We start from the raw sequence: 144,179 nt of genomic DNA, 5'->3' as shown, positions 1-144,179 counted from the left end.
TACCAAATAATATCGATAACAATATTTCCGTAGATAATAGTATCAATAAAAATATTTTCGTAATAAAATTTGATCGATAACAATATTTTCTATGGAAAATACTATCGATACCGATATTTTCCGTAGAAAATAATATCGATAACAACATTTTTTAATTGAAAATATTATCGATAATAAAATATTTCTTAGAAAAAAAATGTCGATAAAAATATTTTTATAGGAAACGTTATCGTTAACAATTATAATCGATAATCGAAATCAACGATAAATATTAACGATAAAAATAGTTTCTATGGAAAATATTATCGATAAAAAATATTTTCTATGGAAATTATTATCGATAAGAAATATTTTCTATAGAAAACATTATCGATAAATCGATTTTCTATAGAAAATATAATCGATAACAATAATTTCTATAAAAAATATTATCGATGACTAAATAAATAACTATTTCTAAAGATATGTTATAACCCAAAAAAATATTTTGTTATAACAAAAATGTTATCGATTGTTATAATATTTTCCGATAAATTTACATTATTCATTCAACCAAGAAGATGATCAAGTCAAAGTCACCCACTCCGCTCTCCATATATATAATATAGTAAATATGTATATATAGTCTATATATAGTGGTTTTTACTGCACCAAGGAAATGCAAGGATATTTACAAAGTACAAACACACACACTCATACATACATATATATTTTACACAAGGACATTATTATGACCAAAACTTGTCTGACTGTCTGTGTGTGTGTGAGAGAGTGTTTGATGGCTTTGTGGTTTTTCCTGTTTCTGTTTGTCCCTCTGTTACATCAGCCGCCACATTTTACCGTTGAGAAAAAGGGGGAAAGTGAAAGTGAAAAAACCCCTCTTCGAATCAAAACCCAAACACTGCAATGACCTTAAATTGGTGAAGGTCTAATTGGCCTAATTTTTTTGGTTAGAGATTTATTTGTTTTTCTAGACAAATTTTTTGGTGTGGTCATTTTGAAAAGGGGTCTTTCGACTTGATGATGCCTGTCCTTCATATGATTTGACATGTAAATCAATTAGCATAATTGAGTGTGGACTATTAATGATTTTGAAATTAAAATTCATTATGGATTTTAAAATATAATTACAAAACGAGATTGGTTTTAAATTTAAATATTTTGTAATATTTGGTTGTCGGAATTAAAAAAAACATTTGTTTCTTATCAAACATATTTTTTTTAATTTTACCCCACCAAAATAATCAAAAAATCTCCACGGGGCGAAGTTGAAACACCAAATTGTTATTTATTTATGTTAGAGGTCATTGAACACACACACAAAATTGTAAATGAAAAACAAAAAAACACATACAATTTTGAAACACATGTAATCGTCGATTTCGAAAATGCGTAGCCGAAATTGCGTTGTATTTATTTTTTGTGGGTATTGAAGTAAGTGGGGGAAACAGTGGTTTCATTTTTTTTTTTGTTTTGGAAAATTGTGATATTTTTGAATTGTTTATATTTACCTCCTTCTAGAACCTGAAAGAAATTTCTTTTAATTGAAATTGTTTTGGATTTTCCCTGAAAAAAATTTTGAAAATTTTTACCACTTTTTGAGTTTGGGAACAGGCCAATTTAAAAAAAAAAAATATCCAAGCCATTTAAGGCCATCTTAAAAATTTAATCCCCATTACTTGGATAATATGCTAATCATGATGACAGTAACATTCAAAATCTAAATCCCCCACCGACCCATCCTCCCACCCACACACAGATAATGATGGCCTTTGCAAGTATATATGTATGTAAGTGCATAACTGTTGTAATGACTTACAATAACGACAACAATGGGTAGTCGGACACAATAGCACAGATTTTCCACAACTATATGCCTATGTATGTATGTGTGTACATACACAGACACACACACTACAACACCCTGCATATTTTACTATTTTTTTTTTTAAATTTTCTCGTTGATTTTTTCGGTGGCTTTGTTCTGATTTTTTTTTCGAAAGTCTGTCAGTCAGTTTGTCTGTTCGCCTTTCGTTTTTATTACTACTATTTTGACCACAACACGTAGTATGACCCAGTTTCCGTAACATGTACAGGCACACACACACCCATACATACATCTGGTATAAATATAGGTGGCATGGCTACAATGTGAATTCTGTTCTCTTCTCGAAATTTGCCAATCCATATTTCTTTATGTTTGTATTTGGCCTGTCAAAAAAGTGAGTGAAGGTATTGTGGTGGTGGTAGTAGTGTGACATCGAGGTGATGTCCTATAAGAGCATACATAGAGACACACATACATACATGATGGATAAATTACAAAAAAAGGAAGTAATAACTTAAGGATAACTGAAAAAAATATTATCGAAATTAAACAAAAAATCGATAATAATAATTTATAAAGAAAATACCATCGATAACGTTATTTACTGCAGAAAATCTTTCCTGCAAAAAAATGATAAGCATATGTTATAAAGAAATTAGTATCGATAAATATATTTTAAATAAAAAATAATACTGATAAAAATCTTATCGATAACAAAATTTCCGGTAAAAAAACTCCGACCTTTAACACTATATCGACAGTTACATTTTTTTATAAAAAATAGTATCGATAACAATATTTTCTGAAGAAAATATTATCAATAAATATATTTTTTTTTTGCAAAAAATTATATCGATAACAATATTTTCTACAAAAAATCGTATCGATAACTACATCTTCCATGTAGAATTTAATCGATAACAGCAATTTATATAAATAATATTTTCAAAAAAAAAACAATATTTTCGATAACAAAATTTATCGATAACAAAATTTTTTGTAACAAAACAACGACCTCTAACACTATCAACCTTTAATCATATCGATTGCAACATTATTTATAGAAAATAGTATCGATAACCAAATTTCCTATAGATATTCATATCGATCACAATATTTTCTATAACAAATATTAACGATAAATACTTTTTTGTTCAGAAAATCATATCGATAACAATATTTTCTGCATAAAATTTTATTGTTACAAATATTTTCTATAAAAATATATAAATATAAAAATTTTCTATAAAATAACCTTATCGATAACAATATTTTCTATAGCAAATATTACCGATAACTATTTTTTTTTCAGAAAATTGTACCGATAACCATATTTTCTATTACAAATATTACCGATATTAAATATTTTTCCTGTAGAAAATTGTATCGATAACAATATTTTCTAGAAAAAAAAATCGATAACAATATTTTCTAGGGAAAATTTTATCGATAACAATATTTTTTATACAAAATATTACCGATAAATAATTTTTTGCAGAAAATCGATATCGATAAAAAATTTATCTAGAGAAAAATGTATCGATGACAATAAAAAATATATCGATAACAAGATTTTCTAGAGAAAAATTTATCAATAACAATATTTTCTAAAAAAAATATATCGATAACAATTTTCAATATCAATAACAATAATTTGTACAGAATATAGTTTCGATAACAATATTTTCTGTGGAAAATCTTATCGATAACAATATTTTCTGTGGAAAATCTTATCGATAACAATATTTACTGTGGAAAATCGTATCGATAACAATATTTTCTATAATAAATATTACCGATTAATATTTTTCTGCATAAAATTGTATCGATAACAATATTTTCTATGGAAAAATATATCTATAACAATATTTTTAACAACAAATATTATCGATAATAATATTATCCATAGAAAATATTGTCGATAGCAAAGTTTTCTACAGGCAATTACATCGATAGCAACATGTTCTATAAAAAATAATATCGATAACCAAATTTTCTATAAAAAATATTTTCAATAGCATATTTTATAAATTTTAATCGATAAAATTTTTTCTGTAGAAAATCATGTCGATAAAAATATTATCTATTGAAAATTTTAGCAAAATTTTCCATAAAATATTTCCTACAAAAATGTTTGCCAATATCAGTTTTATCTATAGAAAATGTTGTTATCGATAAAAATAAAATACATGCGACAACAACATTTTCGTTATAGAATTTAATCGATAAACATAAATAATATACGTAATATTTAATAACAATATTTATGATAGAAAATATTATCGATAACAATATTTATGACAGAAAATATTATCGATAACAATATTTATGACAGGAAATATTATTGATAAAAATATTTATGATAAAAATATCGATAACAATACATTCGTTATAAAAATCGTATCGATAACACCATCCCTATAAAAATATTATCGATAGCAATATTTTCTGCAGAAAATTGTAACGATAACAATCGTTTCTTAAGAAAAGTTGATCGATAACAATATCATCTATAGAAAATATTATCGATAAAAACACTTGCTATAAAAAATATTATCGATAACTATATTTTCCATAAAAAATGTTATTGATATTAATAATTTCTAATGAAAATATTATCGATAACAATATTTTGTATAGAAAATATTATCGATAATAATATTTTCTATAGAAAATATTATCGATAACATTTTTTTTTGTTAAAAATATTAACGATACATTTTTTTTATTATTTCCTTTAAAAAGAATTCCTTCAAAGTAATGGGCTGTGAATGTTGTTGCCTTTTAAAAAACTGCAATTATGCATATGGCATATTTACCGTTACCTATAAACTTGTACATATTTATATACATATATTCATATACTACTATATTTATATATGTATGTGTCTATACTTTTGGAAACCTTCACCTCGTTTTTATGAAATTGAAAAAAAAAGAATGGGAAAACCCAACAACAACCAAAGTATTTCCCTTTTATCTCTTCTTCTTTGTTCACTACTCTACCACTCAAACTCAGTGATTGCTCTCTTTTTCTCATTTCGTTGTAGTCTGCTGTGACTGTCATTTGTCAAATGCTGCATTTGTTGCTGTTGTTATTTTTTTTTCATTTAGTGTATATATATATAGTATATGTACATAGTACATATTATCCTTATTGCACCATCCAACAACAATAACAACAACTACTACATCTGTATTGCTCTGTTGGCAAATTGTTGCATAAAACAGCTGATAAGACAGGCTGGCATTGCTTTTTATTTCTTCTTTTTCTTCCACTGTCATATCAGTGGTATAACGGATATGCAGGCATAGTTGGAAAAAGAATTTGTCTATTTCTAATTGGAAAAGGAATCTCCAACCAAATGCCTGTCTATTCAATGTCAAAAATTAATCAAAGAAGCAGAAGAAGAAATAGTATTTGTGGACTCATTCGTTTTTTTGTGTGTGAGTCTTTAAATGTCAAGTTGTCAAATGTCAGCTGTGTGAGTGAGCCTAGCAAAACTAAACAAAGAGACAGATCTCTGATAATTGCAATATGGCTAGAGGGAAAAATTAAATTATAAAAAAAACGAGAAATGATTTGAATTAAAAAAAAAAACAAAAATTATTTAATTTAAATGGAAAAAAATTGGGAGATTACCAAATAGCCATTCACAAAAGAGATACAAAAGAAACAATCTGCATTATTTTTATTAACTATTTTTTTTTTTTAATTCGATCGGATTGAGGTTTCCATTTGTTTGGTAGTGACTAAACCAACCTGTCCGTTTGTCTGTCTGATTAAAAATTAAATTATGAAAATTCCAGCAAATCTATTTCACCATATTACACGTCTGTCTGTCTATTCATACCCCAATCAGTCAGCCAGTCATTCCTTCATTCATGGATGGATGAATGGCTGGTTGGAAATAAATAAAATAAAATGCAATACACCAGGGGTGAAGATAAAGCGGACTGTATAGTCAAAATGATATAAAAAACCAAACAAACGCGTCCAATACACTTGCCACACATGTGTTTTGGTGAGGTGGGCCTGAAACAAAAAGATATGGCCAAAATAAAAAAAAACAAAACAAACTGAAACAAAGAAGTTCATGCGTTACGGAAACCCGTTCAAAAATTACATTCACACTTTTTTTCGAAAACAAAAAAGAAAAAAAAACAAATTAATTTCACGCTGGGCTACAAATTAACGTTCAGTATTTTTTGTGTAGTTTTTTGTAGAGGATTTGAGTTCAGTGGTAAGATACATTTTTTTAAATAAAAATAAATAAAAATTTTCTATGGAAAATAATATCGGTAACAATATTTTATATGGAAAATAATATATATATCGACATTTTCTGTAGAAAATAGTTTCGATAACAACATTTTCTTCAAATAATTTTATCGTTAACAACGTTTTCTATAAGAAATAATATCGATAATCGTATTTTCTATAGAAAATAATATCGATAACAGTATTTTCTTTAGGAAGAGCTATCGATAACACTAATTTTCATAGAAAATAATATCGACAAGAATATTTTCTATGAAAAATAACACTATTTTCTATAGAAAATAGTATCGATAGCAACATTTTCTATAGAAAACATTATCGATAACAATATTCTCTGCAAACATTTTTACCGATAACAATATTTCCTATTGGAAATAATATCGATAACAAAATTTTCTTCAAATAATTTATCGATAACACCATTTTGTATATAAAATAGTATCAATAACATTTCTATAGAACGTATTACGATAACACTATTTTATATATAAAGCATTGTCGATAACAACGTTCTCTACAAAAAATTTTAACGAAAACAATATTTTCTATAGAAAACCATATCGATAACAATATTTCCTATTGAAATTAATATCGATAACAACATTTTCTTCACATAATTTTATCGATAACTTTATTTTCTGCAAAAAATAGTAGAAAATATTATCGATAACAATATTTTCTGTAGAAAATAGTATCGATAACAATATTTTCTAAAGGAATTATTAACGATAACACTATTTTCTATATAAATAATTGTCGATAAAAACATTCCTCAACTAAAAAAGTTACCGATAACAATATTTTATATAGAAAATATCATCAATAACCCAATTTTTTAAAGAAATAGTAGGAATAACAATATATATATATATATATAGAAATGATATCGATCATATTATTTTCGATACAAAATATTATCGATAACAATTTTTTATCGCAAATATTATCGATAATACTATTTTCTATAGAAAATAACTTCGATAATAATATTTTCTATGAAAAATAATATCGATGACAATATTTTCTGTAAAATGCTACCGATAACATTTTTTTCTATAGAAAATGCTACCGATAACAATGTTTTCTACGAAAGATATCATCGATAACAATAGTTTTAATACAAAAACCTGTCGATAACAATATTTTCTATAAAAAATATTATCGATAACAATAATTTTAATACTAAAACTTATCGATAACAATGTTTTTTATAAAAACTATTATCGATAACAATAATTTCTATAGGAAATGCTACCGATAACAATGTATTCTATGAAATTTTAATACTAAAACTTATCGATAACAATGTTTTTTATAAAAACTATTATCGATAACAATAATTTCTATAGGAAATGCTGTCGATAACAATATTTTCTATAGAAAATGCTACTGATAACAATGTATTCTATGAAAAATATTATCGATAACAATAATTTTAATACAAAAACCTATCGATAACAATATTTTCTATAAAAAATATTATCGATAACAATAATTTCTACTGAAAATACTACTGTTAACAATATTTTCTATAGAAAAAACCGATAACAATGATTTCTATTAAAAATACCAAAATAACCCCCTCGATAAATTGCAACAAATCCTAAAATGTTATGTCACTCATACCCCACCACAAAAAAAAAATATTACATTATTTCTGCAAAATGAATACAACAACACCAACAACAAAAAATGCACATTCGGAAAAATTAGAAATTATGATTGACAGGTTGTCAGTCTGTGCGAACAACAAAAACACAAAGCCCCACTGAACTATTGGCTCACATCGTAGGAGACGACGAGACGAGTTTACATGAAAAAGTCACAAAAATTTTTTTTTGTATATTAAAAGCCACTACACTAGCTTAAGTCATCGTCATGTAACAGTTGCTGTGAGTCGATTTGTTTTTTCATTGAATTCAATTTGAGTCTAGCTATTTTTTTCTAAATGTGGAAATGCCACCTTTTGCATGATATAAACCCGGAAAACACTGACAAACACACTCACACACATCGAGCGGTATTTGGGAAATATTTTTGGTGTGTGTGTGTGAGAGTAAAAGTTGTTATAAAAACGATAATAATTACAATCATGGGAAATAAAATGTTGTAAAGGAGGGGGAGGAGGATGGAAATTATGTCACGTTGTGATCGATAGCAATGTTTTTTTTTGTTAAAAAATGAGATCGATAATGTTATTTATTACAGAAAATATGAACGATAACAGAATTTTCTATGGACAATAGTATCGATAACAACATATTTGGAAGGAAATCTTACCGATAACAATATTTTCTGTGGAAAATAGTATTGATCAAATATTTTCCATTTGAAAAATTATCTATTCCAGTCTTTTCTATTAGAAAAATTATCGATAACAATATTTTTAATATAATAATATTTTCAATACAAAATGTTATCGATAACAATATTTTTTATAGACAACACTATCGATAACACTAATTTATATAGGAAATATTATCGAAAACAATATTTTGCTTTAAAAATAGTATCGATAACAACATTATCTACATGAAAAATTATCGATAACAATATTTTCCATATAAAAAATTATCGATAAGTGTATTTTCAATACAAAACTTTATCGATAAATATATTTTCAATACACAATCTTATCGATAACTATATTTTCTACAGAAAATATTTTCAATACACAATCTTATCGATAACTATATTTACTATAGAAAAATACAAAATTTCCTAATATTTTAAATACAAAATCTTATCGATAACAACGGAAAATACTATGGATAACAATATTTTAATTCAAAAATGCTATCGATAATTCTATTTTCTATAGAAAACACTACCGATAACACTAATTTCTAAGGGAAAATTGTATCGATAACAATACTTTCGTTTGAAAATAACATCGATAACAATACTATTTATCAAAAATAATATCAATAACGCTTTTTTCTTTAGAAAAACTAAATTGTATGGACAATTTTATCGATAACAATATTTCCTATGGGAAACAATGTCGATAACAACATTTTCTGTAGACAACATCATCGATAACAATATTTTCTATATAAAAAAACTATCGACAACTCTATTTATTATAGAAAACACTACAGATAACACTAATTTAAAAAAAAAAATTGAATCGATAACAATATTTTGTTTGAATATAACATCGATAACAATACTGTATATCAAAAATAATATCGATAACACTAATTTCTATAAAAATATTATCGATAACATATTTTTATAACGAAGTTATCATTGATAACAATATTATTTATACAAAATATTTTCGATAACAATATTTTCAGAAATAATTGTTATAGATAACAATCGATTTCACAAAAAATATTATCAATTTGTATGTCTTTCTTACAAAATCTTAACGATAACATAATGTTTTATATAAAATATTTTCGATAACAATATTTTTTAAAGTAATTGTTATCGATAACAATGTTTTTGACTAAAATATCATGGATAGTAATGTTTTATTTACAAAATCTTAACAATAAATTAAATTACTCAAACCGCGTTGTTTGCTTCTACCTACCTTTTACGTTTACCGCATTCGAGCACCTTTAACCGCTCCCAGCCCTCATCAGTCTTGACCCATGCCTCGCCGGGTGAACGCCAATCTTTTGAGATAAAAGGCATGTTACTGCTTTCTTTTCTTTTTTTGTTGTTGTTGTTGTAGATTTATTTAAAACTTTTTTTGATCTCTTTGCAAAAAAATTCGTTTCGTTTTCACCTTTTTCTTCTTTTTTATTTAAAAACTCTTTTTTTCTTTGTTGAACAGCTGAGTTTTTTGTTTTTGTTAATTTATTTTTTTAATAAAAATTTTAATTTAGGACGGTTGAGCACTCCAGTTGCAGATTTTGTGGCTGAGGGTTAGGTGTAAGAAAAATATAATTAAAAAATCTATCTTCTCTTCAACACAACTCAATTTTGTTGTTAATATCCCCATTTTACTTTCCATTCCTTGTTTTCTCTCTAATATGGCATCTCTTTTTTCATTCCTTATTTTCCCTCTAATATGGCATCTCCATTTTTATTGTCTTGATTAATTCCCAATTTATTTATTTTTTAATTCCTTTCTTCAATAAACCCCCAATGTTTCCCTCCATTTTATTTTCTTTTTCCCCACAACACGACATCTCTACCTTTTATTTTGTTTTTGTTTATAATAATACCTCGTCTTCTCACCCCCCTCCCCCTCCCATAAACAACTACATATGCCTATATTGGGGATAGACAGCTGATTTTTGCCAATTTACGACGTTTTCTTATTGCAATGTTTTCTCACGGACAGGCTGTTGCAAATTTGGTTTGTTTTGGTTTGCTCCAACAAGACGCGCGAGCTCTCTCTCCATCTAACGGGCGCTCACATCTGTCTCTCAACCATTGCAAACAGAATAAAACACGATTAACAATAACAACAAACCATAAAGGGGGGCTAACAGTGAGTGGCTAACTGGCCTGCTGTGTTGTGCCTATTATAACAGCTGAGATGGATTTTGATTTATTGTTGTTGTTATTTATTATTATAAACTAAAACAATTACAACAACATGTATGATTTTTGCCAATTTACGACGTTTTTTTATTGGAGACTGTTGAAAATTTGGTTTGTTTTGGTTTGCTCCAACAATCAGTGTTGCCGAAAGTGGGCATTTATGCCCAAAAATGGGCATAAAAAATTTAAAATTTTGGACTTGGGCGGATTTTGGGCATTTTTTCGTTTGCGGAACATTTAAATTTTTGTATATATTTGTTTACCCTACACAAATATGTTGTGAGAAATTTTATTGTCCCAAGAATTTGTAAAACTGCGAAATAATTGCTCCAAGACCGCCGATATATTTCGACTAGCTGATTCGATTTAGACCTGTTTTTCCGCCTGTATGTCCATTATAATTTGTATGGATTAATCGCCATTTGTATGTGGATCAGGTTCTATCCAAAGACGACTCTTATATGCTCAAATGGATCTAAAACTTTACTTTTGTCTGTATTCTGGTCGCTCTCGAGATCACAATTATGACCCGAACAAGACTAAACTTTACACAGGAAAAAATCATGGATGTTTATGTTTGGTTCTAATCGCTCTATAGACCATATGTATGATCTGAAAACCATGTAATTTAACCGGAAAGAGGAACTGGGCATCGAAGATCATGTCATTCTATGGTGGACATGTTTTTTCCACGAACATATGAAATAAAATAAATAATTTGTACTTTGAAATCATTTCAACTATCTTGACGTATGTAGTCGGATATACCAAAATGTTCATATGTGGTGACTGAAAATGTGTATTTAGTGTGTTTGTGTGTAGGGTATTTTATGGTCAGCCACGTCTGAATATTCTGCTCCGCTTCCTGCGATTATTTAAGGTCATTCTATCGGTTTTCGACATATATATACCCTGAATCTAGGTTTTTGAAATTACACTCTATAGCCAAGGTTGAACTTTTTTATTATATTGTGACCGATAATTGCACCAAAATTTATATTAAGTATAAGTATTAAGGTCTTTCATGTTTAGACCACACATTATTTACCATTCGCTTTATATAAGGTACATGTTTTTATCAAAGGGTTATGCCATAGAGGCCACATATTCGGATTAAATGCAAATTTGGTGAAATATTATGATATACAATCAATGCATCAAATCAATATTTACAACCTTTTAAAATGTTGACCTGAAGTAATGACCCGTGGGTTCCCATCTTCGAACTTGATTTAGGTTTGGTAAAAGTAGGTAGAAAGTTTGAATCAGACATTCCGTTCATCTGATATAAGATGAAAAAATTTCGACACAGAAGGTTTCTCTATCTCCGAACTTGATTTAAATTTGGAAAAAATGTGATGATGTGCTAAGTTTGGATGAGATCGGTTACTTCTTTCGAAAGACATCGTGCGCACCGGATGACTGGACAGACAGACGGTCATTTGTAAATGGAAAAAATTAGAACAAAAAGGGCCCTTGCTTTTAATATTTAACGTCTTTTTTTGAATATTTGTTGATTTTGGGCACTTTTTGTTTTGGGCAAACAATACTTTTTGAATTTTCTCCCATTGCAAACAGAATAAAACACGATTAACAATAACAACAAACCATGTTGCAAATTTGCTTTTCGGGCACTTTTTGGAAACAGGAAATTTTGAGTGGCTGGCTTGCTGTGTTCTGCCTATTGTAACAACGGAGATGGATTTTGATTTATTGTTGTTGTTATTGTTATTATTATAAACTAAAACAATAACAACAAAATGTATACAAAAAAAGAAAACAGAATAGTTGTTGTTATTTTTGGCTTTAATTGCATCAATATGTTTGTAGTTTAAAAGAAAAATGTATATATTTATGTGTGTATTCAAATAAAATTAATGTTTGTTATTTTTTGTTGTTGTTGCCTTTAGTTTTCTAATTAGAAAACGGAAAGGAGACAGAAAAAAATCCTATAAATAGCAAGGCTATTGGAAAATAAAACTAAAAGTGCCTATAAAAGAAAGGCTATTGTGCTTGGGGCCATCAAAAGGTCCAATGAGAATAGGCTGTGGCGAGGGGAAGGGAAATTCAAGGGGGAACATAATTGATTTTCTAACAAAAATTTTTGTTGTTTTTCCTGTGCCTGCCTCTTGGCCACAAACAAAGAAAAGCGATTTTTCGTTTCGTTAATGCGTAAATTAGAGTTACACAGCAGCTTCACATTGAAAAGCTAGCAGATTTTTTTAATAAAAATAATTTTTTGTATTACTTTGAAAAAAAAATTGCGCTTCCACAAAATTTTAATTCCTTGAACACTTTGCTTTGAATATTTTATATTTTTTCAATATTTTTTTTGTATATAAACTTCTTTTGTTATATATCACTTCACTTTTTTCATTTGTTGTAGTTGTTGCTGTTGTTGTTTATGTGTAACTTAGAGAGTCAGAGAGAAAATCAAAAAATTCAAACTCTAAGTGCTGCTGTTCGCCGTTATACTGAAATTGTTACGTTCCTCACGGTTCGAGCCACTTAAGTGAACTGAACAGAAGGTCTCTCGCTGGCTCGGTCGTTGGATACCATCGCCAACAGTCGGCCAGCAAGCCAACCATTTACAAATGATGGAAAAAAAGCTAAAAATAGTTGATAATCGTACAAATAGATGATGGATGGAATATTTTGGTACGATTTTTTTTTTATTTTTTGTCGATATTGAAATTTAGTTTAAAAATTTATTTTAGTTTTAAATTATTTTTATTTTAATAATAGAATATAATAATAAAAATAATTACTTTATAATAAAAATCAAAAAAAAAGTATTTAAAAAGTAAGCGGAAATGTCACAAATTCATTAAAAGGGCCAAAAATAGTTAATATTGCATATATTAAGGTGGCTTTAGACGATAGAAATATCATGGCACTCCAATAAATAATTACTCCATTTCGCGCAAAATAAAAACGAAAATTAAATGTCCAAAATTTATCAAAACGGCCAAAAATAGTTAATATCACTTATCTTAAGGTGGCTTTAGACTATAGGAATATCATGGCACTCCAATAAATAATTACTTCATTTAGCGCTGCTGACTATCAGACTATCAACAAAAAACGAAAAGGAAATGTCAAAAATTTAACAAAACTGCCAAAAATAAAAAATAAACCGATATTTTTAGGTGACTTTAGACGACAGCAATATGATGTCAAAAAAAATAGAACAGCTGACTATCTGACTAGCTGTAAAAAAACGGAAATGTCAAAATGTATCAAAACGGTCAAAAATAGTTCATATGGTTTATATTAAGTTGGCTTTAGACGATAGAAATATCATGGCACTCCAATTAATAATTACTCCATTTAGCGCAGCTGACTATACGACTGTAAAAAAAACGAAAAGGAAATGTCAAAATTTAAAAAAATTGGCAAAAAATACTTAATACCGATGATTTAAGGTGACTTTAGACGACAGGAATATCATGGCACAATAAATAGAACAGCTGACTATCTGACTAACTGTCAAAAAATGAAGTTGGCTTTAGACGATAGAAATGTTATGGCACTCCAATAAATAATTACTCCATTTAGCGCAGCTGTCAAAAATACTTAATACCGATTATTTAAGGTGACTTTAGACGACAGGAATATCATGGCAAAATAAATATAACAGCTGATTATCTGAATAACTTTAAAAATCGAAGCGGAAATGTCCAAAATTTATCGAAACGGTCAAAAAAGTAGTTAATATCGAATATATTAAGTTGGCTTTACACTATGTGAATATCATGACACAAAAAATAGGTACTCTATTGAGAACCACTGACTATCTGTCTAACTGTAAAAAACGAAGCGGAATTCAAAATTTAACAAATTATTATATATTAAGGTGGCTTTAGACGAAGAAGAAAAAAAATTTACGATAAATCTGAAAAATTTTATAAATAAATAATTTACGAGAAAGTCTATATGCAAGAATTTACGATAAATCACGTAAATTTTTTATACAAAAAACTTACGATAAATTATAATTTCTTTAGTGAAGCCATAAAATCCTTCGAAAAATTTGAGATGTAACGTAAACATTTGCTAAGAATAAATTTTTACGATATCTCAATTTTCACCAAAGAAATTTAAAGGAGATTAATTATCGATAAAAAAATTACGATACATAGCAAAAATGTTCCATAGAAAAATAAATTACGATATATCCTAGAATTTTTCATGGAAAAAAATTGCAATAACATTTAATAAAAATTGAATAGAAAAAATTAATTTTTTATTCAAAAAAACTTACGATAAATTATAATTTCTTTAGTGAAGGAATAAAATCCTACGCAAAAATTTTGTGACGTAACATTAACATTTGCTAAATATAGAATTTTACGATATCTCGACTTTCTATAATGAAATTTAATCGAGATAAATTTTGCTATAGCAAAAAATTTACGATACATAGCAAAATTTTCAATAGAAAAAAAGTTACGATATATCGTTTACATTTTCTATAGAAAAAAATTTTGAATAAATTATAATTTCTTTAGTCAAGCAATAAAATCCTTCGAAAAAAAATTAGATATATCTTAAACTTTTGTCAAGCATAAAATTTTACGATCTGAATTTTATCAAGAAATAATTTACGAGAATGTCCATACATTTTCTATGGCAAAAATTTACGATAAATCACACATTTTTAATAGAAAAAAATTTACGATAAATTATAATAAAATCATTCGAAAAAAATTTTTGAAATAAATCGTAAGCATTTGCTAAGGATAAAGGTCTCTGTGGTCAACTCTTTGAAAAGATAACACGGTCCGAACATTTACCCCGCAAAAATAAAATATCAATTCATTTACTTGCATAATAACATAATAGGGCACCATTACAGAGCTATATTTTTTATTATTTTCAACAAAATCTCCCTTTTCTTTGTGTCGTTTTGTGCCCCTGAGACAAAAAATAATTTAAAGTGGAGTTTATTTCAATAAAAAAATTAAATTACTTTTTTGAATATTTAAATTAATTTTTTTATTTATTTCATTGAAAAATTTAAATTTTTTTCCATGCCTTATCATTTTCCACCACATTTACGACACTTCTGTACGTACGATACGTCATTGACTAATTACTCTCCCAGCAACCAAACACAATGAAATCCTGTTATAAATACCGTTTAATTCTTACTTTTTTATTAATTTTAAATAGAATTTAAATAAATAAATAATTGAAATATATTATTTTAAGTATTTAATTTAATATTTTTGATTAATGTATTCTATTTTCTATTTATTTCAATTAAAAAATACCATTTTCCCATGCCTTCCCATTTTATTACACATTTACGGCACTTAACTACGTACAGTAAATCATTGACTAATTACTCTCCCCCCAACCAAACAAAATACAACCCTGCACTGCCTAATCATGTGACGTTGATTGACTTGACTACTCTTGCCGGAATGTGTAATGTCATATATTCTTTTTTTTGACAACAATCTGCAATTAGACTAAAAAAATAAAATTGGGACAACTTGTTTTTGTATTTTTAACTACAATTAATTAAAATATGGCCAATAAAAATAAACTAAATAGTTCCGCAGGTGAGGCGGCCAGCAATAAACAAAAACTAAAGAAACAAAGATCCGATGTGAGTACGACAAACACGACACTTTCTCCTTTGGCATAAACAAACAATACCAATCATGTTTTTTGTTCTTTTCTTTTTTCTCTGCCCCTTTATAGGACGCCAAAGATTATAGCTCCTTTAAAATTGTATTCTTCTATTGTTCGCTGATTGTTTTCCTGCCCGTTGCCACTTTCTTCTGCCTGAAAGCTGTGGTCTTGGATCGTTTCTTTACCCTGACGGATTTGAACACCAATATCTATTCGGCAGTGGGTGCTGTTTTGGCATTGCATTTGGCACTGGGTTTGTATATCTACCGGGCCTATTTCGGCGGTAAAGATTCAACGAAAACGGATTAAGTTAAGGTGTATAAAGCAAAAAAAGACGAATAATAGATAAGAATGGACTGCTAAGAGTATTGTATAGATCGCAAAATATGAAAAATAATTCCCCTTTTTTTATAAAAAGAAAAAAATAATTCCTAAGATATTTTCCTTTTTTGTTATTGTTCTTCACTATGCAATAAATTGTGTTTCTAAATAGTTTTTTTTAAACAAAATCCCGAAAATGTTTAGCAACAAATTTTTGTGATGTAAAGCCCCCGAACAGGGGTGGCAGGGGACAATGTTGTTGTAAACATTGTATTTTGTTCAGAATGTTTACAGCAACCGAATGCCAGCAGGTTTTGAACTTGCGTAATTGAACAATTTCTGCTGCTGCTTACCTCTCATCTATCCAACCGCTCACTCTTAGAAATTTGTCAATCTACCCACAGTACTATTTTTTCTATTGAAGGGTGGTGGTGGTGTTTGGTACTCGGCTTGTGTGAAAAATTAAGTTGAAAAATTTCCAAAAAATGCGCCTAATTCCCCATTTACGTCAATACTCCAAATCCTATGGCCAGCTATTGGATCAAGTTCGTGAAAATTGCCCCAGTTTCCTGCAGGATCTTTTGCCCAGCAAAAAGAAATTCATTTATAATTTGGGTGCTGCCTTTGAGGTCCATGATTTGGTAAGAAGCAGTCAATTGTTTTGAACAATTTTAGTTTTATTTTGGGTACTCAATGAGTTTGTGTGTTTGTGCTTGTTCATGCTGTTGTTTTTGTTTTCGTCGTGTTTGTGTGTGTGTGACAATAGTGGTTGGGGGGTAGTTTTTGTGGTTTGTTTGTTTTCATTGAGAAGTCGGTCAACACATGGTTAGAATACAACTCTGTGGCATATGAAAACATTTGACAGTGGAATGGGGAGAGAGACATTAAGGGGTCTTTAGGTTAGCTGATTTTATTATAACCTGCATTTTTGGAAAAAACTCTGTATATGGTTGCTATTTTTTAAGGAATGGTCGGAAAAAATTCGTTTTTAAATAATAATGAAAAATTTAAAAAAAATATTTTTACCCTGATTAAAATAATAAATGAAGGCTGCTTTAGGTTTGGGAATTTTTTATAACATGCATTACCGCAGCAACTCTATGTATGGGCGAAATTTTTCACGAATTCGGAATGGTCGGAAAAAATTCGGTTTAATTCGGGTTTAATAAAAATGGGCGGGTTTTTGTTTCGGAGTTAAGTATTTTTACCCTGATCAAAATAATAAATTTATTTATTTGGGGGAAGTAACCGATTTTTGAAACTGGATCGGATCGGATTGCATAAATTTCATGTAAACCAGATTAGTTTTTGCATTTTCAAAAAATGTTAATTTTTCTTGGAAGGTGAAAAATATATGGTCCATTATAGATATTTTTGTGTCCAAGGTGCATTTTCAGAATCGAAGTGGTTGTAATTTGGAATTCCCGTTCTAAGAGGGAGAAAAAATACAATATATAACTCGCGGAAAATTTTCAAATTTTTTTTCCCCCTTTCCACTTCATTTTCGAGATTTTTTGTTGTCATGGGTGCAGTTTTGGAAGCGAAGTGTCTGTAATTTGGAATTCCGGAATCTGACAGGGCGAAAAAACTTTTTTGCGGGAAAATGTCAATAAAGGTTCACGTTTTTATATAGCCCTAATAGAAAGGTTCGCAACTTTTTACCGCATTTAGAATTTTTTAGCCCCATTTTGAAAAGGTGGTACCGTTAATTTTGCCTTTTGGCTTCATGAAAATATATTTGCGGTTTTTTTTCAATATACGTTTCGCTCTGAACGTTTATAGCTGTATTTTGCAAGCGAAGTAACTATAATCTGGCATTACAGGTTCTTGGAGCAAGAAAAAAACTTATTTTCACAAATAATTCTATAAAGCTTCAAGTTTTGGTAAAGCCCCCTAATACGTAAGATTAGTTTCATTTTCGAATTTTCCAAGGTTTTTGGCGTCAAGTTGCAGCCAATGTGGCTGTAATATGGCATTTTAGGTTGCTTCGTAGAATAATTTAAATGTATATTCCCCTTTTTGGTATAGCTCTCAGTTGGGCGCCACATTTCGTATTTTAAAGATTTTAGCCATATTTTTTAAATTTCCATTAATTTGACCTTTTAATTTCTTGAAAGGATGAATAAAATATTTGCGGATTTTTTTTACTCTATGTTCCGCTCTGAATGTTTATAACTGAATTTTGCAAGCGAATTAGCTATAATCTGGTGTTTCAGGTTTTTGGAGGAAGAAAAAAACGCATTTTTAACAAATATTTCAATATGGATTCAAGTTTTGGTATAGCCACCTAATAAAACGGATCAGTTTCATTTTCGGATTTTGAAGGATTTTGGCGTCAATTTGCAGTCAAAGTGACTGTAATTTGGCATTTGAGGTTCTCGATAGGTAAATAATTCGCTTCGTAAAAAAATTTAAGCGAATATTCCCGGCTTTTGGTATAGCTCACAGTTGGGCGCCATAGAAAACAATAGGTTTATGTTTTGTCACACCTCCTATGTACAGGTCCTCCGCTTCATTTTCATTATTTCTATGATACTATATGAATTCCGTGTCCTTAGAGGGATGAAAAACTTCCTCGCAAAAAAAAAATCCAGTATATTTTTGAATTTTCAAAGTTGTGGTCGCAAACGAAGTGACAATAATTTGATATTCCTGCATCTGATATAACCATCATAACCACGGTTCGACTCCATTTTCGGAATTTCGGAATGTTCCGAAATTTTACTTTTCCGATTTGTAAGATGGTGAAATTTATATTAACATAACCAAATTGCAAAATGGTGCCCAATGCAATCGCTCGATGACCTCACGGTTTGTATATTTGAGGTCTTAAATTGTGTTGCGCCTAAAGGAAGATGAAGAGAATTTTTTTTTAATCCAGGCCACGAAGTACCTTTTAATAAAATATTCTTTAACAAATCCTTGCCTTGAAGGACCATTTAAACAGTCCTTAAAGAATCCCTCGCCTTAATAATCCTTAAAAATATTCTCTGAAAAATCCACGCCTTGATGACATTAAAAAAAAAATGTTTCTTCAAGAAAATTTTTTTGAGCAACCCTTGTAATCAATTGTTGACATTGTCATTATTGCTTTACAATAAAAATAAGAATGTTGTTGTTGTAAAACAATCATTTCTCGTAATTTTTGTTAATTAATTTAATATTATTTAATTTAAATTAATATTATTCAATTTAAATTCATTTTTCTGTTTCAATTCTACACATTGGGCTACTGTGCACCGTTTGCTTTAACAAAATACAACTCTGTATATATATGACAGAGTGTGAGAGAGAGAGAACGTACACAAGGAAAAGGGAGAAAATCAAAACATATGTTTTTGAAGAGTCACTTGAATCGGAGTTTGGTTTTTTTATTGTTAATTAAATGGTGCCTAGAAATCTTATCAACCAAAAAACAAATAAAAACAACAATAATTATTAAATATTGCAAATAACACAATGAAATATGACTAGTTGACAAAGTTATTCATGTTCATTACATTGCTTGGCTCAAGGCAAAAAAGGCGGCGGCGTCGCTGATGACGTGCATGCAATGTTCTGTTTCCTTTGAGTTGGGGGAAAAGTAAAAGCGTCTGTGATAAATTGTTTATTTAAAAAATACAATAATATTAAAAACACATAAAGTGCCGGCCAATGAGAGCATAGTTTACAAAAACAACAATTATATTTATTAAATAGTTTGTGAGAGAGTTTAATTGGTGGAAGCGGTAACTCCCCTCCCGTGATTAAAACACCTGTTGAAATTTCCTGCTACGTTTTGCTTTTCAAAAAAGCGCAATTGATAACCAACAGACAGTAATTTATAATTAAGTGGAACATAACAGATAACGTGGCAAATCCCACCGTGTGATATGGCCTCCAACGATTTATGGGTTATTGTCCTATATTTATTGGTATCAGTTTCGGCCAAGGGCCAAAATGAGGGCGAAGAGTTTTTGGTGGGACAGAAACAGGTATTTTCGATGGATTTATTTTTTTTATTAAATTTGTAATTTTTTCATTTTCCTTGTCTCTTTCCAGCAACCCTATCATGTGGACGAGTTACCCCATCAGCATTTCCATGATGTGGCCCATTTATCGGATGTGAAACATTTAAAACACACCGTTAAAGAAATTCTCATTCCACGTATTGTGGGCACGCCGGGACATGAAAAAGTGCGCAAATATATTGTCAAATCTCTGAAAGATTTACAGTGGTCGGTGAAGTTACATAGCTTCCATGACACAGTACCCATATTTGGCCACTTACATTTCCATAACATTGTGGCCACTTTGAATCCAAATGCGGAGCGTTATTTGGTTCTGGCATGCCACTATGATAGTAAATATATGCCGGAGGCGGAATTTTTAGGTGCCACAGATTCTGCAGTACCCTGTGCCATGATGTTAAATCTGGCCAAAGTTTTGGAGAAACAATTGCAGCCATTCCGTGATTCCGAACTTAGTTTAATGTTCATATTCTTCGACGGAGAGGAGGCTTTCAAGCAATGGAGTCCGAAGGATTCCATATATGGTGCCCGCCACTTGGCCAAAAAATGGGAAAAAGAAGGATTCCTACCCAAATTGGATTTATTGGTGCTACTCGATTTGCTGGGCATGCCAGATCCGAAATTTTATAGTTTCTTTAGCAATACCGAATCATGGTATAGCCGTTTGCTAAGCATTGAAGATCGTTTGGCGGACAGCGGCTTAATGGAACGTTATGTTAGCAGTGGCGTATCACGGCCCCACGATCCCAATCGTTATTTCCAACCCAATGCCTTGAGATCATCGTTTATCGAGGATGATCACATACCGTTTTTGAGGCGAAATGTTCCGATTTTACACATTATCCCAGTACCATTTCCCACCGTATGGCACACACCAGATGATAATGAGACCGTGATAGATTATACCACCACCGAGAATTTGGCAAGGATAATACGATTATTCACGGTGGAATATTTAATGGGTGGCGTGCAACAAATCGATCAGGAGTGGATTAAGTGAGAAGACGTTTTAGAAAAAATAACAAAAAATGTAAATAAATTATTTTTAGTAGAAAAAACAATTTTGCTCAGTTTAAAAAAAAATTGTAATATTATTTCTATAAATTTAAAAATTATGAATATTATTAAGATTTACAAAAACTTTGCCAATACTATTTAAGTATTTTTTATTTAGTTAGAGATTATTATGAAAAAATTAATTATATCCAGTACTTATTGTTTTTCCAATAGATTCAATATCATCATAAGAATATTTTAATTATTTTTTAAAATAATGTTTTCTTTTTTTGTAATTTTGTAGGCCTTTTATTTTTCAGTTATATAATAATGGATGCATAATATAATATTATATTTTTAAATATAATTTTACATTTAAAGAAATGTACTATTTTTTAAGGCTACGATTAATTTTGAAATTTGTTTATTTGATCTATTTAAATAAATTGTGCAATATATAATTAAGATAAAATTTTTTGTATTTTCTTTCATTTAAAAAAATATTTTTTAAACGTCCCCAAAAGCGTGGATTTTTTTAAAGAATTTTGTTTCCAAGGTCCAAAAAGGCATGGATTTTTTAAAGAATATTTTTTTCTAGGTCCCTATGGTCCTCCAAATATAAACAAATATTTTTCGAATTTAACCTCAAATATTTTTTAAACATAACCTCAACAAGTCCGATGATGGTACCCATCGGTCTACTTCTTCTAGTGTCTCCCCCACAAAGTGTCACAATTTTTTTTAATTTGCGATGTTTTTCTGAATTGCCAAACATTTTTCGAATTTAACCTCAAATATTTTGTTAACATAACCTCAAATAGTTTTTTTTTGTTAACATAAAGTCAAATAGTTTTTTTTATAGTTTACATTTATAAATCCACCTTTTGCTTCATATAATCAAGCTAATAATTACAGTATTCGCCTTCTATATATACAAAAACCAATATTTTTCGAATCTAACCTCAAATGTTGTTCAAACATAATTTTTTTTGGCGGTAAATGTTTATAAATAAGTTCACAAGTGTACATGTATTTAGTGTTGGCGACCCTGTCCCATTGCTTCAACTCAGTTTGTTTGAAGCTTTCGTTTTGGCAAAATGTCACAAATTTACGTTTCGGTCCGTGTCGTGTTTTACAATCTTTCGGTCGGTGTTTTATTGAAAAAAATCCTATATGTGTGAAATACTATCGATAATTAATAAAGTGTGTTTGTTTTTAATTGCAATTTCAATAAATTATTAACAAAATTTGCAAAACTTTCTCAGTGTTTTATTCATATATATGCGTGCTTCGTTTCGTTTGTTTTGCATCAATCCTTTAATGGCGCCGTTATGTGCAGTGTGTTTTCTAACGGCGGCGGCAACGTCTGCGTCGACGCCACAGATGTTTGTACTGTACACACTCACTCACCCACTCTCTGTATCTCTTTCTCTGCTTTCGTGTGATCGATTAGTAAATGAATAGACGTCGCTCTCAACGTCAACGTCGTCGTTGCCGTCTTTGTATCTCTGTGTTGCCAATGGGAACACTCTCTGTCATGCTCAGCATTGTCATATGAAGGAATGACAATTGGTAAGCATTTTTTTCCTTTAAATACCCAATTTGTTTTTGATATTTTCTTATTTAAATATTATAGCTACTGATTTTGTTTGTTCGGTGACCCATAGTGAAATTTTGTGGAGAATATTTTTTCCTTTTGCATTATCCCCCTAAAGTGGAGCAATGTGGGAGAATTCGGATCTTATTCGAATAAGGTAACAAAATCATATAAAAATAGTTTCCTTTGAAAACTTAATTTGTTTTTAATTTTTTCGTAGGTAAATATTGAAGCTACAGATTTTGTTTGTTCGGTGACCTATAGTGAAATTTGGTGTAGAATATTACTTCAATTGTCATCATCGCGCTAAAGTAGAGAGATGTCGGAGAATTTGACCCAAACACAAAATATGGTATCAAAATCATCCCATCAAATAAGGTTAGGAAAATACCCAATTTGTTTTTAATTTTTTCATAGTTAAATATTATAGTTACAGATTTTGTTTCTTCGGTAACTCATAGTGAAATTTTGTGTTGAATTTATCTTCCATTGGCATCATCGCGCTAAAGTATACAGATTTGGGAGAAATTTGACCCTAACTCAAATAAGGTAGCATAGAGATTCAATATTTGTTCTCTTTAAATGTCCAATTAGTTTAGACGATTTTCCGGTTGAATATTGATACTACAGATTTCTTTTATTCGATGACCTATAGTGAAATTTGGTGTAGAATTTATCTTCCATTGGCAACATGCCTCTAAAGTGGAGAGATGTGGGAGAATTTGATTGCTAAACCAAAAAAGGGTTAAAAATGACCCACAATTGTGTGTCCAATTTATTATTGACTTTTTTCATGGTTAAATATTGAAGCTACACATTTCTTTTGTTCGGTGACCTGTAGGGAAATTTTGTGTAGAATACTTCTTCCATTAACATCATCATTCTAAAGTGGCAAAATGTGGGAGAAATTGGTCCTAACTGAAAAATGGTCGAAAAATTGCCCAATATCAATTTTTCCTTTATGTACCCAATTTGTTTTGAGTTTTTTCATAGTTAAATATTGATGCTACAGTTTTCGTTTGTTTGGTGACCTATAATGAAATTTGGTGTAGAATTTATCTTCCATTTACACCATGCCTCTAAAGTGAAGTAATGTGGACGAAATTGACCCTAACTCAAAAATGGTGGAATAATTATCCAATATCAATTTGTTATTAATTTTTTCATAGTTAAATATTGTATCTACCGATTTCTTTTGTCCAGTGACATATACTGAAATTTAGTGTAGAATACTTCTTTCATTGACATCATCCCTGTAAAGTGGAAAATGTGGGAGAAATTGGCCCTAATTCAAAAATGGTCGAAAAATTACCCAATACCAATTTTTCCTCTATGCACTCAATTTGTTTTTAGTTTTTTCATAGTTAAATAGTAAAGCTAGAGACTTATTTTGTACGATGACCTATATTGAAATTTGGTTTAGAATTTATCTTCCATTGGCCCCATGCCTCTAAAGCGGAGTAATGTGGAAGAATTTGGCCCTAACACAAAAATGGTCGAATTTTTAAATTTTTCCTTTATGCACCCAATCCGTTTTTAATTTTTTCTGGGTTAAGTATTATAGCTACAGATTTTGTTTGTTCGGTGACCTATAGTGAAATTTGGTGTAGAATTTATCTTCCACTGACATCAAGCCTCTAAAATGAAGTAATGTAGAAGAATTTGGTCCTAACTCAAAAATGGTCGAATAATTACCTAATACAATTTTTTCCTTTATGTAACCAAATCGTTTTTAGTTTTTTCATAGTTAAATATTGGGCTTACAGATTTATTTTGTTCGGTGAAATTTGATGTACAATAATTCTTCCATTAACATCATCCCTCTAAAGTGGAAAAATTTCGGTCCCAACTAAAAAATTGTCAAAAAAATACCCAATAACTGTTTTTCCTTTATGTACCCAATTTGTTATTAATTTTTTCTGGGTTAAATATTATAGCTACCGATTTCTTTCGTTCGGTGACCTATAGTGAAATTTTGTGTATAATATTTCTTCCCTTCACATCTTGACATGACATTATATGTGGCCCAGTTGCTTAATATCATCAAACGTCAAACAATGCAAAGTACCTTGTGAGAAATGGAACTAATTTAATGTTTTTTATTTAAAACTTAAATCTTTTATTTTTGGAATTGTTGTTTCTATTATTTTGAGATAAAATCATATTACAAATAACTACACTATGTGATGTTATACTTAAATCTAAAAAATTATTTTAAAAAAATATATACTTAGGACTAAAAATGTAATATTTACTATGGAGTTTTTTATTATTATAAAAATGCATAATACTTATTACAGCTATGGTTTGGAAGAACTATTGATATAATCCCTGTTATGTAGTTACACGATATTTTTTTATAAATATTAAAAAAATGGAAATCAATTCCAAACAAAATATTCTAAAAATGAATGAAATGAAAACTTGGAATTTTTCTTTGGTTTCCAATTATGTTTTAACAAAAAATAACATAAAACAAAACTATTAACAATATTTTTTCAATACAAAATTAAAATAAAAAATTAAAAACAATAATTCTTAACATTTAGTTGTGTCGCTTAAATCTGAACAGGTTGTTTGGTTTTGATCATTACTGGCCTCCGTCGTTTTATCATCACAACCTACCGAAGCTAACTCAGTCTTTGCGGTAGCTGTGCTACTGGGAGCTGTTTGAGTTGGGGTTTCTTCTAAATTGTCTTCTTCTTTCATAGGAACTTGTTGGGCGGAATCAACCGAAATCTCCTCTTGTTTTCCCATTTCCATGGCACTCGAACTGTCATTCTTTGTCACTGATTTCGAACATGATTTCCCATGTTTATGGCTTGTTGCGGCCTTTTTCTTATTGTGGCTATGACCATGAGCATGACTATGACCATGCCCGTGATGATCATGACCATGATGATGATTGTGATGTTTCTTCGATTTTTTACCATGACCATGACCATCACACACACTAACCTCCCGCAAATCTGCCTGAGAATCTTTACAACACAACTTATCCGCACAATCGGGATTTTGACATTGCATTAAACATTCCATGGAATTTTTTGCCGCACCCTCAATTGCCGGCATTGCAGCACCCTCAGCTTGAAATTCAGGCTGGATGGTAACATGAGCTATACGATGCTCTTGGAAATGGGACTTGACATCTTCTATGGTTTTCTCATACAATTTGGGAGTTTTGAAAATTATGTGGATGGTGGCAATATAACTATGGGAGGATAACTGCCAGATATGCAAGTCGTGATAACTGACGATTTGAGGGAATTTTGTAACCAAATTACGTTCGAAATTTTCCATATCAATTGTACCGGGCACCGTTTGCAGCAGTATCATACAGGCTTCCTTCACTGGAAAAAATAGGAGGAAAGAAAAGAGATTATTATAAAGGAAATTATTTTAAGTAAGCTTAGGTTATGTGTTTTCATTAAGTTTGGTCTATATCTTTATTATTTGTTCCGATGCATCGATATTTCTTGAAGCATTTTTGAAGTTTGAATATTTATCTTTCGAAATCACTTTACTTTATGGAAATATTCCAAAAAAACCCCAAGTTATGGCCCTCAGAACAGGTTTACCCAAAAATTAAAAAAAAAAACATACAAATTTCAGTAATATAGTATTTTTGGCGATATCTCGATTTTTTGCTCAGGGTCTTCCTAATATTATATCACATTTTGAAAGACCAAATACCCCTCTTTCCATAACATGCATTTTTACCAATATATTCCAAATATTTGGAAAGTTATGGCCTTCAGAACAGGGTTACTCGAAAATATGATAAAACATAAAACTTCCAGTATTCTTGTTATTTGACGATATCTCGAATATTTACTCAGCGACATCTACATAATTTATCTTATTTTGAAAGATCAGATGTCCCTCTTTTCATAACATCTATTTTCATCAATATATTCCTAATATTTCGTAAGTTATGGCCTTCAGAGCAGGGTTACTCAGAAATGTAAGAAAATGCAAAATTATCAGCAATCTTGCATTTTTGGCGATATCTCGATTTTTTCCTCAGCGACATTCAGATATTTTATCACATTTTGAAAGACCGGATGTTTCTCTTTCTATAACATGTAATTTCACCCATATATTCCCAATATTTCCAAAGTTATAGTCATTAGAATGGGATTACTGAAAATTTGGAAGATATGTAAAATTAAGTGCACATGGCAAATATTGGCTATATCTTTATTATTTGTTCAGATGCATTGATATAACTTGTCATATTTTCGAAGCTTAAATATTTACCTTTCGAAATCACTTTACGTCATCGAAATATTCCAAAAAATTTCCAAGTTATGGCCCTCAGAACAGGGTTACTCAAAAATTTAAGAAAACGTAAAAATCTAAGCAATCTCTTATTTTTTGCGAACTCTCGAAGTTTTACTCAGCGACATCTATATAATTTATCTTATTTTGAAAGATCAGATGTCCCTCTTCTAATAACATGCATTTTCACCAATATATTTCTCATAATTCCAGAGTTATAGCCACTAGAATGGGGTTACTGAAAATTTGCAGGATATTGCAAATTAAGATTACTTGCCAAGTTTTGACTATATCTTCATTATTTGTTCAGATGCATCGAAATACCTTGAGCCATTTTTAAAGCTTAAGTATTTATCTTTCGAAATTACTTTATTTAATCGAAATATTCGAAATATTTCCCACGTTATGGTCCCCGAAATAGGGTTACTTAAAAATAAAAAAAAATGAAAAAATCTAATCAATTTTGTATTTTTGCCGATAACTCGAATATTTTGGTCAGCATCATCTAAATATTTTACCACATTTTGAAAGACCAGATATCCATCTTTCTATAACATGTTCTTTCACCCATATACTCCTAATATTTCAAAAATTATGGCCACTAGAAAATCAATACGGAAAAAATCCAAAGAAACCAAAAATATGAATACTTGCGAATTTTTGCAATATTTTCATTTTTTGTTCAGACATGATCAGTAAATCAGTAAAATTCATAGATTAAGTGTTTCTTTTTCAATATTACTTTATTTTATCGAATTAACCCAATATTTTCGGAGTTATGGTCTTCAGAACATGGTGACTCCAGAAAAACACGAAGAGAACTGAAAAACAGCTGTTTTTGGTTTTATGAGTCACCTTATTAAAAGGTCAGCTGGTATGAGAAACAGCTGATCTCACTGGGTGACATAAAGACTCGTTGTTTATAAATTTTGTTAATGAATTCTTTTAGCATAAACATATTTAAAAAAAATCTATATCTATACTTACTATATGGATAACTGAGAGCCACAACCAGGACACATGAAAATATCGACAATACCGGATCAATAAATTTCGCTGTATGCTCCTTATCCTTGGCAAAGTGGACAATTACAGCACACACAATAACAAATATTGTACTGGAAAGATCACGCAACAATTCCGCAGGTCCTTCACGTCTTGTACGATAATGAACCTTTCCCAATTCCGCTTTCAGATCTTCTTTCAATTGATGATCACCAGCATTTCCCTTTGTCAAACCATTCGTTTCTACTGTGATATTTGATGCCTCCACGACAACATTACCCATTGGATTAATGTGTAAGAAATTACCCTGATGCAGGGTATAACCACCAATTAGGATATAAGTGAAACCATTCAGTAGTAAACCAACCACTCCGAGAATCATTACATGTACCGGCAAATGCATTGAATCTTGATGATCAATGTGGACCAGGGTCTGCAGGGCCTCTACCAGGAGAGAGAATGACAGCGATGCCAGGGTAATACATATTATTAACATGGTCAAAATTTCTATGCGGGCCCAGCCAAAAGTGTTGCGCGTTTTTTGTTCTCGTCTCTTTCTTTCACGCAGCTGTATCTCAGTTTCGTTGGTCGCCGCAACGGCAACACTGACAATCCCATCCACAGCTGTCATTTTTTCTGATGTACTGTCATTTTTATTTAAATTCGTTTCGGAATAACGTTTTTCCTCGTCACTATTGTGTAATTCATTGTGCTATGGGGGAGAAAAGGGAAGAAAAAATGGAAAAATTAATTAAAAAAAATTAATCAAAAACGTTGAAGGATATTGACAATTTTGTATACTTGTCAAGTTATGTCTATATCTTTATTATTTGTTAAGATGCATCGATATACCTTGAAGCTTAAATATATATCTTTCACATTTACTTTATTTCATCGAAATATTTCAAATAATTCCCAAGTTATGACCCTCAGAACAGGGTTACTCAAAAATTGAAGAAAACATACAATATTTCTGTAATCTTGTATTTTTGGAGATATCTCGAATTTTTTCCTCAGCGACATTAAAATACATGATTATATTCTAAGAGCCCAGACGTCCCTCTTTCTATAATATGTATTTTTACTAATATATTCCCAGTATTTCCAAAGTTATAGCCACTAGAATGATGCTACTGAAAATTTGGAAGATATCGGAAATTATGAATACTTGCAAAGTTTTGGCTATATCTTTATTATTTGTTCAGATGCATCGAAATACCTTAAAGTACGTTTGTAGATTAAATATTTCTCTTTCAAAATTACTTTATTTCATCAAAATATTTCAAATAATTCCCAAGTTATGGCCCTCAGAACAGGGTTACTCAAAAATTGAAGAAAACATAATAATTTTAGTAATCTTGTATTTTTGGCGATATCTTGAATTTTTTACTCAGCTACATTAAAATGTATTATTATATTCTAAAAGCTCAGATGTCCCTCTTTCTATAATATGTATTTTCACTAATATATTCCCATTATTTCCAAAGTTATGAGGCTACTGAAAATTTGGAAGATATTGGAAATTATGAATACTTGTAAAGTTTTGGCTATATCTTTATTATTTGTTCAGATGCATCGATATACCTTGAAGTATTTTTGAAGCTTAAATATATATCTTTCAAAATTACTTTATTTCATAAAAAATATTCCAAATAATTCCCAAGTTATGGCCCTCAGAACAGGGTTACTCAAAAATTGAAGAAAACATAATAATTTTAGTAATCTAGTATTTTTGGCGATATTTTGAATTTTCTACTTAGCGACCTTAACCTTTATTATTATTTTCTAAGAGCCCAGAAGTCCCTCTTTCTATAATATGTATTTTCGCCAATATATTCCCATAATTTCCAAAGTTATGGCCACTAGAATGAGGCTAATGAAATTTTGGAAGATATTGGAAATTATGAATACTTGTCAAGTTTTTGGTTATATCTTTATTATTTGTTCAGATGTGTCGATATACTTTGAAGAATTTTTGTAGATTAAATATTTATCTTTCAAAATAACTTTATTTCAATGAAATATTCCAAATAATTTCCAATTTATGGCCCTCAGAACAGGGTTACACAAAAATTTAAGAACATTTTTGAATCAGTCAGCTGTTTGAATTAATCAGCTGTTGCTCATACTTGCTGTTAAAATATATTATTGTGAATTAAGTTCAAAGATTGGTATATTAAGAAGGTCATACAGGAAGATCAACTGCAAAATTACTTTATTTCATCAAAATATTTCAAATAATTCCCAAGTTATGGTCTCTCGAACAGGGTTACTCAAAAATTGAAGTAAACATAAACAATTTCAGTAATCTTGTATTTTTGGCGATATCTCGAATTTTTGCACAGCGAAATTTAGAAATGTTATCACATTTTGAAAGATCGGATTTCCCTCTTTCTTTAACATGTTTTTTTCACAAATATATTCGGCATATTTTCAACGTTTTAGAATGAGGCTACTGAAAGGCAATTAGGGTATTAGAATTTAAAAAAACACTTCATAAAGGTTGCCCATATCTTTATTATTTGTTCAGATGCATCGATATAGATTGAGACAACTTGAAGATTAAGTATTTATCTTTCGAAATTGCGTTATTTCAATAAAATATTCTCAATATTTCCAAAGTTATGGTCTCCGGAACAGGGTGACTCAATCGAATCAGCTGGGTGTATTAATCAGCTGTTACTACAATATAAACCCACTTGTTTAACGTAATCCGGAACAATGTAAACGTACTACAAAGCTCGTTTAGACTATACCTTATACCAATCGACTTGCTTTGTAAATTGAGATACTAAATCCCAGCTGTTTAGACTAGTATTCAAAATGATATCATCTTGTCGGTCAGCTGATATTTATTTACGTACATATACAAACTTTTATTGGTTTTTAGAATTTCTGTTTCATTTTTTTTAAAGCACATGGGAATATCTTTCCAATTGTTTTTATAATTCAAAATCAAAATTATATAAAGTTGTCAGTCAGCTGATATTTGTTTACGTACATATACACATTTTATTGGTTTTAGAATTTCTGTGTCCATTTTTTGAAAGCACATGGGAATATCTTTCCAATAGTTTTTATAATTCTAATAGAAGCTCATCTAAAGGTGCCTTTAGACTATGCTTTCTAAATCTACATGATTTCTAAATCGAGATATTAAATCCAGTCTGTTTAGACTAGTATTAAACTGATATAAAAATCGATCAGCTGATTTTTGTTTACATTTTTGTCAATTTAGTAATTAAATAGAAAAACCTATAGTCTAAATACGCCTTAAGATTCTTTAAATATTTTATACGATTTTAAATATCTGAATGATCTTTTTAGTGGTTTATATTACCTAGTGGTTTATATTATCTATAAAACTAATTCATAACCTACAAATTATGTTTCTTTTTTTAAACCATACACCAAATTTAATTTATACTACTTGACTGTCTGTCTGTCCCTCATCGTTGACCACCAAACTTGGCAATTCTTCAAACGCCAACGACAAAAAAGTGGGTAAAGCATAAATTAATTATCAATGTTTTATATATTTTAATTTATGTGCGTGAAATATAAAACAAGCTATGGTTTGTTTTTATCATTTGTTTTTGTATGATTTTTGCGATTTTTGCATATATTATAATTTCAATGATATATAGACAAATAAAAATATTTTTTATTTAAAAATTAAAAATATGGGAACAAATTATCAATATTTTATATATGTATATATTTTATGATTTCATGAATATATTCAAAATATATTTGTATATATCTTCCATCGATTTTTCTATTTTTTCAGTAATCATTTTCTGATCATAACTTTAAAATAGAAAATATCACCAAAAAACATCTAATTTTTAAATCCGTAGTAGAATATATTGATGTCACTGTGGAAAAATTCGAAATATCGCCACAAATTTACAACTGCTGGAAATGTTCAGTTATTTTTATTTTTTGAGTAACCCTGTTCTGGCGATCATAACTCGGGAAGTATTAGGAATAATTTTATAAAAATACATTCGATGGAAAGAGGAACATTTAATCTTCGACAATATTTCAAATTTAATTGATGTGTCTGAGCAAATAATTTAGATATAGCCGAAAATACGCAAGTATTCAGATTTCAGAATGCTTCATATTTTTTCAGTAATCAAATTTCAGAGGTCATAATTTTGAAATTAGTGCAATTATTTTGGTGAAATTACATGTTTTAGAAAGAGCGACATCTGATCTCTCCAAATATGGTAAAATATCCAGATATCGCTGACCAAATTCTCGAGATATTGCCAACAATAAAAGATTACTTAGATTTTTCCATTTTCCGACATTTTTGTGTTACCCTGTTCTGGCGATCATAACTTTGGAAATGCTAGGAATATTTCGATGAAATAAAGTAATTTTGAAAGTTAAATATTTAATATTCGAAAATATTTCGAGTTTTAGTGATGTATCTGACCAAATAATGGATATATTGCCGAAAATATGCAAGTGTTCCACTTTTGCGATTTGTTCTATTTGTACAGTAATCTATTTCAAGACGCCATAACTTTGAAATTACTGAATGTATATTTGTGAAATATTTTTTTTTAGAAAGAGAAATATCTAATCATTAAATCTGTAATAGAATATATAGATGTCGCTGTGGAAAAATTCGAAATATCGCCAAAAATTTACAACTACTGAAAATTTGCAGTTTTCTTTATATTTTGAGTAACCCTGTTCTGGCGATCATAACTCGGGAAGTATTAGGAATAATTTTATAAAAATGCATTGTATGAAGAGGAACATTTAATCTTCGAAATATTTCAAGTTTCAATTTTGAAATAATATAGATGTCGTCAATATTTTCAAGTATTCGTATTTCAGAATGTTTCGTATTTTTTCCGTAATCCTTTTGACATTTAAAATATGCAAATGACACACACATGAAGCGTTGCCATTTTGTTACTTTAGAGGAAAAGTGATGCCTAGTTTTGGTACATACAATGTTCCATTTTTCAATTTTTTTACGTGATATTTTTTTGAATAAAAAAACGGGGTATATGCGGAAAATCAACAAATCAAAATAATATTTAAAATCACGATAAAATCCATAGTATGCTTAATCCCATCAACAGTGAAACATTTCCCTATAAAAATTTTATTTTTTCTAGTATTTCAAAAAGGGTTAAATATTGTCATTATTCAAAAAATGTTTCAATACAACAATATTAAATGTGCGTAACATATAATTAAATGCCAACAATATAGGTACGTTCATATGTCAAGTTTCATGTGTCTGACCAAATAATGGATATATTGCCGAAAATACTCAAATGTTCCATTTTTCGAGTTTTTCTATATATTTCAGTAATCATTTTCTAGAGGCCATAACTTCCGAAATAGTGGGAATATATTGAGGAAATATTTTTTTTTAGAAAGAGAAATATCTAATCATTAAATCTGTAATAGAATATATAGATGTCGCTGTGGAAAAATTCGAAATATCGCCAAAAATTTACAACTACTGAAAATTTGCAGTTTTCTTTATATTTTGAGTAACCCTGTTCTGGCGATCATAACTCGGGAAGTATTAGGAATAATTTTATAAAAAGGCATTGTATGGAAAGAGGAACATTTAATCTTCGACAATATTTCAAGTTTCAGCGATCTGTCTGAAGAAATAATATAGATGTCGTCAATATTTTCAAGTATTCGTATTTCAGAATGTTTCGTATTTTTTCCGTAATCCTTTTCAAGAGGCCATAACTTTGAAATTATTGCAAGTATATTGGTGAAATAACATGTTTTAGAAAGAGGAACATCTGATCTCTTGAAATATGTTAAAATATCTAGATGTCGCTGACCAAAATATTCGAGATATTGCCAACAATACAAGATTGCTGACATTTTTTCATTTTCTTACATTTTTGAGTAACCCTGTTGTGGCGATCATAACTCGGAAAGTATTGGGAATAATTTAATGCGAAAGCATTGTGCAGAAAGGGGAACATTTAATTTTCTAATATATTATAAGTTTCAGTGATCAGTCTGACCAAATAATGGAGATATAGCCCAAAATTATCAGCAAATCGAATAAATAAGTTCTCAAAAATATTTTCAGTTTCTTTTTGCAAATTTTCTCCCACAGTAGAAGTATTGTTTATATACATACATGCATATATTATACGCTTTATTAAAAACAAATTAGCTATATAAAAGAGTTTTGTTTACGCTTCATCGATTGCGGCTGCACGCACTCCACCCTCCACAAAAACACTCGAATTTCAATAGTTCACAAAACCAAGCTAAACAAAAACAATTAAATAAAGACAACAAACCCCGAGTTCATTACGGAAGCCTTGGTATGATGGATTGCTAATAAAGCCTAGTTGGGATTCCAAAAAAAATTTTTTAAAAAAAAAATACAAAGAAAAAAATTAAACATGTGTCTAAATGTGCATTTAATATGTAATTAACCCCTTCATGGCTAAATGAGTAGTAATAAAATTAGGTTTACAGGGGACCTAGACAGTCTATATTAAGGAAAATTATGCAATAATAAGGTGATGTTTTAAAACAAAAACAAATGTTTTTTATTCGACCATCTGTCAAATTTTATCTAGCAATATTTTTCATGGTTGGCAACATTCCACTTCGAAGCAATGCACTTTGACAGTTAATAGGATAGTCAGCTGGGCAAAATGAAATACCTGTTTTGGATTCTTTTTGACATTAAAAAAATATGGAAATGACACACACACATGAAGTGTTGCCATTTTGTTACTTTAGAGGAAAAGTGATGCCTAGTTTTGGTACATACAATCAGAGTTGTATTTGCGATCATCTCGATTTCGCAAGGATTTCCAACAAATTGAGATTACGTGATATTTTTTTGAATAAAAGAACGGGGTATATGCGGAAAATCAATTCAGCAAATCAAAAAATAATATTTAAAATCACGATAAAATCCATAGTCTAAACCTGCTTTAATCCCATCAACAGTGAAACATTTCCCTATAAAAATTTTATTTTTTCTAGTATTTCAAAAAGGGTTAAATATTGTCATTATTCAAAAAATGTTTCAATACAAAAATATTAAATGTGCGTAACATATAATTAAATGCCAACAATATAGGTACGTTCATTTCTGACTCAGAAACACACAATGTGACAACAGCAACAATTGAACCAAAACAAACACCAAAACTTGGCCAAATAACAATAGAAAACGTGATATTTTTAAAGCACGAGCCAAAAACAAATTTTCGAAAAAAATATAAAACGTTCAATACGGTAGGAGGAAACCTCTTTGTTGTATTTTGCATGCGAATCGAAAAAATGAAACAAAAGGGTAGGGGTTACAAGGTTTAGATGTAAGTCCGACCACCATCACCATCATGTAATAATGTGGAAGGGATTTTGTAATACTAAATTTTACAATTAAATTTCAAAATTAAAACAAATGGAATTCTGAAATATTAATTTGGGAATCTATATATCGATAATAATATTTTTTACATAAATATGTCGGCATCACTGAAGTTATCGGTAAAAATTTACAACTTTTGAAAATGTTACGTTTTCTTATATTTTTTGAGTCACCATGTTCTGGAGGTCATAACTCCGGAAATATTGGGAATAATTCAATGAAATAAAGTAATTTTGAAAGATAGATATTTAATCTTTCAAAACATATTGATTTTGATTGATGTGTCTCGCTAAGTAATAGATATATTGTCAAAATGCGCCAGTACTAGGATGTCCAATATTTTCGGATTTTTTCAATAATCTATTTCCAGGGGCCATAACTTTGGAAATAATGGAAATATATTAGTGAAAGTGAATGTAATAGATAAGGAGACATGTGATCTTTCAAAATATGATAAAATATTTAGAAGTCGCTTACCAAATATCCGAGATATCACCAAAAATACAAAATTACTGACATTTTTGTGTTTTCATACATTTTTGAGTAACCCTGTTCTGGCGATCATAACTTTGGAAATATTTGGAATATTTCGATGAAGTAAAGAAATTTTGAAAGATAAACATTTAATTTTGGAAAATATTTCGAGTTTTACTCATAAATCTAAACAAATAATGAAGATATTGCCAAAATATGACAGTAATCGTATTTTCAATATCTTGGGATTTTTTCAGTAATCTCTTTCCAGAGGCCATAACTTCAGAAGTAATGGGAATATATTGGTGCAAATACATGTAATGGATACGGAGACATCTGATCTTTCAAAATATGCTAAGATATCTGCACGTCGCTGACCAAATATCCGAAATATTGCCAACAATACAAGATTACTGACATTTTTGGGTATTCTTACATTTTTGAGTAACCCTGTTTTGGCGATCGTAACTTTGAAAATATATAGAATATTTCGATGAAATAAAGTAATTTTGAAAGATAAACATTTCATTTTCGAAAATATTTCAAGTTTCACTGATGTTTCCGACCAAAAAAATTGATATACAGGCAAAAATATGCAAGTGTTCAAATTTCCGATTTTTTCTATTTTTTCAGTAATTATTTTCTAGAGGCCATAACTTTAGAACTAGTGGGAGTATATTGAGAAAAGTAGTACTCTTAAGAAAGAGAAACATCTAATCATTTAATCTGTAGTAGATTATATTTATGTCACTGTGGAAAAATTCGAAATAACCCCAAAAATTGACAGGTACTTAAAAATTGCAGTTTCCTTTATTTTTTTGAGTAACCATGTTCTGAAGACCATAACTCGGGAAGTATTAGGAATAATTTAATAAGAAGGCATTTTATGGAGAGAGGAAGCTTTAATTATGGATAACATTTCCAGTTTTAGGAATGATTCGGACCAAATAATGAAGATATAGCCGATAATACGCAAGTATTCGTATTTCTGATTTCTTCATTTTTTTCACTAATAATTTTCTAGTGGCCATATCTTTGATAATAATGGGAATATATTGGTGAAAATACATGTTTTAGAAAGAGGGACACCTGTTCTTACAAACTGTAATAAAATATCTTAATGTCGCTAAGCAAAAATTCGATATATCGCTAAAATTGCAAGATTGCTGATTTTTTTGCGTTTTCTTAAATTTTTGAGTAACCCTGTTTTGTGGGCTATAACTTTGGAATAATTGGGAATATTTTGATGAAATAGAGAAACTATGAAAGATAAATATTTAATCTTCAAAAATGTTTCAAGGTATATCGATGCATCTGGATAAATAATCGGGATATAGCCAAAACTTGTCATGGGTTCTTAATTTCCAAAATCCTCCGATTTTTCAGTAACCCTGTTCTAGTGGTGATAACTTTGAAAATAGTGTTGGTATATTGGTGAAAGTTTATGATTTTGAAAGAGGGACATCTTTTCTTTCAAAATATGATAAAATATCTGTATGTAGCTGAGAAAAAATTCAGGATATGCCCAAAATTACAGGGTAACTTAAATTTTTGCGTTTTCATACATTTTTGAGTTACCCTGTTTTTTAAGGTTATAACTTTGGAAATACTGGGTATATTTCATTGAAATAAAGTAATTTAGAATGATAACTATTTAATCTTCAAAAATGCTTCAAGGTATATCGATGCATCTGTACAAATAATGGTGATATAGCCAAAACTTGTCAAGCGTTCTTAATTTCTTCAAATTAATTTGTCAATATATTGTTTTGCTGCCTTTTGTCAACAAGAAGTGGCTAATGAGATCAGTCACTAACTAAATTAGTCGTTTTTAATGTTTTATGGTCCCAAGACATTGGACTTGTTTCCATGTTGTTGTATTTATTTATTATTTTGTTTTTTCTATGTTGATCAACATAACTTACCTTTATGGTCACTATGCTGCCGGCCAGTGCAAGAATATTGCACAACATATGATAGGAGGCCATTAGCAGTGTGAGAGCATGCGTCAAATGGCTCAATATCAATTGAACACTGAAATAGCATATCGAGAGAAATAAAACGATATACAGTGGGGCCGGTTGAAAGCGATTTAGAAAACTAAAATTGGGCATTTTGATATTGTCAGGGGGTTTTCCAGGTTTTTTTTAAAGGGATTTGTTGTCCGTTTAATATGTTTTTTGCAGAGATGAGATTCTGAAAATGAAAAGAAGAGAAGTAAAATAAATTATTATTTGGAGTTTAAATAGGATTATACAAAAAGTTAAATTATGTTTACACAGAGAAGTTATAGTAAATTACAAGATTAGTGACATTTTTGCGTTTTCTTATATTTTTGAGTAACCCTGTTTTGAGGGTCATAACTTTGGAAATTTTGGAGATATTTCGATAAAATAAAGTAATTTTGAAAGATAAATATTTAAGTTTCAGAAACAATTCAAGGTATATCGATGGATCTGAACAAATAAAAGAGATATAGCCAAAACTTCGCAAGTGTTCTTAATTTCCAAAATCCTCCTATTTTTCAGTATCCCTATTCTCGCGGCCATAACTTTGGAAATTGTGAGGGTATATTGGTGAAACATACATGTTGTTGAAAGAGGGACATCTGTTCTTTCAAAATATGGTTAAATATCAGGATGTCGCTGAGTAAAAATACGCGATACCGCCAAAATTACAGGGTTGCTGATATTTCGGCGTTTTCTTAAATTTTTGAGTAACCCTGTTTTGAGGGTCATAACTTTGGAATCCTTTGGAATATTTTGATGAAATAAAGTAATTATGAAAGATAAATATTTAAGCTTTACAAATGCTTCAAGGTATATCGATGCATCTGAACAAATAATGGAGATATGGCCAAAAGTTGTAAGGAGTTCTAAATTCCCAATATATTAAAAATTTCCAGTTACCCTGTTCTAGTGGCCATAACTTTGGAAATAGTGAGGGTATATTGGTGAAAATACATGTTATAGAAAGAGGGACATCTGTTCTTTCAAAAATTTACTATATAGTTTGATGCCGCTGAGAAAAAATTGAGATATCGCCAAAAATGTAAGATTGTCGAAATTTTTCCATTTTCTTTGATTTTTGAGAAACCCTGTTTTGGCGGCCATAACTTGAGAATCATTTGAAATATTTTGATGAAATAAAGTAATTTGGAAAGATAGATTCTCGGTCTTCAAAAATGTGTCAAGTTATTTCGATGCATCTGGACAAATAATGAAAATATAGCCAACAATTGTTAAGTGTTCGTAATTTCCAATATCTTCAAAATGTTCAGTAACCCCAATCTAGTGGCTATAACTTTAGAAATATTGGGAATATATTTGCGAAAACACATCCTAAGGAAAGAGGAAAATCTTTTCTTTTAAAATATGATAATATATTTTGATGTCGCTGAGTAAAAATAAATAGTCGAAATATCGCCAAAATTACGAAATTGCTGAAGTTTTTGCCTTTTCTTACATTTTTGGGTAGCCCTGTTTTGAGGGCCACAACTTTGGAAATAGTAGAGGTACATTGGTGAAACATGTATGTTGTTGAAAGAGGGACATCTGTTCTTTCAAGAAATGGTTAAATATCTGGATGTCGCTGAGTAAAAATTTGAGATATCGCGAAAATTAAAAGTTTCCTGATATTTATGCGTTTTCCGTCATTTTTGAGTAACCCTGTTTAGAGTGACATAACTTTGGAAATATTTAGAATATTTTATTGAAATAAAGTAATATTGATATTTATTTTCAAGGTATATCGATGCATCTGAACAAATAATTAAGATATAGCCAAAATTGTCTAATGTCCTTATTTTCCAAAACCCTCCTATTTTTAATTTGATGTGTGGCCAGACACCATTTAGCAAACGTTGTCAATTAAAACACTGAACGTGTTACCTTGTCATTTATACGTCAATCGATTTGATAACCTAGAACATTAGTAGTCGTCGTCGCATGTGCATTTCCAATTTTATTTGATTCTTCATGGGTGCTTAACGCATTCGTGATTAAAATCACAAAATCCTAACAATTTTATTCAATCATTCGCAATGATAATCATTATCATGATTGCATATTGGCAATTGAAAATTAATTTTAATTTTTTTTTTCAAATTACCACAAGTAATTTTAAGCAATGACGTTCGATTCCCTTCTAAAAAAATAAAATAATTATTACATTGAAATAAGCTAACGGTTACTCCTCTTCACTTGCTATTAAATAATTGAGATATAAATGCGCTGTCGTCGTGTGAACAATTTATTGCTGATGCAAATCGATTTGTAGGTTATGTGACATGATTAGAGAAGATCGTGATTGAATGAATCAGAAAATATATTTATTTATTGATGATGTCTTCAATTAAATGTGATAGTTTTTTTATATTCTGATTTGTTAAGTCCAATTTATAATAGACCAGATGAATATCTGTGCGACATTTCTTGGAAATATTGAGAAACAAAAAAAAAAAAACATGTGTTGTGTGTTGAGTCACCATGTTCTGGAGACCATAATTCCGGAAATAGTTGCAATAAATTGTACACACGCTGTCGTGTGGACAATGTCATCATTTCTTGGAAATCTCGAGAAACAAAAAAAAAAAAAAAACATGTGTTGTGTGTTGAGTCACCATGTTCTGGAGACCATAATTCCGGAAATAGTTGGAATAATTTAATGAAATAAAGCAATATTGAAAGAGAAACATTTTATCTTCGAAAATATTTTGGGTTCTACTAACATGTCTGAGCAAAATAATGGAGATAATGGCAAAATGAGCCAGTACTCATATTTCCGATTTCTTTGTATTTTTTCATTAACCTATTTCCAGAGGCCATAACTTTGGAAATAATGGGAATATATTGGTAAAAGTATATGTTATAGAAAGAGAGACATCTGGTCTCTCAAAATATGCCATAATATTTGGATGTCGCTCCGCAAAATTTCGAAATATCCACAAAAATACAAGATTGCTAAAAATTTTTCATTTTCTTAGATTTTTGAGTAACCCTGTTTTGAAGGCCATAACTTTAAATCTAATTGGAATACTTCGATGAAATAAAATAATTTTGAAAGATAAATATTTAATCTTCCGAAATATTTCAAGTTTTAGTAATGTGTCTGACCAAATAATGGAGATATAGTCGAAAATATGAAAGAAATCATATTTTCGATATGTTCGTATTCTATCAGTAACCATTTTCTAGAGGCCATAACTTTTGAAATAATCGCAATATATTTGTGAAAGTACATGTAATAGGTAAGGAGACATAAGGTCTTTCAAAATATGGTAAAATATCTGGATATGGGTTACCAAATACCCGAAATATTGCCAAAAATACAACATTGCTTAGATTTTTTTCATGTTCTTATATTTTTGAGTAACCCTGTTTTGAGGGCCATAACTTTGAAAATATTTGGAATATTTCGATGAAATAAAGTAATTTTGAAAGAGAAATATTTAATCTTCGAAAATTATCCAAGTTTTACTGATGTCTGGACCAATAATGAAGATATAGCCATAAGATGACAAGTGTTCGTAATTTCCAATATCGTCGTATATTTCAGTAGTCCTACTCTAATGGCCATAACTTAGGAAATATTGAGGGTATATTGGTGAAAGTACCGGTTATAGAAAGAGGGACATTTGTTCTTTCAAAATATGGTTAAATTTCCGAATGTCACTGACCAATAATCCGAAATATCGCCAAAAATACAACATTGCTGAAATTTTTCCGTTTTCATACATTTTTGAGTAACCCTGTTTTGAGGCCCATAACTTTGGAAATTTTGGGAATAATTAGATGAAATAAAGTAATTTTGAAAGAGAAATATCTAATCTTCGAAAATTATCCGAATTTTTTTGAAGTGTCTTGTCAAGTAGTGCAGATATGTCAAAAAATTTCAAAAAATGTCAAGTGTTCCTAATTTCCAATATCGTCACATATTTCAGTAGTCCTATTGTTGTGGTCATAACTTTGGAAATAGTGAAGTTATATTAGTGAAAGTGCCTGTTATAGAAAGAGAGACATCTGTTCTTTCAAAATATGGTTAAATTTCCGAATGTCGCCGACCAAAAATCCGAAATATCGCCAAAAATACAAGATTACTGAAATTTTGGCGTTTTCATACATTTTTGAGTAACCTTGTTATGAAGGCCATATCTTTGGTAATATTGGGAATATTTCGATGAAATAAAGTAATTTTGAAAGATAAATATTTAAGCTTGAAAAATGCTTCAAGGTATATCGATGCATCTGAACAAATATTGAAGATATAGTAAAAAAAAAATATCAAGTGTAAATAACCCAAAAAAAATGTATACTTCTAAAAATATTTTTTCACATCAAAAAAAAAATTTTTACTGTGACAATTTCTGCCCGGCACACGTATCCCATTATTAATCGATATTGTGAAATATACAGATGACGTTTAACATGAATAATAAAAAAATCGCGACAAACGGCACCTTTTAACATCTTTCACCTCCACCTCCGATCAAATTGGATCAAAGCCAACCGTTATAAATTTTCACCATCAATTGGTTTGCCGGCATCGATGTGTGCCAATTTCGCTCAATAACGAAACGCAATAATATATGTTAATTTTTACCAGACACAAAATTTAATTGAATCAATCTTTGTTAGCGAAAAATTCCCGTGAGGTATTTTCTACAAAGGGAAAACAATTCATAATAACAATGAATAATAGGTGACAAAAATAGAGAGAGGCTGCGGAGAGAGGGAGAGGAGAAGAGGTCTTCGTCTCAAATTTGCCAAATCATTTAGCAAGTCTTCTGTCAAATCTCTGTTTATTGAGATTTTATTTTTAATTTTTTGCGTATGACAATTTTGAGCCCTGTTTACCTACCCTGGTCAACGTCTTCTTCTGAATATGGAATTTTATTTATAACCACATCGAAAATAAAAAAAACGACAATTCATATTTAAATTAGTATTTAGCATAGCTAAGTTATTATTATGACTATGGCATGGCGTTATTGGTGGTTTTCCATAATGGGTAGCCGATACGAAACCTCAACCCCCTCTCCCATCTACTCCTACTACTACTAATCTATGAATACAAGTCTCATAAAACTTCATTGATATTGGATAGGCGTTCCATTCATACGCACGTTTCTTTTTTTGTTTCGATTTTATTTTCAGAGGCTAAAGAAATGGTTCTCCTGTCGTATTAGGTGAATTGTGTCAAGTTCAAATTTTAAACCCAAAAAGCACACAGCCGGTTATGATGTATTTAGTATTCATTTGTAACAAAAGAAAAAAATACCGGCATTTTGAAGGTAATGAACTTTAATCGATGGAGGTATATTCGATGTTTGGTTTGGTAGGTTGTGAGGACGAGAATTTTTAATGTTAACGTAATATTTCGTAATTTTATTTAATCATATTTTAAATAATCGAACTTCGAGAGGTCATAACTTTTAAAATACTGGGAATTTATTTCAAAATTTAGCATGATATAGAAAGAGGGACATCTCAGCTTTCAAACTGTGATAAAATATGTGGTCATCACTGAACAAAAAATCCAAGTTATGGCCAAAAATTTAGAACTACTGAAATTTGTCGATTTCCCGATATTTTTTGAGTAACCATGTTCTGGAGGCCATAACTTTGGAAATATTGGGAATAATTTAATGAAATAAGATGTCATGGAAAGATAAACCTCTAATCTCCCAAGATGATTAAGAGTTCATTAATGAGGCAGGTCAAAAAACAAAGATATCGGTAAAATATGTAAGAGTTTTAATTTTCAACTATTTCGTATTTTTAGAGTAACCATCTTCTAAAGACCATATTTTTTTAATAGTGGGAATATTTTCATGAATTAGCACGATATAGAATGAGAAATATATCAGCTTTCAAATTGTGCTGAAATATGTACACATCGCCGGGCAAAAAATCAAGATATCGCCAAAAATATAGAACTGCTGAAATTTGTCGATTTCCCAATATTTTTTGAGTAACCATGTTCTGGCGGCCATAACTTTGGGAATAGTGGGAATTATTTAATGAAATAAGATGGCTTGGAAAGATAAACATCTAATCTCCCAAGAAGCTTAAGGTTGCACTGGTGTGGCGAATTAAATAACAAAGATATCAGAAAAATACTTAAGAGTTTTAATTTTAAAGTACTACGTATTTTTTGTGTGCGAATTTTCTAAAGACCATAACATTGAAAATAGTGGGAATATTTGTAAGAATAGGCATGATATAGACAGAGCAATATCTCAGCTTTCAAATTGTGCTAAAATATATAGACATCACTGGGCAAAAATTCAAGATATCGGCAAAAAATATAGAACAACTGAAAGTTTTCGATTTCCCTACATTATTTGAATAAACCTGTTCTGGCGATCATAACTCCGGAAATGCTGGTAATAATTAAATAAAATAGCATGGTATGGAAAGATAAACATGTAATCTGTTAAAAAGTTTCAGGATGCATTGGCATGGCTGTTGAAATAACAATGTTATCGCTAAAATATGTAAGAGTTTTAATTTTAAAGTACTTCATATTTTTAGAGTAATGATTTTCTGGAGGCCATAACTTTTAAAATAGTGGGAATATTTTGATGAATTGGTACGATATAGACAGAGAAATATCTCAGCTTTCAAACTGCAGTTAAATATGCTAACATCACTGAACGAAAATTCGAGGTATCGCCAAAAATACACTATTACAGAATTTTTTTTTCCATTTTCTTACATTTTTGAGTCACCCTGTTCCACAGACCATAACTTTGAAAATATTTGGAATATTTTAATGAAATAAATCAATTTTGAAAGATAAATATGTAATCTTCAAACATTTTTCAAGTTTTATCGATGCATCTGAAAAAAAATTATGAAGATATAGCCAAAAAATATCACATGCTCTTAATTTCCAAAATCCTCATATTTTTCAGGTACCCAGTTCTAGTGGCCTTTACTTTTGAAATAGATAGAATATAATGGTTAAAGAAAATTTTATAGAAAGAGGGACTTTCGGTCTTTCAAAATATGTTAAAATATTTATATTTCGCCGAAGCAAAATTCGAGATATCGCCCAAAATACAAGGTTGCTAATATTTTTGTGTTTTCTTATATTTTTGAGTAACCCTGTTCCGAAGACCATAACTATGGAAATATTGGGAATAATTCAGTGAAATAAAGCAATATTAAAAGAGAACCATCTATTCTTCATAAATATTACAAGTTATACGAATGTGTCCAATAAATATAGTGGAGATAATGGCAAAAGTTGTCACGTGCTCTTAATTTCCAATATCATAATATTTTTCAGTAACCCTATTCTAGTGGCCATAACTTTGGAAGTAATGGGAATATATGGGTAAAAATACATGTTATGGAAAGAGGGACATCTGTTCTTTCGAAATATGGTAATATATTTGGATGTCGAAGAGTAAAAATTCTAGATATCGCCAAAAATACAAGATTGCTGACATTTTTCCATTTTCTTATATTTTTGAGTAACCCTGTTTTGAAGGCCATAACTTTGGAAGTATTGGAAATATATTGCTGAATGTACATATTATAGAAAGAGAGTTATCTGTTCTTTCGAAATATGGTAATATATTTGTATGTCGCTGAGCAAAAATTCGAGATATCCCCAAAAATACAAGATTCCTGAAAATTTTCCATTTTCTTAAATTTTTGAGTAACCCTGTTCTGTGGGCCATAACTTAGGAAATATTGGGGATATATTGTTGAATGTACATGTTATAGAAAGAGGGTTATCTGTTCCTTCAAAATATGGTAATATGTTTTGATGTCACTGAGTAAAAATTTGAGATATCGCCAAAAATACAAGATATGCTAACATCACTGAACGAAAATTCGAGATATCGCCAAAAATACACTATTACAGAATTTTTTTTTCCATTTTCTTACATTTTTGAGTCACCCTGTTCCACAGACCATAACTTTGAAAATATTTGGAATATTTTAATGAAATAAATCAATTTTGAAAGATAAATATGTAATCTTCAAACATTTTTCAAGTTTTATCGATGCATCTGAAAAAAAATTATGAAGATATAGCCAAAAAATATCACATGCTCTTAATTTCCAAAATCCTCATATTTTTCAGGTACCCAGTTCTAGTGGCCTTTACTTTTGAAATAGATAGAATATAATGGTTAAAGAAAATTTTATAGAAAGAGGGACTTTCGGTCTTTCAAAATATGTTAAAATATTTATATTTCGCCGAAGCAAAATTCGAGATATCGCCCAAAATACAAGGTTGCTAATATTTTTGTGTTTTCTTATATTTTTGAGTAACCCTGTTCCGAAGACCATAACTATGGAAATATTGGGAATAATTCAGTGAAATAAAGCAATATTAAAAGAGAACCATCTATTCTTCATAAATATTACAAGTTATACGAATGTGTCCAATAAATATAGTGGAGATAATGGCAAAAGTTGTCACATGTTCTTAATTTCCAACATCGTCATATTTTTCAGTAACCCTATTCTAGGGGCCATAACTTTGGAAGTAATGGGAATATATGGGAAGAAATACATGTTATGGAAAGAGGAACGTGTGATCTTTCGAAATATGGTTATATATTTTTATGTAGCTGAGTAAAAATTCGAGATATCGCCAAAAATACAAGATTGCTACAATTTTTCCATTTTCTTATATTTTTGAGTAACCCTGTTTTGAAGGCCATAACTTTGGAAGTATTGGAAATATATTGCTGAATGTACATATTATAGAAAGAGAGTTATCTGTTCTTTCGAAATATGGTAATATATTTGTATGTCGCAGAGCAAAAATTCGAGATATCGCCAATAATACAAGATTCCTGAAAATTTTCCATTTTCTAACATTTTTGAGTAACCCTGTTCTGAGGGCCATAACTTTGAAAATATGGGCGGATATATTGTTGAATGTACATGTTATAGAAAGAGGGTTATCTGTTCCTTCAAAATATGGTAATATGTTTTGATGTCACTGAGTAAAAATTTGAGATATCGCCAAAAATACAAGATTGCTGAAAAATTTCCATTTCCTTATATTTTTGAGTAACCCTGTCCTAAAGGCCATAACTTTGGAAATATTGTGAATATATTGCTGAATGTACATGTTATAGAAAGAGGGTTATCTGTTCTTTCAAAATATGGTAATATATTTGGATATCGCAGAGTAAAAAATCGATATATCGCCAAAAATACAAGATTCCTGAAATTTTTCCATTTTCATAAATTTTTGAGTAACCCTGTTCTAGTGGTCATAACTTTGGAAATAGTTAGAATATATTGGTGAAAGAACATCTTATAGAAAGAGGGGCACTTGGTCTTTCAAAATATGTTTAAATATTTTGATGTCGCTGAGCAAAAAATTGGAGATATTACCAAAAATAATAGATTGTTCAATTTTTTCCATTTTCTTATATTTTTGAGTAACCCTGTTCCGGAGACCATAACTTTGGAGTTACTTGGAATATTTCGATGAAATAAAGTAATTCTGAAAGAGAAATGTTTAATCTTTAAAATTTCTTCAAGATACTTCAATGTGTCTATTCAAACTATCGAGATATGGGCAAAATTTTGCCAAAGTTGTTCAACCAAAAAAATTGAATCACATGGTAACATAATTTTTTATAAACAGCTCTAGATTAAATTTTCTGAGGATATAACTTGAAAATGTGTGTTTTTTTTTTGATAAGATCAATGACGGCGGAGAAATAAAAACTATTGGTAGGTGGAAATTTTATCTTGAGCTAATAATAAATCATAACTTAGTAATGGCATTGATTGATTCAAAACAAAGAAGTGGGCAACCAAGAAAACTGTTTTTGTTCATAAGTTTTGTAGATAGTCGTGGTGAAGAATGGGGGTGAGAGTGTGGTTCTAGGCCTCTTACATTTATCGTGCAATCTCTTGGTGGTCTTACCACCAAAACATTGTTGCCAAATGCTGTCATAAAACTGTCTAGTTATTTGTATTATCTTATCTAAATACTATGTTTACACATGTATGAAAGAACCTCTTGTATTAATGGTTTTATAATTGAGGTTACAAACCACAAAAATTTGTTTTGTTATCAAAATCATATAAAAATTGTGGGGTATGGAAATTCTAAATATTTTTTACACAACATAACCTCCAATTTTTTATTTGTGGAGAACCTAGACTTCTATTGTGAAGGGAAAGCCAAGCAATGCATTGATTATCCATTATTGCTAATTATATAATAATTATTTAAATTACAACAACAGAGAGAAAAAAAGAATACAATAACAAATTAAATAAATTATTACATTGTTGTAATACAAAAAACAAAAAAATTAAATAACCCCCCTATATAAATAAATTAACAATAACCATTCATTGTTTTTTGTTATTCGTTTTGTTTTTTTCAATTATTTAATTTTATTAACGACACGTTAACCTATTAAAAAAAACAACAACAACTATTCTATTTAAGGTAGGGAAGAATGTTCATGTTGAGCTGAATGAATGAATTTCAATTATACCATCCCATGACAGTTGCGAAATCCCTCAGAGATCTCCTCCATATCAAAGCTACCTACTACCCATTTTTCTGCTTCTGATTATTGATCAGGGCATTGTTGTAGTTGTTGTTTAATAATTATTTAAATTTATGCACAACAAAAAAATGTAATTATCACGATAATCTTTTGTTCGATTTTTTTCGAATAACAAAAAAATGTTTGTGCCTCAAACAAAAGGCCTTCTTTTTAAGGAGATTTCTCCCAAAATCACAACAAAAAAAATGTTTAATTGAAACAACACCCACATTCGAACAAGCACAAGGGGATAAAAACACAAATTTCCAATTATTTATTGACAAGAAAATAAATTACAAAACTCAGCAACAGGCTACCTCATTGTTCCCTTTAAAATAATATCAACTACACCAGGTTTATACGTGGCAAGTTCTAATATGTAACTAAAATTACTCAAGTGTTCCCAAATCCTCATATTTTTGGGTAACCCTGTTCTAGTGGCCATAACTTTGGTAATAGTGAGAGTATATTGGTAAAAGTACCTGCTATAGAAAGAGGAACATCTGGTCCTTCAAAATCTGGCAATATATTTCGATGTCACTAAGAAAAAATTTGAGATATCGCCAAAAATGCAAGATTGCGGAATTTCTTTCACTTTCCTAGATTTTTGAGTAGCCCTGTTTTGAGGGTCATAACATTGGAAATAGTGAGGGTATATTCGTAAAAATACCTGTCATAAAAAGAGGAATATCTGCTCATTCAAAAACTGGTACTATGTTTTGATGTCACTGAGCAAACAAATTGAGATATCGCTAAAAATGCAAGATTGCGGAAATTTTTGCTTTTTCTTAGATTTTTGAGTAACCCTGTTCTAGTGGCGATAACATTGGTAATAGTGAGAGTATATTGGTAAAAAATACCTGTTATAGAAATAGGGACATCTGCTCCTTTAAAATCTGCCAATATATTTTGATGTTGCTGAGAAAACAATTGAGATATCGCCAAATATGCAAGATTGCGGAAATTTTTCCATTTTCTTAGATTTTGAGTAGCCCTGTTTTGTGGGTCATAACTTTGGAAATATTTGGAATATTTCGATGAAATGAAGTACTATGGAAAGATACATTTTCGGTCTTCAAAAATGTTTCAAGGGTTATAGATGCATCTGGACAAAAAATGGAGATATAGCCCAAAATTGTCAAGTGTTCATAATTTCCAAAATCCTCCTATTTTTCAGTAGACCTATTCTAGTGACCATAACATTGAAAATAGTGAGGTTATGTTGGTAAAAGTACCTGGTATAGAAAGAGGAACATCTCTTCTTTCAAAACCTGGCAACATATTTTGATGTTGCCGAGAAAAAATTTTGAGATATCGCCAAAAATGCAAGATTGCGGAAAATTTTCCATTATCTTAGATTTTTGAGTAGCCCTGTTTTGAGGGTCATAACTTTGGAAATAGTGAGGGTATGTTGGTAAAAGTACCTGCTATAGAAAGAGGAACATCTGGTCTTTCAAAATCAGGCAATATATTTTAATGTCGCTGAGAAAAAAAAATGAGATGTCGCTAAAAATGCAAGATTGCGGAAATTTTTACATTTTCTTAGATTTTTGAGTAACCCTGTTTTGACGGTCTTAACTTTGGAAATAGTGAGAGTATATTCGTGAAAATACCGGTTATAGAAAGAGGGACATCTGGTCTTTCAAAATCTGCCAATATATTTTTAAGTCGCTGAGAAAAAAAATTGAGATATTGCCAAAAATGCAAGATTGCGGAAATTTTTACATTTTCTTAGATTTTTGAGTAACCCTGTTTTGAGGGTCATAACTTTGGAAATATTGAGGGTATGTTGGTAAAAGTACATGCTATAGAAAGAGGAACATCTGGTCTTTCAAAATCTGGCAATATATTTTAATGCCACTAAGAAAAAATTTGAAATATCGCCAAAAATACAAGATTGCGGAAATTTTTTCATTTTCTTAGATTTTTGAGTAGCCCTGTTTTGAGGGTCATAACTTTGGAAATAGTGAGAGTATATTGCTAAAAATACCTGTTATAGAAAGAGGAACATCTGGTCTTTCAAAATCTGGCAATATATTTTAACGTCGCCAAGCAAAAAATTTGATAAAAAAAAATAAAATTTTTTCGCCAAAAATTCAAGTTTATCGAAATTTCTCCATTTTCTTAGATTTTTGAGTAACCCTGTTTTGAGGATCATAACTTTGGAAATATTTGGTAAATTTCGATGAAATAAAGTAATAGGGAAAGATAACGTTTCGGTCTTCAAAAATGTTTCAAGATATATCGATGCATCTCGACAAATAATGGAGATATGGCCAAAAATTGTCAAGTGTTGTTAATATCCAAAATCCTCCTATTTTTCAGTAGTCATATTCTAGTGGCCATAACTTTGAAAATAGTGAGAATATATTGGAGAAAGTACCGGTTATAGAAAGAGGAACATCTGCTCCTTCAAAAACTGACAACGTATTTTGATGTCGCTGGGAAAAAAAATTTGAAATATCCCCAAAAATAAAGATTGCGAAAAATTTTCCATTTTCTTAGATTTTTGAGTAACCGTGTTTTGAGGAGAAAAAAACAACAAATGTCTTCTAAATTGGATTGTAATTCACTGGTGAATGATATCCTGTGATTTCCTAACAAAATTTGTGAGTTATGGGGAAAAAATATTTACTTAACAAAAATGTCCAATTTTGGGTATTTTTTTTTTTTTTTTTTTTTTTGGTGCACAATTTCCTCAGACCATAACTTTTTTAATATTCAGAATATTAAGAAGCAATAAAATAATACCGAAAGCTAATCATCATATAAACAAAAATGTTAAAAAATTATTTCCCTATAGCTAACAAAATACCCGAGATATCAGACAAAATATTGAAGTGTTTTATTTTCCCTGTCTCGGATTTTTATTTGTAATCTCTTTCTAGACGTCATAAATATTGTTTTATTGTCATACTTCATAAAAATTTGGTTGATAATAGAAAACATTTTAATCTAATGAACTATAATAAAATCTAGCCATGTAGCTAGCAAAATACTCGAGATATGGGAAAAAATACACATGTGCCCGAAATGTCCCCAAATTGAGGCGATTTTGCGTAAGCATATTCCCAAAGCCATAACTTTTGAAATAATGGGAATTTTTTATTGAAATAACCAAATATTATAAGAGTAACATCTTATCTATAAAATGTTTCTTTGGTATATTGATCTAACATTCGAAATTTTTGAGATATCGCCAAAAAATAAAATGTTTGTAATTTTTCGATCACTTAGATTTTTTCGGTAGTCATGTTTGAGAGGCCATAACTTTCGAACTAGCCGGAATATTTAGGTGAAATAACCAGATATTTAAAGGTAAATATCCAGTCATTTATAAGCATGCGAAATATGGAGATGTAGCGGGACAAAATTTTGAAGATATCGTCCAAAAAACCTAAGTTCTTAAATTTTCAGATTTTTCGTATTTTCTAAGTAATCATATTCTGGAAGACATAACTTCTGAACTATTGGGAATAATGATGTAAAATTACATCGCATGGAAGGAGAAATATTGCAGCTACATAATTTTTGAGAAATAGGTAAATGTCGCTGGATAAAAAATCGAGATATAACCTAAAATACCCAAATTATCTATTTTAAGGTGTTATATTATTTTTTCAGTAATCATATCCCCAAGTCATAACTTTTAAAATCACTGGGAATATTTTAATGAAATAAGGTAATTTTGAATAAACATCTAATAATTTAAAATAATTTACAATTTGAAAGATGTAGCTGAACAAAAATTCAAGATATCGCCCAAAAACCTCAATGTTTGAATTTTTGGGGTTTCATATTTTTTTGCGTATTCATGTTCTGGAGGGCATAACTTTGGATATATTGGGACCAATTAAATAAAATTGCATGGAATGGAAAGAGGAATATTGCAGCTTCAAAATTACTGTAGAATTTGTTAATATCGTAGGGCAAACATCCGAGTTAACCTCAAAAATTCCCAAATACACTATTTTCAGGTTCCCTAAAAATTTTTTGGTATTCATGTTCTGACGGCAATAACTTCTGAAATATGGAGAATATTTTAGTGAAATTGATTTATTTGGAAAGTAGACATCTAAACATTTAAAATAATGTCAAAAATGTCTATACCACTGAACAAAAAATCGAGATATCACCAACATTCGGAAGTACTCTAATTTTTAGCTCTTTATATTTTTTTAGTATTCCTGTTCTGAAGGCCGTAACTTCTAAAATATTTGAAATATTTTGGTGGAATAGGAAAATTTGGAAAGGTAGACATTTAGCCGTTTAAAATAATGTAAAATATGTCAATGCCACTGAACAAAAAAAATCGAAATATCACCAAAATTCGGAAGTACTCTAATTTTCACATTTCATATTATTTTTTAGTGTTTATAGTCTGGAGGCTATAACTTCTAAAATATTTGGAATATTTTAGTAAAATAACTTCATTGGGAAATGTAGTCATCTAGACATTTAAAATAACGTAAAATATTTCTATATCGCTGAACAAAAGCATCGAGATATCACCAAAAATACGCAAGTACCCTACTTTTAAGCTTCTTATAATTTTTTTAGTATTCCTGTTCTGGAGGCCATAACTTCTGAAATATGGGGAATATTTTTGTGAAATAGCTAGATTTGGAAAGGTAGACATCTAGACATTTCAAATAATGTAAAATATATCTATACCGCTGAGCAAAAAATCGAGATATCTACCAAAATACCTAAGTGTTTGAATTTTTAAGTTTTTCATATTTTCTTGGTAATCATGTTCTGGAGGCCATAACTTTTGATATATAGGGAATATTTTCGAGAAATTGCTTGATTTGGAATGGTTGACATCTAGCCATTTCAAATAATGCGAAATATGCCTATATTGCTGAGCAAAAACATCGAGATATCACCAAAATCCGGAAGCACTCTAATTTTCAGATTTCATATTATTTTTTAGTGTTCATGTTCTGGAGGCCATAACTTCTAAAAAATTTTGGAATATTTTAGTCAAATAGCTTGATTTGGAAAGATAGTCGTCTAGACATTTAAAATAATGTAAAATATGTCAATGCCACTGAACAAAAAATCGAGATATCACCAAAATTTGGAAGTACTCTAATTTTTAGATTTCATATTACTTTTTAGTGTTCATGTTCTGGAGGCCATAACTTCTGAAATATGGGGAATATATTAGTGAAATAACTCGATTTGGAAAAATAGGCATCTAGACATTTCAAATAATGTCAAAAATGTCTATGTCACTGAACAAAAAAAAAATCGAGATATCAGCAAAATATTGATAGTTTTAAATTATTGGAATTTTTGCCTTCTCCTTTTCTAGAGGTCACAACTTTTAAAGTGGCCGCTTTAATTTTCGTTATTTTGAAGTATAACCATTCGCCTCTAAAAATGTATGTTCCGAAATATCTAAAATACCTCACTTGTACCTTTACTCTAATCTATTTGTCAACATCTCCATTTAAATGGTCATTTACAAGGTCTTTTATTTCATTTTTTGTTAAAACAATTACCCTGTATTATTCTTGTACTAAGCCGCCGATTAATGTTTTATTTATGTAAATACTCAAATAATTGTGATTTACAAACATTAATTATTCCAGGCATGATCGACATTCGGTAGCGAACGCCGCCACCGACAAGAATGAGTGGAAATGGGTGGGCGTGCGTGCCAGTCAGCTGGCCTACCTTATGACATGTACTACCAAGCCAATAACCTTCCATGTGACCTTGAATATATGTGTTTATATGGTCATTAAAATAGTTGGGTAGTAGAAGACGAAGAAGCCAATGAACGATCCGTACTAACTGACCAGCAATTTGAAAACGGTGAATATTTATCGATGTTTTGGGTTTTTTCATTGTTGGCCAAGAACTAAAAGGGGCCAGGGACCTTAGACGTTTTTTGCTGTTTTGATTATTTTGAAAATCAAAAATCGAAGTACATTAAATGCAAGGTAATTCAAAGCACACACGCACAACAAAATACGCTTTGACCAAAATTAAAAAAAAAAACTCAAATTCACACACCAAAAATTTTAATATGCACAACACAAATTCTTAACTGGTCAAATGCAAAAAAAAAAAAAAATCGAAATACTAAAAAAACAACAACATGGTTTCATCATATTTGTATAACAAAAAAAAAACGAAATTTGAAGAAAAAAACTAAAAATTAAAAATTGCCCAAATCAAAGGTAGGTATCTTTCCAAAAAAATAAACCCATTAAAAAATTTATCTACTGCACAAAAAAAATACAAACAAAAATATAAAAAAATAATTTATGCCTGCAATTATTGTTATTATTATTTTTATTTATGTAATGCAAACACTTCATTTCATTTTTAACTTCTTAAAAAAGGACATTCAACTTTCTCGTTCGTTTGGCGCAAAACGTTATGTGTTAACGACTTCCAATGGACGAACGACGACTGTAGCCGACGAAGTATGGCTGCCGGATATATTTAATATTCTTAAAATGCAGCCAACACCATCAATCAATCCCTGGTTTATTTTTTGCTCATATTATTTTAATGACGTCTTTATTTATATAATATTTCAATCTAGAATTTTCAATAGCTTTTTGGGATGATGACTAAGATATGGAGATTTATATTTTGGGAATTTAAAAAAATATTCCATAAAGACATTAGTGAAATGAAAGTCTGATTCCTTTTTTCGTCTTAAAGAACCCTACAATCACTTATTCAAATGCTACTTTACACCCATACCTATATAAAAAGGAGTCACCCAGTTATATCAGCTGCTTCTCATATTTTGCTATCAAAAACCGTTATTGTGAATTGACATCACATTATGACAAAGTCAACAATGGGAAAAATTTGTTGACACTTTTTAAAAATGTTTATTAAAATAAAAATAATTGAATATTCCTTTAATGCCGCCACCATCAATTATCCAACCCCATGCCTCAATTTATTTTTTGCTCCCCTTATTTTAATGACGTCTTTATTTATATAATATTTCAATCTAGAATTTTCAATAGCTTTTTGGGATGATGACTAAGATATGGAGATTTATATTTTGGGAATTATTTCAATATTCCAAAAACATATTTTTGCAGTTTTAGGGAGGAAACGATAGTTTCAAAATCTGCATCATTTTCCGTCTTATAGAACCCTACAAGCACATAACGTCATACTACTTTTACACCCAGGCCCAGTATCAGCTGTTTCTCAAGTTTTTTTTTTCGGAGGAAGCAATAGTATCAAAATCTACCTCCTTTTTCAGTCATATAGAACCCTAAAAGCACATAACTTAATGCTACATTTACATCAAGATGCAATAATAAGGTGATGTGTCAAAACAAAAACCATTATTTTTGTCACGACTATCTATCAAATGTTTCCTTATAATATTGCACATGGTTGGCAACATTGCACATCGAATTCAATTCCGTAATTTCCACTTGAATTCGATGTGCACTTTGACAATTAATCGAGACATCAGCAGCGCTAAATGGACTACCTATTTTCTTGTGCCATGGTTTACACCAAGACCCAGTATCAGCTGTTTCTCAAGTTTGTCGGCAGTTTCAAAGTCTGCATCTTTAGAACCCTATAGGCACATAACGTAATGCTATATTTACACCCAGGCCTATATAAAAAGCGTCACCCTGTAAAATCAGCTGTTTCTCAGGTTTGCTATTAAAATTCATTATTGTGAATAGACTTCACATTAAGACAACGTCAACAATGGCAACATTTTTTTTTAGTTTTATATGAATCTGAAAATCTTCATGTAAACCTAATATAAATTTTAATTGTACGATTTATTAATGTGGTCATCCAGTCAGCTGGAAATCAATTCACAATAATGGATTTTATAGCAAACTTGAGAGACAGTTTATATCTAGCTGTAGCCTATTCAGTAACTTTTTAACAACATTCGATATTGTTTATTTTACAACAATTTCATTTGTTTGTTTTATTGTTTTTACAATAACAAAAGAAATTTAAACAATATCGAATGTTGTGTAAAGTTACAGAATAGGCCCACTGGTCTCCCTTTACGACCTTTATAATAGACCTGGCACCAAGGCCTATATATATAAAGTATCAGTAAGATCAGCTGTTTCTCAAGTTTCTTACCAATATCCCATATTGTGAATTGATTTCAAATTATGACAGCATATTTTGATATATATTTTTTAAGTTTTATAAATCCTAATTCATCTAAAACTATTATAAATTGTAATTGTAAGATCTGATAGATATGGTCATCCAGTCAGCTGTTTTTTTTTTCTAAAGTCTATTGTCAAAAAATTCGGACTTTGTTTATGTTTTCCTAATGAAAGTCATTTAATAATAATGGATTTTAATTTAGAAGAATCTGATATCCAGCTGGTCTCCGTGGATGACCATATTATTAGGCCTTGAATTATTATTAAAACTCAAGACCTATTAATAAGGAAACCTCATGGGCTTTATATCAGCTGATTTTCATGTATGCTGTCAAAATACATTATTTTTGACATTTAAAAATATATTTTTCATTTTTGACATTTAATTTGAAAAATAACAGCTGTTTGCAATTTTTTTTAAGTTTTATATGAATCTTAAAAACAAAAACCTTCATGTAAACCTAATATAAAATTGACATTTTTGTGGTTGTAATAATTAGTACAAAATCTATTAATAAGGTCATCCAGACAGCGAAAGTCTGCTGACATTCTTTTCTCAAAGTGAAGACACCTGGCCACCTATCAATTTATTTATTATTTTATTGTTTTTCTTAGTTGTGATGGTTCTAATTGGAATTGACACAATGAGATGACAAGTTCCGGCCCCATTTCACAAATGAGAAAATTAGCCATTTTATTAAAGTATCGAATTATTCTTTTTACAACTGAAATTAAAAATTTATTACTTAAGTTCTTTTATAAAATCTTTTTGGAAAAAATGCAAGCACGCATAAAAATGCGTGTGAAATTCTTGTTATATTACGTGATATCTAGAGAACTAGCATAGTTACCTCTACAATTTTATAATGAATTCTTTTCTTTGTAAAAAATTGCTGACCGTATGTAAATTAAATTTTTTGTAATATCTCTGGTATCTTAGCTACAATAACAGCTAAATAACTTGTAGTCATTTTTTAAGGTCAGATAACTCGAAAAAGTTATGCGAGTGATTACGAAAAAATATAGAAACTAAATTTTGAAATGTAGGTAAATTATCCCATGGTAGAAGTAATTTTAAGTAAATAACAAAAATACAACTCTGTAGTGGCATGTCCTTATGTTCTATCTACAACTGAATTAACCAAGGCCTATTAATAAGGCCATCCAGGGAGATCAGCTGCACATCAGCTGTTTCACAAGTTAGCTGTCAAAATCTATTATTGTGAATTGAATTCCTTTATGAAAACGTAAACAAAGGACATTAGACTTGAGAAAAAACAGCTGACAGCTGAATGACCTTATTAATAGATCTTGGAATTGACATTTAGAAAACAAGAGAAAAATTTAGTTGGCTTAATTGTCTGTCTATCACTATTGCTACATTTACACTATACACGTTTTATGATAAATCATTATTTGTTTCCTATCATTCCCTTAACATTTTCGATTCTCCATATTCATAACCCATCTGCACAAACTACCTTTCTTCAATGTTGTCATTTATTTGCAATAATTGAAATCATTTCTATATAAATATTAAACATATGTTCTTCTAATTAGTAGTAATTTGAGACAACTAATTACAAATTCCCATGTGTTTTATGGTAACAGGTTGTACACGGGATATTATTGTGTTATTTTGGTGTGAATTACTATTGTAAACAATAATTTTGAAATTGAACATTGTTTAGAACAAAAACAAATTGTCATTATTGATATTAGTAATTATACAGCTGTCTAATTATGTAGACAAAAAAATTGAATTAATTTCATCCGCAAAATTAAAAGATTTATACAAAGTCTATTTATAAGGTCACCCAGCAAGCGAAAGTCAGCTGTTTTGTTGTTCTCAAATCTAATGTCAAAAATTTGGACTTTGTTTTGCGTTGTCATTAGGGAAATGGATTTTGGCAGCAAACTTGAAATGCAGCTGGTCCCCTTGATTGAGTTTATAAATAGAATTTGGCATTGTATTATACAAATTTTTAATTCACAGCCAACTTCACTCTGCTGTTAAAGCGGGTTTACATTAAATCGGGATCATTTCATAAATCGAGGTAATTTTAAATACAACATAGTTTTGCCCCTCAAAAAATGCATTCAATTTTTATCAAATTGCCAAAATAACAATTTTTAATTTTTATTTCTAAATTTAAGATGGTTGTCAGAATAATTTTAGCCATATAAATTGGGAAAAAAATTAAATTTTAACGCAGTTGTTTCACTTGAGGCATTGGATTTTTTTTAGATTCATGGAAATATTTAAGCCGCTAATTGGGATAAGAGGTGAACTCATACCTAAACAAAGATCAGATGGCTGTCAAGGTTATACTTTCTTGGTTGACAAATCGTGTTTATAATTTTGTATTTTTTTCTCTTTAACTAAATTTACAATTAAAAAAAGTACGGGAACACAACATAACCTAGTGGGTTTCAATTGTCAATTCCATTGTATACACAAAGACAATTTTTAATAATTAATGCGTGAACTCAATAGTTTTTAACTGTCATGTAAACGCAGTTTTACAATTTTATGTTTACAATGTTTACAATTATCTATTATCTATCTGTTCTAAATAAATTACAATTATCTATCACTGAGAAATCATAACCTACATAAATATGTCAGCATCAGCTGTGCATTATAAAAATGACGTTTATTTTCAATTGACCCAGAAGAAGAAGCAGAATCAGAAAAAAATCACACAATTGACTACATTGAACTTCCGGTGAACTGTGAGTAATAAATTAAAGTGGCGCACAACAAACACACACACAGAGAATTGAATAATGATCACCGTGGTGGGAAAAAATTAAAAGCAAAAAAATTTTATTGTGAATCAATTAAAAATTATTCTTAATTTTTTTATAGAATTTTTTAATGTTTTTTTGTTAATATTTATGATTTATGGTACGTTTACATTGTAACGGATTTATTTAATCCCAGATCTATTAATATGGCCACCCAGCTAGCGAAGTCAGCTAATTTTTCTCAAATCTAATGTCAAAAATTTAGACTTTCTTTACGTTTTTATAATGGTAGACAATTCACAATAATGGATTTTGACAGCAAACTTGAGAGGTGGCAGTTGTTATTCAGCTGATCTTCTTGGATGAAAACAAAATCTATTAATAAGGTCACTTAGCTAGCGAAAATCAGCTGACTTTTGTCTCAAATCTAATATAAAAATGTTGGGACATTGCTTAAGTTTTCATAATGGAAGTGAATTCACAATAATGGATTTCGACAGTAAACTTGAGAGGTAGCAGCTGATATTCAGCTGTTCGCCCTTATTTATAGGCCTTGAGTTAATCCAATGGGGATTTAAAATTGTCAATTCCTTTGTCAATGAGCCAAATAAATCATCATGAATTAGTTGAACCCGGCAAAAATTTCGAATATAAAAGTACGTTTACATTGTAACGGATTTAGTTAAGCCAGTGGGTTTAAATTGTCAATTTCATTATATATTTATGTCAAATAAATTATCGTGAAGTAGGTTGGGATCTAATATAAATGCCGTTTAAGATTTATTTTTTTAATTTCGTTTTTTTTAATTTTTTCTTTTTTAATTTTTAGTTAATTACTCAATTTTATTTACCTTTGGAGATTTGATTGATGGATTTTTCCTTGGGGATTATTGTCAAAACACAGCCTTAAAAAATTTGTTATTTGGTTTTTTTATTTATTTTTATTAAAAAATATTAAACTTGTTTACATATTTTTTCTCTCACTGGTATTAAACGATTATTTTTTTTATAAAAAAAATCATTTATAATATTTTTTAATTAATTAACACTTATTTCCGTTTTATTTTTTTGTCATTAGATTTCCTGATTTTTTTAATTTATATTTTTTTTATTTTTTATTTAAATATTTCTTTTTCTAGAATAATCACTAGATTTGAAGTAGATTTTTTTTAAATAGAAATCACAGCTGTTTTTGTTTTTATTTGTTAATTTCCTAATTCGTTTTTTTCAATTTCTTTTTTTCCTTCTTTCTTTTCTGGATTTGTTTACTTTTTTCGAATTAAAAAAACTGATCGGTTTTACTTTCAAAATTGCCCCGAAAAACAAAAAAGACTGACAGACAGGCAGTCGGACAAAAAAAACACACGAAAGAACCGCAACGACCTGCGGACTGGGCTGGACTGCTTTAGAAGCGCTCTGAAACACGAATGACATTCCCTAAGCCACAAAAAATCGCACATCGCGACTCTTTATAAAAATCCAGCCACATAACTGTTATTGTTGTGTTTTTCTCTGTTTGTTTGCTTGCTTTGTAATTGTTGTTGTTTATTTGTGTTTTTTTTCGAACATTTGATTTTGTTTGCTGTTATTGTCGTTGTTGTTGTATTTTTTATTCAGCTACTCTACTCTAAAATAGCTTAAAAAGCAAATACAATAGTGTGACAGCCATAACAACAACAACAACAACAAAAACAATGCAAAACCATAATAAACAAACAAAATACTGGACATCTCACTCTCTCTCTCTACTCATCACCCAGCGGATAGGTGAGAAGAGACTCACAAAGAGTCTAACAGTATTTGGTCAGGTAATTAAGGGTGTGTGAACACATACAAGAATTCAGGATTGTCCCGTTATGTTGGCTGTCGTATAATTTGTCAATTTATAAAGGAATATCAGAGTCAGAGTCAAACTTGAATTTGGACGAAATTGAATTTTTAAATGTGTTTCCTCTTTTCCTAATATAAAATAATAAAATAAATACACCACGAAAATACATCGAGTCAAAAGAAATAATTTCAAATATATACTTTTCATTAAATCTAGCATGATGTAAACATGGTATTAGTTGGATTTTTTTTAATTTGAACTGCAAAAAATTCAAAGCAATTTTCTCAAATTGAATGTCAAAAAATTTGGACGTAATTTACCCTTTCATAATGTGAAATCAATTCACAATGATGGATTTTGACAGCAAACTAGGGAAACAGCTGATATTCTTGAATAAAAACTAAATCTATCAATAGGGTCACCCAGCTAGCGAAAGTCAGCTGATTTTTGTCTAAAATCTAATGTAAACATTTTGGACTTTGTTCACAATATGTGAACAAAGTCCAAACTTGAGAGGCAGCTGATATCTAGCTGGTCTCCCTGGACGATCTTATTAATAGACCATGTTATTTACATTTTTATAAAGTCAATTACTTAATATTCCATCTGTTATAATTGCATCGATCGTTTAGTGTTGACATTGTTTCTCCTAAAAATCAACAGCATTCACACATTGCTGTCAATTTGTATACACATTCTTACATACATAGATGTTAGTAATAATGTACGTGTGCCGTCATCGTCATCATCTAGTAATACAAATTAACTACCGGCAAACACACAAATGACCAATTGAAATTATCAGAACAACAATAGCAAAAACTATGATAATAAGAAATCCTATGGTACACAGTGGGTCAAAAGAAAATACAATTCAAAAAGGCAATTGGGTTTCTGAGTAATATGTAACGAAATTGGAAATTTAGATCTACTGGATTTAATAAATCCGGTACAATGTGAACGTACTATACCTATCAAGATCTATTAATAAGGTCACCCATGTAGCAAACGAATTCGGAAAACATTCACAATAGTGGATTTTAACAGCAAACTTGAGAAGCAGCTGCAGCTTATATCCCTTGATGACCTTATTAATAGCCCTTGATGCCAATTATAATATGACTCCTTAAGAATATCAGCTGCTAATCAGATCAGCTGTTAATCAACTTATTTTGTTTTCTTAATTAATCATATTTTTGTACGTCTCTCTGTATATTTTTTCTTTATATAACATATATATTTTATTTTAGAAGTATATCTTGTCAATTAATATGTCTAACGTGAAGTTAATTCAAAATACTTATAATAATAGATGTTGACAGCAAACATGAGAATCAGCTGATATGCAGCTGATCTTCCTGGGTGACCTTATTAATAGGCCTCGTATTAGACCAAGATCCCAATTATAAGATGATCCCTTAACAATATCAGCTGTTTATCAGATCAGCTGTTAAGTAAATATTTTTGTATTATTAAATCATAAGTTTGGACCACTGTCAATGTGTATATTTATTTATGTATATAATATAGAGACTTTTTTGAATCTCAGTTGAAGAAAGAACATTATTATGATGACAGTCATTCAATATAAATTAAAGATTACTGTCATTATGTCATAATGACTTCTTAAAGCCATGATTTAAATACATCCGATTTCTTTAATCCTAGCTACTTAAAATAATTCTTAAATTATTTAAAATATAAAAATAAGAATTATTATTTTCCTTGCTCTCTCCTATTCAATCTCGACAATGTGCTCCAATTTAAGATTGCTATATCATTTGACATTTATGTGTGTAGCTCATTCACAATAATTGATTGCTGCTATTGTGTCTGTGGGTGGCTGACCCTATCTATCTACCTATTTACATAAATGTAAACAATTGAATTACGGTTAAATTGATACTCATATTTATTATTGTTGTTGTTATTCTTGTTTTGATCTTCTACTGAGAGTAATTTTACTTTGTGTACATATTTGATAGACTACACAGCTGGCAGTCATTCTATAACCTAAAAATGTTTTTAAATGGAAAAAAATTTTAGCGCATAATTTTAATGTGCACTTAAATATGAAAGCGTTAATATTTTTTAATAATATATTAACAAAAAAATTAAGGTGATTATATTGCGGAAACGGAAATGTACCGGGGAGAGAAATAATGATACACATAATTAAATTTTCCATAATAAGGAGAAAACTATTTTTTTTTTCAAAAACATAATTATAATATTTGTTATTTGTATTTTCTCTATTACACCAATTCATGCCGTCAACCTTATCTGCATAAAAAAATACCCCAGAAGATTCTTGTAAAGGATCATAACAACAAATTATCTCTTACCATATGACAGACAGATGATATGATTGTCATGACAGGTAGACAGCCGCCACAAACATTAATGATAATCTTTATCTGCATATCAGATAAAATAAATTAGTAAACATATGTGGAGTTGACAGATCAAGATAATAATGGTAATATAATAGCTGTTTGTTGTGATGACATGAGATGCTCACATGTTTTTTGTAACTATAAATAATCTAATAAAATTAGTTTATTTGTATTTTTTTCAGAAAGATACTAAAGTTCCTTGACCCAAATACCGTAACAAATCTGAAATCTGGAGTACAATTTGTATTTTTAAAATGATAGTTAAAATAAACAATTAGAAATGTAAATATAATTTAGAGAACAGTAAGTGGAAACAAACTATTTTAATAGGGAATGAATAACTTTGGTGCCGATTTTAGCGTTTTTTTATAAAACGACAAAGTAAACAATGTAAATGTAAACCAGGAAAATCAGCTGATCAGCCATGATATTTTTTATGTCAAAGCCTATTAATAAGGTCATCCAGGAAGATCAGCTGTTTCTTAAGTTTGCTGTCAAATAACACTACTGTGAATTGATTTCATCTTACAAGCTGTTTTAATATGGAATGAAAATTTGGTACCGATTTTAGCGATTTTTTATATGAAAAGGAATACAATTTCCATAAAAAGTAGATTCTTACAGATTCGGGAACAATGTAAATGTAGACCAGGAAAATCAATTGTTCTACCATGATATTTTGTATATCAAAGCCTACTAATAAGTTCACCCATTAAAAGATCAGCTGATTCTCAAATTTGTTGTCAAATATCATTATTGTGAATTGATTTGATCATACAAGCTGTTTTGGAATGAATATTTATTGCTGATTTTAGCGATTTTTTATATGAAAACGAATACAATTTCCGAAAACAGTAGCTTCTTACAGGTTGGACAACAAAGTAAATGTATCCCAGGAAGATCAGCTGATCAACCATGATATTATGCATATCAAAGCCTATTAATAAGGTCATCCATGAAGATCAGCTGTTTCTTATGTTTGCTGTCAAATAACATTATTGTGAATAGATTTCATCTAACAAGGTCCATTAATAAGGTCATCAAGGGAGACCAGTTGGACATTACCTGTCTCTCAAATTTAGTTGTCAAGATCTATTATGAATTGACTTCCATTATGAAAACGTAAACAAAGTCCAAATTTTTGACATTAGACTTGAGAAAAACCAGTTGACTTTCGCTTACTGCTTGCACAAGATCTATAAAGTTAGGTCACCCACAAGTCAGCCATGCAATCTTTACATAATTATACGTAATATTTCTAAAGTTATGGCCTCCGAAAAAAGTTTACCTAAAAAATATGAAACCCCAAAAAATTCAATCCCTTCGAAGTTTTGCTTCATATCTCAAATTTTTGCTCAGCTACATAGACATATTTCACATTATTTTAAATGATTAAATATTTATCTTCAAAATCAAGCGACTTCACTAAAATATTCCGAATAGTTTAGAAGTTATGGCTTCCAGAACAGGGATACCTACAAAAAAAGTAATAAACCAAAAAATTGAACCTTTGCCAATTGTTGGTGATTTCTCGTATATTTGGCTAGTGACATTAACAGTTTTCACAACAATTATGAAGATGCAATATTCCTCTTTCCATATCATGCAATTTTTACTTAATTATCCCCAAAATTACAAAAGTTATGGCCTCCGAAAAAGGTTTACCTAAAAAATATGAAACCCCAAATAATTCAATCCCTTCGAAGTTTTGCTTCATATCTCAAATTTTTGCTCAGCTACATAGAAATATTTCACATTATTTTAAATGATTAAATATTTATCTTCCAAAATCAAGCGATTTCACTAAAATATTCAGAATAGTTGAGAAGTTATGGCCTCCAGAACATGAATACTAAAAAAATTAGTAAGAAACCAAAAATTCGTACACTTGCGAATTCTTGGTGATATCTCATATTTTTGGTAGTGACATTAACAGATTTCAGTGCAATTATTAAGATGATATATTCTTCTCTCCATGCATACTAAGTTTTAACTAATTATCTGTTATATTACAAAAGTTATGACTTCCGAAAAAGGTTTACCTAAAAAATATGAAACCACAAAAAATGCAATAACTTCGAAATTTTGCGTGATATCTCAAATTTTTGGTCAGTTACATAGATATATTTTTCATTATTTTAAACGATTAAATATTTATCTCTCAAAATCAAGTGATTTCGCTAAAATATTCCGGATAGTTCAGAAGTTATGACCTCTGGAACATGAATATCAAAGAATTAGCAAGAAATTAAAAATTCGAGCACTTGCGAATTTTTGCTGATTTGGCAAGTAACATTAAAAGATTTCAAACACAATTATGAAGATGCAATATTCTTCATTTCATATCATTTAATTTTTACCTAATTATTGCCAATATTTTAAAAGTTATGGCCTCCAAAAATAAAGAAAAACCAAAAATAGCCAATTTTATGTCGCAATAATTTAAATCGACAGCTGATAGAATAATCAGATGTTATTGTAGTAACAAAGGTGATCCAGGAAGATCAGCTGCTTCTCAAGTTTGCTCTCAAAATTCATTATTGTGAATTGACTTTATACTATGAAATCGTAAATAACGATTTTTGACTTTTAAACTTTAAATTTTAAAATTAGGTGACTATCTTAGACGACTATCTAACTGGACAGCTGCCTGAAACTAGAAATGTGTTTACATACTTGCAAATAAATCAACTGTTTGACTTTACATTATTTTAAAGCCTGAATAGCTAGGATTTAGTACCTCAATTTAGAGAACATGGTCTAAACGCTTTTACTAATTATTTAAATATTAAAAATTATGTTTGTATTTATTTTGCAACCTAAAATATCGCTCTACATTCTCATTAAGAATTACAACCCTGGTACTGTGATTTATATTCAGGCACAATGCTGTTATTGTGAATTATTAATCACAATGATCCCTTTATATGTTTCCCAGCCACAAAGGTAAGGTTATATCGTAATTAACATTAATTTAAACGTAGCTTGAGTAATGGGAATGAAAAATTTAATCTTTTTTATGGCCCCCTATATATTAAATATAAATTTTTGTCGCTGAATATTCACAATCTATTATTTTAAAAGACAAAAAAAGTAACAGCTGTCTATCTCAGCTAAGCTAAAAGAAAGAATATTTGCTAATGGTTTACTGTGTTCCTTTTGGTGAATAATTCCATTGAGCAAGTTCAGTTCATACGCGGGAGCAACACAACCTAGGATATTAATTGTATTTTTTATTAATATTTGAAAAATTAGGGTTTAAAATACTTGAAAGTGATTTGTCTTCAACTCGGCGGGTATTCATTAGTCAAAATTCGATTTACAGTACTCTAGTTCATTTCAACAATGTTTCATTAACCATTTTGGTTCTTTCTTCTATGCTGCAACTTTCTAAACATGACGGTAAGTGCCATAGCGTTATGCTTTACACTTTCATTCGTAAACATGACAAGTGCCATACACCATTTCCGTTTCGATTTGGTTTTTATCAGCCATTCTCTCCTTTCTCCCCATATTCGCAGTGTTCAACACCTTTCGATTAATCCCAATCGAAAGCATAATAGCTGAACAGCTGTTTATCTCAGCAAGACGATTTGCAAATGGCTCAGACGGTTCCTTTGTTGTGAATAGCTCCTGTTGAACCCCCAACGACACAACCTAGAAAATTTAGTGTAAAATTGCTTAAATTAAGATTATAGCGAAAAAATAAAATAAATTATGGCTTTTTTAGCCCGCAATTTAGTTGCCTTGACGCGTCAAGCCAGGCTTGTTGATAATTTAACACGTAAGTTTAAAATTTCCTTCACATAAATAATAAAAACTAATAACATGTGTCCGGCTTTTCAGATTCAATGAGATGTTTGAGTGTTACGCCACGATTTTGTCAACAACCCAAATTGCAGCTACCCCAAACCACAGCGGATCTGAAAGAAATTTCCAAAGAAGAACAAGCGGAATGTCAGAAAATATTCGATAAAGTAAATCAGCAATTGGCCAAAAAGGAAGAAGGTCGCCTTTTCGCTGTCGTCCATTTGTGTGGTAAACAATTTAAAGTCACGGCGGGTGATATTATTCTAGTCGAAGGCTATTGGCCACCAACAATTGGTGATGAAATTCGTTTGGAGAAGGTAATGTTGGCGGGCGCCAAAGATTTCACTTTGATTGGTGCCCCACTGCTAGAACCCGGTTTGGTAGATGTTAAGGCAACAATTATCGAGAAAACACTGACCCACACCAAAACCCATTTCAAAAAGAAGAGGAGAAAGCAATATTTACGTATCAACTTCCAACGGTCACCCAATACAATGATCCGCATTAATTCGATTGAGGTCAAACAGCAGGTGGATAAACCCACAGCACAACCCATTAATGAGAATAGAATCTTCTAAGAAGAGTTATTATAAAGTAGTTACAAAAGAAAAAAAAAACATGGAAAATAGTTGGATCTGCCGCTGTATATTGTTGTTATTATAAATGTGGAACATTTTTTTGTTTTGAATAAATATTAAAATAAGAAAAACATGGAAAGGAAGATGTTAATTTTTAAACAGGTCTGAAGTGAATCGTTAAGGGAGTCTTTATAGACGAGCTGAAAGGGAATCTTTATAGACGAGCTGAAAGGGAGTCTTTATAGACGAGCTGAAAGGGAGTCTTTATAGACGAGCTGAAAGGAAGTCTTTATAGACGAGCTGAAAGGGAGTCTTTATAGACGAGCTGAAAGGGAGTCTTTATAGACGAGCTGAAAGGGAGTCTTTATAGACGAGCTGAAAGGGAGTCTTTATAGACGAGCTGAAAGGGAGTCTTTATAGACGAGCTGAAAGGGAGTCTTTATAGACGAGCTGAAAGGGAGTCTTTATAGACGAGCTGAAAGGGAGTCTTTATAGACGAGCTGAAAGGGAGTCTTTGTAGACGAGCTGAAAGGGAGTCTTTATAGACGAGCTGAAAGGGAGTCTTTATAGACGAGCTGAAAGGGAGTCTTTATAGACGAGCTGAAAGGGAGTCTTTATAGACGAGCTGAATTGATTTTAAAAACCCACACTTATCTAGGACCTTAATTTTTTTTAAACATTTAAAAAAAATCTGATCCCAAAAAAATTAAAAAAAACCATATTACCCTAAGTATTACAATTATTTGTTTTTCTTTTTTAATTTAAAATATTTCTTCTGAACGTATCATTATTATTTGGATTTAATTTTTACTGTAAAGATATATATTTAATTAATAAATAATTAAACGATTCCATTTTCCTCTATTTAAAGTCATGTTATACCATTTTTCTACATTACGTTACGTCAGCCAATAATTGTGTGCGATACCCCTTTATGGCAACATTGTTTGTCAATTCACAATTGACACATTAGAATTATTATTTTTTATTTACATTTTTATTAAAGAATATTTATATAAATAAATAATTAAATTATGTGTTTTTTTATTTATTTAATGTTTTGTAATTAAAAGCCGAATGGTTTCCGCCCGTTATTTCAGTCATGTTATACCATTTGTTTGCGTTACGTTACGTCAGTGAATAATTGTGTGTTATTTTCCTTTGTGGCAACATTGCGTGTCAATTCACAATAATGCATTACAGTCTCAGCTGATGAAATAACAGCTGAGACCACAAAAATTAACATTATTTGGTTATGTTTATTTTAATATAATAAAATTTAATTTTAATGTTAAATTAAAATAACAGTAATAAAATTTATTCATAAAGAAATTCATACATATATACAAGTGGCAACATTGTTTACAATAAGAATTGTCAATTATTAGAATAAGAAAAAAAAGAAAAACACAAACATTTCTCACTCATATGTGTGCTTTGCTCTCTGATGACAGCAACAACAACAACAAGATAGAACGAGTTTATGCGCCGGTCTCACTTTGCCTGCCTTCACATCGCATATACTTACGATACCAAAAATTTTTCACATAACGCATTTTAGTTGCCCTCTGTGAATGTTCTGGAAACTTTATCAAGTGTGATTTCTCTGTGGTGGAGGAGCGTCGCGACAACGTCATAATCTTACTCTAAAATAGATAAAATATCAAAAAAAATTGTTTATTTTGAATTTGGTTATTTTTTTGTTCGAATTTTCCTCCTGAAAACAACGTCTTGGTAGAAAAAATGGCTGGAAAATAATGAACGATTTTGTTCATAACCTACCACCACAATTTGCAGAAGAGTGTTGTTGTTGTGTTAAAAGCGATTTGCAAGGGTATTTGGAAATTGAAGTGAGCTATATTAGTTTTTTGGCAAAAATCGTCGATGAAAAAGAAAATTCCGGAAGTGCGATTTCATTGTTGAATAATTGTGTTAATAAAAAAAATATAAATAATCGAAAAGTGGAATTTCATCAGAGTCTGCAAGAAATTTATGAGCCCACTAAAGCCAACGTCGGTAGCAACAGCAGCGTTAAGCAAAAAAATAACAATTCCGTTTTGGCCAATATTAAATGTGTACAAGTGAAAATTGTTTGGTTTGGGGAGAATAGCACCGAGAGTGCCGCCGCAAATATTTTGGTCAGCTGTGAATCGTCGTTGTTGTCGTCGCCAAAACGACCAAAGCCGCCCCAACATCAACAGCAGCATCAGCTCTTAAGAACAAAAAAGAAAAATAAACACTGCCAGTATTTCGGTGTTTTGTCATCCTCCTCACAGACATCTTCGTCGTCGTCGTCTTCGGTATCTGTCAACAGCAATAAACTACGGTACCGTATTTGCACCAGCGTTGGTCTATTCTTAGATTACTTGCGTTCTTGCAAACCCATTCAAATAATAGTGTCGGACAGTGGCTGCACCAGCAACAACAACAAGAACGGCGGTAGCCCAGTTCTTCTGGGACAAACACAATTGCGTCTGCCATCGATTCTATTGAGAAAATTTGCATTTAACATTGCAAAAGGTCATAAAAATTTTGAACATAAAAGTAAAATCTATACGCTATATCAACGGCAAAGGAACCAACAACAGCAGCCGCAAGAACATCAACATTCATCGTCTTCTCCCTTAAAGAAATCCTCGTTAAAATCGGGTGAAATACAATTACGTTTCAAAATGATGTTTGCACCACCGGCTGCCGCCACATCAGTGGCCATGCCCCTGACCACCAAACATGGTGTCCTTCATGATAAACACCATCATCATGCACACCACCATCATCACCACAACATGCACCATTCGCATATGATAGTCAGCAGTAGTGGAGGAAAAGCAAAAGTTGTCGAACAAGGTAGGTGCTAAACCTGTAGTTTTCCGTTGATCTTAAAAAAAAACAAAAAATATTTTTTTGTATTAAAAAAATGAGTAATGTTTTCTTGTTTTTACCGGCTAAATCATTGTTTATTTTTGTGTGAATTTTTCGTTTTTTTCTAACATTTTTTTATTATGCAATAAATTTATTGACAATTACCTTTTTTATCTAGTATTTTCCGTTTATTTTTTGCTTTCTGTTTACCTTTTTGTTGTTGTGGTTTTGTTTTTGTTAAATATGTATATAACAGCATATATAGTATATAGGAACAAAACGTTGCGAGTGGTTTTTGTTTTTGCTTTGAAGAATTTTTGTTATTCTGGCTCTCTTGTCAAAGAGATGATGATGATGATGTCTTTGCCTTCTCTTTGTCTTTCTCTCTTCTTTTTGTATTTGTGAAAAGGCGGCTTGAAAGAGGGTTTTTGGTACTTTTTTTTTAAAGACAGACAATTAAAGGTGTTGTTATGTAGTGTGACAATTTAATTACCGTTAAAACAAATAATTATAAAACAAAATTGTTTTTTCCTTTTATTTATTTTAAATACAATTGCGTTTTCTTTAATAATATCTGATGTTTGGCGGGCTCTCTTCTCTCACATGAACGTCAAGTGCCCGTTATTACACTACAAAGTCATGGTTGTTGAATTGCAATGCCGGTAAATTAACAAGGTGTTACACTGTAGAATGTAGAGGGAAATGTAAAGTAAATTTGTAATGGTTAACGGGAAATGCAGAAAAAAGACATGCTAAATAATTCTGTTTCGTCAAGTTTTTCCATTTCTATTTCACAGATTTTTTTTCTTTTTATTAACATCTGTTGTTTGATCGTGCTCTCGTTCTCTCACATGAACATCAAATGACGTTATTACACTACAAAGTTATGTTTAATGAATTGCAAAGCCGATAATAATTAATAATTAATTCTGTAAATATTTCGTCTATTATTTCTATTACATAATTTTTCATTCTTTTTATTAACGTCTGTTGTTTGATCGTGCTCTCGTTTTCTGACATAAACATCAAATGCCCGTTATTACACTACAAAGTCATGATTGATGAATTACAAAGCCTAACAATTTACAGGGTGTTGCACTGTAGAATGTAGAGAGAAAATGTAAAGAAAAATTTGTAATGATAAACGGAAATGTAGAAAATGGACATAATAATTATTCTGTAAATAGTTCGTCTATTATTTCTATAACACAAATTTGTTTTCTTTATTTGCCTTTTGTTTGATTGTGCTCTCTTCTCTCACATAAACATTAAATACCCGTTATTACACTACAAAGTCATGTTTGATGAATTACAAAGCCGATAAATCAACGGGGTGTTACACTGAAGTGAGCAAAGGGGGAAGTAAAGCGAATTTTTAACTTTGAACTGTTATATAGGCGGAAAAACGCTAATTAATTTAGCAAACGATTCTGTTTTCTTTGGAATCATGGTTTTTCGATGTCGTCTCCCGCGCTCTCTCATTGAAACACGTGTTATTGTTATTAAAGAACTAAACACTTGAACAGCTATAAAGCCGTCAATTCAACAGGGAGCTTTGAAGTGAGGATTATTTGACATAATATGTTGCTCTCTTTTCTCATATAAAATATGAAAGGACGCTTTTACACTACAAAATCATGTTTGTTCAATTGTAAAGCCGATAAATCAACAGGGTGTTACACTATGGGGGATAATGATGAAATGTAAAGTATATTTGTAACGGTAAAAAAGAATATAGAAGGGAAGATGAAGACTATTAATTACTTTTATAGATTATTTACTTACATTGGAGGAATATTTTTCGATCTCTCTCTCTTTGAAGTACAGAAGAGTTTAACGTTAAAACAGATTGTGAGGCATCCAATGTAGAAGCTGTCAATTTAACAGGGTGACACAAAGCCAGGATTTTTGGTGTAATCATTAAGAATTTGTGAACTATGTTGGTATATCTTACCATATGAACGAACAAATGATATTTTTTTTCTTTATGTAGAGACTGTCTGGTTATGTTGTCTTATATTTACCCCTTTCTCCGGTCTTCAGTCTACAGACGACCAGTGGCAGCACTCTAGGCGGTCTATTACACTTCATCTATGCTATGAAAATGTTTTTAGTATTTGATAAATATACCTCACAATAATATATATAGTAGACTATAATAATATATATAGTAGACATAGTTTTGCTGTGTACTAAATATAAACACCTTTCTATTGTATTAAAAATTACACGACATTTAATTTCGAAAAAAAATAAATAAAAACAAAAAAGAAAACTAGAAAGTTTAATGAACTTTTTTTCTTATCTCTTAACTATATCTCTCTATATATAATATATAGGTATATACATTTGTATATACACCATGTACAGTATTTTTCGGTTAATTGAACCTACGGTTAATTGGGCTTAAATGCACTTTACGGACACCTCTCAGATCATTTTGAAATTTTTATCATAGGTAGCCCTTCTGATGCTGATTACAACAACATACGTTTTTTCGGGGGGAAATCATTTCCCGAGTTATGGGGTTCCAAAGTTCAAAAAATACCCCACTTTTTATTAAACATATTTAAGAATACCACTCCGAAACGTTTATTTTTTATACAGCACATAGTCCTTTTGGAGCTGATTAGAACCACATAATTTTTTTTGGAGAACTTCGTACTTCCGAAAATTTGGGGTTCAAAATTTTAAAAATAAGCTTATATGGTTATTTCTTTGATTTAAGGATTTTTTCCTTTAGGGACACTCGGATTGTTCTGGATCAAGAAAAATTTGAAATTAAAAGAGAATGCTGCTCGCGTAGCCCAAATTTCCACCTGTCCATAGAAGAAAGTCCTAAATCCCCGGCCGAAGGCCGGCTATTCAGAAAAAAATGAAATTTAAAGAAAATTTTGTTCTCATAACTCAATTTGTTGTCGGATAATAAGTAAGGGTATGAAATGTAGGTTTTTATTACATTTTGATACCCCATATTTCCGGAAGTACGAAGTTGTCCCCAAAAAAAATTATGTGGTTGTAATCAGCTCCATAAGGACTATGTCCTGTAAAAAATTTAAACGTTTCGGAGTGGCATTCTTAAATATATTTAATAAAAAGTGGGCGTATTTTTTGAACTTTGGAACCCCATATCTCGGGAAGTACTGATTTCCCCCCGAAAAAATTTTTGTTGCTGTAATCAGCATCAGAAGGGCTACCTATGGTATAAATTTCAAAATTATCTGAGAGGTGTCCGTAAAGTGCATTTGTTCCGTTAATTGGTTTCCACGCTTAATTGAACCACATGATGGGTCAAAAATATTTCATTTCAAAGTAAGCGGGTTCGGATAATTGGTTCCTCGGTTAATTGAACAAAAATTTGTGCAAATTTTGATGTGCAATTAACCGAAAAATACTGTATCTGTCTGTCATTTGCTTCGGTCTTACGATCTGCAGCCCCCTTCAGAAGATTGAATATATTGTTTTATTTGTTGTTGTATATAATCTATAGTTTACGTCGTCATTAGTTTTTGTAGATGCCAAAAACAAAAAATGGTCGCCACTATCTCTACCAGAACACCAATTCTCGGTAGCTATGCCCTGCATGTATGTGTAGGAATTTTGTGTTTTCCCCCCGTTTTTTGCTTTAACACAAATTTGCACACTTCGAAAAAAGTTTCCATTCACACGACGCGCCGCAGCAGTCCTAAAGCAATGTGTAAATGAAAACAAAAAGGAAAATTGGAAATACATACAACAAAAAACAAACAAATCGAACTATTGCGACTGCAATACTTACAGATACATATGCGGAAAGAGATTTGTATAACACGTGTGGAGAATTTGTTGGTTGACATTGTATTGCTTGTAAATGGCGTTGTGATTTTTAATACAGAATTTCTGTAAAGAAACCTTTGATCTCTATACAGACCAATTGGTCTTCACAAAGACCTCTGGTCTCTATCCAGACCAATTGGTCATTATAAAGACCTCTGGTCTCTATACAGACCAATTGGTTTTTATAAAGACCTCTGGTCTCTATATAGGCCAATTTGTCTTTATAAAGACCTCTATTCTCTAATTGGCCTTTACAAATTCCTCTGGACTCTATACAACACAGATTTCAGTATAGGCCAATTGTTGGAATAACTCTGGATGTCTATACAGACCTATTTGGTCTTTATTAACAATTCTGCACAGATTGATATCTAAAAAAGAACAAAAAGTTAATACATATTCAATATATCTTCTATTCATATTTTAAATACCTTTTATAGCTCTCCATTGGTTTCTCAGACATTCAGTTGTCTTCATTTTTAATTTCTTTGCTATTTTTCACATTACTCTTCCTACCATAAAGCAAGTGCATGCACAGACACATATTTTTGTCATTGGCCTTCAAATCAGGCAATTTCCACAATGTAGCTCTGCCGTCTCCCCCATGGAGGAACACATTTTTAGCTTATCTGATTTTGCTTTCGTCAAACGAACGAAACAAAAAAAAAACATGTTGCTACTTGGCTGGCATGCACACACATGAAAGAAATCGAAATGGTTTTTATTTTTTGCATAATTCTGCCATAGGAAATAACATTACTTGTCTCCGCGCGCCGCCTCTCGTTGTTGCTGTGGTTTGACATAACCCAGCTTAAATGTAATATGAGGCGAGAAAGAATAAATTCTTCGCGCCAACCGTCCCCTCTCTCACTCTCATTGTTGTTTATGTATGGTTGACATAACCGGCTTATATGTAATCATAAGACTGTCGACAGACAATATTAAGGGGCCTTTAGACGATGTGTTTTATATTGTGATGGGGTGAGTTGGTGATTTAATTTAAATTGCCGCAACTTTTTTAAAAATTGTCGCATTTTAATGAAATAAAAAGTATTATTTCGTTTGAGATCTATATTTTTAATATTATATAACGACATGTATTTAATTATACTTTAGACTTGTAGAAATTGAGAAAAAATATTAACATACATATATTATCTTTAGGAACTAAACGAAATCTAATAGTTCCTGCAATTTATATATTTGTTTTGCATATATTTATAATACCTACGTTCCTCTGGGAAGTTAAAAAAAAATATTTTTTTAAGTACACACTTTTCTAGCAAAAAAAAAAAAAAAAAAATAAAATAAATAAAAAAATTTTAAAAAATGTTCGCTTCTTTTGAAATGTAGGGTTTAGACTAGTAAATCCACTCTATCTCAAACGTCAATTCCATTGCGTATACGTTCAATGCATTATATTTAACGTATACGCTATGGAATTGACATTTAAGATCCAATGGATTTCGTAAATCTAAACGTATCTTTAACAGCACATTAAAAATTACGCTTCTATAGGACCTTATAATATATATATATAGATTAAAATTTTCACTCTTCTCTAGACATTAAAACTAGGTTTTAAAAAATCCTAGTTTCTTTAGGAATTCAAAAAATCATAATTCTCTGACCTTGAGGAAATATTAAAAAAATCTACGATTCTCTACTTTGAACAAATATTGTCGAATGTCTAGGTCCTTGAAAATAATACTTGTAAAAAATTTATGATTCACTGATGTCTAAATATATGATTAGAAAATTTTTTACTACCCTAGGAATTTCAAAAATATTAAAAAAATTGAGTTAGTTTAGTAAAAATCTGCGCTTTTCTTTGAAATTTCTTAAATTTTGTTTTTCAATTTAACGCATTTTGTTATTTTTTAATTTTTAATTTGGAATTTTAAATTAAAAAAATATTGCCTCCAAAAAATGCCACAAATAATTTAATATTTTGCAAGGTCCATAATATTTTAATAAATGTTTAAAAAGTAGAATTTAATATAATAATCCCTAATTTCCAAACATTTCACATAATAAAAAAAGCGTTTTATTCAAAACTTTGGTGTGAAAAAGTCAAATATACTTGACAATTTTTTTTATTTACCTATGGACATTTTCTTTGAAATGTATTTTTAAGTCACCATTTGGCAAGGATATTTATTTTTTCTTATTCTCTGCTCTTGTTTTAATTATTTCAAGAATTCCTTGCCTACTCTTAAGTATGTTCCACCCAGACATTATGAAGTGTTATGCAAACAAGAAGAATAGCTAAGCAGCAACCAATTCAAACAAAGAAATTAAATTATGTCTGTCTGTCATTTTTTATTCTATACATGCGAGTACATCATATGAAGGTTAAAAGGCATACATTTGTGTATATTATAAAACCTACATAGCCTGATATATACAAAAAAATTATAATCGATAAGAAGGTAGCAGGCGTCATCAAATTTTTATATATATATATGCACAAACAAAAATTGTGTATGAAACAATCATAATTAGAAAATAATGAATACGCTAACTGTATGGTATATATAAATTCTTTTTGTTCTTTTTATTTCTATATTATATGTATATATTTGTGAAATTCTTATTTGACTGATAATTATTTAAATTCGTTCAGTGACTTATTTGTTTTTGTCTATAAGGAAATACCTATTACAATAATCAGGAAATATGCAAAAGTGTTTTGATCAACAAATTTGTGTTGTTGCCAGGCCTCATATGTTAACGTCTGATGACAATTAACCTTTGCTTTTATAAAAGAGAGAGATAAAATGTAACTTCATAAACATGCAATAAGACATAAGGAATGCATGCATTGGCTGGACTATGATAATAGATTTTTAATAATAATAATAATAATTTATTAAAGATATATATTATTTATTGGATATATTGTGTAAAGTTGCACATAAAATCGTTGTATGCCTATAAAAGTAAAGTCTAACTCTCCTTTACAAAATGTAAACAATGAAAACCAACCGTTGGTGAGAGAATGCAAATAGAGAGAGAGATAAACTGTTAATTCACTATTATGCAAGCAGGAGAGATAGGAGAATGCATTATTGGCGGGAAAATAACTCAAATGAAGGAAATTATTGTTCTAGTTCTTATTTCATTTGATTATAAAAATAATTTATTAAAAAATATAATTTATACGAAGTAATGACAAAAAATAAACTCCAACTCTCCTTTACCAATATGAACATACATTTATAGCATATGATAGAACATTTTTTTGGCGGGAAAAGGATTTCCACTGAAATAAAGGAAACGTACTTCTACTTCTTTGATATATTAAAAAAATATATGGGAAAAAGAAGAAGATTGTGGAAAACTTATTGCACTGGAATCAAATTAAATCGCGATATGAAAAAAATCACTTCCTCTTTACAAAAAAGGGAGAGAATTTGTTTTTGGCGGGTACAAGAACCCAAATGAAAGGTATTGTATTTTCAAAACCATTTTTTGGATTATTGTATTGTATTTACAGTGATTTTAAAGGGAAAATATGTTAGCAGGATATATCTTCTGTTCAGGGACCTTTAGTAAAATTTAGTACACAATATTTTTGCCATTGACACCAGCCATCTAAAATAAATAATTAGGGCAGAAATCGGCAAAATTCGAAATTAACCTCAAAAATCATTGCTAATTTATAACCCTTCATAATAATTGAAATTTTAAAGACTATACATAATACCTAAAGATTTCTTTTGTTCTGTGACCTGCAGTGAAATTAAGTGGATAATATCTTCTGCATTGACATCATGCTCCTAAAATAAAATATAATGGGCCAAATCGGCCAAATTCGAAATTAACCTCAAAAATCATTAAATTTTAACAACCCTCCATTATTACAGCGATTTTTAAGGGGAAATACGTTAGTTGGTAGTTTCTTCTGCTCAGAGATCTATAGTGAAATTTAGTGCAGAATATTTTCTGCATTGGAGTCAAGCTTCTAAAATAAAATCTAATGGGCCAAATGGACAAAATTTGAAATTAACCTCAAAAAATCAATAAATTTTAACAACCATCCATTATTACAGCGATTTTAAAGGGAAAATATGTTAGCTGGATATTTCTTCTGTTCAGAGACCTATAGTGAAATTAAATGCCGAGTATTTTTGCCATTGACACCAACCGCCTAAAATAAATTATATGGGGAAAAATCGTCAAAATTCAAAAATAACCCAAAAAATCTTTAAACTTTAAACCTTACACTGGAGATTTCCTTTGTTCAATGACCTTTAGTAAAATTAAGTACAATAAATTAAAATCCATGAAATTAATTTCTATTTTTTATTTAAATTGTATATAAAAGAATATAAAATAAAAACATATGTATATATTTTTTCTTAATCTCTCCCAAAAGTTCAAATAATTATTGTATTGTATTTGAACTTTAAGTGTGATTTTTTTTTTGGTTTTGTGTCTAGTTCTTATCTCTCTTAGGAATCTTTCATTGTAGTTTACAGTCGCCAAGTCTTAATTGGTGGCATATAGCTTGGTGATAGGAAGCGAAAAAAGCACTGATACGCTTAGGAATTGTATAATACCGGAGCTAAGAATACAAAATCCAACAATAACAACCATAATCAATTTTTTTAAATGATACGGATGCTGCTGATGATGATTCAATTTTCAGTTTCTTTTGCATTTTTTTCACTATTTATTGGCATACATTTGCCGCTATAGAACTTATTGTAATTCAACACTTTGCAAAGAAAGGTCGCGTGTTTATTCGCAAATCAATTGCGATTTATTTATGTTTTGTAGCGGGTAAGGCAAACAAAATAATTCTTAAAAAAAAAAATAAATTGTAAAAAAAATCCTTTCAAATATTTAAATAACAAGTTTTAAAAAAGTGAATTTAAAATGGCAGCGTTTGCCGAATCCTTGCTGATGGACAACAACACAACAATACTATGTATATTTCGTTGTTATATATAACAAAAGGATATCATTTCGAAAAGAAAATTATATAGTGATCTATGTTTGTGTTTTTAATAATAAAAAAAATGACACCAGCTGCCTAAAATAAATTATTAGCATTATTAGAAATTAAAAAAAAAATCGAAAATAACCTAAAAAAATCATTTCTACTTTAAACACCACAATCAATTGCATCGATTTTGAAGAGAAAATATTATAGCTGGAGATTTCTTCAGTTCTGTGACCTATAGTGAAATTAAGTGGAGAATATTTTTGCCATTAAAATCGTGTTCATAAATACAACTATTATGATAGATATCGGCAAAATTCGAAATTAACCTCAAAAAATAATTCCTTTTAAAGAAACTTCCATTATTACAGTGATTTTAAGGAGGAAATTCTATACCTAGGGACTTCTTTTGTTCTGTGACCTATAGTGAAATTAAGTGGAGAATATTTTCTGCATTGACATCAAGCTCCTAAAATAAAATATAATTGGTCAAATCGGCAAAAATTAAAATTAACATAAAATATCATTCATTTTTAACAATCCTCCAATTATTACAGTGATTTTAAAAGGGAAATACGTTAGTTGGAAGTTTCTTCCGTTCCGAGACCTATAGTGAAATTCTTTGCTGAAAATATTTGCCATTGGTATAATCCGCCTAAAATAAGTTATTACGGGAGAAATCGGCAAAATTCGAAATTAACCTCAAAAACCATTCCTAAATTAAAGCCTTATATTATAATTGTGGATTTGAAGGAAATATATTACAGCTAGAGATTTATTTTGTGCCCGGACCTACAGTGAAATTTAATGCAGAATTTTTTTGCCATTGACATTATAACCCTAAAATATACTATTATGGGGTAGATTGCTTCAAATCGAAATTAACCTCAAAAAATATTTTTTTCTTAATACAAAAATATATTTATAAGGAATTTATTATGTGTTCTCTTAATTTTTTTTTATAAAAATAAAATTATAAAAACTGTTTATTATTTTAATATTTAATTATTAAATCATTAATTTTCTATTTCTCATTACAGGTGACAAATCCAAACGTTTATCAACACAAACGACGAAATCTGAAGAAATTGTTGAAGCCATGAAGAAACTCGATGCTAAGCTAGTTGCCTATTTGGCTGGTGAAACTGAACTCACCTCTAAGATTTCCCCCACAAATTGTGAGGTTATGGACGACGATACTAATGTTAATCTCAATTTAAATAATGACGATGAACAACAACAATTGCAAAGTAATCACACTACCCGCTTGGACGATTTATCGCCCGCTACAAAATTGAACATTTTCAAAACCATTCATGGCATTAAACTCGAAATGGAAGCACTTACCCTGCAACCAGAGGGCACCAAATGCATGAATTTGATGGCAAGTGAAATTCGTCCGATTTTCACCGTTGAATGTCAGCTATCGAATGAATTGATAAAGAAAGTGCCACGCCATGACATGTTCCATATTATACAATTCGAATCGGAAAAATTCCAAAGTCTAACACAGTGTACACGTTTCGGCCAGAAGGATGAACGCGCCGTCAAATTGGATGTCGACGAGAATGGCAATGAGTTGAGTGAAATCAACTTGGGTCGCATCTATTTCACGGTGTGGTGGCGTGAACCCGGCACCTGCCTCAATGAAATGTTGGGCATGGGCACATTGGAAATATCCGATCTATATAATGCCTCACTGCTGGAACAGTGTAAACGCATTGAAATCCAACGTCGTGGTCGTCACTTGGCCTGTCTGTATTTTAAAATCACCCTACAGCGCCACGACAGCAACAGCAACAAGAATGGACTCAAGAAACTTAACGGATTTTTGCCCAAACAGACCAGTTTTGATAGTGGTGATGATGATGAGGAGGAGAAAACAACATCATATCCGGCTGATAAGCAAAATATGTCAACATCATCGGCAGCCAATGCTGCTCAGCAACAGAATCAAAATCAATTGAATTTGGCCGCTGATAAAAACGCCACAGAACAAGGTGATTATACTGATAAATTCTGGTTTGTAAAACACAGCAAAATACAATGACTAAGATTGTTGCAAGAAGAAGAGTATTATTCTAATAACAACAAAAACACCACTTTTATTATGTTGACAATGTTGACTGAAACTATGGGGGGACTCCCCCAACACGATATTGTAAAGGACATGGACAAGGATATTACAATACAAATTGTATTCCTAATAATATTCTCACAATGGTTTATGATTATATGTTTACAAATAAATATATTTGCGTTTGCAATTTTGTTGCAAACAATCGAACAAAATAATAACAATAACAACAATAACACAAACAAAACACAAAAAAAAAACTTTTTTGTTTTCTTATTTATTATTTTTTTTTACAAAAAAAAATAAGGATTTTATAGAGCTATATTAAAGGTAGGGATTTATTTTGCCTGGAGACTAATAGTAAAATTTTATGGAGAATAATTTCTCCATTGGCCTCAAGCCCCTAAAATTTGTTATTATGAGAGAAATTGACAAAATTTGAAATTAACGTTAAAAATCATTCCTTCTTAAAAACCAACCATTATTACAGTGATTTTAAGAGGAACTATTGTAGCTAGAGTTTTCCTTTGCACTGTTACTTATAGTGAAATTTAATGGGAAAAATTTTCTGCATTGACATCAAGCGTCTAAATTAGACTATTATGGGGTAGATTGGCAAAAATCGAAATTAACCTCAAAAATAATTCCTTCTTAAAAACCCTCCATTATTACAGTGATTTTAAAGAGGAAGTATTATAGCTAGAGATTTCTTTTGTTCTGTGACCTATAGTAAAATTTTATAACGTATATTTTCTCCATTGGCATCATGGCCCTAAAATGTACTAATATGGGCAAAATGGCCAAAATCGAAATTAACCTCAAAATCTGCTCTTTACTTTTCAAACAGCATATTGTTACATATTTTTAAGAGCGATATATTATAGCTACAATTTTCGTTCGTTCTGAGACCCATAGTGAAATTTAATGGAGAATATTTTTGCCATTGACATCATGGCCCTAAAATGTACTAATATATGCAAAATGGCCAAAATCGAAATTAACCTCAAAAATTATTCATTTTAAATAACTCTCCATTATTACACTGATTCTAAATAGGAAGTATTATAGCTAGAGATTTCTTTTGTTCTGCGACCTATAGTAAATTTTATAACGAATATTTTCTCCATTGGCATGGATGGTTAAAATCGAAATTAACCTCAAAAATCATTCCTTCCTAAAAACTCTCACATTGTAAAAAGATTTGGGACGTATTATAGCTAGAATTTTTTTGCTCTGAGACTTATAGTGAAATTTAATGGAGAACATATCCTACATTAACATCAAGCGCCTTAAATATACTATTATTATGGGTCAGATTGTCCAAAATCGAAATTAACCTCAAAAATCATTCCTTCCTACAAAGCCTCACATTGTAAGAAGAATTTTGGAGAACTTATTAAATCTAGAGATTTCTTTTGCTCTGGGACTTATAGTGAAATTTAATGGAGACTATTTTCGTCATTGGCAACAAGGCTCGAAAATGTACTATTATGGGCAGATTGGCCAAATTCGAAATTAACCTTACAAATTATGCCTTCATCTTCATTTTCACACAATTACAGTGATATTAAAGGGATGTGTTATAGATGCCGGTTTAGTTTTGTCTGTGACCTATACTGAAATTAAATGGAGAACAAATTCTCCATTGACAGCACAGACCTAAAATAAACTTTTATGGGGTATAGTTGGCAAATCTGAATTTAACTCATTAAAAGTCACATTATTGGAGGGATTTCCAGGGAATCTATCATGGTTACAGTTTTCATTTGTTCTGAGACCTATATTGAAATTTCATGAACAATATTTTCGCCATTGACATCATGGCCCAAAAATAATTTATTTATTTGTCTTTCCTTATTAAAACTCACATTGTGGGACAGATTTCAGGGGGATATATCATGGTTGCAGTTTTCATTTGTTCTGATACCACTAATTAAATTTAATGGAGAATATTTTTCCCATTGACATCAAGGCCCTAAAATAAATTATTATGGGTTAAACTGGAAAAAATTGATTTTAACCTCAAAATCTAGTCTTTCCTTATTAAAAATCACATTGTGGGATATATTTCAGGGGGATTTAACATGGTTTCAGTTTTCATTTGTTCCGAGACCTCTAATGAAATTTGATGTAGAATATTTTTGCCATAGACATCATGGCCCTAAAATACATCATTATAGGTTCGGCAGGCCCAATTTGAATTTAACCTCAAAAATGAGACTAACTTTTCCTTCGTCTTTAAAAATCTTTTATTTTTTGTATTGTAATTAATAATTTATTTATTAATAATATCTTTCAGGTCAAAACAACAACAATCTCCAGGTGGCCCAGACAAATTTCGATGATGAGACAACCAAAATACGTCTACTAAAAGGTTTGATCTATGCCAATGAGGCACGCAATTTGGAGTTGGAATTACAGCCACAAATGTTTTTAATATGTCGCCGTTTTTGGTTAGATGAACCGGTGGCGGCCAAGGCCGATGGTGGCAATAAATTTAATTATCAGGAGGTATGGATGGCATCATTTGCAATATTCTCTTTATAGATTTATTTTTAATAATATTTCCCCCTCCCTTTGTTTAGCAATTTTCCGTCATCAACGATGAGAAGTTCCTACAACGTGTCGACAAACAATATTTGCATTTGGAATTATGGCAACGTATGAGTTCGGACGATGGCAATGGTAATGCAGAAGAAAAATTGCAGCCAATTGGTATAGTACGCATCCCATTGCATCAGTTTTATATTGCATATCGGGATGCTGCCATAACCAATCATTTGTGTAAGGGGAAGGTATGTGGATATTTTTATATATATATATATTTTTTTGTTATTTGGAGAATAATTGAGGATCGTTTGTTTTTTAGCTTCCTGTAATCTCCATTGATGCCTGGGCGCCAATTTTAAACTGGCAAAGTGGCGGGAAAATTGGCGAACTTAAATGTCTGTTGGCTGTGGGTAGTGAGGAACAAATCAAAAATCTTAAGGATACCCGAGGTCTAACAATTACCTTTAATTCCGAAATGGCAACCAGTTTACAGGAGCGTAAACTTCTGCACAATTTAAAACCCTTACAAATGGCCAGTACTTCCAAGAATGTGTCAGCAACAGCCACAGCTAATAAAGCACAAATGAATCCAACTGGGAAATCCGCAGCCCCCAATATGACCCCTACATCGGCTTCTACAAAACTTAAAAAGACTTCCGATTTATTGGATATGTTAAATAAAGTCCTAATGACACCACCTCCAACCGCAACACAATTAGGTGGTCCAGCAGGCACTTCGTCGGAAATAATGGGGTCTGCTGCTAGCACCCCAACCACAACCACATCATCATCATTGAAACCCTTGCAACAATCTAATTTAAAACTTTTCAAATTTGCTTTGGAAATACAAAAGGCCATTGGTTTGCCGTTGAATCCCTCGGGTAAATCGAAAAAAGGCTCGAAGCAACGTAATGCCTCAAAGAAATTTCCACCCAATGAGGCACCAAATACCTATGTTACATTCCAAGCAGAATCGGCACCCTACCCGACATTTAAATCACACGAAGGTTTGGTCTATGCCACCAATATTATTGAGAAATCCTGTCAACCACAATGGCAGCAACGTTATCGTCTCTCGGTCACCATTGATTATCTATATAATGTAAGTTTTAATATATCTACAATTTCCGTTTATTCTGTGACACATAGTGAAATTTAATGGATAATATTTTTTCCATTGACATCGTGGCCCTAATATAAAGTTTTATGGGGTAAACTTGCCAAATTTGTATTTAACCTCAAAATCTAGTCACTCCTTATTAAAACTCTCAGTGTTGCATAGATTTCAAAGAGTTTATATTATTGCAATAGTTTTCGTTTGTTCTGAGACCCATAGTGAAATTTGATGGAGAATATTTTTGCCAGTGACATCACTCCCCTAAAATATACTGTTATGTGATAGACTGGCGAATTTTGGATTTAACCTCAAAATCTACGCTTTCCTTTTAAAAACTCACATGGTTGGAAAGATTTTAAGGGGATATATCATGGCTACAGTTTTCATTTGTTCGCAGACCTATAATGAAATTTGATGGAGAATATTTTTGCCATTGATATCAACCCCCTAAAATAAACTATTTTAGGGTAGATAGCAAAATTTGAATTTAACCTCAAAATCTATGCGTTCTTTACAAAAACTCACATTGTTGGTGAGATTTCAAGGGGATATATCATGACTACAGTTTTCATTTGTTCACAGACCTATATTGAAATTTGATGGAGAATATTTTTGCCATTGACATCAAGCCCATAAAATAAACTATTATGTGTCAAATTGATAAAATTCGAAATTAACCTCAAAATTTAGACTTACCCTATTAAAATTCAAATTGGTGCTACACTTTTCTTTTCTTCTGAGACACATAGTGAAATTTGATGACGAATATTTTTGCCATTGACATCATCCTAAAATATTTTTTTCTTACATATTTTTTCAAAATTTCCAGTCGTGATTTTTTATTAAATATTTTTTCAAAAGTCTCCAAAGTCGAGATTTTTTTCTCACATATTTTTTCAAAAGTCTCCAATGTCGAGATTTTTTATTAAATATTTTTTCAAAAGCCTCCAAGGGCTTGGCTTTATTAAAAATATTTTGGATTTCTTAAACATATTTTTCAAAAGTCTCCATTAAAAATAGTTTTTCAAAATTCTCCAAAGGCGTGGATTGCATTTTTAGAGAATATTTTTTTCAAAAGTCTCCAAGGGCTTGGCTTTATTAAAAATATTTTGGATTTCTTAGGTTTGGATTTCTTAAAAATATTTTTCAAAAGTCTCCAAAGTCGTGCCTTCATTAAAAATAGTTTTTCGAAAGTCTTCAAAGGCATGGATTGCATTTTTAGAGAATATTTTTTTTATATGCATGTCTTATTTGGAAAATATTTTTTAAGGGTCTCCAAAAGCTTTTCATGTCTCCAATTTTTTGTTAAAATTTTCAAAAAAATATTTTTTTAAATGTTTCCCTTTTTTAAAATTCCTTTCCAGGCCCAAAAACGTTTCATCTTAAAAGTATGGAAAAAATCCGCCCTAGACCTGGCCCAGGGACGTAATCAGCCAACACCCATTGAAGATGCCATTATCGGTTTTGCTGCCTTGGATTTGACCGTATTCACGAAGGGTTTACACATTGCCGGGCGTTTCAATATTGTGGATTTTAATGGTCGCATTAATGGTCAATTGGAGATACGTTGTCAGCCATTGGAAGATATACCAGCCGCAATGACCAGCCCATGTGGGCCAGCATTATCATCTCTACATGCCACCACAGCCGCCGGAAGTGGTGCTGCTGGCATACCCTCCTCCTCAACCTCTGTGGACTCGGTTATCGATCAATTTGAACAAACCTTAGATTTGGCCCATTTGAATTTGGGTCAGGCCATTAAACGTAAATTTACCGAATTAGAGGGTATATCGCAGAGGTTACGGGCCCGTTTGGGTGATGTTACCGGTACCGAAATACCATTGGAATTTAATGTCGAACAATTGGACGCATGGCAGCCATTATCATCCGATTTAAATGATAATGATTTGGATGAATTTGAAAGGGATCTCAATACACCACCACCGCCGTCGTCGTCGTCATTGGGGGTGGAGGATGAGAAACGTCAGGATGATGAGGGAGATGGGGAGAAAAATAAAAACTCCAATAAAGAACACACCACCGCCTCCGGTACCAAAATGAAACAAGGGACTTGTGAAAGCGCCAAAGATGGCCCCAGTGAATAGTGTTTGTGGTTAGGACAAACCTTCGTTGTCTGTCATTTTAAATATAATTACTATTATTGCACGTTTTTATTCCTTAGTTTGTATTCCTCCCTCGCATTTTCAATAACATCATTATGGTCTCTCCAGGCTGCTGCATGTTATTACAAACAAAATACCACATATTCATAGCATCTAAACAATAACAAGAATATTAGTTGTAGCAGTAGGTCCGTACGTTATGGTATTAATACCGCCACAGCTCCTAAGTTAAGTAGCACCAGCACCGATTACACCACAGCAGAGTTTCCTATATTGTTGTCATCATGACACCACGGAAAAGAGCAATCAGTCGAACTAAACCCGCAATAGGAGGAGACTCTATTTCAATTTCTGGGTTCCCAAATAAAAATGTACTTATTTTTATTTAATACATGCAATTATTTTTTTAGCACACATATACATGCATAACATATGTATGTATGTTTGTGTATTTTTCATAGTCAAAAAAAGGAATATAATTCGCCAGGGCAAAACCAACAAAAATTCTCTTAAGCAAAAAATGGAAAACGTGATTTGTTTTTATAAAACATTTATCAATTAATTTTTTTCTAGAACACAATCAATATATTTTAAGAAAAAAAATATATATATTTGGATTTATATACATACATATATTATTATTATTTTTAATTATAGTATTTATTTTAAAAGGAAAACAAAACCCTTGATACACTTTTATTAGCTAAGCTTTTTTTACAAAACAAAATATTATTTTTTTCATCATTTTGTTTTGTAGAATTATTTTTGTTAAGTATGTACTTAAACCAAACAACCACAACCACCATATATACAATTTATATATCACACATACACACTATATAGTCACTAGTATTATAACTTACTCTAATTATTATTATTACGATTATTATTATTATTATTAATTATTGTGAAGAACAACAACAATGAAGGCATATTGAATATGAAATGAACAAAAAATAAAATAAAATACAGAATATAACAAAAATGCTTGCTTGCACAGGCATGCAATGCAATTAAACATACAAAATATTGATGTTAAAATAACAAAAAAATATGAATTTCTTTCTGATGATGCAAATAAACATAAAAAAATTAAATAAAACAAAATCAAAGACAACAAGATAAAAACTTTTAATATAGGTGTTTTCAATACTTTATTTAATACACAAAGTCATAGTAGAAAAATTTGGGATAATTTTTAAGAGTATTTATTTTATATGGACCTTAAATTTTTTAAGCACCTTTAAAGGCGTAGATTTCTTTAAATATTTTTTTAAGGACCTCTAAAGACCTAAATTTTCTAAAAAAAAATTCTCAAAAGTCTCCACAGACTTTGATTTTTTAAAACATTTTTTTTTTCCTTTGAAATCTTTTTTCCTTAATACGTGGAGTTTTTTAAAATCATTTTCTAAGGGTCTCCAAAATATATTTTTAAACGTCTCCAAAGTTTTGAATTGTATTGAAAATATTTTTCAAATGTCTCAAAAGGCTTGATTTTATCGAAAAAAAAATATTTCTTCAAAAGTCTCCAAAGTTTTGAATTGTATTAAAAATATTTTTCAAATGTCTCCAAAGGCTTGATTTTATTGGGAAAAAAAATTTTTTCTTCAAAAGTCTCCACAGTCTTGGATTATTGAAAATATTTTTCAAATGTCTCCAAAGACTTGATTTTATTGAAAAAAATATTTCTTTAAAAGTCTCCAAAGTCTCGGATTTTTAAGGGTAATTTTATGAAAAAATACTTTTTCAAAAGTCTCCAAAGGCGTTATTTCATATTTTTTCAATGTCTCCAAAGACGTGGTTTTATCAAAAATATTTGTTCAACGGTCTCCAAAGGCGTGGTTTTATTTAAAAATATTTTTTTCAAATGTCTCCAAAGGCGTGGTTTTATTACAAATATGTTTTCAAAGGTATTCAAAGGCATGGTTTTATTAAAAATACATTATAAAGTGTCTCCAAAGGCGTGGTTTTATTTAAAAATACTTTTTGAAATGTCTCCAAAGGCGTGGTTTTATTTAAAAATACTTTTTCAAATGTCTCCAAAGGCGTGGTTTTATTTAAAAATACTTTTTCAAATGTCTCCAAAGGCGTGGTTTTATTTAAAAATACTTTTTCAAATGTCTCCAAAGGCGTGGTTTTATTTAAAAATACTTTTTCAAATGTCTCCAAAGGCGTGGTTTTATTTAAAAATACTTTTTCAAATGTCTCCAAAGGCGTGGTTTTATTTAAAAATACTTTTTCAAATGTCTCCAAAGGCGTGGTTTTATTTAAAAATACTTTTTCAAATGTCTCAGATTTCGTATTAAGAGAGGTATCCGAAGTTGCGGACCGATGGATCCCATATTTGTACTTGATCTAGAATTGATACAGATATATCGATGTGTAAAGTTTCGGACATTCACCTAATATTCGATTAAAAAATATTGACAGTTTGTGAGGAAGGTACCAGAAGCTGTGAACCAATGTGCCCCATCTTCCGACTTGATCTAGAGGGGAGGTACCTGAAGCTGTGAACCAATGGGTCGGACATGATCTAGGCTTGCTAAAGATAATGCGTGGTGCAAAATTTGGTTCAAATCGGACCTTCCATTCGCCTAATATTGAATTTATAAATATTGCAAATGTTGACCCACTGTGGGAGAGGTACCCGAAGATGTGAACCAATGTATCCCATCTTTGGACTTCATCTAGGCTTGGTAAAGATAATGGGTTGTGCAAAATTTGGTTCAAATCGGATATAAAATTAATTTTCAGCAAAATGTTGAACATTTTGTGTGGACGGTGGTAACAGAAGGAGTGGACCGATGGATCCCACGTCCTCGTAATTGATTTTAGTTTGAAAGAAATATTACGATTTTCAAAGTTTGAATGAAATCGGTTATTTCCTTCGAGAGTTATCGCACGCACCACATAATACTAAATTTCTTTTATATAACATAAATAAATCTGGGTATTGTCGACATGGAATAAAACTTTGGAATTTCCTCTAAGCATTGGTGCAACATCTATGAAAATCGGTTAAGTAGTTGCTGAGTTATTTGCATTTGAATGCAACCATCTTCCGAAATACACCCTACTGTTCGGTGCTGGGCACCTGTTAACTGAAAATGAAAAACCACACAAAAATGCCTTTTTATCAAGTGGCAATTTTTTCTTTTCATTATGGCGGGCTAATTTGTGTAGAGAATTATAGCATACTTTTAGGCTGAACAGATTCGTGACTATTGGCAACCGCCGCGCCATCTATTGATGTAATAGCGAACTGATTTGGCGAAAGTAAAAAAATATGGTTCTGGTTTTTGTCACATAACTTTTGAACTATTGGAGGTATTCAAATAAAATTGGTGTCATATGAAAGCTAAGAAGTCTAGCTATTCCGAAATTTATTCGTATTTTCACAGAACTAAACTATTGTATGAGAAAATATAGTTACAAAGTTATGTTTTAAAATTATCACATGAATTAAGTTGTTTAAATAAATTTTACCGATTGGGTAACGAAGACAATTATTTGCCCTTCACTATGATATCTTATTTGTGTTAATCGAGTAATTGGTTAAAAAGTTATAGCCAATATACGAAGACCCTACATACTGACTGCGTTCAGCCTAAAACTATGCTTTAATTTTCTTCCATTGATGCGGCAGACTGAATTGGCGAAAGTTGAAAAACTAGGGTCCTAGTTTTTGTGGCATAACTTTTGAACCACATGAGGTATTTGAATAAAATTGGTGTCATATGAATGCTAAGAAGTCCAGATATTTCGAAATCTATTTGAATTTTCAGAATTTCTATACATTTTATATGAAAAATTCCTTACAAAGTTATATTTTAAAATTATCACATGAACTAATTTTTTAAAATATAGTTTACCGATTCTATAACAAAGTCAAGAATTTGCCCTTCACTATAACACCTTATTTGTTTTAATCGAGCAATATGTTAAAAAGTTATAGCCAATATACGAAGGGCCTACATACTGTCAGCTTTCTGCCTAAAAGTATGCTATAATTTTATATTCAAATTAGCAGCCACTATGAAAAGGAAAAATTGTCATTTTTAAAAAGTGAATTTTTGTGTGATTTTTCATTTTCAGTTAACAGGTACCCAGCACCGAACAGTAGGGTTATTTCGGAGGATGGTTTCATTCAAAAGCAAATAACTCAGCAACTACTTAACCGATTTGCATAAATGTTGCACCATTGGTTAGAGGGAATTACATAGTTTTATTCCATATCGACAATACCCAGATAAAATTAGGTTATATAAGAGGAATTTAGCATTATGTGGTGCGCACGGTAACTCTTGAAGGAAATATCCGATTTCATCCAAACTTTGAGCATCGTAATAATACTTTCAAACTAAAATCAAGTAAAAGTCCAGGGACCCATCGCTCCACTCTTTCTGATACCTCCCGAGCAAAATGTTTGACATTTTGCTGAAAATTAATTTTATAATATCATTCTAACGGGTTATCCAATTTGTAGCAAATTTGGCACAACCCATTATCTTTATCAAGCCTTTACCTAGGCCAAAGATGGGACACATAGGTCCACTCTTTCGGTTACCCCTCCCACAAAAGTCAACATTTTCAGTATATATATATATATATATATATGCAAAGTCAGGCGAATGGAAGGTCCGATTTGAACCAAACTTTGCACAACCCATTATCTTTACCAAGCCTAGATCAAGTTCAAAGATGACACTTCCAATTTTTTTCAAAAATCTCTAATTAATAATTCACTTTGTTTTGTTGTTTTATGGGTTCGAGTGTTACACTCATTATTAATTTTTTTTATTACATATTTAGTTTAAATTTAAATTTTTTTAACAGCAGATTTTATTTTTCTTCACAGTTGTATGTGTGAATTTTCGAATTTTCATCATCATCACTCCTTCATTCTTTCATTGTTGGAAAAAGTTTTCAATTTCATTTAAATATTCTTCACTAAATACACCATACCACAGCGAACGTACCACCAAAACAATAAATAATAATTCACGTAAACGCAACCGCTTCCCTACCAAACGATGTGCCGGCCACCACCAACCCCAACGCGGACGTTGGCGTTTTTGTTGGCCGGCATTTGTGATCGACAACATCATCGTTTCATTGTCCTGGTGGCGTTTACGAATATCTTATGCAGCGAGTCGCTGTTCTTCGCGTGGTGTGATCGTCTTGGGTGGTGCTGGCTTTTCGAATTCATTCAGATCGGCATCGTAGTACAGGGCAGCACGGTATGGACGCAATTCCCATGGAACTTGATTTTCCATTGGTGTCAATTGAACACCCAAATCTTCCAATGTGGGTACATTGTTCAGGACACGATCGCTGACACACTCCAACTCCAAACGTTCGGGATGGAGATTGGCAATTGGGGCACCGGGGCTAATCATTTCGGTGAGTTTAGCCTTCAACACAAAGGAGGGATCGAAACGGGAATCGTAGCGCTTGTAGCCCCACCATTCGGAATCTTTGCGCATAATGCGATGGAACCAATCGACCAATTCGCTCAATTGATAACGTTTGGGTCTAAAAAAAGGAATTTTTTAGAATTATTTTTATTAAAATATCGCTTTTACATACCCCACAGCTTGATATACTTGGCCAGCAGTATCGGGATCCTTGGCACAGTTGAGAATGGCCTGGGCCACATCCGACACATAGACAGGTTGTTTGAAGGTGCGTTCACCCTTGTGCCACAATGGAACGGCACGCAATTGACGGCGCCAAATGTGGGCATAATAACGCAAGAAACGATCTTCCGAACCATAGATGTCGGAGGGTCTGATAATGGTGGCATCGGGGAATTCTTCACGTACGGCCTGTTCACCCCAGTATTTGCTGCGCAAGAAATTGCTGCCACCCTCAATGAGATAGCTGCGGGGATTGGGATCGGCATTCAGGGCCGATACATGAATCAAGCGATCAACGCCCATTTCACGGGAGATGCTAAAAAAACCAAAAGAGACCAAGAATTAGTAAACAACACCAAAAAGGGGACACCATTCCACATACCGTGCAATACGACGAGCACCCTCAACATGGACATCATTGAATTTAAAGTTCTTGGTTTCGTAATCACGTCCCACCAAATTTATGACCAAGTTGGAGTATTTCACAGCCTTGCGAATAGCCTCCTCATCTTCCAAATGATAGAATTGGAACAACACCTGGCCCAAATCACCGCAAACCTTAAGACGAATAGCCTCAGAATCTTCACCACGATATGGCAAAATCATTTGGGTACCGGATTTGCCCAACTTGTTGCACACATAGCGACCGAGGAAGCCGGTGCAACCGAATACTGTGGCAACAATACCATTGAAACTGCTGCGACCACCGGTACCGCGTTTCATCGCCGCCAAATTGGTGGTCTTGAGGGGACGTGGGGCATCACTGGAATAGTTAGCCGTACGCATACACAATACACCCAAAACACCAGTGGTGTGTTGTTCTACAAACAAAAAGGAGAAAGAGAGAATTACATTTATCCCGTCCAAATAGATTCCATATTTAGTGGTAATCGGGGCCTTTACGTTACATAATTTCGGTTTGCAAAATTTTCGCCTTTTTGGAAACCACTCAGGGGTAACTTTATGCCCTCGACTCCATTTTGTTTACTTACTTGCCAACTGGACATTCTTTGTTAGAATCAGCGCAGCCATTCTGTTTTCCTTGGATCGCTACGCCACCAAACTTTGTCAAGAATGTGGAATACCACCGTTCAACCTTAGGAAAATAATAAAAATCTCACGGCGATATCTTGTATTGGTGCTGACAGCAAATCGATAGCGCACAATCGATATTTTAACATACCGATTGTTATTCTATCGTTTATAAAATATATATTAAGGGACCATTACACGAGGGAACAGCTGTTTAAATAATATATGAAAAAATGAATTTTATTTTATATATTTAGAAACAAAAAGTTTCCGTAGTTAAAAATAGGCTTGCAGTATATATATGAAAAATTAATTTATATTTTTTGTGGAAGGTGTGGATTTATTAAAAAGGGTTTCTGAAGAATGAATTTATTAAATAATAGCATATGGCCGCAACTTTGTTAGCGAATGTAGGAAATATTTAAACATGTATTAACATACTATTTTATTTTCACAGAAAACTGCATATGTCAGAAAAAAATAATCCACACATTAATATCGACCATAAATTTAATTTGAGTACCAAATTTCATGATTCGAGCTCTAAAATTTCACCCAAAGCCAAATTTTACCAAATTTTTCATTTTGCACACATTAGTTCCGTTCCAGAACCTAAAATAATCTGCTAATTTTACAAGTTTTAAAACTTTTTACTTGAAAACCGTTCCTAAACCCACAAAACTAGTAAAGTGGGCCACACACGTCAATTTTAAAATTAAAATATTTTTTTTTTTGGGGCTCTCACGGGGTATATATTTCTTCATTTTAATTACTTGCCGTCTAACAGCAGCTTTAGTCCCTTCAATGACAAAGCGTGGTTTTATATTTGTCGGGATCGGGATCGGTGTTGAGAGTTTCTCTCTCTTGAGAGAGTAATTAGAGTTGCGCTATTTTTAATTTTGTAACAAGCGTACTTTTTGTTCACAAAAGGTACGAATTGACATAAACGTACCAAAACAAAAATTTGATTTTTTTATTATTCGTGAATACATTTACGCTTAAATTATAATATATGTTATTTATGCAAATAACTGGTATGAATATTGGCCAATATTTCTCGATAATTATGATTTATTATCATTTGAAGTAGAATTTTAGGTACCTCTTCGTACTTTTTTGTTCCTACCTGTGGTAAGGTTTTCCAACACAATTCACAATTTACCACTGTGTGAGAGAGAAACTCTCAACACCGATCCCGATCCCGACAAATATAAAACCACGCAAAGCTACCCTAAAAGCGTTACTAAGCAACGGCGTCATTGTTACAAACAACGACGCTGGCTTCATTTTCTGTCATTGCTTGGCGCACAAAGGCTCGTCGTTTATTTTCAAAAATTTGACAACAAGGCATCATCACCATGGCCAGCTGCTCGGAATTTGCGGATCCCTGTCTGGAGAGACATTTTGCTGGACATCGTAATACCATTACTCAAGTACGATTTAATCCCGAAGGCAACAAATTGGCAACGAGTTCCTTGGGTGAGTCAAAAAAAAAACTTTCCCACAATAAAATATTCCTCAACAACTCCTCTCTCTCTCTTCTGGTTGAAATATTTGTTTCCATAGATTCCTCGGTAATATTATGGGATTTAAAACAAGCCGCAAGATGCATACGCTTTGCTGCACACACCGAAAGTGTTTACGGCGTCAGTTGGTCACCACGCTCCAATTTGGTGGCCTCCTGTTCCAAAGACAAAACTGTTAAAATATGGGAACCCAAGCTGCGTGGTGTGTCGGGAGAATTTCTAGCCCATGGCAAACCAGTACGATCGGTAGATTTTGATCCAACGGGTACAATGGTGGTAACAGCATCCGATGATAAATCTCTCAAACTGTGGAAGGTGGTGCAACGAAAATTTCTACAATCATTTGCGCATCACACAAATTGGGTACGTTCGGCAAAATTTAGTCCCTGCGGACAAATGATTGCTTCATGCGGTGACGATAAGACATTGCGTATTTATGACATCAACTCCGGCCAGTGTATACGATGTTTTACCGAGGAAAGGGGTATGGGCCGGCAATTGGCATGGCATCCGGATGGAAATATGATTGCTGTGGGTATGACATGTAATCGGGTGAAAATATTCGATTTGGTTGCCCAACAATTGATACAATTGTATCAGGTGCACTCGGCCCCCGTTAATGATTTGGCTTTCCATCCAAATGGCAAATTTATGCTCACCTGTAGTGATGATGAAACAATGAAAATATTAGATTTGCTCGAAGGGCGACCGGTCTATACACTGACGGGGCATACAGGAAAAGTTACGGCGGTTGCCTTTAATCATGATGGTTCGAGGTTTGCTACCACCGGACAAGATAAACAGGTTGGTAACATTTTTAATGAGTTTTATCAATTTTTAATATATTTTATTTGTAGCTCCTCGTTTGGAAATCCAATCTACACACCTATGACATCGAATTGCATGCCGAAAAACTAAGCCGAGAATGTCAATTGAGTGAAAGCGGTGTGGAACCGCACACAACAATGTCTACAACAAATGCCACCAGTGATCAATCAATTCTCATTGATCCACGACAATCTATGGCCTATCGACATCATGATGAAAATTTCCAGGTGCTTGATTGTGAATATTCTGAAAATGACCACGAACAACACAATCACAACAGTGGTAGTACACCTACAAAATCAACATCCAACAACATTACTACACATTCCTCATCCACAGCCACAATGGATTCATATGGTCAGAACGGTTCTTCGCTATTACATCTACCTATGGCTGCACAATCAAAATCCAAGTCATTCAGTCCAAATAAAAACTATAGTCCACGTAAAAAAGATTTACCACATTATTCCTATGACAATAATAAATATTTATAAATCGAAATAATAGTTACCAAGGCTTATATATAGGCCTTGACAGGGACCATAGTTTTTAATTTTTCTATATGTATCTGTATTTGTATTTTTTGTAGTTTTAGAAACTTAAAAGGTTTTATTTATATATGACGTCCGGGTTTTGAATAAAACAAGCGATAATTTTGGAACTTAATTTATGGAAGATTTTTTTTTTGTTGAATCGACAGCATTTCTTGACGAGCTGCGATGTTAGCCTTTGTAGAAGAGCGAAAGGGATATTTTTAGGCTATGAAGGCTATATGTAACAGTTAACCCTATTAGAACCCGTAAAATTAAATTACAGTCGATTCGGTTGGACAACTTGTCCGAAATCCGCAATTTTGACCAGGTGTTATATGGGGGTTACACCTAAAGGTGGAACCATATTGATTATTTTTCGTATGGAGATTTTCTACCCTAGAAGAACCCATAATTTCAAATTACAGCCGATTCGGTTGGACAAATTGTCCGAAATCCGAAATTTTGGCCAGGTGTTATATGGGGGCTGCACCTAAAGGTGGATAAATATTGATAATTTTTGGTAAGGAGATTCTGTACCCTCTGAGAACCAAGAATATGAAATTGCAGCCGATTCGGTGAAAATTTTTGTCCAAAATTGAAAATTTTGGTCTGATGTTATATGGGCACTACACCTAAAAATGGATCGATATAGATAACTTTTGGTAAGGAGATATGCAACTGTATCAGAATCCAAAATATTACATTCACTTGGGTTGGAAAGTGTAGCCAAAATCCATTAAAATCCGAATTTTGAGATTATATTCTAATCGGGGCCTATATTTTAAAGTGGATCGATGTCGATGATTTTTGGTATGGTGGTTTTCTACCTAGTGAGAACGCAGAATGTCAAATTACAGCCGATTCGGTTCCAAAATGTGTCAGAAAACCGGAATTTTGGCCTGATGTAATATGGGGGGGCTACATCTAAATGTGGATCAATATTGATAATTTTTGGCAAGGAGATTCTCTACCCTAGGAAAACCCAGAATATCAAATTACAGCCAATTCGGTTCGAAAATGTATCCCATATCGGGAATTTTGATCTGACGTTATATAGGGGCTACACCTAAAGGTGGACCAATATTGATCATTTTTGGTAAGGAGATTCTCTACCCTCAGAGAACCCAAAATATCAAATTAAAGAAAATTTGTTCGGAAAATAAATCCAAAATTCTCAAAAATTCCGGCAATTTGGAGGTTATGTTATATGGGAGCCATACCTAAAGATGGACCAATATTGATTATATTTGGGTGTGTGATTTTCTACCCGATGACAACCCAAAATACAAAATTTCAGCCAATTCGAAAACTTTTCAAAAATCGAAAAATTGAGGATTTATGTTACATGTTGGGGGCTATACCTTAAGGTGGACCAATATACATTCTTGTTATGATATCTGCCCTATGCTAAACCAAAATATTAAATTACAGCCAATTTGATTGGAAATGTGACCAAAATTCTAAAAATACCAAAAATAGGAAGATATTTTTACATTAAGGTGGACCGAGATGGATACAATTTTTGGTTGGGGAAATTTTCTATCCAATGAGAACTCAAAATGAAATACATTTCTATTCATTTTTTCCATTAGTTAAATGATATGGCATGTTACCCTGTTTATGATCTGGATCCCCTAAGAGAATTGCAAGAGGACATGGCAAAAATATTACAAACCTTGAAAAACTTAGAACAGCGAGTCCAACATTTGGAACAATGTCTATTGGGGAAATGAGAAAAAAATACCCTGAAAAGCTATTAAATAAAAAAACAATATTTTTTCTTTAAGTTGAATTAAATTCACAAAAATTTGTATTTGATACTAATTTGACAAAGAATTGAATAAAATTTGAATATTTTATATTTTGAGAGCATTTTTTTTTTTTTTTTTTTTTTTTTTTGGAAAGCATCATTTTTGTTTCCGTTTTTAATAATTACTTGGTATTATTTTTTTTTTTAATTTTTGTAACATTGAAGAATTTGTTTAGTAAATATATATATTTAATATTTGTTTATGTGTATATATACTATAGATGTATATAGATTTTGTTTTTTTTTTTTATTAAATTGTATAATTTATTGATATTTAAATATAATAATTTTTATGTATATATATTCATAAGATTTAAGACCATACAAATTTTGGCATGAAAATTTGAAAATTGTTTTGTTTACTAAATATTATTTTTTTTTCTACTGTTTTGGAAAGGCAAGAAAAAATTAAACACTACCTGAAACGAATGTTGATAATTATATTTTGTATTAATTAATTTTCAATTTAATTGCAATAAATTTGTATGTAACACGAATGTGATGTTTTAATATTTTTTCTTCGTTAATTGGCATGAAAAATGCATTTGTATTCCCGAGGTGTATTGTTTTTTGTTCTTCATAAACCGTTTCTAAGACATGGTAAATTAAAAAACAAAATAAAAACTATAGATAAATAAAGTAAATTGCTTGTATTGTTGTTGTTGTTCCACATTCCAGCTGCAGCTTGTTTCGTTACTTTTCGCATTGTTGTTGTTGTCGTCTTCATTTGCAATTCTTCTTCTTCTTCACACCTCTAATTTTAATTTAGCTATACGTCGAAAACGACAAAACATTTCGTTTCATTCTTTCACCCCCACATATTGGGCCGGCTTGCCGGTCTTCTTGATAACTTCCAAAAGTTCCTCACCGGACATATTGGATGTAACGAGAACCGTTTTATCATCCAAATCAATGCTAACTTTTTCCACTTTGTCTGGCAAAAAAAAAAAAAAATAAGAACATATGATTACCGATTTATGATAAGATAAGGTAGCTGCTAGGTAGGTTGTAGTGAAAAAAATTCTGATAATACAAAAAAGTAGAGTAAGTTAGTATTATGCCTGATAAGAAATTGTGTAAAAATAGGAATAAAAACGCGTTCGTTCAATGACCGCTTGACAACATTTTAAAAGAAGTAAAAAATAGGTGTTAAGTTCGAACAGGCCGAACTGGGGCTATAACAAAAGCTGGGCCAATATTCATTATTTTTGGTAGGAAGCTTATCAACCTAATCAGAACCCATAATATCAAACTACAGCCAAGTTCGGTTTGAAAACGAGTCACCGATTCTTAAAAATCCGAATTTTGAGGTTACACTTACAAAGGGGGCTATATTCAAATATGGACAGATGTAGATGATTTTTGGCAAGAAGATTTTCTTTCTAATGAGAACCCATAACATCAAATTACAGCCGATTCGGTTCGAAAATGTGTCCGAAATCTGGAATTTTGGTCTGACGTTATATGGGGGCTACACCTAAAGGTGGACCCATATTGATTATTTTTTGTAAGGAGATTTTCTATCCTAGGAGAACCCATAATATCAAATTGCAGCCGATTCGCTTCGAAAATGTCGCCGAAATCCGGTATTTTGGGCTGACGTTATATGGGGGCTACCTCTAAATGTGGATCAATATTGATTATTTTTCATAACGAGATTTTCTACCCTAGAATATTAAATTAAAGCTGATTCGTTTCGAAAATGTTTTAGTAATCCGATCTGGCGTTATATGGGGGCTACATCTAAAGGTGGACCCATATTGATTATTTTTCGTAAGGAGATATACAGCTCAAATAGAATCCAAAATATGAAATCTCAGCCAGTTCGGTTGAAAAAGATGGCCAAAATCCTTTAAAAAACAAATTCTAAGGTTATATTCTAATGGGGGCCCATATTTAAAAGTAAATCGATGTAGATGATTTTTGATATGGTGGTTTTCTACGTAGTGAGAACCCTAAATATCAAATTACAGACGATTCTGTTGGAAATTTTGTCCAAAATTTCGAGCTGAGGTTATGGAGGCTGGCTATAATTAAAGGTGGACCAATATGGATTACTTATGGTAAGGTGATTTTCTACTCTGAGAACCCAGAATATCAAATTGCAGCTAATTCGCTTCGAAAATGTGTCCCAAAATCCTAAAAAAATCGAAAATTTGGGAGTACCCTTATAAGAGGAATTAACCTAAAGTTGCACCGATAAACATAACTTTTTGTAAGGAGTTTATCTACTCTAGAAGCTTCCAAAACATAAAATGACAGCCGACTCGGTTATCTACACTACAAGCCTCCAAAATATAAAATGAGCCGACTCGGTTGAAAAACTTGTCCAAAATCCGAAAGTTTGTGCGTAGGCTATATGGGGGCTATATCGAAAATTGGACCCATATTTATTATTTTTCGTAGGGAGATTTTCTACATAATTTCTACAAAAATATCATTATCCATTAGAATCCAAATTTCAACAAATTCGTTTAAAAACCTATTCAAAATCCATAAAAATGCCCAAAATTACGTTTTCCACTAATAAGGGCTATATTTAAAGTTGGGTCTATTTTGATTATTTTGGGTAGGACGACTTTCCAACAACATGGAAATGTATTACACATAATTTAGTTCAAAAATGGTCGAAAAACTGAAATCTGTTGGGGTACCATTATGTGGGGTATATAGATTTTTCGCATTTTAGGGTACCATACATTGCACTAGACATTCATTGGTGCTATTTTTTCTTATAAAAAAGTTTATAAAATCAGTGAAATTTCCTTTTTATCTCCCATTCATTTCCAAAAGAAACCCCAGAAACACTTTCATTTTCCAATATTATGACGTATTTTGTTTGGGTCCTCTCGCAACAAGCACACCTAACCTTTAATGCATCACTTATTATATACCTACATTACAAATTGTTTGCATATATATACACATATATATACTTACCACCCAATTTGCCCAATACCCTTTCCACAGCACCCGAACAACCGGAGCAGGTCATTTCAACTTTAAATTCATGGACCTAGACCAAAAAAAAAAAAGAGAAATAATTATGAAAAGATATATAGATATGTATGTAATATCCATTATTTGTTTATCAATCCAAAGAAAAGAAACCCCAACCTACCGTCATTTTGCTGGTAGCTGCTCTTGTACTAGTCGTCGACGACTCAGCGTTAGCAAAAAATTGCGGTAAATTCAACACTTTGAACGATTTTTTTGTTTACTGGTGGCCAGATAAAACAAAACGGCTTTTGTTTTTTGTTGTTGTATATGTGGGTTTATATTGTGTTGTTGTTGCTTATTATTTTTTCTTGCTTTGACGTAAACTTTTGTAATCACAATTAAAACTTGTTACTTTTCTTCTGGTACTTTTCGTTTTTTTTCTTTTTCTTTTGTGTTTTATTTTTTAATTAACAAACAGAGATGGGAAAAATCTATACAAATAGGTACGACTTTTGGCATGTCATTATCAATCAAATAGGGAGTTATAGGTCGTTAAGTGACTTATGGGATTAAAATGATTGAAAAGTGACATCAATTCATTTAAATGAAGAAGAAAGTTCTATTTTGGATGTAAAACGTGAAAAATCTCCAAATTAGGAGAGTTCCGTTTTTTGGAAGACGTGTCCAAAATCGGAAATCATTAAAAATAAAAACTATGCCATCTAAATCTACTTGATTTGTAAAATGAGGAATTTATCCTAAAAATTACCCTTCTACGATACCCATTCGATCTCAAATTCCCATATTTCATAACGTATTAAACTTGGCGTATGCACTATGAAATTGACATTTCAAATTGAGTGGATTTTGTAGTCTACAATTTATTGCCAATGTGACCAGTTCTATCAAATCAAATGAAAACCATTTTTTACGGCATTTTTCCGCATTGTACCAAAATTGTCATGGTATTCCCTACCCGATTGCAAGAAGAAATAATAACCCTTCTTTATTTTTTGCGTTTTTAATAAGGTGCTGAAAATTGTCAAACACAACAACCTGTTACGTATACTTATCGTTGGCAATCGTTGGTGAGATCACAAGCCACGTGTCGTCGAGATCAAGCGTCGTGGGGCGAGACGTGAATTTGCATTCGAAAGGCAGGTTCACCTCATCAAGGGCAAGATGAGATTCGTAAGGAAGTTCGAAAGAATTTATCCGCACGATCTCCATCGTGAGCTACAGATGGTGGGATCTCCATTCCGAATCTAATTTCTTGATTAAAAATTTCCAAGGAGACCTCTGAATCGAGTGAAGTAGTGGAATCGGCGACGCCCACTGTCTCTGACAAGGGTGCGAAACCTAACCCGAGTCAAAAGGCAAAGGAAAAGGCTACTGAAAACATCCAGACACAAACTGTCATCCATAAAGATGATCAACGTGTGCAGGGCTCTGTCTCAAAGCCCGATTTTACGCCTAGCAACAAAGGCGAAGCGGTTGGTGCTAAAGTTTTGAGTAGATTCACCAGTGGTCGGAATGGGAAGAAGAGCAAGAAGCCATTGTCTCCTGGGAGAGGAAATGCCGCACTGATTCAGCCCTTAATCATGATTCGATTTTATATGTAAATTCGCTTTAAAAGCGCCATAACTTAATCCTATGCTTTTTCATCACGCCTTTTATGACAATTAAAATATTCGGTTTTTATGAAAGTATTTTTTTTTTAATTTTAATAATTAAATTTTTTTATATACTTTTAAATACAGTATTTTGAATCGAATTTTGTTTAAAAATTTGTTTTATAAACAAAAATCATATGATTTTGCATTTAAACTGATTGGCCTTCACTCTATAAAACCCCTTCAATGTAAATGTAGCATAATAATCATATAGAGATAGGGATCTATAGGTTGATTTATGAACCAACGATATAACGAATGGAAAGTGTCATTATCGATATTGTTGCTATGTATTTAGCGATTACACTTAAAACAGCTGCCGTTAATAAAAATAGTATTTAATTAAAAATATTAAAAATAAAAACCTATACATTAAATAAAATAATTAATAAAAATAATAAAAAATGACTTTATTATTAGTTTAGTTGTTCTTTTATCTTTAAATTAGTTCATCGAAGTTTAAAAGATTTGAATAGAAAATCATTTGTAATTTATCATTTTTAATATTTATTAGTATATTTTAATTAAATTTCTTTGTGATTTTCTTATCTTTTTTAAGTTAAGGGCTCCGGTACACTATCTATTTTTTTATCAAACAAACACTCAATTTAATTAAATTTCAATTTTATTGTTTTAGTTTTCAAAACATGCTATGCATAATTTCATTTGACCACACCTGATAGTTTGCACATTGTTGTGGTCATCTTTATTCGGATGATATATATATATATATATATAAAGAAATTGATATATATATATACATATACATATCATATAAACAAATGCTTGTAATGAAACTTTATTACACAAACTGATAAGGCACTGCTAGATAATTGAAATGCACTTACATTGAAGAGTACATCCATCCCGCGGGGGGCGAGGATAAGGAATTTAAAGTAAATTGCAATTGAGAAACAAATACCACAACAGATTAAAGAAAGAACGAACAGCAAATGCAATATAAATATCGTTGATTGTTTTAATTATAAGCTAGTAGCCAGCTGAGAAAGTCGGAAAAGTGTAGCACGAAACGCTTAAAGAAAATAGGTAATAACAAAATAAAATTGTTTTATGCAATAAGAATAAAATAATTTTGTATTTTTTTTTTGGATATTAAATTTAAATAAATATATATTTTTTTAATTATTATTTTTTTAATTTTATTTCTTTAGCTTCCTTAATATTTAAACAAATCGTTTTTAATTCCTTTGGTAAATTTAATTTCTTGAGAAGAGTAAGTTTCCAGAACTCCTCTTTTTTATTAAATCTATTTAATAATAATAATTTGTTTCCGCAGATTTCCACTATGGTCACGGTTAAAATTGAAGATTTTGGTTCAATGACCGATCCAATGTCAAAACAACCGAAAACGGTCAAGGTCATTACCCTAGAGAATGCCCATCAAATGCGGGTCCAAGTTCTAACATTGGGTGTTAACATTGCCAGTGTTCGTCTACCCGATAAGACGGGGAAATCCGATGAATTGTCATTGAGTTTTGATAATTTACAAGGTTATTTGGATACCCAGCCGGCATATATTGGTGCCACCATGGGTCGGGTGGCCAATCGTGTGGCAAATGGCCGTTTCAAATTAAATGGCCAGGAAATTCAAGTTACCAAAAATTTCAAAGATAAATATCAGCTACATGGCGGATTCATTGGCTTCGATAGTGTCATTTGGGATGTGGTTGAGACACTGGCAAATGGTGTGGTACTGAAGCATGTCTCTCCAGATGGCCATGAGGGTTATCCGGGTGAGGTGACATGCACCATAACCTGCACTCTCAATGACAACAATGAATATCGCATGCAGGTGGAGGCAACCACCAACAAAACAACCTGTGTCAATGTCACCAATCATGCTTATTTCAATCTAGCTGGCCATAACTCAGGCAAAGAGGGTCTCGGTCAGCATCTTGTACAAATAAATGCCGATGAAATTGTTGACACCGATCTGGAACAAATACCAACGGGAAAATTTGTCAAAGTTGAAAATACCCTTTACGATTTGAGACAGCCAACGAAAATGTCCGATCGTCTACCACAATTTGCTCAATTACCCATTAAGGGTTATGACAATTGCTATTGTGTCAAGCTAGATGGTGATAAGGTTACACGTATTGCCCGCGTTGAACATCCAGAAAGTGGTCGTTGGTTGGAAATGTATACCAATCAACCGGGAGTACAATTTTATACATCAAATAATCTGCCCGATGTTGAGAATGGTGCCCCGGCAATGGTGGGTAAAGGCGGAGCAAAATACTTTAAACATGGTGCATTTTGTTTGGAAACCCAAAAATATCCCGACTCCATGAATCATGAGAATTTTCCAAGCATCTTTTTGAATCCGGGGGAGAAATACTATCATGATGTGGTCTATAAATTTGGTAATCAGTAAAGAAAATAGGCAAATTGATAAAACAAATAGTGGAATGGAATCTCAATTGAAAGAATATATAGAAAATATATGTATATGTATGTATAAAAAATAAAATAAATATATAGAAATATAAAAATTTAAAAAAAAAATGTTTAATTTATAAATGAAATAAGTAAGCAGTTTAGAAACAAGGCAATTTTTTTTCAATAAAAATAAAACACAATATTTTTCACTTTTTTGTAATCCTCTATATTTTACCATATATATATGTGTGTGTATGTATATATATTTACATTTTATAACTTTGAGTTATTAAATAAATATAACTATGAATATTTAAACATTGAGAGGGGAAGAAGAAGGATCTTCAAATGGAAATTGAAATATAAAATTTAAAATTTACGTTTCTATGTCCATTTTATTATCGTCATGATTATTATCAGCTGCTAATAAAAATCCACCTACGGTTAGCAAAAATTATTTGTTAAGATAAACCTAAACAAAGAATTATAAAAAAAATCGTGGTGAGGAGATAATAAAAGAAAGCAAACAAAATAATTAAATAATGAATTAATTTTTTTTTTCAAGCTGGTAGCTTGTAACAACAATCGTGATAATTGAATTGGGATATATAATATGTTTTTTTTTATTACAAATACAGTTTCAAACTAGTAGATTCATTATTTTTAATAAGGTTGCTAATTTTTTTTGCAAAATTTTTAACCAGTGACACAAATCTCAAAAAATTATTTCTAAAAACTATATCATTAATTTATATATGTGAATTTTTAATATTTATTAATATTGAATAAACGCACACCATGGAATTGTGGTAGTTTGGGCAATGTCACAATGACCAATGAAATAAAATTGGCAATAAAATGATCGGTATCATTGCGGGTATACAAACAGGTTAAAAGGAATCTGGAACACACAAAAATAAAATTTTTATTGAAAAATTAATTTTCATTTTTGGAAAAAATTGAATTGAAAAACAAACTTACAATAAAATTGGCATAGCTGTTAGGAATTTCCGGGTTGTGGTAAACTGTTCACCATCATCGATTTGTTCCCAATGGGTTAAACGGCCGCGTGAATCATTTTCAATGGAGAACCATGGGGCGCCCTTGATAATGTGCAAGAAATATAAATGGGCCTAAAAACAAAAAACAAATATGAAATTTTAAAATTAAAAAATAAAAAATATTTCTTCTCCTTACCGCATTGTGCAATAAATTGGTTATGGTCCATGCCAATGGTATGGATATAAACGGTATAGAAAGTAGAATTAAATGAGCCGATAGAACCCCTAATATATAGGCCAACCACATGCCTCGTGCCCCCAGCCATGAGGCATTGGGATTTGGTTCACCATGACCACCAGCAATAACAGTCATTTTTTGTTGTTGTTCAATTGCCTTCTTGACCAAGAGTTAAATTAAAATAAATATTTTTTTGAAAAAAATATCTATAGCTTGAATTTTTAGGTGAATTGAGGATTTTTTTTCTTCTTCTTTGTGGTAGGTATTTTTATTACTTATGCAAATGCATCGAGTAGATGCTTAAAAATCATTGTCTGCTTGCAGCTTAACAAAAGCTGTTAAACAAATTTGAAGCTGAAAGGAAAAAAAACAAATGGTATAAATCAAAAATTATTAAAAAAAGTATATGCTTCTCTAATAATTAACAGCCTGTTTTTGTAAAATTCCAAACGAACGAATTCGAGTGACTTACGACCAAACTCCTTGGCTTTGAAAAATATGTCATTTATTTTTGTTTCGAATCAGAAAACATTTATAAACATAAATAAAGGTTTGGTCGTAAGTCACTCGAATTCGTTCGTTTGGAATTTTACAAAAACAGGCTGTAAAAAAACCGATTTCACGAAACTTAACACATATCATTCTAGACCTACTTCATTACGCTGTGCCAAATTTCGGGCAAATCGAAAGATATATAGGGACTTTGGTGCACCATTTACATTAAATCGGACGTAAAATATATATGGGAGCTAAATCTAAATCTGAACCAATTTTCAGGAAACTTAACACACATCATTCTAGACTTAATTCATTACGCCTCATACATTGCTAGATCTGTGGATTGAGATCCTCATCTAGCTAGTTCGTCTACTTTTTCATTACCCAAGATGTCACGGTGTCCTGGTACCCAACACAGCCGATAGCTGTAAGTAAGGGGACGGCCTCAGATTTGATATAACAGGATTTGATGGATTTAAGAGCCGCTTAACTATCCAAGAATATAGTCACCGGTTCAACGACCTTTGCATCCAGACTTTTTATCAATTCCGCTGCCTTCGAAATCCAATCCAGCTTGTAGGTTAACTTAAGTCCTGGACTTTCACAGCAGACGCCCGCCCTGTACCTTATTCCGTCTTGGATCCATCTGTTTAGAAGGCCACACCTTTCAGAAGAGGTTTACTTCGGGTCCAGTCTCTACTAGGAATAACGATGTAGAAATCTTAGGACAGGTAATATATAGTCGCTTAGTTTTACGCCAATGTCATAACTGGCGCGTTATACGACCATGCCCAAAGGTACAACTTCGCCAGAGGTTTTGTTCAGGCAGCCTTAGGGCGCTACGTTCCAGAGGCCTCTGGCCCTCAAATTCAGCATTGCGTTCAGAGCTGCTTGTGGCTTACTCCTCCTGGCTCCTGTAACTAAAATCGAGGCGGCTCTTTGTACCTTATCTAATTTACGGGATGTCGATTTGTGGCGCAGACAGTTCCACCACACAAGAGAACCGACGTGTACTTTGCTCAAGTTCTTAACTTTGGACTTTTTTGAATTTTTTGAATTAAATTTGTTAACATCCCTATCACTTGGTGGCCATTTGATGGTAATATCCGTGATAACTCATTATTCCTTACAAATTCTTAAGCGATCCTGATTTTCTCCATTGTATTTTCATAATTTCATCAGGGAGGTCTGCCAAACATCATTGAACCTTTTGGATTTTGGACTGGTTGAGTTAGTTGGGAAATTCTTAACGAAATGCCGATTAAAAATAACATTAAAACAATAAAATGCAAATTTTTCTATTGCATACCATGATAAATCATGATTTATCCAATTCAATCCTTTTTTCATGTTATTAATTCCATAATTACATCTTCTACGCTTTTGAAATGACAAAAAAGTAGTTCCCTTTTTCCTTTGTTGTTATTATTATTGTTTTTCTTACATTACTCTTTCTCCGGTGACAGTTCCGAAAGAGAAATTCACAGAATGTTCTTCAGCGATAGAATATTTTATTATTCTTCTTTTTTCACTTTTAATAATGCTATCACTTTTCTATAACGAAAAAAATTGACTTTGCCTACGTGTTGTTGTTTTAAAGATAGAAGAAAATCAACAAATATTACAGGTGAAATAATAATAATAAATAAATAAAAACACAGACCTACCGTCACGAATACAAAAATACGACTGACACACAGTGATGTAAAATAACGTAACAAAGAGAGGGCACCTTTTATGACAACGCATGCCAAAGTGGCAAAACAACACAGAGAGAGGCAACATGAAGTTGCTGGTCATTAGCCGGGTTTAAATGAGATAAAAAGGAAAAATAAGATTAATATTTAATAAATAATACAAAAATAATTAATATTTATTATTTCTTTCTTTGTGTTTTTCCTCATTTCCCTCTAAAAGCAACGGCTTTGTCTGCCACATTACATTTCCGTTAACATGCATGCATTACTTTGATGCTTCTACTCTCTCTCTCTCTGTCATTGTAATTGTAATTGTCATAAAGAGCGGCACTGCTGGCTGATTCACACAAACAATAGAGAATTGTTATTTATCAATAAAAAGAAAATTGTGCATTACGCGTTAAAAACTAAAGAAAAAAGTAATTGTTTTAACAATAATTAATTATTATCTTTTATTTTCTAATTACCATTTACTAAAAACAACAAATTATATTAATTTTCTTAATAAAAAACAAAACAGCAAACAACTCCACTCTGGATGTGCCCTCTCAATCATAATTTTGTTTGATCTTGTTTTTTCTAACATTGCTTCATTAAATTTTCTTTGTGGATAAAAATTATTAAAAAAAATATAACAAAACGGATCCTACACAGAGTAGTGATAGTGTAGAGGTTGAGCCCGACGAAAGTACACCCCTTATGATGGATGGCCACGTCGGTGCCCCTCAAATAAGTTGCAATAATACCATAAGTGGTGGTGCCAGTCATGTGCGCCAGCAACGACGCAAGGTGGAACAATTAAATAATTATGGTACAACAGCGGATAGTAATAGAGATCAAACGGATGCGGTAAGTGGAGTTATATCTGAAAAATGTATTTTAATTAATTTTATTTTTGGTACAGGCCATATTAGATGTTCCCGGTGTGGAAATAAGAAGTCGTGGCGGCCATCGTAATGCTGGCGATGAAAACCCCAATGATGGTATACCCGGACCATCGGGTTCGCATCCACCAACTGTGGAAGAAGAGGAACAGGGTTTAAAATATGGAGCCCAACATGTCATTAAGATATTTGCTCCCGTTTCATTGTGCATGCTTGTGGTAGTGGCCACAATAAATTCCATTACATTTTACACCTACACGGATACATATTTGTAAGTTGGTCCCATGGCTAGCCAAGCCTTTCAGATCCCACCTAAACGATTTTGAGGGATAGTCTTTTATTAAAAACATAATCCATCCTATTTTTCTTTCTAGATTATATACTCCATTTCATGAACAATCCGAGGACAAGGGTACAAAACTATGGAATGCCTTGGCCAATTCACTGATATTGCTCTCTGTGGTTGTGGTAATGACCATTGTCTTAATTGTGCTCTATAAGAAACGTTGTTATCGAATTATCCATGGCTGGTTGATATTGTCCTCATTTATGCTATTGTTTATCTTTAGCTATTTGTATTTGGAGTAAGTGAATCCCTTTAAATTTATTTAAGAATGAAATTAAATTTTTAATTAATTATAGGGAACTACTACGAGCCTACAATGTGGCCATGGATTATCCAACGACTCTATTGATTTTATGGAATTTTGGTGTAATGGGCATGATTGCCATACACTGGCAGAGCCCCCTGAAACTTCAGCAGGCATATTTAATTTTTGTATCTGCTTTGATGGCTTTGGTATTTATTAAATATTTACCCGAATGGACAGCATGGGCGGTATTGGCGGCCATTTCAATATGGGGTAAGAATGAAATGCAAAGCAATTCACCACAGTTTTGTATGTGAAGTGCAGAAAGAATCTAGATAAACGTATAGCTACTTTTGAGGTTATGTTTGGAATCAGATCAGATTTTTCATATTTTTAAGTGGCATTTATTATCCAATTGTCCTAAAATTTGACAAGGCTTATTCATTTGACCCAATTACGAATTGAAATTGGTGAGAATATGCACAGATTTAGATATAGCTCCCATTCAAAACTTCTTCCGATTTTAGATAATTGTGGCAACAAAGGCCTATCGTTGGTTCGATTGTTATGAAATTTTGTATAGTATAAAGAAATGAAGGATGTGGATACAATTTGATCTAAATCGGTTCAAATTTAGATATAGCCCCCATATAAAATTTCTTCCGATTTCAAGAAAATAGTACACCAGAAACCTATCGCTTGTCCGATTGACACGAAATTTTGTATAGCATAATGAATTGAGATCAGAATATCGGGTGCTAAGTTTGATTTAAATCGGTCAAAATTTAGATATTGCTACCATGTAAAATTACGTTCGATTTTAAGAATTCTTGGGAAATGAAGTTTTAAACACCCTCCTTCTCTCCGAATGATACATAATTTTGCATAGTCTATCGATTTGATTCTCAAAAAACATCTGCCATGTTTGGTTGAGATCGGTTCAGATTTAATTATAGCTCCCCAATGAGGTGTAGGGGTCCCATCCGACTTTTTTCCTTTTTTTACTGATTTCGATTCTTGATTTGAAAATCTTCTTCTTTTTTTCCAGATTTAATTGCTGTGTTAACTCCAAAGGGCCCATTGCGTATTCTGGTCGAGACAGCCCAGGAAAGAAATGAACAAATTTTCCCGGCTTTAATTTATTCTTGTGAGTAAAACCCCTATTTATTTGCCATATATAAATAATATGTTTTTATTTTTTTTTTTTTTTTAGCTACAATTCTGTATACCTTCATGGGTACCACTGGAGGCCCGCAACGCAATAACTCCTCGGGTTCCAATTCACCCAACTCACCGCATACCTCTAATACCAGTTCAACATCTGTTTCAAGGCAAACAGGTAACACCGCAGCTGATCCAAATGCTGAAGGTATGCCTCTAGTGACATTTAAAATGCGCGGAAATGGTATTTATTGATTTTTTATAATTTTTTTTAATTTTCAATGTGAAAATGATTAGCTTTTGTTGTATGGTGGGGATCTATTTGGTAGATCGATGGTTAAGGGTTTAGAGGTAGTTGTGTCTTTTGTCCCAAAGTATTTATTTTTCCTGGTAGCGCGCATTCTAAAACCGTTTTTGTTGGCCATTTTTTTAATTCAAAATTTGTTTTTTCGGTTGAAAACAGAGGCAGCCGGTTTCACCGAGGAATGGTCCTCAAATCTGGATGAACGTGTTGCCAGACGCCAAATTGAGGTACAGGCCAGCACCTCGGATAGTGCCAATCGCTCAACAAATTATCGTACAGTTACCGCCCAGGAGGAAAGGCCACATTTGGGCAGTAATATGACAGAGGCCCAGGAGGAACGTAAGTGGAATTTATAAACCTATTTTTTTAATTTTTTAATTCATTTTTTTCTTTTCCTTTTGCAGGTGGCATAAAACTTGGCCTGGGAGATTTCATATTCTATTCGGTATTGGTGGGCAAGGCCTCATCCTATGGAGATTGGGCTACAACGATTGCCTGTTTTGTGGCCATATTGGTGGGCCTGTGCTTGACTCTGGTCCTCTTGGCTATATGGCGTAAGGCCCTACCGGCCTTACCCATTTCCATATTTTTTGGTTTATTCTTTTGCCTCATAACAAGCGTGATAGTCAAACCGTTTATGGAGGAGCTTTCCGATCAGCAGGTTTTCATATGAAAATGCCTTCGAAGGAATGCACACATACACACAAAAGACAAACTTAAACATGATATTTTTTTTAGTATTTTAAGTGGCAAAATAATTAATATTTTTTTTACATCTCATATATAAACTAAGTATCCCATGTACTGACTAATTTCCAACAAAAATTTGTATAACCCTATATATATGAAAAGTGAAATTGAAACTACTTTTGTTTTTTAAGTATAATAACATCATTTCAACATAAATGTTTAACATTTAATTCCAAAAAATTAAAAAAAAACAAAATTTCTTTCTTTCTCTTTAAACTTAACTATTTACACACTCGATTTATAACCTTTCGATTTTATGATACATTGATCCTTCAGGTTAATCACCCAACCCGGTTCCAAACCATAAAACAATTGTCGTGGATCCTTGCTGCTAGTTAACATTTCATATTGTGGATCATCTTCGATTTTCGGCAATTCATAACCATATTTTTGCGCCAATACCAAACGTTGCTTGCTAATTTCTTCAGGATCTGCTAAATAACCACGATTTTCCGCCGATGTATAATATGAAATTGCATCCTGTGGTGGCAACATACGTTTCGGTATGGGCACCCCCTTTTCTAACCATTTTTTGGGATTTTTAAGGGCATGCAAACTTTTGGGATCGTAGTAGGCGGTGCGTATAACACCCCCATTACGTTCAATCGCCGCTATAACCGATTCCTTGGCATGTTGTACTTCAATATTTATTTTAGCCTTAAATTTGTCGGCACCCTCATCGGTCAATTGGAAACCAAATTCTTTGGTCGCCGGATCAATGCTAAGCAAACCGGTATTGCACAAAGTGCTCAAATCAATTGGCTGCGATACATCAATGCGATCGGTATCGATCATTACTTGCAGCTGGAGCAATGAAATTGGTGGATACTGGCGACGCAAATGATGTCCCTTGTAATAGGGTTCATAGGGGAAACGCATATAGAAGGGGGTATTGCCTGTTTCATAACCAAGACGCATGAAATTTTGTCGTTGACCCGAGCCTTTGTTGCCGGCACCATGTTTGTCACCACCATGCTGTGCACGGCCACGTTTGTCCTACAAGAAATCACAATTCCGATAATTAATAATTCAATTTTTATATATAAAAATAATAATAAAAATATAGAGGCTCACAATGTGCCCCACTTACATTTTGTTTTGATTGTGGATTTGGACGTATATTACCGATTTGTACGCGCGGCAGGGTGCGTAACATTTTCAAAGCCTTATCGGCCGTCTCACGAAATTGGGACATTTTCGTTTTTATTTATTTTCTAAAAATTATTAATTAATTTATTTTATAATTTACTAATTTTTAATTAAAATGTCCACTATTTCATTGAGGTAATAAGAACACACACAGCCAGACAACGGAGTGGAACAATTTTTTTCGCCGGCGACGCCGTTAGTAACCACACACTCCGTTTTGCACCGTTTAAGAGTAGGCTTTCTTAGGTCGACTTTTGGCTAATCGATTTAAACGTTGACTAATCGACTCAAGGAAAAAAGCTGTTACAGGGCTGGGCAATTAATGGATAATTTGAAAAAGAAAATGAAGATAGTTATGCAAATAAAGGGAGAAACACATACGAGGTTTCAGACTTGGTCTGTTAGTTAGAGTCCAACATAATTTTGGATGCCGTTTTCCTTTATTTTTTTTATAATAAAAGAACCAAAGTGACATGCCAATCATCACGCCTCTTATGTGTTTCCACCCAAGGGCCTATCTTTGGACTTGATCTAGGCTTAGTAAGGATAATAGATTGGGCAAAGTTTGGTTCAAATCGGATAGTCTGTACGCATAATATTATAGTACGTTTACATTTAACCGGATTTCGTTAACCCAGTGGGTTTCAATTGTCAATTCCTTTGCATATATTTCAAATAAATCCTCATAATGTAGGTTAACCCGGTAAAATTTTCTAATGTATAAGCCGTTTTATAAAATTAATTTTTAACACAATTTTGACCATGGGGTCTAAAACCAATATTTCGACGCCTCTTATGTGTTTCCCCCCAAGGGCCTATCTTTGGACTTGATCTAGGCTTAGTAAGGATAATAGATTGGGCAAAGTTTGGTTCAAATCGGATAGTCTGTACGCATAATATTATAGTACGTTTACATTTAACCGGATTTCGTTAACCCAGTGGGTTTCAATTGTCAATTCCTTTGCATATATTTCAAATAAATCCTCATAAAGTAGGTTAACCCGGTAAAATTTTCTAATGTATAAGCCGTTTTATAAAATTAATTTTTAACACAATTTTGACCATGGGGTCTAAAACCAATATTTCGATTAGGCACATTTTCACCGTATCAAAGTGTATTGATTGATCTACTCCTTCTGGTACCTCCCCCACAAATGGTTAAAAATTTCAATATTTGTAAATCCAATATCTGGGGAATGGATTCTAGGATATGAATCAAACTTTTCACAACCCATTATCTTTGGGAAGTCTAGATTTAGTTCGAAGATGGGACCCATTGGTTCACTCCATTTGGAACTTCTCCCACAAATGGTCAAAATTGTCAATATTTATAAGTGCAATATCTTTACCAACTCTAGATCATCTGGGAGGAACTCTCTCTCTCGTTTTTAGACTACTAAATCCACTCGATATCAGTTCACAAATCCAGTGGATTATATTTGACTTATACGCTATAGAATTGCCATTTGAGATCGAGTGGATTTCGTAAATCTAAACGTAGTCTTAGGTTATCGGACTGTTTCAGAATCTGCAGGAATGTACAAATTTTTAATTTATTTGTCGTTCTCTCCAATTTGTTCCCATAGGATCTGTTCCCGTACTGCAAGATTCAAATTAAATTTTCAATTTCAAATTTAACTATTTTTTTTAATATCATAATGAAAAATTGTTATTATGGTAAAAAGTAATAGATTCTTGCTGTCGGAAAAAGACCAATATATAGCATGTGGAACGTTTTTAAATTCGGTAGGCTCTTTTGGCTTAAGTACGGCGCGAAAAATTTCGCACACGAATTTATGGATTGCAATTAATAAATAAATAAATATATATTCAAAAATTGTATGTTCAACATGTTTTTTCTTTCATTCTATTCATTCTCTTCTGTTTACCCCTATTCATGACGTGTGGAACGTTTTTAAATTTTGTAGGCTAAAGTGTTTGGCTTAAGTACGGCTTGTAAAAGAAGTTTTGATTGATTTTGATTTACACCACACACAACAACTGTGATTGAAATTGTATTAATTATTGTATTAAACAAATAAGTACATGACCATTTTATAATAAAAATCCTTTCAAAATGGTTTGTTCGGCTTGTAAGAAAAGCACAGCGACGGATTGCTTCATTGATGCTTTGGAAGTTATTAAACAACATTATATGTGTATGTATAATTATGCGCGGCATATATAAACAAAAATAATGATTACAACAGCAATAATATGTAATTATAATTGTATATACTTTTCAGTTTATAAAACTGCCCTAAGTAGCCGCGATGCTGAACTACAAAGTTTCAAGGAACGCAATGAAAAACTGAATAAAGCCTTAGAGTTTTTGCAACAACAACAGCAACCACACAAAAAATATAAACATGATAAATCAGAACTTGAGGAACAACAAGGGAGTGGGAGATGCAATGCCAGTGACAACAGTCTTGCCTTAACCGATATCAGTCTAACCGATGATGATGGTGGCGGTGATTCGCTTAATAGTGTCTCCAATCTCAATATGGCATTGAATAGTGAACAATTATTTGAAACATCAGTAATTAGTCCAGCTAAGCCACCCGAACCAATGCAAACATCATCGGAAATAATAACCAGCCCCAGAGCTAAACTGGTGTCACGTCGTAATCGACAAAAAGAAAATATGAAAAATGAAAGGCAAATGAATGCTGCATCGGTTTTGGAAAAATCCAAATCAGAATTCCAGCCAAAATTGGAGCAACAATCAAATCAGGCCAATAAATCTTGGGCAATGGCATTCCTAAAGCCATCAGCAAGTATGGTGCCATCTGCCGCTAAGGTGGCAGATAGTAAAGTTGGTATTAATCGCAAACCGGATAAACGATTCAATTTGTCATTGAAGAAAACAAATCCCAGTAAGGTGCGACAAACTGTGCTGCCGTTTAATACCTCCAAGGATTCCAGTGTGATAGAGGTAAGAATGGATTTTTTTTTAAATCAAATAAAAATGTAGTATTTATAGATGTGCGGAAGGCAGTCTTTAGAGTCAAGCAGATTGCTAAGGGAGGGAAAAGGAATTTTTATAGACGAGACGAATAGTGTATTAAAAAGACGAGAGGGAGCTGAAATGAGCATTTAGAGACGAGCGAAAGGGAATCTTTAAAGACGAACTGAAGACACCCTTTATAGGCTTTTTAGGCGAGCTGAAGAGTGCATTTTTAGAAGTGTTGAAGGGACCTTTTTTAGGCGAGCAGAAGGGAAGCCTTTTAGGCGAATTGAAGAGAGTTTTTATAAATGATTAGGAGGGAATCTTTATAGACGAGCTGAAGGGAGCTGAAGGCGGGCAGAATTATTTCCCATAGCCAAATTTAATTTTCTTTTTATTTTATCCCCTCTTTTCAGTCAGATGTCTGTGATGATGTTATTGATGCCAGTCCGATTGCCACAAAATCATCTCGTGCCGGCAAGTCATGGGCTCATAGGTAATTTCCAAACAAAACACATTTTTCCAAGAATTTAAAACTAATCTCCAATTTTGCCAAGATTACAGAAGCCAACAAAATCAAAGTTCACACAACACATCCAGTCCGACACACAGCAACAACAGCAGCAAAAAACTCGATATAAAACTGGAGGACGAAGACAAAAACAACAACAAGAATTCGAAACCTAATGAAACACTTGATAGTATGCCAATTGAAAATATCATTTTCGATTTTTCTCCAAGTAAAAAAACTGAGGAACCAACCACTACATCCTCAACGGCTGCGTCATCCTCACAAAACAAATTGAAAGGAAAACAATTGGAATTCCATGACAATACCATTGATATAATGCCACCTCATAACGATGATGATCAAACAACAATGATGATAAGTGGCAAATCGGCTGATAGTTCCAGTGTGGTTATACTGACCCCAGCCACACAAGATATTATCTTTCTGGATGATACGAGTAATGAGTTTAGTGATATTAATACCATGGATCTGCTGGCAGATGTACAAAAACAAGAAACAGAATATTTGGAAAATCTCAAGAGATATGAAAGTAAAAGGTAATTTAATATTTAAAGTTGTATTGAAAATAAATTTTATTTTCTATTTTTGTAGCATTGAAAAACAGCTAAGACAGGAGGTCAAACAACAACCCCTAAAATCCAAAGAAGAGAAAAAACACAACTTCATCAAACCCGCTGCTTTGATAAAAAAGGAAAAAGAATCTCAAAATTTAATGGAAACTAAAATGAAAACTGTATTGGAAAATGATTTAAAGGCTTGCAGTTCTTCCTATTCTTCTTCGAAAAAACCAATATGCCAAAATCCCCTACTGGCTAATGACGATGATGAGGAGGAATACGAAGAAGAAGAGGAGGATGCCATGCCCAAACCCATTATTGTCAAACGGGAACCCTTGGAGAAAAATGTAATGCATAATAAAAAATTAAGCCTAAAGGAGAGATTTAATATAGACTGTGAAGAATGTGAAAAGGTAAGTTATTTTTTTCATATTTTAATTTTTAATGAAATGTTGTATTTGTTTTTGTTATTCCCAGCTTTTACGTCTTTTGCCAAATACATTAAGTGATCGTGAAATCGAAATGCATTTACAAAAATGTAAATTTCATAATCGTCAAGATTTTATGCGTCAAAATACCCCCGAAAATTTCTGGAATCCTTTTATTCTGTCATTCGATGAAAACGATCCCAGAAACGAAATATTAATCGATACACGTTTTAAGGATAAGAAGGGACACTGAGTCCGCACTATGATATGTGATAAGATACAGTAATTATTTGTGCATTTGTTTTCCAACGATTATATTATTAAATAAATTTTATATATAAAAGTATTTGTTGAATGTTCACATTGTTGTTATTTGGGAGGGTGAGTTTTCTTTGGACTGAAAGAACGATTAAAGGGAAGTGATTATGGGTTAGCCGAAGGCAGGCTTCATGACGAGCTGTCGGGAGTCTTTATAAACGAGCTTCTAATCGGTTCCGTTTTAGCTATAGCTTTCATATATAATTTCGATTGACATGACATTTTATACAGAGGGTTGAACTATGTCTAGAATAAAGTGTTGCAACTTTGGTTTTAATCGGTTCAGATTTAGCTATAGCGTTCATATATAATTTCGTCCCGGGGCTAAAACGGATTTGCTCTCCATTCTAATAAACCCTGGAAACCGTATTGTATTTAATTCAACATTGTTGTTGTAATGTAATTTATATTTTTGTTATTCAATATTTTTTTTTCTAAACTACAAATTAAAATTAAAAGAAAACACTACACATAAAATGGAGAAGAAGAAACAATTTACAAATTGCCACGTCTCTCCTGTTCAATTTCAATGGCGGTAAAGAGGGATTTGAAATTGCCGGCACCAAAACCCTGCAAATAAAGAAAAAACAGAATTAGTTAGAAGAACTTCGTCAGATTTTAAGATTAAAGTTCACTCCCGATTATTTTGGAACTCAATTATTTGAACTCTTGATTGTTTACGGACTTTTCCGATCTCTATGAATCTATAAATTGATTTTATTTTGATTTACTCCGGAGATTTTGAAATTATCAATTCTTTGAGTTTTAAATTATCGGGAGCAGACGTTAAATAAGAAGCCACTTACATTATGATTATGACGCTGGATAACCTCCAAGAACAACGTGGGACGATCTTGCATATTCTTGGTGAAGATTTGCAACAAATAACCATTTTCATCGTAATCGATGAGAATATTCAATTTCTTCAACACCTCCATATCTTCCTTGATCTTCGTACGGCTGTGTTTCAAATTTTCAGTTAAAATGTCATAATACGATGAGGGGATGGTCAAGAATTCCATGCCACGGGCACGCAAATTTTGTATAGCCGAAATAATATCACTGGTATTCAGGGCAATGTGTTGGACCCCAGCTCCACCATAATATTCAACATATTCTTGAATTTGAGATTTCTTTTTACCCTTGGCCGGTTCGTTAATGGGCATTTTCACTGTCTCCTCATAATTGGCCATGACAATGGAACGCAAGGCGGAATATTCAGTGTGGATTTGTGAATCATCTACCGACCAGAAACGATGGAATTGCAAGACACGTTCATACCAGGCGGCAACAGGTTCCATTTCCAAATCGGGTTGATTGCCGACAACGTGATCGATGAAATCCAATTTGGCTGGGGGTAACAGTTTCAGCAAAGGATCTTCGGCGGGAGCTTTAAAGCCGGGCAGGAAGACACCTTTATAGTTGCGGCGATCAACAAAGGTGTGGGTAGTGTCACCGTACTAAAAACACAACAAGAAAAACCCATAGATTTATAAAAAAGTCCTCCATTTTTTTTCTATGTCATCATCATCCAACTTACCGTCTTAATTGTGGCAAACTTCACTGTACCAAATTCATCTGATTCTTCCCACAGCTCACGCACCACCTCAGCTCCCCGCTCCTTGGCCAAATTGAAAATTGCCTCAATATCTTCAACTTCGAAAGCAACATCCTTAACACCATCACCATGACGCATCAAATGCAGACCATGTTCTTCATCATCCGTCTCATACGATGATACAAAAACAAAAACAATTTTATTTTGTTTCACCGCGTGTTTGGCATAACGACGACTGCCAGTTTCCAAACCCTGATAGCCGAGAGGAGTGAAACCCATACGGGTGGTATAATAGCTGGCGGCCTGTTTGGCATTACCCACATAGAAGGTTAAATGATCGAAGGATAGGAATTTACCAAATTCGGGTTTGGGTCCTTTGTCGGTGTAGGAAGTCTGTGAAAGAGGTAATTGAGGTTAAGTAAAAAAAAAATTGGAAAGTTAAACTATCTGTTGGGAGTGATATATTTTTTGGACTGAAGGAAGTTTTCATAAACAAAGGGGAGTCTTTAGTGATGACCTGAAGGAAGTCTTCATAGAAGATCACATGTGGGCATTTATAGACAAGCAGATAAATGTCTTTATAGACGAGCGAATTGGAATCTTTATAGACAGGAGGATGGGAGTCTTTATAAACGAAAGGAAGAGAAGCTTTATAGGCGATCGGAAAGGAGTCTTTATTAACGGACCGAAGGAAGGCTTTATATACGATGGAAGGGGAACTTTATAGACGACCCAAAAAGAGTCTTTATTGACGAGCGGATGGGAGTCTTTATAGATAAGCGGATGGGTGTATTTATAGACGAAAGGAAGATAGGCTTTATAGTCGATCGGAAAGGAGTCTTTATAGACGAGCCGAAAAAAGCCTTATAGACGAGCTGATGGGAATCCTTATAAACAAGCGGATGGAAGGTTTTATATACGATTGGAAGGGAGTCTTTATATACGAGCCGAGAATAGTCGTTGCAGACGATCGAAAAGTAGTCTTTATAGATGAGCTGAAGGGATTCAGATATCATGAGAGTGCTCAATCAAAATAAGCTACGTATATCGGATCGACATGAAATTTGACACAGGCTATTTTACTATAGCCTCCACATGTTATTTGTCCGATTTCACGAAGAGGCCTGCCAAAATAGGTTAGATTTGTCGGATCGACATGAAATTTGATACAGGAGACCGTATTGAGTGTAGAATAACGTGTGTCAAGTTGGATTTTAATCGATTTAGGTTTAGTTATGGCTTTTATGTAAATTATTATCCGATTTGAAGTAAATGTTGCTTCCAAAGATGATATGTTTGTCCGATTTTGCGCAGGTGTTCTACTTCAGCCATGAATGATGTGTGATAGGTTTGGTTTAAATTAATTAATTGATTCCCCAACGATGCTAGGTTTCATCGATCAACTGATAGAGGGTTAAGATAAATATTATATAACAGCATGGGTTCTTGGGCAAGGGGAATGGGTAAAAATCATATTTTGTATATAGGAAGCTCTCTTTTTATTTCAAATATTGAAAATTGTTTTTATTTGATTCTCTTATTGGATTTTCTTCACTTTGTTAAACACATTTCATTTCATATCCTTTTTTAACGGTTCATAATTTTTATATCTGGAAACTTCTTAGGGGTTTTTTCAAATATCTCTTGTACAACACCATTGACACATGTCCACATCGATTGACATACCATAATAACTTTGTTGGTTTTGAAAAGATTTCACCGAAATAAAAAAACGAGAAAAATAACAAAACACTTAAACCACTTCGGAGGGCCACGGATTAAAGACTAACTTAAACGGCATGGTCTCCAGCAAGCTTTATATAGCTTCTGGTAAAAAAATCCAATTGAAAACGGTGGCGCTTAATAAGATACAAAACTCAAATAATAACAACCAACAACAAGAATTTTAAAACCCGCGTTGTCAGGTGGAGAGGAAAAAAATCCTGTCCCCCAACAAAAACAAACACACACATGTCACTCACAGCATCTGTATGTTCGAGATGTTTGTTAAAATATCGAATTTGAATATTTATATTTTTTATTATTTTTTTCGAATTGATTTGATTTTATTTATATTTTTTTATAGCTTGAAATAGTGAAACAAGTATTTTGTTTTTCTCGTCGCTGGCTGTAATGTAGTTGTTCTTGTTATAGATTTGAATTTTGTTTTTAATTTCATTTCTTTCATGATTATTATGCATAAATTAAGAACAGATATCGAAATCAGTTTTGAAACTCAGTGGTAAACAAAATGAAAACTGGAGTGCCGGTAACACTGTGTGTGTGATCTATAAAATTTATAACAACATTGTTGTTTTTGTTGCATTAAAAAAATACCGGCTTGTTAAATAAATGGACCGGTGCAAATAACTTTTCGTTTTGGAGGCTTGTCATGATGATGAAGAAAAAAGAAATGAAATAAAAATTTCAATCGACGTTTTTATTATTTAGTTTTGTATACTTAGGGAATAATAATGTAACTATTTGCATATATTTACTATCCTAAAATCTAAAATTCGGGCCCTACTTCGCAAAATGTTCGAAATAAACAAGAAATTTATTTTTTCTTTATCCAGGATTTATGGTGATATTTAATAGATAAATATTATGTATACCAATTTCTTGTGTTCGGGGACCTATAGTGAAATTTGGTGGAGAATATTATTCCGTTGACAATATTCTTCAAAAACCTCGAATTCAGGGTGAATTTGGTCTTTGTTTCGAAATATCACAAAACGTAACTTCTTTTTTATATGTCAATATTTAACTTAAATGTTTTTATAATAAATATTATATATACCGATTTTTTGTGTTCGGTGACCTATAATGAAATTCGATGCAGAATATTTTATACATTAGCAATATTGTCCTAAAACTTAGTATTCAGGACGAATTTGGGCTTCCTTTCGAAATAGTTTAAAAATATCACACAACGTAATTTATTTTTATATGTCAATATTTAAATTATTTTTTATATATAAATATTATATCTACCGATTTCTTGTGTTCGGTGACCTATAATGAAATTCGATGCAGAATATTTTATCCATTAGCAATATTCTCCTAAAACCTAGTATTCATGGAGAATTTGTCCCTCTTCCTGGAAAGGTATAATAATAAGCTAATGTTATTAATGTCGATATTTAAGGTGGTATTTTATACACAAATATTATATATTCCAATTTCTCGTGTTCAGTGACCTATAGTGAAATTTGATACAGAATATTTTTTCTATTGGGACTAACCTTCTAACATCAATTATTAAGAGAGAATTCGGCCTTTATTGATATCATGATTGAACCTAACCTAAATATGTTTTTCTCTTTTTATGCAAATTTTAAAATCGATATTTCTTCGATTAATGTTGTTTATATCGATTTCTTGTGTTCGGTGACCTATAGTGAAATTTGGTGTAGAATATTTTTTCCATAAACAATATTCCCCAAAAATTTAGTATTCAGGGAGAAATTGGCTCTATTGCAGAAACGATTTGAAATTAATCTAAAAACTACTTTTTCTTTATATATCCAGATTCATGGCGATATTTTATAGATAAATATTATATATATATATATCGATTTATTGTGTTCGGTGACCTATAGTGAAATTTTATGTAGAATAATTTTTCAATTGGTGTCTATCCTCTAAAATCAAAAACAATTATAGTTTCAGCCGAAAATTGGAAATATTAAAACAAAAAAATTCTTTAAATATAACAATGTTCAGTATGATTTTTTATAACTATATATTATATATTCCGATTTATTGTGTTCGGTGACCTATAGTGAAATTTCTTGAAGAATATTTCTTTCATTAACATCAACAACGTTAAATCAAGTATAAAGCTTGAAATGTATATCAGTTGCAAAAACCTTTTACTGACTTACTATTTGGTGACTTGTGGTTAATAAAATCCGATTTTTTAGTATTTTCCAGATCAATCCCTTTTCAAAACAGCTAGAGATTTTAAATTTTATCTCCCATCCTTTATCACATATTAATTTCGACGACATATAACCCTTTAGATTTTTTATAAAATTTCATTACAATGAAACCCCCACACCTACCTATCGTATAATACGATTTTCTCTATTTTTTATATTTTTCAGTTTTGTCGTACTGTATTGAATACATGTCGCTTTATGTTTGATGTCAAAATGTGTATCATTAATATTTATGAGTATTCCCCAAACCTAATCAAATTTAATTTAATTTAAGCTAAAAAGAAATAGAAGCAGGTCTTTTTCTATAGAACAATTTTGGGAGGAAGATAGAACAGATATTTGGTATGTCTTTTTGATACCAGTTAGCTGACACGCGACTTTGTCACAGAAATATAATGAATAAATAAATGGGAAGAATATGCAAAATTAAAAAAATGGTATAGATATTTTTAGTGACAAGCAACAGCTGGCAACATAACTAGATTTGTTTTCAAAAATTGACAAAAAAAGGATTTATTTTTTTTTTTACTTTTATCCTTTTTATTTTTTGTTATCCTTTACTTTATTATAATTTTTTCAATATTCAAATTATTATTATTTTTTTCAATTCAAAATAATTGTTTCTATTAATAATTTCCAGACATGTGTATCGGCTAATTTAAATATTTTATTTTGCATATTTCAACAACAATTGTAAGCAAGTAAACAAAATTTCCATAAAAACCCGGTTATTAGATAATTTATTTGTTCTGTTGTAAACAGAATAGAAAACAACAACATAGTTTCAAAACTGGATTACAAGTCGTCAAATTGCAAACATCTGTTGCAATTTATTAAAAAAAGCAAAACAAAACATGTAAATAAATGTAAACTTAACCTAGTAACAGTCAAGTTTAATGAATTATTGTGAATGGATACGATGTCTTGGTGTAAAAATATTTTCTTATTTACCAGTATTCAGGGTAATATTTTATACATATATATTATATACAGAGATTTCTTGTGTTCGGTGACCTATAGTGAAATTTAGTGGAGAATATTTTTTCCATTGACAATATTCTCCTAAAACCTAGTATTCAGGGAGAATTTTGACCTTTCTCAGAATAGGTTTGAAAATGGCCAAAATAAAATTTCTTCTTTATATGCCAATATTCATGACGATTTTTTATAGATATATATTATATATACCGATTTCTTGTGTTCGGTAACTTATAGTGAAATTTGGTGTAGAATAATTATCTTTTTGGGTCCACACTGTTTAAACCAAATATTATGGAAGAATTCGGCCCTCTTTAGGAAATAGTTTAAAAATAAACAAAATAATATTTCTTCTTTATTTGCTAATATTCATGGCGATTTTTTATAGATATATATTATATAAACCGATTTCTTGTGTTCGGTGACCTATAGTGAAATTTGATGTAGAATATTGTTTCCATTGACAATATTCTCCTGAAGCCTAATGTTCAGGATGAAATTGACCTATATTCAGATATGTTTTAAAAATAAGCCAATATACAGTTTATTTTTTATATACCAATATATATGGTGATATTTTCTATATAAATATTATATATAACGATTTCTTGTGTTCGGTAACCTATAGTGAAATTTGATGTAGAATATTTTTTCCATTGACAATATTCTTCTAAAAGCTATTATTCAGGGAGAAATTGGCGCTCTTTCAGATATGGTTGAAAAATAAGCCAATATATACTTTATTTTTTATATAATAATATTAATGGTAATATTATATATGTAAAAATTATTTATACTGACTTCTTGTATTCGGTGACCTATAGTGAAATTTGGTGGAGAATATTATTTTCATTGGCAATATTCTCCTAAATCCCAAAATTTAGGGAGAAATTGGCCCTCTTTCAGATATGGTTCAAATATATGTCAATATATACATCATTTTGTATATACCAATATTTATGGTGATATTTTATATATAAATATTATATATACCGATTTCTTGTGTTCGTTGGCCTATATTGAAATTTGATGTAGAATATTTTTTCCATTATCGATATTCTTCTAAAACCTAGTATTCAGGAAGAAATTTGCGTTTTTGTGAAATGGTTTAAAAATAACCCAAAAACTACTTTATTTTTTATACACCAATATTTATGGTGATATTTTTTTATATAAATATTATATATACCGATTTCTTGTGTTCGGTGACTTATAGTGAAATTTGGTGGAGAATAATTTTTCCATTGGATGTATAATTCTAAAATGAAATTTTATGGGAGAATTCAACCCTATTTAAAAATATATAAAAAATCATATTAAAAATCCGCTATCATTTCACATCCATTTTCATTGCTGTCGACTAATCGAAATTCAAGCAGTCCTTCACCTTCCCAAATCTACATATATCCTTGAACTACACATTTCTTTTTCTTCTAAATAGCCGTAATGCATGAGTAGAACCAATTCGTATAGCAAATATGGAACGATTAGCAATAATCTCACCTCCCAACCATATACCTGTACAAATTAGCATTTTGTTGTTTCTTTTTTTGCTATGACAAAAAATATCCCCTTTTCCCTCTCCAACAGACCACCGACCTTTAGCAATAGCTATTCTATTGAGGCATGTAACATCATTTTGACATATATGTCCCATCAAAGTGTGGCGATGATGATGATGATTTCAGTGTGTGTGTCTTCCCCTACCAACATTTTTATTTTTTTGTTGGGTTGGCATTGTTCCAAAAACCACTTTGTTAGCCTGGTACAAAGAATGCTCTTCTCGGCGTCTGTTAATCTTCCAGCACAGCACTTGAAAAATGGGGGAAGGGAGAAAAACTAAAAATAAGGAAAGTGGCTTTTCAAAGTCCACTAGAGGTAAAATCTTGGGCTATGAATGGGGGGATGATCTGGCTGGCACACTTTAGCCATTTTTTTCTTTCATAGATGGAGGTTTTTCTTCATTCACTCAAAGTGTTTTTTCTTGTATTTTTTTTTTTTTTGAGGTAGGCTGTTAGCATTTTTGTTGTTCTTTGTCAGAACAAAAAATGGATTTCATGTCAATATTTCTTCGGTGAGAGGGGTTTCGAATTTTTATTTAGAAAAAAATCATAAAAAATATTGAATGCAAAACAAGTTTGTAGGTTATTGGGGCCCAAAAATATTATAGAGAATATTTACAGTACTATTTTGGGCTTGGGTCTGCCTATATAATTTAGAGAAAAAATCTACAAATATTTGAAACCCCTCCGAGGCATATTCAATACTATCGACAATTTTTAAATGGCCCTCAGGTCTATTCAATTCTATAGATAACTTGTCATACGCTCTCTGGGACCATAAATTGAAATAAAAATAGTCATACGCCCTCTGAGACAAAAAATAAAAAAAAATCATACGCCTCTGGGACCAAAACATAATTAAATAAATAATAGTCATAAATATTATATATACCGCTTTCTTGTGTTCGGTGGTCTATGGTGAAATTTTGTGGAGAATATTTTTTCCATTGACAATATTCTTCTAAAACCTATTATTCAAGGAAAAATGGACTCTCCATCAAAAATAGTTTGAAAATAACCTAAAATATATTTTATTTGTATATTAAAAATTTTTTAGACAATTTTATATATAATAAAATATATTTTATTTTTATATTAAAAATTTTTTTAGACAATTTTTATGAGTCCCAGGGCCTAAAAACGTTTCTAAAGGCCCCTAGAATTAGAAAAAACATAGGCCATCGCAGCTATTTATGGAAAATTTTATAACTAACTGCCCCTAAGTCTATAATTTTATACAAAAAAATCTATAGGCCTTTTTCAAAATTTCAAAAAAAATCAATTTCCCTTCTTTATAATTTATTTATTTTTCCCTTCTAATATCGTCAACCCTAACACGGTCATTGTCACTGTTATTTTTTAACACCTGGCTTATTAACATAATTCCAACCATTATAGGTAAACACACTCTCTCTCTCTCTCTCTGTGGCTCTGCTATTGCACTACTCTCCATGAACATGAATTGTGCTTGCCTACCTCAAAAACACCCGTAAACAACAACAAACCCAATTCTTATTAGAAACTTTCTTTGTTTCTACGGGGACAACATGCGAGCACACACACTCACGCACACACTATAATGTCTTCTAATAACAACAGCAACAACAACACACAACTCAAAACCATAACATGGGGTTTGTTAAAGCAACCCTTGTGTAGTTTCTTCGTTGTTGTTTACTTTGCTAGGGGTTGTTGTGAAATAAAATATTCGTGTTATAACTTTCAATTCTAAGAAAAAATAGTGCCTAACACAAAGTAATAATAAAAAGAAGAAAAATAAAAATAAGGAATTTCTTGTCTTATAACTCTCCCCTCTTTAGCATGCTGTCTTGTCTTGTGGTAATGGTGGTAATGCGGTGGTAATGCGAAACCCCCCATAAATAAAATAAACACAGAGAAACTCTCAAGACAGTTAAGTTCTCGAACTCTCTTAGGCACAAATAGTAAATTGACAACATTATAAAGACAGAGTTACACAAAAGATTTGCATGTAATTTAAAAGAAAGTAATTATTGTGCCTGCAGCCTAAAAAAAATTGCGTGGAAGTGTTTAATAAAAACAACAACAATAAAATAATCAATTAACATAAATGTATGCTCTCTTCTCTTTCATAGTAAGTCTTCATTTATTTACCGTGCATTACTGTAGTAACGATAACAATAACAGTTGCAAAAAGGTCCCCTTACTAATAACTCTCAAAGCCAAACTGTCAGTATCTCTTCCTTTAATTTGCATAATAACATTTCTCTCTTTTTCCCGGCATGCCTTCATACCTGCCTGCGTTATTGTTTTGTTAACAGCATTGAACAGTATAAATATATGCTCCCTTCTCTTTTATAGTAAGTCTTCATATAATTACTGTGCATTGCTGTAGTAACTACAACAACAAAGAACAGTTGCAAAAAGGTCCCCATTACTAATAACTCTCAAAGCCAAACTCTCAGTATCTCTTCCTTTAATTTGCATAATAACATTTCTCTCTTTTTCCCGGCATGCCTTCATTCCTGCGTGCATGTTTTATTAACTGCAATGAACAGTAGCAAATATCACCCCAACACAACAACAACTCTCCAAGCCACAGTCATTGTCTCTCTGCCTTTATTCCATAAAGAACCGCAAATGTACGGCATATAAACAAAAGCAAGCCTGCAGGAAAGGACATGCATATCAAATAAACCAAGCACAAATGTTTGCCTGTTTATCACTCTGTCCATCACATTAACTGACATGCTCAATCTCACGCACACACACTCTTCATATTCCCTGTGTGTTACGGTGCTACTCTATTACTGTTTGCTAGACATTTCCCCAACATACACTCTCTCGCTCTCTTCGTGTATCCCCTGTACGTTACGGTGATACTCTAGTTACTGTATTACTGTTTGGTAGACATTTCCCCCACTCCATAATAACAGCTCTCTGACTCACGTAATGTTAACTCTCATAACATCTCATAGAAAACAAATAACACAAAGGGAGTAAGCAAGCAAAGGACATGCTTGCTTTTGTGCAAAAGCAAACAACAAAGAAATGTTTGCCTGCTGTTGTGTGAATAGAGTTTTGTGGTCAATTTAGTTCAAAATATAGACTCCTTCGGTAATGTTAAATCGTGTGTCCGTGCGCGCATCTGTTTAGAAATACATTAGATTGTCAACTTTTGTTGTCTCCTATTATTGTTGTTATTTATTATTGTTTGTGTGACAAATCAAAGTTCAATGACGTTTCCTTTGTGTGTGTGAGAGTGTTTGTGCAAAATGCCTCGAAAATAAATAGCAACAATTTGTAAGAAAAAGAAAAATTAAAAGAATAGTTTGTAATAATAAATAATTTATAAAAATTTACAAAAAAAAAAAAAAAAACAAAACAAAAAAACTAGAAAAGAAAATAACAACAGAAAGTGAGAACATGTTTTTTTGTTTGTTTTTGGCTGATCTTGAACTGTCACCCCCTCTGTTTTGTTGGATTACTCAGCTGATGTGTGATGTGTTGTGTTGCTGTTTTTTTTTTTTGGGGTCTAGGCTAGAGTGAATTTACATAAAAATACAACAAATAAATGAATATCAATTTTTTGGAATATTCTTATTGAAAAGATATGTGGAAAAATTCATAAATATTGAATTATGTGTCATATATTGTTTTTGTTTGTTTTGCATGGGGTTGACCTGAAAAGTCATGGTCCTTTGCCTTTAGGGAAATGTAGCGCCATTTGTCCGGCGTTGTTGTTTATTGTGAGTGATTTAAAAAAAGTGATAAAAGTGTGAGTGATAAAAGAAATAAGAATAACAGTAAAAATAATAAAAATAAATTATAATACAAATTAAAATTGTAAGAATTTGTTCGTAATAATAAAAAAATGTCCCTGAAAAAAAATTACAAAAAAATCATAATAATAAAAAAGTGTTCATTATATTATAAGAACTGTTCATAAAAAAATCAAATAAATATTATAAAAAATGTTCCATAATATGAAATTATTTCATAAATAACTAAAAAATGTTCACAATAATAAGAATTTATTGCCTAATAATAAAAATTATTAAAGATAGTGATACAAAATAATGAAAATAATATTAAGAAATATATCGGATTATTACAAAATGATTTTAAACGATTATAATAATAAAAAATATACATTACAATAAAAACATGTTCATAATAAAAAAATATTTTTTCATAATAATAAGAAAGGTGTTCCTAAAAATGCGTAACAATAAAAAATTACTCAAAATAAATGAAATCATTTTTAAAATATAGTTTGTAGACCTTTCCTAGTCGAAAATTTGTCTAAAAAATTTATTCTGATCAAGAATATATGTATTTTATAGGGTCGCAGGAGAATATTTCGATGTGTTGCAAACGGAATGGCAAATGTATGGTTGACGGCATGTAAAATAACAAAGATCGGGGACTAAAGAGTAAGGTATTGAGAATGATCAAATTACACAGCACGAATCAGTAACATCATGGTCCCATTTACTGGTAAAGGCCCTGATATTACAATGACCGGTAATGACTCCTATCATTACTCCAATTTCAGCTTTGCTCAGGTTCAAACAGTGAGTTTGTTCTCTTGGTTGACAGATTCGGCCCGATAGATCTTGACACATTGTACCTAGGTTCGTTGGGTTCATTGTTCATTGGCTCGTTCGTCGAAGAACGCCTCAAAGTTCCAATTGACTTAAAAAATAACTAGGTGAAAGAAGAAACGGACCTAGCACCAATCGTTCCTTTGGTGATAAAGGACCTTTAAACTAGTTCGTTCAGGTTGGTTATTAAAAAACAGAACAATATAACAATGACAAATTTCAGAGAGCCTTGCGTAGGGAGTTAGGTAATTCCGAATGACTGTTATTTCATAATTTTTGTTAAGAATGACCAAATCGCACAGAACGGAATGAACCAGAGAAACGATTGAATCAACATCAACTAGGTGAAAATAATCAAAAATGAACGACTGTGTCAAAAGAAACTAGATGAACAAAATAATCTGACCTAGTACCGATCGTTCGTTTTGTAGAATCGATTATTTGAAATAGTTAGTGCAAGACCACGAAAGAACACACAAGGCACTAGTGTTGGACAATCTAAATAACGGAGCGGATCGATCTTTCTCGTTCCCTTTTTAGAAGGAAACTAGTTCCTTTGTTCTATATACATCCGACTCCTAGATAGTTCATTTGAATCTTTTACGTTTGTGATATTTTTTGATTATCGAATGAGTCCGTACATATTTTTCCATTTCAAAATTGCTAAGATGGGAGATTTTTAAATCATTTCCAGTTGAACTATTTATGATGCCCTTACATAATTTATAATATTTTATTTCATAAAAATAAAGTTTTTCAAGATCTCTAAGGGTCAATCAACATCAAAGAAATTCTTAATGAATTTATTTTTCTTGGTACTCAATTTTGATTTGTATACTTTGCCTATGAAAAAAATTCCAATATATTTTATGTTTTGTTTTTCAATCATTAAAATCAACAACAATCCACTTCCATTTAAATCATTAATAAGTTGTTGGGTTTTCCAGCAAAACTTTTTGGCGAAAAATAGAAATATCAAGCATTGAGTTTATGGACATAAATAAAATAATTTTTTATTAATACGTCAGCAATTATTTATAAACATACATATGCCTACTAGAATTCTGATCTCTGAAAAGAAATGAAGACGTTAAAGTAGGAAAAAATTTACAGAAAAAAACATTCACTTCAAAAATTATGGAATTTTGTGTTGCCATGAAGAGAACACAATTTTAATAAGTTGTCGAAGATGAAAATCTGAATTTTTCCAGTTGTAATAATTAGTATTTAAATAGTATGTAAAATTGCAATTAAGTTCGATCTTGATAAAAAAGAAAATTAAAATACATTGAATAGAGTTCGATCATTCGGAGTGTTTTAAGATAAGAGTCTAAAATGCCGCATGCAATGCATATAAGACAGATATATTGTTCAGATTTTATGGAGCACACGTTGGAAAATTTTTCACAGATCAAATTTTATTATTCGAACAAATAGTTTATTGAGAAATATTTTGGGTGTTAGGCTAAGCAAGAGTAGTTTAAGTAGTACCTAAGGATAAATATTTTACAATAAAATCAGCGGCTTATAACCACAGAAGAGCTGCGACTGTCTGTATATTTTGCAATAACTTTTTCCCTGTAGCCATTTAATTCTACAAGTTTGTCTGGTCAATTCTTTCCTTATCATTGTGACCCCTAATCTAAGTTAGGCAACCCGAGGACATCTCTAATCTATTGTTTATGACCCATAGAGATCTCTAATCTACTCTAATTTACTTTGGGTAACCCATAATGACCTCTAATCTGTTGTAGGTGACCAATAACAACATCTAATCTTCTCTAGGTGACCCATAGGCACCTCTAGTGTTCTACACATAAGGGCCTCTATTCAAATGTAGGTAACCCATAGGGACATCAAATCTATTGTTTATGACACATATTCCAAAGTATCTATCAAAGTTTTACTCAATGATTAAATATTTACCTTCAAGTTGTATCGCATAGAAGCATAAGAAAGGAATACAGCCGCGCATTCTCAACGAAGATAGAATTCTATATATCGTAACCAGTAACAAGTAAGGAACACAGCCAAACATGCTCTTAGGCGCCCACTGTATCATGATGAGGAGCAACAAAGGAATACTGAAGAGCATGCTCAAGAAAGCCAGTTCTCCCAGTTTACATTGCATATACTAATAAGGACTCAATTCGGCCGATACTCATATATCAAGAATGCGTTCAACTTTTGTTTATGACACATAGAGACCTCTAATTTACTGCATGTGAACCAGAGGAACCACCACTCCACTGTTGGCAACCCATAGGATAAATATTTCACAATAAAATCAGTGCATTAAAGCCATAGAAGAGCTGCGACTATCTGTATATTTTATAATGAATTTTTCCCTGTAATGATTAAATTCTACAAGTTTATCTGCCCTTTTCCTTCCTCTCCTTAGTGAATTCCTTGCAACTTCTCTGGGATTAATATTACTTTCCACTTTTTTATTCTTATTTATTCTAATTTTCGTGTTGCTTAGCAATATATTATTTTTTATTGGCTTTATGCTCACTTTCTCTCACTCCCTCTATTTCTGCAGCTCTAATTGAATTCACAACAATGAATTTGAAAAAAAAAATCCTTGTAATCATGCATCATCATCCTCACCATTATTATCCTTGTTACAAGGATGACACACATTTTTTGCCCAGCAAAAAAAACTATTCGTGACTGTTAGGAATTGCCGACAAGTACTTAGCCGTAAGGATATCAAGTTTTTATGAATGAAATATGAGTGTCATGAAGGCGGCCGTAGCTTTCATCGAGGAAGAAGGATGTGAGAACTTCAACAACTTGTTTTGTAATTTTTTTTATTAACTTGTCAGAGTGAAATTGTTTTGTTTTCCACGATGTATTTGTTATCCTCCCTTTAAATTTATTATAGAGATGATGTCATTACACTCTCTCTTATTGGAACATTGTAGTTAAAAATATAATAACAAGACCAAGAGGATGTAGATGTTATTCGAAACTATGACATCTTAACCCAAACTACAGCTAGACGAGAGGTGTGTTCTTCAGATTTAATAAAAATTAAAAAAAATTGAATTTGAGAAAATTTTTGGGACAACAAAATGGTTTAGAATTAATTTCATAAGAGTAAAAGTGTGGTTAAGTTATGATGGAACGAATTTTCAACAGAATTTTATTCCGATACTTATACATCAAGATTGCGTTAAACAGCCTACGATGCATTGATACCATTCAGACTTTAGATAAAATCTTCAATATTCCAAAGTATATATTAAATATTATTAAAGACTGCCTCAAGGTTTGAATATTTACCTTCGAGTTGTATCGCAGAGAAGATCAAGAAAGGAATACAGCGGCGCATTCTCAACGAAGACAGAATTCTATATGTATATCATAACCAGGAACAACTAAGGAACACTGTCGAACATGCTATTAGGCGCCAGAACCCACTATATCATAAAGAGGAACAACAGAGGAATACTGAAGAGCATGCTCAAAGATGCCATGACCCACTATATCAAGAGGAGAAAGAACATAGGAATACTGCAGAGCATGCTCATAGACGCCAGTTCACATCAATGTTAGAATATTTACCTTCGAATTGTATCGCAGAGAAAGGCAAGAAAGGAATACAGCCGCACATTCTCAACGAAGGCAGGATTCTATATATCATATACTGGAACGGTTAAGGAACACTATCGAACATGCTATTAACGAGCCAGGATCCACTGTATCATGATGATGAGCAACAAAGGAATACTGAAGAGCATGCTGAAAGACGCCAGGACTCTCTATATTTTTATGAGCAACAGAAGAATACTGCAGAGCATGCTCATAGACACCAGTTCTCCACATTCCATGTACGAAAATATGGACTCAATTCGGCCGATATATCAAGAATGCAATGGATTGATACTATTGAGACTTCAGATAACATCTTCAATATTCAAAAGTATCTATGATAGATTACTTACCTTCGATTTGTATCGCAGAGAAGAGCAAGAAAGGAATACAGCCGCGCATTCTCAACGAAGACAGAATTCCATATATTGTAACCAGGAAAACTGTAGGACATGCTACTAGGCGCCTGGCGCCCACTGTATCATGATCGCATTTTCAACGAAGACTCAATTCTATATATTGTAAGGACTCAATTCGTCTGATACTCATATATCAAGAAGGCGTTCAACAGTATCGCCGAGAAGAGCAAGAAAGGAATACAGCCCCACATTCTCAACGAAGATAAATTCTATATATCGTAACCAGGAACTGCTATGGAACACTGTCGAACATGCAACAAAGCGCCAGGAGCCCACTGTATCATGACCGCAATGACAATGGATTGATACGATGCTTTAGATAAAATCTTCAATAAGATTACCTCAATGATAGAATATTTACCTTCAAATTGTATCGCAGAGATGAGCAAGACAGGAATACAGCCGCCCAATCTCCACAAAGAGAGATTTTTTTATATCGTAGCCGGGAACAACTAAGGAACATTGTCGAACATGCTATTAGGCGCTAGGCGTCCACTGTATCATGAGCGCATTCTCAACGAAGACAGAATCCTATAAATGGTAACCAGGAACAACAAAGGAACACTGTCGAACATGCTATTAGTCGCCAGGACCCATTGTATCATGACGAGGAACAACAAAGAAATACTGCAGAGCATGCTCAAAGACGCCAGGACCCACTGTATCATGATGAGGAGCAATAGAGAAATATTGTAGAGCAGATTTTGTCCGCTCATGCATAATTTTGAAAGTATTTATACCGCATCGGTATATGAAGTTCTCTACATTCCATATACGAAGAAGGATAGGTTCCTGATCACACCAATGATATGTTTTTAGCTGCGTTTGGTGGAACAGATAGTTGGAAGCAAAAAAATTGCCACAAACGAACGATGGGAACCTGAGAAGCAATAGCCGATAACAAATAGCTGATAATCAAAAATTGGAAGCAAAAAAATTGCCACAAACGAACGATGGGAACCTGAGAAGCAATAACCGATAACAAATAGCTGATAATCAAAAATTAAGGACTCTTCAATCATTAGCAGACTAAAAGCCTCTAATAATTAAGCAAATGTTTAAAACTGGGAGTTGGTTTACAGTATTTCCCCAATACAGTAATTTCCCAAAGCTCCACACCACTGTTCTGCCTGCCATCATTTTAAGTTTTTCTTTTTTTGTAACCAGCATATTAATACGAAATGGAACACCGTAAATTCATTGTGAAATTGTTAATTCAATTTTATTTATACTTGGCAAATAACCCAAAAGATAAAATTTTGACATTACAAGGAAAGGTACATCCAACGAAAATTGCGGAGTTTTTTGTTTGCCAAAGGTTTTATGGTTTTTTGGGAACGGATGTTCCTTCTCTGTATTGGGTAAACATGCCGAAAAAAATATTCTTTTTTATGTTATCATTAAATACATATTTACAAAAAAAAATTGTATTTTGCCACAAAATATTAAATAAATATGGGTTCGGTGATTAAATCAAGGCAGAGAGAGAGGTTGGCCAGAGATAAAAATGTTGTTTCTTAAGAATTGTTAAAAATTCTAAATGTTTGAAAGCAGAGGGTCTAACATGTTCGAATGAAAGGCCAATCATTATTCAAAATTTGTCAGAAATTTTGAAATCTCTCGGACTGACAATTGCGAAATTTTCCAAAAATGACAAATGAACACCGAAATCGGAACATATCTTAAGGTTGAGGGGGATGTGTGAAATGAACTGATAAATGTAAAACCATTAGCAAAATATTCAACACAGACAATTTGTCTATGTCTGGATTTTTTCGAACACTATTTCCATAAATAGTTTATGAAGGAAATTTCGTGTGCGTGTGTTTTAGGTCATAATTTAATTTGAAACATATCGTTTTTTTTTAATTTAGAACATCTTATCACGAATACCTACCTCACTAAAAAATTTCAAATCCCTAGTGACTCATTTGTGGACAATCAAAAGAATTATTTTTTCCAACAACATTTTTTTTAAATAAATTATTTTACACGAGACAAACTCAGGCACACGCTCATACACCTTTGGCGGAACAAATTGAATCATACCTCCCCCACCACCTTTCATAAATAGAATACGATTGTTTATCATTTCAAATAATTTTTGATAACAGAATTCCGAATGACATCTTGAATCTGTCACGGTCTGACGGAGTGGACACATCAAAGAGATTATTATAAACATTATAGTTTATTATCAAATGAGGTCCAAATCGACATCCCTCTACAGTCATGGGCATAATTATTTTCAGCAAATACAAATTTCACAAGGACAGGACCCACTATATTATAAGGAGGAACAATAGAGGAATACTGCAGAGCATGCTCAAAGACGCCAGTTCACCACATTGCATATACGAAGAATAAGAACTCAATTCATCCGATACTCATATATCAAGAATGCATGTTCAACAGCCTACGCTGGATAGATACCATTGAGACTTCAGATAACATCTTCAATATTCCAAAGTATCTATTGAATATTATTACAGATTACCTCAATGTCAGAATATTTACGTTCGAATTGTATCGCAGAGAAGAGCAAGAAAGGAATACAGCCGCACATTCTCAACGAAGACAAAATTCTATATATCGTAACCAAGAACAGCTAAGGAAAGCTATCGAACGAGCCAGGACCCACTGTATCATGATGATGAGCAACAGAGGAATGCACAAAATGACAAACGAATGAACCTGGAATGCAATAGCCGATAACACAGGCAGCTCTGAACGCAATGTTGAACTTAAAGCCTCTGGGCCTCAGCATTAAGTGTGGATTCGAAAAATTGCAAAAAATTTTGACAAAAGTTCTATCGCCTAAAGCAAGGTTTTTAAAGCTTCTATCGCCTAAAACAAGACTTATATCCCCTAAGAAAAAGGCATTTTAGTTTTTTGTAGTCTAAAAAGGCATTTTAAAGGCTTCTATAGCCTAAAAAAGACATTTAAAGGCCTTTAAAGGCTTCTATCGCCTAAAAAAGGCTATTTAAGGTCTGTTTAGCTCAGAGGGGCTCCGCCGAAGGGAGTCAGTACGCCGAATGCGTGGAGCAGTGGACCGTAGGGGAGGGGGTGTATAAATAGCGCAGTGTGCCGGAAAGTAAAAGAATTAAGAGAAAAACACAATAGTTTTCTTAATATAGTAATTCAATGGTTTATTGATTGTTTGGTTGTTAGTAACGAAATTACCTTTCTACGCACAACGATATGTGCTCGCAACGATATGCGATGTGTGCAAACGATCTTGCGTGGTTGTCTGTCCGAAAGACAGTTTGATACTCCTTGATGCTTGAAGGAGGCGGCAAAACAAGTGACATGTAATTATTCGTTAAAATGTCAAACGCGCTAACCCAAGGTTGCAATAAACCGTAGCGCATACATTTTAACGAATAATTAAAGACCAAAAGAGGGGGGTCAATAAAAAGTAGTTTTTATACAATTCTAAATTAAACATTCCGGCCCCCTTGAAACATCAAGGTATGTTTTAAAACAATACAAATAATAATATGGTAAGATAGGAGGTACAATTCAAGATATAATTTTAAGTAAAGGTACCATATATGTATAGTGCAGTGTGAGTATTTTGATACGAACAAAAAATAGGGAATCTGCAGTAACAGATTTGGGTTCCAACACCGCTACAACGATAATTGATAATATAAGGCCGCAGATGGATCTGCAGTAACAGATTCGGACCTTACGTAAGCAATATTTATGAAGTAATTTATTATAAGCCGCAGATGAACCTGCAGTTACAGATTCGGGCTTCAATCGAGTTTTTATTAATGCACGACATTTAATAGTATGAAGTCCCAAATGAATCTGCAGTTACAGATTCGGACTTCAATCGAGCTATTATTTACCCGAAACGATATTCGGGGGCTGAGCCAAATAGGACGCATTAGCATTTGTCGCGATACCGACTTTTTCTGAAGGTCGCTTTGCAACATTATTTTCCAATAAATTGTTATTAATAAATGTTATCAAATTTTTCTTAGACATATTTTTGAAATTTAAGTTGTAATTAGATTTAGTATTACCCAGATTTTTAGATTTATTTTCGTCTCCAAGCGATGTGGAGGATATAAATTTCAAGGGACGAAAGACTGGAGCAGAAGCTGACAACAACGGTTTTGTAGAGCTTGACGAAACTGCTGGAATCTCAACCGGAGTCGAATTTTTCGGTTTTGTTGACTCGCGATGTAACAAAGTGTGGTGACTTTGACCACATTTCGAGCAATTACTCTTACTAGTACAATCTACTAGTTTGTGTCCCTTTGACAAGCAATTAATGCAACGATCCTGGCGCTTTACAAATGCAAATCGATTTGCTGGGGATAATTCCTTGAATTTATGGCACAAATGAAGGCGACGGTGTTTCTCACGACATAGAGAACACGATTTTCTAACTGAAGGGGAAGATGAATGTTCCGAAACGGATTTTCTAGCAGCATTTAGCGAAGTTGGTATTTTCAAAGGAATAGAGGATTTCCCGTAACTTTCTAAACACACGAGCGTGTTTATCCTTTCTGAAAGGAAGGTATCTAAATCTTTCCACGATGAAAGAGCTGACTTATTTGTGACACTTCCTTCCCATAGAGCCAGAGTTATTTTAGGCAACCTTTGTTGACAAACGAATACGAGTATTGGATCCCATTGATCCGTTGGCACATTGTATGTCAACATTGACGATATGCAGCTGTTAATGCCGCGTCGAATCTCTTTCAAGCCAGAGATAGTTTCTTTGTGGAGAAATGGGGTATTGAACAGCGACGACAATTGGCGATTTACGAAAATTCGAACATTTTCGTATTCGTGGTTTAGAGCTTTCCATGCGAGAGCGAAACCGTGATTGGTAAGTGGAAATTTCGAAACTATTTCCCGAGCTTCACCACTTGTCTTATGTCGCAAATAGAACAAGCGTTCAACATCAGACAATCTAGTATTTTTAATAAAGATGGCGCTAAACAAATCCCGAAAGGAAGGCCAAGCAGAAAAATCCCCGTCGAAAACATCAATATCTATTGGGGGCAATTGCATATTATGAACGATATCACAAGCGGAAGTAATGTTTTCCTGCGAATCAGGAATCGACAAAGATTGAGCCGATTGCTCGTTAATTTTATCCACCGTTTTACTATTGAAATTCTCTAAAGAACGAAATTTTGAAATGCGTCTATTTAATATTGTCATTGTATCCGAAAACATTTTTAGAGAATCATTATATTTACTATCTGCCAAATTTAGACAATCTTTTGTAACATTTTCCGATTTTTTTAAGTGTTGCAACAACTTATGGGCCGATTGCCATAATTTTTCTAGCTTGCTCTTCCTTTCCTCTAACCCAATAATATTTAAATCTTCTGATTTTGTGGCACCGACTTGTGCACCAAATTCTACGAGTGCGTCAGAAGCACTTATGAAGTTTAATAGAGGAGCGAAGGCCATGCTTATAATGAAAAGAGACAAATAATTTGCCGAAAAATTCAAAAATATGACTGGCAATAGAGTGTGTTAAATATTTATTTTGCAACACACCTATTACGAACAATCTAGCTAACCAATAATACCGACCAAGGTAGTGTAGCTACTCAACCTAAACGGACACGATAGAAAAAGGAATAAACAAAAAGTATTCCTACCAAAAAAACAACCAACGTAAGGTGAGTACTCGACCTATGCGGACATAACAGAAAGCAGAATAACAAAAAATATTCTTCTTTCGTTTGTTATGTTAGTTCACTGATCTAACAAAGCACAAACAACAAGTGCTGATCAGAGAATAACAACAAAGCTAGAAGTGATGTAGGTGGACGGTCAAACAGTGTTGTTGTTGATAGCGACAAACAACAAGAAATCGTTCTGTTGTTACAGCGAGAAAAGAAATAAATGTAACAACAATAATATGCAATATTATTGATGACAAACAAAACAAACGAAATAATATTGCAATTTTTGTTTTATGTAGTAAAAGAAAGGAGAAAAGTAACTCTTCAACAACAACAATATTTGAAGGGAGAATTAACGAAACAAAATATTGAGGGTTTTGTTGTTTTAAGAAACCAAACAAACAAAGAATGTCAAAGAATTTTGCGACAATGATATTTTTGATTTTTGTTTTGGTTATGATGCTGCCGAATGCAAGCATCCAAGTTAGAAGCCAACGATAGGCGCGAAAAAAACGAAAGGGGTGATGCGATGTTGCAAAACGACCTTTGAACAAAACCGATTGTTTTGTTATGGTCGCGACAATTTACTTCGCGGGCTCACAAACACTGCACTATACGTACCTTTGACAAATTGTGGACTGTATAATATGTTGGGATGAATGTTTCAAAATCCAGTAGGATATCCAATTCGATAGTTCAATCTGGCTCGAATTGACCAAATGTTTAGCTCAGAGGGGCTCCGCCGAAGGGAGTCAGTACGCCGAATGCGTGGAGCAGTGGACCGTAGGGGAGGGGGTGTATAAATAGCGCAGTGTGCCGGAAAGTAAAAGAATTAAGAGAAAAACACAATAGTTTTCTTAATATAGTAATTCAATGGTTTATTGATTGTTTGGTTGTTAGTAACGAAATTACCTTTCTACGCACAACGATATGTGCTCGCAACGATATGCGATGTGTGCAAACGATCTTGCGTGGTTGTCTGTCCGAAAGACAGTTTGATACTCCTTGATGCTTGAAGGAGGCGGCAAAACAAGTGACATGTAATTATTCGTTAAAATGTCAAACGCGCTAACCCAAGGTTGCAATAAACCGTAGCGCATACATTTTAACGAATTAAAAAGTAGTTTTTATACAATTCTAAATTAAACAAGGTCTTTAAAGGCTTCTATCGCCTAAAAAGGCATTTTAAGGCCTTTAAAGGTTTCTATCGCCTAAAATAGGCATTTGAAGACCTTTAGAAGCTTCTGATGCCTAAAAAAGAAATTTTAAAGGCCTTAAAGGCTTCTATCGCCTAAAACAAGGTCTTTAAAAGCTTCTATCACCTAAAAAAGGCATTTTAAGGCCTTTAAAGGTTCTATCGCCTAAAAGAGGTATTTTGAAGCCTTTAAAGGCTTCTATCGCCTAAAAAAGCGACTTCTCTATTAAAGTTTATATAAAAAATAAGGCAATAATTTTGTGAGTATTGGGCGCCATTCTCTTCGTCAAACTATCATTTTTTTCGAAAATATATTCTATTCGGAATCATTTATATTTTCAATTTTTCCAATATTTTTCTCGGAAACTAGAAAATAATTTTTTTTTTTTTTTTATAAATTTTGAAAAAAAAAAATCTTAAAAAAAATGGGAAAATTTTTTCGTCAACATTATTTTCAATAGTTTTAAAAATCAAAAATGTATTGCCTCAATTTTTTTAAATTATTTTATAATTTTTTTCTTGTTTCATATAAAATTTGTCTACAATTTCTATGATGATCGCCATCATAACAGGTCTCTGTTTTCTTTTCATTACTTTTCCCTAATTTGCCTTCACATCTTCATTAGCTGTCGGAACCCAGTGCCCTATAATGTCTGGATAAAAATAACTCGTGTACACGGTTTTGTTTTTTCATGTGCAGTTTTGTTTATTTTTTGTAAAACTTGCGGCTTCTTTTTTCTTCTTGTTACCACTAGCAGTACAACTTGTTGTTATTGTTTATTTGTTTTTTTTTCTATTTTATTTACATGATCTGTGTTATTTATAAACTTAGGAAAATGAAGAAGATGAAACAAAAAAATTAGCCTAGAGTACTATAAAATGCTATTAAAGTTTACAAAAAAATGTCTATTTAAATGTTTCGATGTGTGTGTGTCAGCATAAAACGTTTTATTTAATTTTTTTCGGCTATTTGTTTGGGGGAGCCCACACAAAATAAAAATCAAACAAAAAAATATGTGAATGCAGCCACAGGTTGCTGCGGATTATTTAGGTCATATGGAATAAACTGAGGTTTGCATTGGGGTCATATTGGGGTTAGGAATTTTTCTGGAGGATTTTAATTTTTTTTTCCGGTTAAAAAAATTGCAGCATTTTTTTAATTTTATTTTTTTAAAATTTTTTATTAAAATTTTTGTCTATATAAAAATGTCATTTAAAGGTCTTAATTATATAGAACACCTTCTATATAATTTTTATTATTTTTTTCTTTATTCAATATTTTTTAAATCCAATTCATAAAATGTCTTTGTTGTCTGGTGTAAAATAATTCATAATTTC

At 31.7% G+C, this 144,179-nt stretch overlaps 15 protein-coding genes across 15 annotated transcripts in view; 8 read left to right on the top strand and 7 right to left on the bottom strand.

Moving 5' to 3' along the window:
• Nucleotides 1-9,805, bottom strand: part of LOC133337510 (F-box only protein 32) — a 17,691-nt gene extending 7,886 nt beyond the window's left edge. Inside the window, exon 1 of the mRNA XM_061545730.1 lies at nucleotides 9,655-9,805. Within this exon, the coding sequence (XP_061401714.1) occupies nucleotides 9,655-9,758 (104 nt within the window). The 5' untranslated portion in view covers nucleotides 9,759-9,805. The remainder of the gene's footprint in view (nucleotides 1-9,654) is intronic.
• A 6,347-nt stretch (nucleotides 9,806-16,152) lies between these two features.
• Nucleotides 16,153-16,571, top strand: LOC133337518 (vacuolar ATPase assembly integral membrane protein VMA21 homolog). The gene is made up of 2 exons (XM_061545738.1): nucleotides 16,153-16,233; nucleotides 16,329-16,571. Exons 1-2 carry the CDS (start codon nucleotides 16,153-16,155, stop codon nucleotides 16,566-16,568), a joined length of 321 nt encoding a protein of 106 aa, XP_061401722.1. The 3' UTR covers nucleotides 16,569-16,571.
• Nucleotides 16,572-17,065: 494 nt separating this feature from the next.
• LOC133337517 (glutaminyl-peptide cyclotransferase) lies at nucleotides 17,066-21,590 on the top strand. Its single transcript, XM_061545737.1, has 2 exons — nucleotides 17,066-17,221; nucleotides 20,622-21,590. The coding sequence occupies exons 1-2, from the start codon at nucleotides 17,066-17,068 to the stop codon at nucleotides 21,588-21,590; spliced, it is 1,125 nt and encodes a 374-aa protein (XP_061401721.1).
• A 4,131-nt stretch (nucleotides 21,591-25,721) lies between these two features.
• On the bottom strand, nucleotides 25,722-38,461 carry LOC133337516 (uncharacterized). The gene is made up of 3 exons (XM_061545736.1): nucleotides 38,271-38,461; nucleotides 28,452-29,181; nucleotides 25,722-26,533 (listed from the first exon to the last, which is right to left on the bottom strand). Exons 1-3 carry the CDS (start codon nucleotides 38,457-38,459, stop codon nucleotides 25,722-25,724), a joined length of 1,731 nt encoding a protein of 576 aa, XP_061401720.1. The 5' UTR covers nucleotides 38,460-38,461.
• A 29,242-nt stretch (nucleotides 38,462-67,703) lies between these two features.
• LOC133337506 (large ribosomal subunit protein bL21m) lies at nucleotides 67,704-68,402 on the top strand. Its single transcript, XM_061545727.1, has 2 exons — nucleotides 67,704-67,798; nucleotides 67,861-68,402. Exons 1-2 carry the CDS (start codon nucleotides 67,732-67,734, stop codon nucleotides 68,400-68,402), a joined length of 609 nt encoding a protein of 202 aa, XP_061401711.1. The 5' UTR covers nucleotides 67,704-67,731.
• Nucleotides 68,403-70,159: 1,757 nt separating this feature from the next.
• LOC133337515 (uncharacterized) lies at nucleotides 70,160-87,880 on the top strand. The gene is made up of 9 exons (XM_061545735.1): nucleotides 70,160-70,540; nucleotides 70,679-71,249; nucleotides 73,092-73,152; nucleotides 79,735-79,868; nucleotides 81,072-82,031; nucleotides 84,408-84,619; nucleotides 84,694-84,903; nucleotides 84,978-85,760; nucleotides 87,140-87,880. The coding sequence occupies exons 1-9, from the start codon at nucleotides 70,160-70,162 to the stop codon at nucleotides 87,878-87,880; spliced, it is 4,053 nt and encodes a 1,350-aa protein (XP_061401719.1).
• Nucleotides 87,881-93,027: 5,147 nt separating this feature from the next.
• Nucleotides 93,028-94,663, bottom strand: LOC133337501 (NADH dehydrogenase [ubiquinone] 1 alpha subcomplex subunit 9, mitochondrial). Its single transcript, XM_061545721.1, has 4 exons — nucleotides 94,530-94,663; nucleotides 93,920-94,358; nucleotides 93,488-93,853; nucleotides 93,028-93,433 (listed from the first exon to the last, which is right to left on the bottom strand). Exons 1-4 carry the CDS (start codon nucleotides 94,567-94,569, stop codon nucleotides 93,040-93,042), a joined length of 1,239 nt encoding a protein of 412 aa, XP_061401705.1. The 5' UTR covers nucleotides 94,570-94,663; the 3' UTR covers nucleotides 93,028-93,039.
• Nucleotides 94,664-95,927: 1,264 nt separating this feature from the next.
• On the top strand, nucleotides 95,928-97,417 carry LOC133337514 (POC1 centriolar protein homolog). Its single transcript, XM_061545733.1, has 3 exons — nucleotides 95,928-96,048; nucleotides 96,136-96,899; nucleotides 96,953-97,417. Exons 1-3 carry the CDS (start codon nucleotides 95,928-95,930, stop codon nucleotides 97,415-97,417), a joined length of 1,350 nt encoding a protein of 449 aa, XP_061401717.1.
• A 2,582-nt stretch (nucleotides 97,418-99,999) lies between these two features.
• On the bottom strand, nucleotides 100,000-102,494 carry LOC133337509 (copper transport protein ATOX1). Its single transcript, XM_061545729.1, has 3 exons — nucleotides 102,388-102,494; nucleotides 102,207-102,282; nucleotides 100,000-100,200 (listed from the first exon to the last, which is right to left on the bottom strand). The coding sequence occupies exons 1-3, from the start codon at nucleotides 102,391-102,393 to the stop codon at nucleotides 100,067-100,069; spliced, it is 216 nt and encodes a 71-aa protein (XP_061401713.1). The 5' UTR covers nucleotides 102,394-102,494; the 3' UTR covers nucleotides 100,000-100,066.
• Nucleotides 102,495-105,180: 2,686 nt separating this feature from the next.
• Nucleotides 105,181-106,295, top strand: LOC133337504 (galactose mutarotase-like). Its single transcript, XM_061545725.1, has one exon. It carries the CDS (start codon nucleotides 105,186-105,188, stop codon nucleotides 106,275-106,277), a length of 1,092 nt encoding a protein of 363 aa, XP_061401709.1. The 5' UTR covers nucleotides 105,181-105,185; the 3' UTR covers nucleotides 106,278-106,295.
• Nucleotides 106,296-107,047: 752 nt separating this feature from the next.
• Nucleotides 107,048-107,662, bottom strand: LOC133337508 (ORM1-like protein). Its single transcript, XM_061545728.1, has 3 exons — nucleotides 107,480-107,662; nucleotides 107,264-107,415; nucleotides 107,048-107,183 (listed from the first exon to the last, which is right to left on the bottom strand). Exons 1-3 carry the CDS (start codon nucleotides 107,654-107,656, stop codon nucleotides 107,048-107,050), a joined length of 465 nt encoding a protein of 154 aa, XP_061401712.1. The 5' UTR covers nucleotides 107,657-107,662.
• Nucleotides 107,663-110,343: 2,681 nt separating this feature from the next.
• Nucleotides 110,344-113,328, top strand: LOC133337505 (presenilin homolog). Its single transcript, XM_061545726.1, has 8 exons — nucleotides 110,344-110,565; nucleotides 110,621-110,871; nucleotides 110,975-111,184; nucleotides 111,243-111,463; nucleotides 112,239-112,337; nucleotides 112,404-112,595; nucleotides 112,815-112,994; nucleotides 113,060-113,328. The coding sequence occupies exons 1-8, from the start codon at nucleotides 110,416-110,418 to the stop codon at nucleotides 113,326-113,328; spliced, it is 1,572 nt and encodes a 523-aa protein (XP_061401710.1). The 5' UTR covers nucleotides 110,344-110,415.
• A 302-nt stretch (nucleotides 113,329-113,630) lies between these two features.
• LOC133337513 (large ribosomal subunit protein uL15m) lies at nucleotides 113,631-114,613 on the bottom strand. The gene is made up of 2 exons (XM_061545732.1): nucleotides 114,496-114,613; nucleotides 113,631-114,401 (listed from the first exon to the last, which is right to left on the bottom strand). The coding sequence occupies exons 1-2, from the start codon at nucleotides 114,598-114,600 to the stop codon at nucleotides 113,631-113,633; spliced, it is 876 nt and encodes a 291-aa protein (XP_061401716.1). The 5' UTR covers nucleotides 114,601-114,613.
• Nucleotides 114,614-117,988: 3,375 nt separating this feature from the next.
• LOC133337512 (general transcriptional corepressor trfA) lies at nucleotides 117,989-119,274 on the top strand. Its single transcript, XM_061545731.1, has 4 exons — nucleotides 117,989-117,992; nucleotides 118,062-118,572; nucleotides 118,628-119,006; nucleotides 119,071-119,274. Exons 1-4 carry the CDS (start codon nucleotides 117,989-117,991, stop codon nucleotides 119,272-119,274), a joined length of 1,098 nt encoding a protein of 365 aa, XP_061401715.1.
• A 538-nt stretch (nucleotides 119,275-119,812) lies between these two features.
• LOC133337502 (4-hydroxyphenylpyruvate dioxygenase-like) lies at nucleotides 119,813-121,296 on the bottom strand. Its single transcript, XM_061545722.1, has 3 exons — nucleotides 120,880-121,296; nucleotides 120,146-120,799; nucleotides 119,813-119,909 (listed from the first exon to the last, which is right to left on the bottom strand). Exons 1-3 carry the CDS (start codon nucleotides 121,174-121,176, stop codon nucleotides 119,835-119,837), a joined length of 1,026 nt encoding a protein of 341 aa, XP_061401706.1. The 5' UTR covers nucleotides 121,177-121,296; the 3' UTR covers nucleotides 119,813-119,834.
• Nucleotides 121,297-144,179: the final 22,883 nt, after the last annotated feature.

This window comes from Musca vetustissima, unplaced genomic scaffold, assembly GCF_032173495.1.
Source record: "Musca vetustissima isolate MV318-11 ecotype Yass unplaced genomic scaffold, APGP_CSIRO_Mvet_v1 utg3750, whole genome shotgun sequence".
NCBI lineage: Eukaryota > Metazoa > Arthropoda > Insecta > Diptera > Muscidae > Musca > Musca vetustissima.
The sequence above is the reverse complement of the archived record's forward strand: the minus strand, read 5'-3'. Positions and strand labels throughout refer to the sequence as shown.

What these genes read in the sequence shown, in the direction of transcription:
- LOC133337508 (XM_061545728.1), bottom strand. Translation starts at nt 107,656, where the DNA reads ATGACTGTTATTGCTGGTGGTCATGGTGAACCAAATCCCAATGCCTCA. An exon ending in CCAATTTATTGCACAATGCG is followed by an intron (nt 107,416 to 107,479) that starts GTAAGGAGAAGA and finishes TTTTGTTTTTAG; the next exon opens with GCCCATTTATATTTCTTGCA. An exon ending in ACAGCTATGCCAATTTTATT is followed by an intron (nt 107,184 to 107,263) that starts GTAAGTTTGTTT and finishes TGTGTGTTCCAG; the next exon opens with ATTCCTTTTAACCTGTTTGT.
- LOC133337512 (XM_061545731.1), top strand. An exon ending in AAGAGATATGAAAGTAAAAG is followed by an intron (nt 118,573 to 118,627) that starts GTAATTTAATAT and finishes CTATTTTTGTAG; the next exon opens with CATTGAAAAACAGCTAAGAC. An exon ending in ACTGTGAAGAATGTGAAAAG is followed by an intron (nt 119,007 to 119,070) that starts GTAAGTTATTTT and finishes TGTTATTCCCAG; the next exon opens with CTTTTACGTCTTTTGCCAAA.
- LOC133337501 (XM_061545721.1), bottom strand. Translation starts at nt 94,569, where the DNA reads ATGGCTGCGCTGATTCTAACAAAGAATGTCCAGTTGGCAA. An exon ending in AAAGAATGTCCAGTTGGCAA is followed by an intron (nt 94,359 to 94,529) that starts GTAAGTAAACAA and finishes TTTTGTTTGTAG; the next exon opens with AACAACACACCACTGGTGTT. An exon ending in CAAGTATATCAAGCTGTGGG is followed by an intron (nt 93,434 to 93,487) that starts GTATGTAAAAGC and finishes TCCTTTTTTTAG; the next exon opens with ACCCAAACGTTATCAATTGA.
- LOC133337514 (XM_061545733.1), top strand. Translation starts at nt 95,928, where the DNA reads ATGGCCAGCTGCTCGGAATTTGCGGATCCCTGTCTGGAGAGACATTTT. An exon ending in ATTGGCAACGAGTTCCTTGG is followed by an intron (nt 96,049 to 96,135) that starts GTGAGTCAAAAA and finishes TTGTTTCCATAG; the next exon opens with ATTCCTCGGTAATATTATGG. An exon ending in CCACCGGACAAGATAAACAG is followed by an intron (nt 96,900 to 96,952) that starts GTTGGTAACATT and finishes TTTTATTTGTAG; the next exon opens with CTCCTCGTTTGGAAATCCAA.
- LOC133337517 (XM_061545737.1), top strand. Translation starts at nt 17,066, where the DNA reads ATGCGCCTAATTCCCCATTTACGTCAATACTCCAAATCCTATGGCCAG. An exon ending in CCTTTGAGGTCCATGATTTG is followed by an intron (nt 17,222 to 20,621) that starts GTAAGAAGCAGT and finishes GTCTCTTTCCAG; the next exon opens with CAACCCTATCATGTGGACGA.
- LOC133337513 (XM_061545732.1), bottom strand. Translation starts at nt 114,600, where the DNA reads ATGTCCCAATTTCGTGAGACGGCCGATAAGGCTTTGAAAATGTTACGC. An exon ending in ATCCACAATCAAAACAAAAT is followed by an intron (nt 114,402 to 114,495) that starts GTAAGTGGGGCA and finishes GATTTCTTGTAG; the next exon opens with GACAAACGTGGCCGTGCACA.
- LOC133337515 (XM_061545735.1), top strand. Translation starts at nt 70,160, where the DNA reads ATGAACGATTTTGTTCATAACCTACCACCACAATTTGCAGAAGAGTGT. An exon ending in GAAGCTGTCAATTTAACAGG is followed by an intron (nt 73,153 to 79,734) that starts GTGACACAAAGC and finishes TTCAATTTTCAG; the next exon opens with TTTCTTTTGCATTTTTTTCA. An exon ending in TAAAAACGCCACAGAACAAG is followed by an intron (nt 82,032 to 84,407) that starts GTGATTATACTG and finishes AATATCTTTCAG; the next exon opens with GTCAAAACAACAACAATCTC.
- LOC133337506 (XM_061545727.1), top strand. Translation starts at nt 67,732, where the DNA reads ATGGCTTTTTTAGCCCGCAATTTAGTTGCCTTGACGCGTCAAGCCAGG. An exon ending in GCTTGTTGATAATTTAACAC is followed by an intron (nt 67,799 to 67,860) that starts GTAAGTTTAAAA and finishes CCGGCTTTTCAG; the next exon opens with ATTCAATGAGATGTTTGAGT.
- LOC133337502 (XM_061545722.1), bottom strand. Translation starts at nt 121,176, where the DNA reads ATGGGTTTCACTCCTCTCGGCTATCAGGGTTTGGAAACTGGCAGTCGT. An exon ending in AGTTTGCCACAATTAAGACG is followed by an intron (nt 120,800 to 120,879) that starts GTAAGTTGGATG and finishes TTGTGTTTTTAG; the next exon opens with TACGGTGACACTACCCACAC. An exon ending in TCCAGCGTCATAATCATAAT is followed by an intron (nt 119,910 to 120,145) that starts GTAAGTGGCTTC and finishes CTTTATTTGCAG; the next exon opens with GGTTTTGGTGCCGGCAATTT.
- LOC133337505 (XM_061545726.1), top strand. Translation starts at nt 110,416, where the DNA reads ATGATGGATGGCCACGTCGGTGCCCCTCAAATAAGTTGCAATAATACC. An exon ending in ACCTACACGGATACATATTT is followed by an intron (nt 110,872 to 110,974) that starts GTAAGTTGGTCC and finishes TTTTCTTTCTAG; the next exon opens with ATTATATACTCCATTTCATG. An exon ending in TTTAGCTATTTGTATTTGGA is followed by an intron (nt 111,185 to 111,242) that starts GTAAGTGAATCC and finishes AATTAATTATAG; the next exon opens with GGAACTACTACGAGCCTACA.
- LOC133337516 (XM_061545736.1), bottom strand. Translation starts at nt 38,459, where the DNA reads ATGCCCAATTTTAGTTTTCTAAATCGCTTTCAACCGGCCCCACTGTAT. An exon ending in GCAGCATAGTGACCATAAAG is followed by an intron (nt 29,182 to 38,270) that starts GTAAGTTATGTT and finishes TCTCCCCCATAG; the next exon opens with CACAATGAATTACACAATAG. An exon ending in GGCTCTCAGTTATCCATATA is followed by an intron (nt 26,534 to 28,451) that starts GTAAGTATAGAT and finishes TATTTTTTCCAG; the next exon opens with TGAAGGAAGCCTGTATGATA.
- LOC133337509 (XM_061545729.1), bottom strand. An exon ending in GGTATTGGGCAAATTGGGTG is followed by an intron (nt 100,201 to 102,206) that starts GTAAGTATATAT and finishes TTTTTTTGCCAG; the next exon opens with ACAAAGTGGAAAAAGTTAGC.
- LOC133337518 (XM_061545738.1), top strand. Translation starts at nt 16,153, where the DNA reads ATGGCCAATAAAAATAAACTAAATAGTTCCGCAGGTGAGGCGGCCAGC. An exon ending in TAAAGAAACAAAGATCCGAT is followed by an intron (nt 16,234 to 16,328) that starts GTGAGTACGACA and finishes GCCCCTTTATAG; the next exon opens with GACGCCAAAGATTATAGCTC.
- LOC133337504 (XM_061545725.1), top strand. Translation starts at nt 105,186, where the DNA reads ATGGTCACGGTTAAAATTGAAGATTTTGGTTCAATGACCGATCCAATG.